This window comes from Gorilla gorilla, chromosome 15, assembly GCF_029281585.2.
Source record: "Gorilla gorilla gorilla isolate KB3781 chromosome 15, NHGRI_mGorGor1-v2.1_pri, whole genome shotgun sequence".
NCBI lineage: Eukaryota > Metazoa > Chordata > Mammalia > Primates > Hominidae > Gorilla > Gorilla gorilla.
Genome location: NC_073239.2, coordinates 36593267 through 36737445, shown reverse-complemented (window position 1 = coordinate 36737445; position 144179 = coordinate 36593267). Strand labels below are relative to the sequence as shown.

Sequence of the window (144179 nt, the reverse complement as noted above, 5' to 3'; positions counted from 1 at the left end):
GAGTATAGTGTTATAAATAAATCAGACGAAAGTTTATTTTCCTTGTAAAACCAATTGATAGAATATTACCTCACTGTTGGTATGCCAGCTTCACAAAATCAGGAAGCACGAAACTTCCTGTTTATTTTTTGCTTTAGATTAATATTCTGACCTCAATGTCACAAACTATCTGTAGAAACTCCACACATCACATTTACATTCTAGACATAAAGAAAACTAAAAGGATGTGTACCATCGTGAGCTCGTTTTTCTTCCGATGCATTGTTTCATTTTTTTTTTAGGTTTTGCTCTCTATTATACAGAGGCATATTGATTAAGAATGCATTTCCAAGTTTCTATGTCACCTAGATTCCTGATAGTCACAAATAACAAATAAAAGTGACAGGTAGATTAATGGAGAATCATTGGTAGATTAATAGGAAGGGATACAGAAGCCCACTTCACCCCTCAACCTCTTACTGCACCCAGCACACTGCCTATGCCTACATCTCTACAAGTAGTTGTATCAAGTTCATGGCTCCTGCTCTCCTGGTAGAAAAAAACAGTCATATTTCTTTTTTTTTTTGGACAGAGTTTCACTCTGTTGCCCAAGCTAGAGTGCAGTTGCGCCATCTCGGCTCACTGCAACCTCCACCTCCCAGGTTCAAGTGATTCTCCTGCCTGAGCCTCCTGAGTAGCTGGGATTATAGGCACATGCCACCATGCCCAGCTAATTTTCGTATTTTTAGTAGAGATTGGGTTTTGCCATATTGGCCAGGCTGGTCTCGAACTCCTGACCTCAGGTGGTCTGCCCTCTTTGGCCTCCCAAAGTGCTGGGATTACATGCGTGAGCCACCGCACCCTGCCAAGAACCACCATATTTCTAACTTTTGACCATAAGCTATTGAAAGCAGAATAATGGTATAATGGTCTCCCAATGAAGTCCAGACCCTAATCCCAAAACTTGTGAATATGATACATTACAGTGCAAAAAAAAAAAAAAAAAACAGAAAGAAAGAAAAAAAAAGAAAAACCACCACCAACAAACTTTGCTTATGTGATTTAGTTCACAAACTTTGATATGAGAAGATTTCCTGGAATATTTGAATGTGTCCAGTGTAATAACATGAATTTCTAAAAGTGATAAAGCTTTCCTCTCAGTATAGAAAAAGAGAGTCATGGCAGAAGAGAAGGCCTTTTTTTTTTTTTTTTTTGAGACAGAGTCTTGGCAGTGGCACGATCTTGGCTCACTGCAACCTCCACCTCCCAGGTTCAAGCACCTGCCTCAGCCTCCTGAGTAGCTGGGATTACAGGCGCCCACCACCACATCGGCTAATTTTTTGTATTTTTAGTAGAAACGGGGTGTCACCGTGTTAGCCAGAATGGTCTCAATCTCCTGGCCTCCTGATCCACCCGCCTCAGCCTCCCAAAGTGCTGGGATTATAGGCACGAGCCACCGTGCCCGGCTGGGGATGAGCCTTTCAAAGGGCTCCGTCCACTGTTAATGGCTTAAAAGAGGAAGGGGATCATGACAAAGGAAGATCAGATAGTATCTAAATATTAAGGATAACCCTTGAATGGCAACCAGCGAAGAAATGGAGATGTCAGTCCTACAATCACACAGAGTGAAATCCTGCCCACAACCTGTCCACAGTCCTGGAAATGAATTCCCCCAAAGTCTCTAGAAAAAAATTTAATCCTGCTGATGCCTTGATTTTAGCCTAGTGAGACTCATATTTAACTTCAACCCACTGGACTGTAAAATGATGAATTTGTGTTGCTTGAAGCAAATAAATTTGTATAATTTGCTAGGAAAGAAATAGAAAACTAACACGACCCCACACTTGGCCTGTGGTGAGAGTGCCTCTTCTCTTGTTCCTACAGCTTAGATGTGATAGTGGCTTCCATTTGATAGTCATCTTTGGTTTCTCTGAACATATCCTGTTCAACATCTTAGCTATTCCATCACTTGAGTAGCTAAATAACCTGTTTGAAATACTCAGAGTTATTTTTCTTTTCTCAATTAGACCCCAGAAATTACAGAGTTGGGCAGAGGCAAAGGGCATAACTCTCTACTGAGTCAGCTCCAATACAAATTTCATCAAAGAGCTACCCAATAATATAGGGTCTTTTTTTGGAATTTGCTCCTTCTAAGTTTAAGGTAGACTGTATAGTATACTCTAACTGAATTTAGGTGTCTCTTACCAAGGAAGAATAAGAGAATGACCTTTCAGAGGACACCACTAGTCTCTGGGACACAGTCAATGCTCATTGCTAAACTAGCCTCTGGTGAGTGAAGTGAAAGCACTTTGATTGTCCTAGACAGATGTCTTATGAAAAAGATTTGATCCTCCGTGGAAGCACATAGTCAGCCTATCCCAGAGAATATATGGTTTCAATTACCAAGAAAGAAGAAAGAATCATTACTGGGAAACCAACGAGTTCTACCATAGCCAGTTATCACCATTGGTATTCAATATTGCTCAAAAATTTCAAGTTAATGAAATAAGGTAATAAAATAATAGTAGAGAAATATTTTAACATGTGAATATTATCTTATCAATAATATAAAAAATAGAATAGAAGAGAACCAATTAGAAAAATATTGAACATGAGATTTGATTCCATTTACCACTTAAATATATATATATAAAACATTTACAGATAACAATAGCAATAAGATGAATTAATATAAAGAGAAAAATCATATTAAGTATAGCATCAAAGTAGGAAATATGCAAATTTTATTTAACCACAAATGTGTTACAGAAACATTGCTGACAAAATGAAGATGACAAAACTTTTCTGTGAGCCATAAAAGAAGACAAAAATTTTAAGAACACAAAAACAATGACAAAAATGAATAGATCTAAAAAGTAGCCAGACTTATCTGCAATTTAAATAAATATAAAGGGAGCATTATCCGTTTTCTTTCTTTTTTATTTATTTATTTTTTTTTTTGACAGAGTTTCACTCTTGTTGCCCAGGCTGGAGTGTAATGGTGCAATGGTGCCATCTGAGCTTACTGCAACCTCCGCCTCCCGGGTTCAAGCGATTCTCCTGCCTTGGCCTCCCCAGTAGCTGGGATTACAGGTACCTGCCACCACGCCTGGCTAATTTTTTGTATTTTGAGTTGAGATGGGGTTTCACCATGTTGGCCAGGCTGGTCTCGAACTCCACATGCCTCAGCCTCCTAAAGTGCTGGGATTACAGGCATGAGCCACCGCACCTGGCCAGAGCATTATACATTCTTAATAAAATGAATTATTTAATTGTAATAATAAAAACTCATATCCTATCATTTATTAATTTCAGACAAGTTAGAATTAAATGTGAAAAAATTATCATAATAAATTTTATAATTAATGTAATCTAGAATGAGTGACATCACCAAGATGAAGGAGTAGGAGATACCAGTATTTATCCTCCCCACAGAAAAACAAACATAGACAGCTATGCACAAACCAAAATAGTTCTGAGAAAGCTTAAGGGCCCACTAAATAATCTACAGCAATATAATGGAGCAAAAAGTCAAGAATATCCTCACAGAAAAAATTTCTGGTGAGATCAGCAAACTTAAGACATGAAGAGATGGCAAAGGACAAAAAAAAGGCAGAGGTTATCACTGTCAGCCATGCAGCAAGAACTATGGTCCCAAAGGCCTTCTCTTCAGAAAACACTGGCATCTTTTGCCACTGAGGCAACCAACAGCCATTCTTGCTGGGAAACTCTAAAGAGTTAGATGCAGCCACACACCCTAACCTCCTCAAGACACAGTCATTGTTGTGCCCCTTCAGATGGGACTCATCATCTCTCCCTATATCCTGTCACTACTGTGCATACCTATGCTTCTGTTCTTTGTACCTTGTCTGCTTCACAAGCACCTGTGCCTTACATGCTGTTATGAACATGGCAGTGAGGGCACGTGCACCCTGGGTACCACTGCCTATACCACCCTACACCCCAGAGCCATAGTCCCTCTACATGTGCTCATGCTTCAGGCCTCAGCTCCACAGTCACTTCATGGTTAGCACTCATCAGAAACTGGTGCCACTGTCCCTGGAGTGGGCCCACAAATTGGACACAGTGTCAAGGGGGATCCCTTCAGCCACAACTTTCCCAGTAGGAGATACAGACATTGGAAGGACCTTAGCAGCAATTGCCAATGAAGACCACATCAGTCATTCAATGGTACTGTGAACATGTACAGTACTGCCTGTCAAGAATCCTTGTGATCTTCATTAATACTGACCACAAGTAACAGAGATGCCCTGGAATTCACAGCTGCTTCTTCACTGGTGTTAGAACCAGTGCCCTTGCACCCTTCTCTTCATAGGGGAAGGTTTTTCCACACCAAAATGAACTCATAAAGTCAAAAAGAGGTGACTGTTTTACCAAATGTGTAGACCTCAATGCAAGGCATCAATAAACATAAAAAGCCAAGGAGACATATAACCACCAAAAAAGAAATTCAATAATTTTCCTGGAGCTGATGCCCCAAAATGGGGATATATGAATGGCTTGACAAAGATTTTATAATTGTATTTATGAGGGAGCTAAGAGAATGTCAAGAAAATACAGAGAAAAGTTGATTAAAAATCAGGAAACAAACAAAATTAGAAACTTAACTGAGAGATTGAAAATACAAAAAAAAAAACCTAGAAATTCTGAAGCCAAAAAATATAGCTAATGAATGTAAAATGCAACAGAGAACATTAAGAGCAGAGTTAAGCAAAATAATCTATGAACTTGAAGATAGTGTATTTGAAAATATATAGTCAGAAGAGACAAAATTTTAAAAATCAAAAAATAAAGAAAAGTTATGGGATTTAAGGGATCACATCGAGAAGGCAACTATTTGAATTATAGGAGATAAAGAAGGAGAAAAGAGTGGCAAAGGGACAGAAAGCTTATTTGAAGAAATAGTACCTAAAAGCTTTCCAAATCTAGGGAAAATAGAAGCATTCAGGTTTGGATACTCAAATGTCTTCCAAAACATTCAGTCCAAAACGAGACTATACCAAGACATGTTATAATCAAACTTTCAAAAACGAATTATGAAGAGACAATCCTGAAAGCAACAAGAGAAAACAAACATATCACACGTAAGGAAGTTTCAGTGAGGCTAACAGATTTCTCTGCAGATACCTTGTAGGCCAGAAGAGAATAGGATGATATATTTAAAGTGCTGAATGAAAGAAACTTTCAAATGAAGAATAGTTCACCCAGCAAAACTTTCCCCTGGACACAAAGAAGAGATAAAGACTATCCCAGAAAAACAAGAGCTAAGGAATTTCATTACCACCAAATCTTTTTTATAAGAAACATGAATGGGAGTTCTTTGAGCATAAGAAAGGACAGCTTTTAGTAACATGAAAACATATTAAAGAAGAAACCTCATTGTTAAAACTAGGTACACAGTCAAATTTAGAACTCTAACACTGTAATGCTAGTGTGTAAATCACTTATTTAGTATGAAGGTTAAAAGATTTAAAAAATCAAAATAATAATACGTACAATAATTTTTAAGGCATATACATACAAAATATGTAAACTGTGACATCAGAAACAGAAAATGTGTTGCGGAGAGGAAGAGTAAAATTTTAGAGGTTCTTTGTGCAAACAAAGTACAATTGTTAGCGTAAAATAGGCCATTATAACTATAAGATGTTTTATGTAAGCCTTACGGTTACCACAAAACAAAAACTCTATTTATCTATTAAGATAGATACACACACACAAAAAAGTAAGGATTCAAAGCATATCACTATGCTTTATATATATATTATAGATCTTATATATTATATCTTATATTAATTAATATATGTCATAGTATATATAATCTTACATTATATATATTACATATATTATGCACATATTTATATATAGAGAGAGAATGATCTAATTATAAATAAAGACAGCAAGGGAGGAAAAAAAGGAAAATAAGATCTATAAAATAACCAGAAAATGATGAACAAAACGGCAATAATACGTCCTTATTTATTCATATTAACCATAAATTTAAATAAATAAAATTCTTTAATCAAAAGACAAAGTAGCAGAATGGATTTAAAAAACAAACAAGTCCCAACTATTTGTTGCCTACAAGATATTGACTTCAGCTTTAAGAACACACATAGACTGAAAACAAAGGAATTGGAAAAGATATTCTATGCAAATGCAAATCAAAGAGAGAAGGAGTAGCTATTCTTACATGATGTAAGATAGCCTTTTAGTCAAAAACTATAAAATGAGACAAAATCTGCGCAATGATAAAGATATCAGTGTACCCAGAAGACATAAGAACTGTAAGTATATATGCACCCATTAGCAGAGCACCTAAACATATAAAGCAAATATTAGTAGGTCTGAAGAGAAAGATAGACTGCAATGCAATAATAACAGGGAAGTGTAGTACCCAACTTTAAACAATGGATAAATCATTCAGACAGAAAATCAATAACAAAACATTATGGTTGAGCTATACCTTAAAGAAAATGGACCTAACAGACACATACAGAATAGGCTATGTGTCTCAGAGTCTCGTCAGAAATGCCCAGCATGTGCTCAGTCATACCCTAAATGGAGGCAGCTGCCCACTGTTACACAAGTGACAACAGGGCGAGTGACCTTGACCAGGTGGTAAGTAGACTACATCAGGCCGCTGCCAAAATTGCAAGGGTATACAACAACAACAGAATATACAGCAACAGAATATACATTTTTCTCCAGCATGCCCAGAACATTCTCCAAAATAGATATGTTAGGCCACAAAATAAGTCTGAAAAAATCTTTAAATTTTGAAATCATATTAAGTAAGTATCTTTTTCTAACACAATAAGTCTAGAAATCAATAATAGGATGAATTTGAGAAAATTCACAAATATATGGAATATAAACCACAACCTTATAAATAGACAAAAGGTCAAAGAAGCAATGAAATAGAAATTTTTTAAAAAATCTTGAAACAAATAAAAATTGAAAAACAACAAAATGTATAGGAAAAGCAGTTCTAAGAGGGAAGAATGTAGCAATAAACACATCAAAAAAGAAGAAAGATTGCAAATAAACAATGTACTGTTACACCTTGAGGAACTAGAGTAAGAACAACAAAATAAGCTAAAATTTACTGGAAGGAAAGAAATAATAAATAACAAAATAGCTATAAATAAAATAGAGACTAGAAAACAATAGAAAAGTTCAACAGAATGAAAAGCAGGTTTTTTTGAAAATATAAACAAATCTGTCAAATCTTTTAACTTAGCTAAATGAGAACAATAAAGGACAGAGTCAAATAAATAAAAATAAGAGAATGAACATCACATCTGACACCACAGAAGTACAAAATATTATGAGTCCATTATGGACAACTATTTGCCATCAAATTGGAAAACCCAGAAAAATAGATAAATTCCAAGATGCACACAACCTATCAAGAATGAATCATGAAAAAATAGAAAACATGAAAAAATCAATAAAGAATAAGGGGATTGAGTCATTAATAAAAAGTTTCTGATCAGAGAAAAGTCCAGAACCTGATTGTTTAATTGCTAAGTTCTATCAGATATTTACAGAACTAATATCAATCCCTTTGAAACATATCCAAAAATTAAAGAAAAATGAATACTTCCCAACTCTTTTTTAGACAGAGTTTCGCTCTTGTCACCCAGGCTGGAGTGCAATGGCGCGATCTTGGCTCACTGCAACCTCCGCCTCCTGGGTTCAAGAGATTCTCCTGCCTCAGCCTCCCAAGTAGCTGGGATTATAGGCGCCTGCCACCACTCCCAGCTAAGTTTTGTAATTTTAGTAGAGATGGGGTTTCACCATGCTGGCCAGGCTGAACTCGAACTCCTGCCTTCAGGTGATCTGCCCGCCTCGGCTTCCCAAAGTGCTGGGATTACAGGCGTGAGCCACTGTGCACGGTCCCAAATTTTTTTTTTTTTTTTTTGAGACAGAGTTTCGCTCTTGTCACCCAGGCTGGAGTGCAATGGTGCGATCTTGGCTCACTCCAACCTCCACCTCCTGGGTTCAAGAGATTCTCCTGCCTCATCCTCCCAAGTAGCTGGGATTACAAGGCGCCTGCCACCACGCCCAGCTAGGTTTTGTAATTTTAGTAGAGACGGGGTTTCACCATGCTGGCCAGGCTGAACTCGAACTCCTGACTTCAGGTGATCGGCCCACCTCGGCTTTCCAAAGTGCTGGGATTACAGGCATGAGCCACTGCACACGGTCCCAAATTCTTTTTTTTTTTTTTTTTTTTGAGAAAGAGTTTCGCTCTTGTCACCCAGTTTGGAGTGCAATGGCGCGATCTCGGCTCACTGCAACCTCTGCCTCCCAGGTTTAAGAGATTCTCCTGCCTCAGCCTCCCGAGTAGCTGAACTACAGGCCACACCACCATGCCCAGTTAATTTTTGTATTTTTAGTAGAGACGGGGTTTCACTATATTGGCCAGGATGGTCTTGATCTCTTGACCTCGTGATCCACCCGCCTCAGCCTCCCAAAGTGCTGGGATTACAGGCATCAGCCACCATGCCCCAGCCCCCAAACTAATTTTATAAGGCCACCATTACTCTGACACCAAAGCTAGATAGGGATTCTGAAATAAAACTATAGGCCAATATTCCTTGGAAGGATCAATATTGTTAACATTGCCACACTGCCCAAAGAAATACACCATGGAATACTATGCAGCCATAAAAAATGATGAGTTCATGTCCTTTGTAGGAACATGGATGAAATTGGAAATCATCATTCTCAGTAAACTATCGCAAGAACAGAAGACCAAACACCGCATATTCTCACTCACAGGTGGGAATTGAACAATGAGAACACATGGACACAGGAAGGGGAACATCACACTCTGGGGACTGTTGTGGGGTCGGGGGAGGGGGGAGGGATAGCATTAGGAGATACACCTAATGCTAAATGACGAATTAATTGGTGCAGCACACCAGCATGGCACATGTATACATATGTAACTAACCTGCACATTGTGCACATGTACTCTAAAACTTAAAGTATAATAATAATAAAATAAAAAAAGAAATCTACAGATTTAAAGCTATTCCTATCAAACTAGCAATGTCGTTTTTCATAGAATTAGAAAAAAACTATTTTAAAATCCATAAGGGATTTTAATAGAGGCCAAGTAGCCAAACCAATCATCAGTAAAAGGAATAAAATCCTAGGCATCACATTACCTGAATTCAAACCATACTATAAGGCTACAGTAATCAGGACATCATGATAATGGTACATAAACAGACACGTAGACCAATGAAACAGAATACAGAACCCAGAAATAAAGTTGCACACCTACAACTATCTGCTCTTTGACAAAGTCAACAAAAATAAGCAATGATGTAAGACTCCCTATTCAACAAATGGTGCTTGGATTACTGGCTGGGCATATGCAGAAGAATGAAACTAAGCCCCTATCTTTCACCATATACAAAATGTAACTCAAAAAGATGTAAAAGTAAGACCTCAAACTATAAGAATCTTAGAAGAAAACCTGGGAAATGGCATTCTGGACATTGGCCTTGGAAAAGAATTTATGGCTAAGTCCTCAAAAGCAATTGCAACAAAAACAAAAATTGGCAAGTAGAACTTCATTAAAGTAAACAGCTCTGCACAGCAAAAGAAACTATCAATATAAACAGAAAACCTACAGAATAGGAGAAAATAATTTCAAACTATGCATCCAACAAGTGTAATATCCAGAATCTGTAAGAAACTTAAACAATGCAGCATGCAAAAAACAAATAATTCCATTAAAAAGTAAACAAAAGACAATAGACACCTCTCAAAAGAAGAAACAAATGAAACAATGCTCAACATCAGTAATCATCAGAGAAATGCAAATCAAAACTGCAACGAGATGTCATCTCACACCATCCAGAGTGACTCTGACATTAAAAAGTCACAAAATAAAAGATGCTGGTGAGGCTGCAGAGAAAAGAGAACGCTTATAAGCTGTTGGTGAGAATGTAAATTAGTGTAACCACTGTGAAAACCAGTTTGGAGATTTCTCAAAGAACTTAAAGCAGAACTACCATTAGACTCAGCAATCTCATTACTGGGTATATATCTAAAAGAAAATAAATCATTCTGCTAAGAAGACACATACATGTGCATGTTCATTGCAGCACTATTCACAATAGCAAAGACGTGGAACCAACCTAGGCACCCATTAATGGTGGACTGAATAAAGAAAATGTGGTACATATACATCATGGAATACTAGACAGCCATAAAAAGAATGAAATTACGTAATTTGCAACAACATGAATGTAGCTGAAGGCCATTATCCCAAGCAAAGCAATTCAGGAACAGAAAACTAAATACCGTATGTTCTCACCTGTAAGTGAGAGTTAACCACTGGGTACTCATTGACATAAACACGGGAGCAATAGACAATGCAGACTACTAGAGGTGTAAGGGAGGGAGAAAGGAAGATAAGGATTGAAAAACTATTAGGTATCACACTCACTACCTGGGTGATGGGATCAATTGTATGCCAAATCTCAACATCACATAATGTACTCATGTAACAAACCTGCATGTTTGTAACAAATCTGTACCTCATGAATCTAAAATAAATATTGAAAAATTAGAAAAGTAAAATACAGGCTAATATTCCTGATAAACATTGATGCACACATTCTTAACAAAATATTTGCAGATCAAATTCAATAACATTTTAAAAAGATCATTCACCATGATCACATGGAATATATCCCAGTGATGCAAGGATGATTCAACATATGCAAATAAATAAATAAATGTGGTACACCACATTAAGAATGAAGGACAAAAACCATATGATCATCTTAATAGATGCAGAAAAGGTATTTGACAAAATGTATCATCTTTGTATGCTAAAAAATTCTCTGGACATCTTCCCAACTATAATAAATAATACTGCATTTATGTTTCAAAATTGCTGAGAGTAAATTTTAAATGTTTTCATCACAAAAAAATAAGCATGTGAGGCAACAGATTTGGTAATTATCCTGATTTAATAAATTTACATTGTAAACATGCATTGAAATACCCCCCACCCCATAAATATATACATTTATTAGTTGTCAACTATCAATAATTTTTTCAAATGTTTAAAATCTTTCCATGAATTATATAAAAAAGGAATGTACATTAACATAATAGAGGCCATATGTGACAAGCTCACAGCTAACATCATAATCAATGATGAGAGTTCAAAATTTTTCCTCTAAGACTGGGAACAAGACAAGTGTGCCCCATTCTAGCCATTCAGGACTGAAAATCTGAGCCTGAGCAATTGGCAAGAAAAAAATATATAAAAGGTATCTTAATCAGAAAAAAAGTTAAATAGTCTCTGTTTGTAGATGACATAATCTTATATGTGCCCTAAAGGAAGCAATAGATAGATAGATGATAGATAGATAGATAGACAGATAGATAGATAGATAGATGACATCTGTATGTGTTGAGTGTGTGTGTATATATGTTTCTTATATATAACTCTAAAGATTCCATGACAAAACTGTTAGAGCTAATAAACAAATTCATTAATCTTGAAGGATACAAAATTGACACACAAGAATCAGTGGCTTTTCTATACACTAATAATGTAATACACTAATAATGTAAAAAGATATCAAGAGAATAGTTCTATTTACAATAGCTACAAAAATACTTAGGAATGAATTTAATCAGAGGTAAAATATCTGCACGCTGAACATTTTTTATTATTATTATTATTATACTTTAAGTTTTAGGGTACATGTGCACAATGTGCAGGTTAGTTACATATGTATACATGTGCCATGCTGGTGTGCTGCACCCATTAACTCATCATTTAGCATTAGGTATATCTCCTAATACTATCCCTCCCCCATCCCCCAACCCCACAACAGTCCCCAGAGTGTGATGTTCCCCTTCCTGTGTCCATGTGTTCTCATTCTTCAATTCCCACCTATGAGTGAGAACATGCGGTGTTTGGTTTTTTGTCCTTGCGATAGTTTACTGAGAATGATGATTTCCAATTTCATCCATGTCTCTACAAAGGACATGAACTCATCATTTTTTATGGCTGCATAGTATTCCATGGTGTATATGTGCCACATTTTCTAATCCAGTCTATCATTGTTGGACATTTGGGTTGGTTCCAAGTCTTTGCTATTGTGAATAGTGCCACAATAAACATACGTGTGTATGTGTCTTTATAGCAGCCCGATTTATAGTCCTTTGGGTATATACCCAGTAATGGGATGGCTGGGTCAAATGGTATTTCTAGTTCTAGATCCCTGAGGAATCGAAGGACATGAACAGACACTTCTCAGAAGAAGACATTTATGCAGCCAAAAAACACATGAAAAAATCCTCACCATCACTGGCCATCAGAGAAATGTAAATCAAAACCACAATGAGATACCATCCCACACCAGTTAGAATGGCAGTCATTAAAAAGTCAGGAAACAACAGGTACTGGAGAGGATGTGGAGAAATAGGAACACTTTTACACTGTTGGTCGGACTGTAAACTAGTTCAACCATTGTGGAAGTCACGCTGAACATTATAAACATTGATAAAAGAAATTGAAGAAGACACAGATAAATGAAAAGATATCTTGTGTTAATGGATTGGAAAAATTAATATGTTTGAATTTTTTTATAATCCAAAGGGATGTATAGATTCAACATAATCACTATCAAAATTGACATAAATATTTTTCACAGAAATAGAAAAAACACTATAAAATTTATATGAATCCACAAAAGAACCTGAATAGCCAAAGCAATCTTGAACAAATAGAACAAAACTGGAAGTATGAGCGTACTTGATTTTTAAATATATTACAAAGCTATATAGTTATCAAAACAGCATGGTACTGGCATAAAAACAAACACACAGACAAGTGGAATAGAATGAGAGCCAGAAATAAATCCACACATTTCTGGTAAATTGATTTTTGACGAAGGTTTCAAGAATACACAACAGGGGAAGGAAAACCTCTTCAGTAAATGGTGCTGGAACGACAGGATATCCAAATGCAGAAAAAATGAAATTCTACACTCATTTCATACTGTATGCAAAAATCAACTCAATTTAAAGACTTAAGCATAAGAGCTGAAGTTATAAAATATCTAGAAGAAAATGCAGGAGAAAATCTTCATGATATTGATCTGCACAACAATTTCTTGGATATGACCCTAAATGCACAGGCAACAAAAGCAAAAATACGTAAATAGATTGCATCAAAATAAGAAGCTTCTGCACAGCCAAGGAAACAACACAGTAAAAAGACAACCTACAAAATGGGAGAAACTATTTGCAAAGCATGCACCTAATAAGGAATTAACATCCAACATATGTAAGAATCTCACACAGCTCAATAGCAAGAAAACATATAATTGTTTAAAAAATTAGCAGAGGTCTTGAATAGGCATTTTTCAAAAGAACACATATAAACGTTCGAAAGGAATATGAAAAATGCTCCACATAACTAATCAATCATCCAGGAAATGCAAATTAAAATCACAACATACCACTTCATCCTTGATGGAATGCCTATTATCCAAAAGATGAAAGTTAACAAGTATTAGCCAGGTTGTGAAGAAAAGGGAACCCTTATATGCTGTTGGTAGGGATGTAAGTTGGTTCAGTCATACGGAAAACAGTGTGGAGGTTCCACAAATATTAAAACTAGAACTACCATATGATCCAGCAATCCTATTACTGGGCATACATTCAAAGGATATAAGTGTGTCAAAGACATGTATGCACTCCCATGTTTATTGCAGAATTATTTGCAGCATCCAAGACACGGAAACAACCTAAGTGTCTATCAAGTGATGAATGCATAAAGAAAATGTGGTATATATGCAAGCAAAACAATATTCAGGCTTAGAAAAGAAGGAAATCCTAAAATTTGTAACAACATCTATGACCCTGTGTGGGGAAAAGAAAGAGAGATCAGATTGTTAGTGTGTCCGTGTAGAAAGAAGTAGACATAGGAGACTCCATTTTGTTCTGTACTAAGAAAAATTCTTCTGCCTTGAGATGCTGTTAATCTGTAACCTTACCCCCAACCCCATGCTCTCTGAAACATGTGCTGTGTCAACTCAGGGTTAAATGGATTAAGGGCTGTGCAAGACGCGCTTTGTTAAACAGATGCTTGAAGGCAGCATGCTCATTAAGAGTCATCACCACTCCCTAATCTCAAGTACCCAGAGACACAATACACTGCGGAAGGCCAAAGGGACCTCTGCCTAGGAAAGCCAGGTATTGTCCAAGGTTTCTTCCCATGTGATAGTCTGAAATATGGCCTCGTGGGAAGGGAAAGACCTGACCATCCCCCAGCCCGACACCCATAAACGGTCTGTACTGAGGAGGATTAGTATAAGAGGAAGGAACACCTCTTTGCAGTTGAGACAAGAGGAAGGCATCTGTCTCCTGCCCGTCCCTGGGCAATGGAATGTCTCGGTATAAAACCCCATTGTATGTTCCATCTACTGAGATAGGGGAAAACCGCCTTAGGGCTGGAGGTGGGACATGTAGGCAGCAATACTGCTCTGTAAGGCATTGAGATGTTTATGTGTATGCATATCTAAAGCACAGCACTTAATTCTTTACCTTGTTCATGATGCAGAGACCTTTGTTCACTTGTTTATCTGCTGACCTTCTCTCCACTATTATCCTATGACCCTGCCACATCCCCCTCTCCGAGAAACACCCAAGAATGATCAATAAATACTAAAGGAACTCAGAGGCCAGTGGGATCCTCCATATTGCTGAACGCTGGTCCCCTGGGCCCCCTTATTTCTTTCTCTATACTTTGTCTCTGTGTCTTTTTCTTTTCCAAGTCTCTCATTTCACCTAACAAGAAACACCCACAGCTGTGGAGGGGCAACCCACCCCTTCACCCTGGAAGACATTAAGTTAAGTGAAACAAGCCAGGCACAGAAAGACAAATATCCCATGATCTCACTTATATGTGGAATCTAAAACAAAATTTAAACTCATAGAAACAGACAGTAGAATAGTGGCTCAACCAGAGACTGGGTTGTGGGATTATTCGGGAGATTTTGGTCAAAGAACACGAAGTTTCAGTTAGATAGAAGGAATAAGTTCAAGAGATCCATTGTACATTATGGTGACTATAGTTAACAACAATATATTGTGTTCTTGAAAATTTATCAGTGAGTAAATTTTACGTGTTCTTACCGCACCTAAAAACATGATAATTATATGAGGTAATAAATATGTTGATAAGCTTGATTTAGCCATTCCACGGTGTATACATATATTAAAATATGTTGCACATAATAAATGCATACATTTTTATTTGTCCATATAAAATAAGATTACTAACACAGAATAAATATTAACATTTTGCATGAATAGAATAGTTATCAGTGTTTATTGTGGAAAATAATTTCAGCAATAGTATGAATGACTATCACACAAAAATCTCATAATTCATCTCTAGTTCTCTTTCTATACCTGCCTGAGTACTGACTGTTGCCTTTAAAATGTCACCAATTTGATAGGTAAAATACAGTGTTACATTTTCCATAATGGCATAAAGGATATTTTAATAATCCCCATTGACTGTGTACTGCCAGTCTCTGAGGAATGTAATAACAATGAAATTAGTTTTCTCCTTTATGCCTCTGTGCCTTTCAAACCCAGAGCAGAACATAAAATCACTAGATGGTGAAGATTAAGTATCCAGGATTTCATAATGCTGTTACTTCTTAAAGGTAAGTGTAAACTGGTAGGTTACATAATCCTGATATATTAATTACTCTACATACATAATATGTCTATCACACTATTGGCATTTACAATATTATATAGGATCATAAGTAATAAAACACAAATCCCAAAATCATAACTAAAGAAAGGGCTAAAAAGGGGAAAATTTAATTGCAAAGAATTATATTTTATTGCAATTAATAAAAAAGAAAACTTGTAATTTTGTATTTGGAGTTAAGAAAATAATCTAGCAATCTAGGCCAAATAAGACATTCTTAGAGAACAAGGGTCTTAGTATGTTTAAATTTTTTGGCTTCACTGATCATATTGAATTTTATTCTTTCAATTATTGCTAAATATGAAGAAATTCACATAGCTGCTTAGGGATGGAATTATTTTTAAAGAGGGATAAATAACAGGACTACAAGGATAAAATGCCTCATCCTTAGTTTCATTCTTTCTTTTTTTGTTGTTATTATTATACTTTAAGTTTCAGGGTACATGTGCACAATGTGCAGATTAGTTACATATGTATACATGTGCCATGCTGGTGTGCTGCACCCATCAACTTGTCATTTAGCATTAGGTATATCTCCTAATGCCATCCCTCCGCCCCTCCCCCCACCCCACAACAGTCCCCAGAGTGTGATGTTCCCCTTCCTGTGTCCATGTGATCTCATTGTTCAATTCCCACCTATGAGTGAGAATATGCGGTGTTTGGTTTTTTGTCCTTGTGATAGTTTACTGAGAATGATGGTTTCCAGCTTCATCCATGTCCCTACAAAGGACATGAACTCATCATTTTTTATGGCTGCATAGTATTCCATGGTGTATATGTGCCACATTTTCTTAATCCAGTCTATCATTGTTGGACATTTGGGTTGGTTCCAAGTCTTTGCTATTGTGAATAATGCCGCAATAAACATACGTGTGCATGTGTCTTTATAGCAGCATGATTTTAGTCCTTTCGTTATATACCCAGTAATGGGATGGCTGGGTCAAATGGTATTTCTAGTTCTAGACCTCTGAGGAATCGCCACACTGACTTCCACAATGGTTGAACTAGTTTACACTCCCACCAACAGTGTAAAAGTGTTCCCATTTCTCCACATCCTCTCCAGCACCTGTTGTTTCCTGACTTTTTAATGATTGCCATTCTAACTGGTGTGAGATGGTATCTCATTGTGGTTTTGATTTGCATTTGTCTGATGGCCAGAGATGGTGAGCATTTTTTCATGTGTTTTTTGGCTGCATAAATGTCTTCTTTTGAGAAGTGTCTGTTAATGTCCTTCGCCCACTTTTTGATGGGGTTGTTTGTTTTTTTCTTCTTTTTACTCTGTGTTCTCAATAGGCTAATAATCCTTAGTAGAGTATACAAAATTTGTTTAGAAAGCAAAACTTCAAACATTTCTTGGGTACCACAATGGTTTTGTAAGAATTCAACATCAATTGAAATATTAAAACCGGCCAGGAACCGTGGCTCACCCCTGTAATCCCAGCACTTTGGGAGGCTGAGGTGGGCAGATCACGAGGTCAGGAGATCGAGACTATCATGGCTAACACAGTGAAACCTCGTCTCTACTAAAAATACAAAAAAATTAGCCAGGTGTGGTGTTGGGCGCCTGTAGTCCCAGCTACTCAGGAGGCTGAGGCAGGAGAATGGTGTGAACCCAGGAGGCGGAGCTTGCAGTGAGCCGAGATCGTGGCACTGCACTCCAGCCTGGGCAACAGAGCAAGACTCCGTCTCAAAAAAAAAAAAAAAAACCAATAGTGAAAGTCTCATCACCACTCTCTCTCTCTACAGTCCAATATTTAGTAAAAGGAGATTATCTATGTTAAGAATTAGTCAATATTCTATGAATTTCTCCATGAGCCTTGCTCAGTGTAGACATTGTTTATTTTGATTTACTTTAGTAAAAACATTTAATCATCACATTAATTATAAATGTTAACATTCATGTAATCAAATGAAAATAATTTAAATTGCTTTAAGTGTCATCTATCATAGTTTCATTTTCTAAAAGTGAGTTTGCCCAAAAACACCCAAACTATGAGTTAGGATTTCCAAAGAAAGCCCATTCTAGAGAAAGTTCAAAGGGCTGATGTACTTGATGAATTCACTGTCTGCTTAAACAATGAGAGAATTAGTCCTTGCTCTGACCCCTAGGGGAAGCAGGTATGTTTGTTTTAATAATTCCATCTTGGTGTTTATCACCAGCATGCATCTTATGTATCTATTTCCTGTCTCCTTCTTTTTTTAAAATCTGCAAATTATTGCCATGAATTTTTACTGGAAGTAAAAAAGATAACCAATATACATTCAGAATCTCACTGTTTCTACATGTCTTTGAAGAAGCCACTAGTCAGCCAAAACTGGCAGGTTTAAATAGCAGTGCTGATAACAAATTATAATATATACATTGATTAAAAATAAAACATTTTATGTAAAACATAACTAAATGAAAATCATATTATTCTGATCATGAGGGAAATAGTAATATATAATTTTGGTCAACTAGCATCTTAAAATGTGTATCTAGTTACAGTAAGAAGCAGAAGAGCCACTGTTCTGCTTCGGTTCTACAAATTGAACTTGTTTTTAAAATATAAACTTGGATTAGTTTAATCCACAGGGGATAAAAGAGAAAATAATTTATAATATGGTAAAGTAATGAAAATTATGTTATTCCTTTGCTAAATTTAGCATCTGTGATTAGTCTGACATTTAATCTAATAATGACTTATTAGAAAGTAAAAAAATAACAGATTTTGGTGAGGTTGTGGAGAAAAAGGAAATGCTTATACATTGTTGATGAGAATGTAAATTAGTTCAGCCACTGTGGAAAGCAGTTTGGATATTTCTCAAATACCTTAGAACAGAACTACCATTCACCCAGCACTCTCATTACTGGGTATATACTCAAAAGAAAATAAATTGTTTTACCAAAAATATATGCATTTGCATTTAATCACAGCACTATTCACAACAGCAAAGACATGGAATCAACCTAGGTGCCTGTTAACAGTGGACCAGAAAAAGAAAATATGGTTCATATAAACCATGGAATAGTATGCAGCCATAAGAAAGAATGAAATCATTTCCTCTGCAGCAACATGCATGTAGCTGGAAGCCATTATCCTAAGTGAATTAATGCACGAACAGAAAAACCATATACTGCATGTTCTCACTTATAAGTGGGAGCTAAACATTGAGTACACACAGATGGAAACAATAGACTCTGGGATGGGAATAATAGACACTGGAGACTTATAGAGGGAGGATGATGGGCAATGGGTAAGGGTTGAAAGACTACCTATTGTGTAGTATGCTAACTACCTAGGTGATAAGATCATCTGTACCCCAAATATCAGCAACACACAATTTATCCATGTAATAAATCTGCACATGTACCTCCTGAAACTAAAATAAAAGTTGAAAAAAAAGAAAATGAGAATCACTGAGTTATTTTAATATTTAATTTGCTTACTTATATTTTAATTTTCATAGTTTATTTGTTTTAATTCAGAAAACATTTAGGGATAGTCTACGACTATATCACCCTGAATGCAGCTGATTTTAGAAGCTAAGCAAGGTCAGGCCTGGTTAGTACTTGGATGGGAGAAAACAGTTATGAATGACCAAATGAGATAAATGGCTAAATCAATTGATTCTTTTTTATTTCCCTTTACTCTCCACTTGTATTCTTGACTGAACACAAATAACCTCTTAGTTAATGGAATTGTCTAGCCATACTGCTAATATATTCACTTTTTATAATTTTGCCACCCAAGTACTATCCCTTATTTTCTAAACCCACTAGCGCTTTTTAACCTACATCTAAAAGGGTTATTTTTCTATTTTATTAACTTGATAAATATAGCAGAACAAAGTTTTCTTGCACTTATAATGTTGAGAATATTTCTATTGAATATACAAGTGTATTACAATATTTATAGTGGTTATTTTGGCAGCAAATATAATTTTTTGCTTTCCAAACATTTTTCTTGGTGATAAGTGAACATTATCCATAGATTAATCCATATATGGCTTAACATTTTCATGAAAAGGAAACATAACAAAAACCTATGACCAATAGAAGCCATGCAGCCCTTGTTCTTATAAAAATAACTGTCAGTTATACCTTTCCATATATGCCAACTACTATTTTAGTGCTTTTGTAGAAATGTATTATTTGTTACCAAACATATGCCCACAGTACTGGACATCCTATTCTTTTTATTCTTAAATAAGCAACGAGTTAAAAGAAGTGTAGTAATGCTTCATCTTTTAGCCACCTGAAAGGCACTGAAAGAGCTAGGTCCTCCAGTCACAAGTCATTCATCCCATCCTCAGACCGGGATGAAAATGCTAGAGAGTTACAAATGCTATTTGATCCAGAGAGACAGAGAAATAAAATGCTATTTGATCCAGAGAGACAGAGAAATAAAATGCTATTTGATCCAATTTAATTCAGTTATTTTGTATTCCTTTTTAGTAAACTGTTAATTGTATAACATGTACTACTCAAAAATTAAAATTTTTTATTTGAAGTTTAACTGTGCCTTAAGAAGATCTGTTTTCTTTTGCTTTGTTTAACTTATTTTTAGCACTGATTTTTAAATGAACATTTTTAAAAATATTTAATCTTTGGCCATGTACACAAATTGTCATAATGAATGATTTTATCCATAACAATGTATTTTAATCCATTTAAATATAGACTTAGCTGGATATTTTAATAAATATGCTTACAAAAATTCAAAAAAGCCTAAACAGTAATAAATATAATTTTACGGTCTTAATTTTCTTATTTTACATATTAAACTAAAAAAAATTACTTGTGTGAGACTCCTCAAGAATTTCTCCTGTTAGTATTTGGAGATTAAAGGTGCATAATTTTGAAAAACAATTTCATACCTACTATGCAGATTCAATTACTGCCTGAAAGCAGATGCTAAAGATGATAATTTTAATCTTTTATAAAGTAGTCAACTACACAGTTCTACCAATTATATTTAATAGAGAAAAATAATTTCATTGTCGCTAAGTCTTCTTTACCATTCTTCCAAAGTAAAGTTCTGTGGTCCATATTGGTATGGGTAACTTTATAGTTACCAGAAAATGGGGTAATTCTAAAGAATAGAATTTCATTAATGAACATGCATAGCACCTGTATGTATACGATTAAATGCACAAATATATTTCATATATGTTACCCTTTAGAGCCTCCTACCAATCTGTGAGGTTAAAGATTGGGTATTCCAGCCATCCCATTGCTGGGTATATACCCAAAGGACTATAAATCATGCTGCTATAAAGACACATGCACACGTATGTTTATTGCGGCACTATTCACAATAGCAAAGACTTGGAACCAACCCAAATGTCCAACAATGATAGACTGGATTAAGAAAATGTGGCACATATACACCATGGAATACTATGCAGCCATAAAAAATGATGAGTTCATGTCCTTTGTAGGGACATGGATGAAATTGGAAATCATCATTCTCAGTAAACTATTGCAAGAACAAAAAACCAAACACCGCATGTTCTCACTCATAGGTGGGAACTGAACAATGAGATCACATGGACACAGGAAGGGGAATATCACACTCTGGGGACTGTTGTGGGGTGGTGGGAGGGGGAGGGATAGCATTGGGAGATATACCTAATGCTAGATGACGAGTTAGTGGGTGCAGCACACCAGCATGGCACATGTATACATATGTAACTAACCTGCACAATGTGCACATGTACCCTAAAACTTAAAGTATAATTAAAAAGAAAAAAGATTGGGTATTATTTTATTTTTACAGGAAAAAATCCATGGTCAAAAGAGTTAGGAGTGTATTTCCCTATTAAATGCTGAGGCCAGGACTAGAATTTAAATGTTGGCATTTCAGGTTTTCCTTTTAACTTAGATATTTAAGCCAAATAATGTATTCTGAATATCTGATGAGCTATTAAGCCATGAAATTGAAATATAGAATAGATTTTCTTTTTTCTCTTCTGGTGCTCCAGAACTAGAATGTGGTATAAATATGTTCATTTGCATCTGTGTATGTCTCTTTCCTCTCTCTCTCTCTCTTCCCCTCTCTCTATGTGTGTGTGTGTATGTATGTGATGTTTATTAATAATTGTCATAAAAATAAAAGAGAAGGAAAAGGAAGCTAGGATTAAATTTCTGAATCAAATCTAAATGGAAGATATTAGGTTGGTGCAAAACCGCAATTACTTTTGCACCAACCTAGTGGAAGTGAGCCGAAAGTGTCAGCTCAATGTGGGAAGACATATAGAATACAAGTGTCAAGGATGTAAGAGCCAGTAAAATAGTCAGGAGGCAGTTTGCATGTGTGTGAAATATCAGAGGAAAGCACTGGGTACAAGGAAGATATGCATTTAAAAGCCAAGGAAACACAAACTTATAAAGGATTGTTGGTTGCTCAGAGACTGTCTACAAAACACAGATTGCAAAGGGACAAGAAAGAAAGCCCTCCAGCCAGGAGCCCAACAACATGAGATTCAGGAAAATAAGCAAGAGGTCTGCACAGTAATGGTAGGAGTTTTGTACAGTAACCAAATTATGACACAAAATGCTACACTAAAAGAAAAAAAAATACATCTGGACCCTGGGAAATATTTTTGATTTTATCTAGAAACTTTCTAGAAAGTTAACATTTTAAAATAATTATAAAAGCATGGGGTGAACAGTAAGAACATATGCCAGACTGCAGCCAGCTTAAAGCTTCAGAAATAAGTGAAATTATTGGTATATCATTTGGGGATAAAAGAGAGAGGTAAGAGTATAGTATAGCAGATAGAAGAAAGTGCCATAAAATAATGTGTTAAACTGGGTGTATTAGTAAACTCATTTGCACATGTATGAATGCTTCAAATTAGAGAGAGGGAAAAGAATGAATACTAGGCACCAAAAAGCTAAGCAACTTTGCTCTTATCCACTCTTGGACTAACTCATTTGGCTAACAGTTATTTGACTAATTTTACTCATGGACCTATTGAACTCATGCATCAAAAACTCATGAACTCATCATAGAGACAATCAATGCATGTGGAGACAAAAATCTATGTCTGCAAACCATAATTACAGAATTTTATATTTCTCATCTTTTGTGCCTTTCTGATTGAAGAAAATACAATAATGTCAACGTCACTTGAATTAATTAAATTGTATTTTTCATGTATGTCCATCTTCTCTCTTTCCGCAGGAATCAAATACTTTCTATATGTCCATATCTTCAAAATGGTCACAGGTAAAATTATAACTTTTTTCAGACTATCTTTATTTCAAATAGCTTTTGAAAACTACCAGATGGATATAAGAAACAGCTCAATAATAATCTGAGTTTGTTTTGTTTGAATTCGTCAGCACTTGGGAACTTGAAATTTTGTTTTTTAAATATTTTTGTTGGCCTATGCAGCAATCATGGCAGGAAACCTCACTGCAATCACTGTAACCTCCAATCCTCCCCTTTGCTCAACACCCATGTACTTCCTCCTTGGAAATCTCTCCTTTCTCAGTATGTTTATTTCCACAGTCACAATCTCTAAGATGGTCCAGATGTTCTCAGGGAGAATAAAACCACTTCCTCATGGGTCTGTATGGCTCAGATCTCCACTTCTTAGGAGGCAGTGAGATGACTCTTCTCATATTTACGGCTGTTGATCAGCACATTGTAATACAGAGACCTCTTCACTGCAGAACCATTACGAACTGCAGAGTACTCATGGGCACTCATGGGCTCTGTGCTGCTATCACGGGCTGTTGGTTTTGTGCATACTATAAGCCAGATTGTTTTTATTATCACCTTGCCCTTCTGTGGCCCCAGTGTGGTGGACAATTTATTTTGAGACCTTCCTCTAGTTCTGAAGCTTGCCTGCACTGAGACCTATGATCTGGAGTTGCTGGTAATTGCTAAAAGTGGACAGATGTCTTTCATCTGCTTCATAGTCTTGCTCATTTTCTACACTATTATTCTGGTAACGGTGCAGCATTGATCCTCTGATGGACTCTCCAAGGCTCTGTCCACACTGTCTGCTCATACCACTGCAGTCACTCTATTTTTATGAGCCATGTGTCTACATTTACACTTGGCCATTTAGGAGCTTTTCAGTGGATACGTTTCTTTCTGTGTTTTATTCAGTTACACCCTTACTGAACCCCATTACTTACAGTCTGAGATGAAAGCATGAACACACACACTTACATTTTTTGTGCCCCTAATATGTGAAAGGATTATTATTTTTAACAAGGCAGACAGGCTAGTTTTTATGAGTATATAGATGCATATAGTTACTGTAATCCACTGACATGAAGCATACACTTCTTCACTCTTAAGAGAAATTTCACCTGACAAAAAAATTACATGTAGAACATTTTACTTTAATCTTTCATGTTTTTGTTCATATTTTCTCTCATATATCTCTCCAGAAACAAGTAAGAACATTATTATTCTGCCAATTCACATGAGTAAAGAATAAATTAAGAAGCCTATATATTTTCCAGGCATTCCCTTCACAACTAAACAAAGTTTTCAATCTGATTAAGTTGCATAAAGAAAGCTTTAAAGTGTACTAAATTATAAATTTAGATCTACGGTCCATGGACATTAGAATAAATAGACATTCTATGACCTGTTTGACATCAAATTCAAAATGCTCTGCTTTTACCCAAACATCTACTGACCTCTTAGAGGATTCTACCCGGTATTTCCTCACTGTCTCCTAAGCAATATGTATGCTATGTTAACTAGAGCTAGAAGGTGCCTTAAAGATGTATTCATAGCCATATGTGTATGGTATATTTTAAATTAAATGTTTTTTAAAAAATCATTGAGACACATTGGTACTGGGTCCCTGGGAATCACTGGACATATTTATATCTATTTCTTATCAACTATTTAAATTATAAGGTTAAATGTAGATACTGACATAACACATTTTTTTTGAATTTTTAAACATTTTGACACATTTGTATCAGATTCTCTTTTACCACCAAAGTGAATTATTAGAGATAATAAAGAACCTAAGCAACCCTCCATATTCAATTATTTTATCTTGGCAAAGATAACCACTATCATCAGCTCCATGGCATCATTTACTTTTATGTTTTTAAAATTATTATTATTTTGAGATGGAGTCTGGCTCTGTCGCCAAGGCTAGAGTGCAGTGGCACAATCTCGACTCACTGCAACCTCAGCCTGCCAGATTCAGGCAATTCTCCTGTCTCAGCCTCCCGAGTAGCTGGGATTACAGGCATGCGCCACCACACCCAGCTAATTTTTGTATTTTTAGTAGAGACAAGGTTTCACCATGTTGGCCAGGCTTGTCTTGAACTCCTGACCTCAAGTGATCCGCCTACCTCTGCCTCCCAAAATGCTGAAATTACAGGTGTGAGCCACCACGACCGGCCTAAAATTATTTTTCTGATGTATGCATGCATTGTGCATAAAATGTTATGTCACATATTTTTGAACTTGATTTAACTGAAATCTAGATAAATGCTTTTATCTAAACATTTATTTTCACTTAATCTTATGTTTAAAATATTTATCTGTTCAGAAATGTGCCATTCTGCTTCGTTCATTTTAGCAGCTATAGGGTCTTGTATGGATATGCTAAAATGTGATTAAGTCTCCTCTTTTTTGGAGACATTTATAATCTTTATAATTGTTTAGCCTAATAAATATGGTTTAGTTGAACATACTTATAATATGTTTCTTTGGATACACACGTGATAATTTATCTAGGGTATGTACTTAGAGCTGGAAATGCTGAATTATATTTTAACTTTAAACGTAAATGTGTAATATAAATATTTACATTTTAATTTTATTAGAAATTGCCAAATTTCCATACAAGGTTGTAGATATGCATACTCTATGAGGAGTCATAATTTTTCCATGATCTTCTTATTGTGATTGCAGGATTTTTACGTTACCCCCTTAAATTCACTAAATGCTACTGAGTGTCTCCAGAACGACTTAACCAGTCTACTTGCAATTGCAGAGCAATAGTTCCCATCACTTTATAAAATTTAGCTTTCATCATTTTTCTAAATTTTGTTTTGCTGTGTAAAGTAATAATACTTTGTTGCTTTAATTTGTTTTATTGTTGTTATTGTTTGTTTGTTTAGATTACCAGTGAGTTTGGAACCTCTCTCTCATATCTATTAGCTATTCGAGCTTCAGTTCTGTGATTTGTTCTTTCATGACCTTCATCACTTAAAATGTGTTTTCTGTACTTTTCTTGTTATTTGACTCCTATAGATCTGCACTGTCCAATATGGTATATATTATCATATGTGGCCATTTAGATGTTAATTTAAATACATATTTAAAAAGTAAAATGGACATTTTAGTTCGCTAACATTAGCCTCTTTTCAAGTGTTCAGTAGCCACAGAGGCTACTATGAGATAAGACCAATTTAGAACATTCCCATCCTTGCAGAAATATCTTTTTGACAAATAATCTTGTCAATTTTATATATTACATTTTTTTGAATCTGCTACTGTTTGTTAATTTTGCCCCTAGTATTCGTCTTTGGATAGAATGTTTATAGTGTCATTATTTATTAAAATGTTTCTTTTTATTCATTTTTAAAAGATTTGTTTATAGATGTTCTTCTCCTAACTTAGGTTGCAAAGATATTTTATTCTATTATTATTCTATTATATTTTTGCATTTTGTTGTTAAATGTTTCTAAATACACATTTGTATACATGGAAGGTAGCAACCTAACTTTATCTCCTTTTAATAAACCAATATTTCCAACAACATCTCCAATTTGATCTTGATCGCTTTGATTGGTCATTATATATCATATATGTCTGTGTGTGTATCTCAGCTAAGATATGTGTACATAATCATATATGACCTGTGTTTTCTATTCAGTGCCATTTATATGTTTTCTGTTTTATTATTATATTATTTTTATTACTATCACTTTGTATGTGATTTAATATTTAGCTGATATGTTCATCTTTTTCATTATTCTACTCAAAGTTGACATAGCAAAGAATGTATCTTTAAATATGTTCGTTTTACTATAATTTTTTAAAAGGTAGATAAATTGTTATTAGTATATACATTTGGGGTAATATTGGCATCATTGCCATGCTATGCCATCTCATATACCAGCATGAGCATGAGCATATTCTTCCATTTATTCAAATAACAATTTATATCCTCTAACAGAGTTTCAGAAGTTTCTCCTTAATATTCCCCCTTTATTTTCAACTTGCAAATATTATTTTGCTTTAAGTTTGCCTGTTATAGGTAATTAATGGGACTTCTATTTTTGCTATAATATAAATATTATTTAATATGAGTTTTATATGTTCACATAAAGATATATAATACAGATATACATTTATGATATTCATATATATGTGGCTGTATACACAGCATATAAAATTGTATTTCTATACATATTATACTGTTAATTTCATGTATTCACTTGGCTGTCCCATGATGCCCAGGTATTTGGTCAAACATTACTCTGGATATTTCCGTGAGGATGTCTTTTGGAGGACATTAACATTTAAATTAATTGACTTTGAATAAAGCAGATGACCCTCCATAATTTGAGTGGCCCTCATCCAAACAGTTAAAGGCCTTATTAGAACAAAGACTGACCTTCCCTGAGAATCCTGCCTTTACATTCAAACCACAGCTCTTCCCTCAGTTGCCAACCTGCAGACCTAGCCCATCAGATTTTGGACTCATGGAGTCTCCACAATCACATGAACCAGTGAGTCAATTCCTCAGATATCTCTCTGTGTCCGTCTGTCTGTCTGTCTCTCTTTGTATACACCACATACACATATATAATTTTATGTCAGAACTGTGAGAGTAACTTAAACACATGATGCCCTTTTACCCCTTCCTCAGTGTATATTGCCTAAAACTCTGTAACTTTTTAAATCAGAAAATTTACATTAATATTTTAAATGAATATCTAATCTATAGCCCTTATTAAATTGAGAGGTGTCAGCGTGCTGGCAGCCCTTGCTCGCTCTCGGTGCCTCCTCAGCCTCGGAGCCCACTCTGGCTGTGCTTGAGGAGCCCTTCAGCCCGCCTCTGCACTGTGGGAGCCCCTGTCTGGGCTGGCCAAGGCCAGAGCTGGCTCCCTCAGCTTGTGGGGAGGTGTGGAGGGAGACCGGGCAGGGGGGAGGGTGGGAGGGAACCGGGGCTGTGCCCTATGCTCGCGGGCCAGAGCGACTTCTGGGTGGGCATGGGCTTGGCGGGCCCTGCACTCAGACCAGCCAGCCCGCACCACCGCCCCGGGCAGTGAGGGGCTTCGCACCTGGGCCAGCAGCTGCAGAGGGTGCTCCAGGTCCCCCAGCAGTGCTGGCCCACCATTGCTGTGCTCTAATTCTCGCTGGGCCTCAGCTGCCTCCCCATGGGGCAGAGCTCAGGACCTGCAGCCCGCCATGCCTAAGCCTCCCGGAGTCCCCCACGCCACTCCCCCCCACTCCCCCCACTCACCCGCTCCCCTGCTCCTGCTCCAGGGCACACAGTCCCATCAACCACCCAAGGGCTGAGGAGTGCGGGTGCACAGCGTGGGACTGGCGGGCAGCTCCACCTGCAGCTGGGTGCAGGATCCACTAGGTGAAGCCAGCTGGGATCCTGAGTCTAGTGGGGACTTGAAGAACCTTTATGTCTAGCTCAGGGTTTGTAAACACACCAATCAGCACTCTGTGTCTAGCTCAAGATTTGTAAATGCACCAATCAGCATTCTGTACCTAGCTAATCTACTGGGGACTTGGAGAACCTTTATGTCTAGCTCAGGGATTGTAAACGCACCAATCAGCACCTTGTCAAAACAGACTAATCGGCTCTCTGTAAAATGCACCAATCAGCAGGATGTGCGTGGGGCCAGATAAAGGAATAAAAGCATGCTGCCCAAGCCAGCAGTGGCAACCTGCTGGGGTCCCCTTCCACACAGTGGAAGCTTTGTTCTTTTGCTCTTTGCAATAAATCTTGCTGCTGCTCACTCTTTGGGTCCGCACTGCTTTTATGAGCTGTAACACTCACCGAGAAGGTCTGCAGCTTCACTCCTGAGCCAGAGAGACCACGAACCCACCAGAAGGAAGAAACTCCAGACACACTGCCTTTAAGAACTGTAACACTCACCGCAAGGGTCTGCGGCTTCATTCTTGAAGTCAGTGAGAAAAAGAACCCACCAATTCTGGACACAAAATGTTGTTGTCAATTACATAAATAAAACCCTTTTAAAAAAGAAAAAATATCTGGTCCAGGTTCACAAATTACATTTCATTGCCATATCTCTTTATTATACATTAATATTCAACAATTCCTCAATTTTTCCTTAACACTTATGACATTGACATTTTCTATAAGTGCAGACAATGGAATTTGTAGAATCTGTACATTTGAGTGTGTCAGTGTTCCTTCATGATTAGATTCAAACTTTTCATTTGGGGTAGTTTCTGGTGACGTGTTCTTCTCAGGGATTTATATCAGGAGTATAAGATGTTGATTTGTCCCACTGCTGGTAGTAACAAGTTTGATAACTTCAATAAGGTGTTTTCTGCCAGGTATTACCCTTAAAGTTACTATTTTTCCTTTGTAATTCACAAGTGCTATTCAGCTAAATATTTTGAGGCTGTATAAATACTATGTTCCTTATAAAAATTGTATTCACTAGTTTTAGTAGCCATGGATGGTTCCTCCTTGAATTAATTATTAAAATGATGATTTCCAAATGGTTCTTTACTAATTCCATAATTTGATTTATATTTATCAGTTATTACTCTACAAAGAAAGAGTTTTAATTTTATCCTATTTATTTACTCATATATCCATTTATATCTGCATGGACTTTTTCCTGTTTTTCTACAGTTCAGAATCTGTTACCAAAATTATCACAATGCTCAAATTGTTCTATATTTGGATAGTAGGTTCCCATTCAAGTTGGCATGTCAAAAGTCTCCCCTTGTTGATCCAAAGAGTTACTTAACTGCACAAAAAGACGTTCCAGACTTATTTTGTACTTTCCCCACCCCAGTTCTGAAGTTAGCTATGTCTCTAAGGAATACTAGTTTCTTGCAGTGGATAATGTTTATTTGAAACCAAGGTTCTGGAACTTGAGATCATTGCTACTGTGATGTCACTTCTTCTAGATCCACTTAGAGGAGAGAGTTAAAAAAAAATGAGTGTTTGTATGTGTGTGTATATATATGTATGTGTGTGTGTATACACATATATTTTTTTCCTAATTTATGTATATATTTGAATGCATATAAAATATATAAATAAAAGTATAATTTATATATAACCAGTCACCCATATTGATAACTCCAGTTCCAATTCAAGAACACAGGTTTTATTATAACCTCCCTCTTCGACATCTGCAATTCCCTTTTCCAGCACTGAAAAAGTGAAACCCTTTATTCACTATACCCTTCCTATTTGCTAAATTCCAGACTACACAGAATGTTATAGAATCTACATTCTTGTGATATATAGTCAAAATACTTCAGTCAAAAGTTATTTGGGTTAATTCTACACTATTCTTTTTCAGTGTGGTTATGTTATCCATTTGAAATACAATTAGGCTTATTTGATTCTCTTAATTTTTCATTTTAGGGTATTTCTCTTTGTTGAATATATGTGTAGCATATATATTCAACAAAGGATATATATATATTTATTTATACACAAAATAACACATATATTCTATGTGTGTGTGTGCCTGTGAAGTATTAATATGGTTTCAAAAGTCAAAATTTCAGCAAAATGTATACCCATAGCAATAACACTACTCTCCTCACAGCAATAACACTACCCTCCTATACTTTTTAAACCATTCCAGTTCCCAGTCCTTTCCATCCCATTGCCGCCTACCACTCGTAAGCAATCAGTCTCATTATTTTGTGTTTTGTTTTCTGAGTTTTGTTTTGAACAGATGTCCAGATATGTGGCTTTCCCCTTTTGTCTTATACTAAACTAGCTTACTGTAATTATCTTGCTCTTTTTGTTTAACAGTGTTTCCTGGAAATATCAGGTCATGTGACCTTCATACAGGTCATAGAGATCTTCATTCTTCATTACAGCTGCATGTACCAAATATTATTTAAAAAATAATATGAAAGATAAATTTAAAAAGAACACACTTCAAATGCTCTCTGGATTTTATTACAAAATCTTGGTAAATGTTCTTTCCATGTCTAATCACTGTTTCTATCTGCTTCAGCAAGATGGTTTCATACATCTTGTTCTAGTTGCTCAGATCATTCACCTTCTCATTTCTGCATCTTTGCTTGGTTGGGTTTCAGTTAAAGAGCCTTATACCCTCATCACTTGCTAGCAACTTGGCGGAAGAAAATCAGTCAGTTCTTGTTATTTTTCATAGATTAAGTTATGAGTATTTTATATAATTAATTTCTCACTACTCTGGTGGTGAGGCTTTACTCTGTAATTGACTAAAAATACAAACACTAAAAACTGCTTCCCATCTGTCCCATTCTTTCTTAGGATGATTGGACAAAGAGAGGTTGGACCACATTCAACTTTCATGCACATAACCTGATCACATCTTATGAAATGTTTCTTTTACATGTCAAGTCATTGGTAATGATCGTATATGTAGAGATGTCCATCTTTTGTGGCTTCTTTAAAAGCTTTTGAACATCATCTTTATATTTTGATAAGCCTACTAGAGTAACCCTGCCTCGTCAATAAAAAATAATAATGGTAATAAAATACTATATTTCCCATTCATCCTCATTAGTGAAGTGTAGATATATGACAGCTTCATATACCATCAGATATATATACGTGTCAGAGACTTTTATTTGAAAGGGAGCCATGTAAGTAACAAGTCTGAGAGTGCAAATTCATTTTGCTAGCACCATTAGCAGCAAAGCCTGCATAATTGTAGGTTTGGCATTGTCAGTGGCACTTTTGCCTATCATGGCAGAGACAGAGTGAATATGGGATCAGCAGTGAGAGCAGCTTTGCAATGAAGTTTGGGGCCATGTTCCATCAGCTTAGGTCTGGTTGTCTAGTACATTTTAGAATTGCCACCACCCTTAACATTTCTGCAAATTTTTTAAAGATCCCCGTTAATCCTTCCTTATAAAACGAGGTATATTAGATTCTGTGGCCTGCAAGCAAAATTAATATGGTAAAACAGAACACAATTTAAAAATTTACTTGGTAGTTGTATGCTTCTATTCTCTACATCCCCATTATTAAAGCTATACAAACTACCCCTCGTGAATAAAATAGATTTTTTGTTGTTCCAGGTGGTTTCCTTGAGGAAAACTGCTATTATATGTTCAGAAGAAGGAACACTGTCATATGGCAAATAATGAGAGTCTCTTGCAACCTAGTTTCCTAAAAAGTTTTTGAGGGTCTCCTAAAAATGGGAACACTTACACTTTTGTGTACACTTGAAATGTTTTTGCAACAATGAGCATATTGTATTTTACTGTTCATAAAATGGTTATAGAGACATGGTGTGAAACAGAGGCTTAAAGACATTGTCTTTTGTAACAGAACAATGAAGGGTCTAATACATGGCTTCTTATTTGTCCTCTGACAGGAAACATTACTTTGGAGCATTGTGTTCTTCAAATTAAGATAGTTACAAAAGAGATATACAGCCAAGATGGCCGAATAGGAACAGCTCCAGTCTACAGCTCACCAGCGTGAGCGACGCAGAAGACGGGTGATTTCTGCATTTCCATCTGAGGTACCAGGTTCATCTCACTAGGGAGTACAAGACAGCGCGCACAGGACAGTGGGTGCAGTGCACCATGTGCGAGCTGAAGCAGGGCGAGGCATTGCCTCACTCGGGAAGCACAAGGGGTCACGGAGTTCCCTTTCCTTGTCAAAGGGGTGACAGACAGCACCTGGAAAATCAGGTCACTCCCACCTTAATACTGCACTTTTCTGATGGACTTAAAAAACGGCGCACCAGGAGATTATATCCTGCACCTGGCTTAGAGGGTCCTATGCCTACAGAGTCTCGCTGATTGCTAGCACAGCAGTCTGAGATCAAACTGCAAGGTGGCAGCAAGGCTGGGGGAGGGGAGCCCGCCATTACCCAAGCTTGCTTAGGTAAACAAAGCAGCCGGGAAGCTCGAACTGGGTGGAGCCCACCACAGCTCAAGGAGGCCTGCCTGCCTCTATAGGCTCCACCTCTGGGGGCAGGGCACAGTCAAACAAAAAGACAGCAGTAACTGTGGCAGACTTAAATGCCCCTGTCTGACAGCTTTGAAGAGAGTAGTGGTTCTCCCAGCACACAGCTGGAGATCTGAGAATGGGCAGACTGCCTCCTCAAGTGGTCCCTGACTCCTGACCCTGAAGCAGCCTAACTGGGAGGCACCCCCCAGTAGGGGCAGACTGACAGCTCACACGGCCGGGTACTCCTCTGAGACAAAATTTCCAGAGGAATGATCACACAGCAGCATTCGCGGTTCACAAAAATCCGCTATTCTGCAGCCACCGCTGCTGTTACCCAGGCAAACAGGGTCTGGAGTGGACCTCTAGCAAACTCCAACAGACCTACAGCTGAGGGTCCTGTCTGTTAGAAGGAAAACTAACAAACAGAAAGGATATCCACACCAAAAACCCATCTGTACATCACCATCATCAAAGACCAAAAGTAGACAAAACCACAAAGATGGGGGAAAAACAGAGCAGAAAAACTGGTAACTCTAAAAGCAGAGTGCCTCTCCTCCTCCAAAGGAATGCAGTTCCTCACCAGCAACAGAACAAAGCTGGATGGAGAATGATTTTGATAAGTTGAGAGAAGAAGGCTTCAGACGATCAAACTACTACGAGCTAAAGGAGGAAATTCTAACCAAAGGCAAAGAAGTTAAAAACTTTGAAAAAAATTTAGAAGAATGTATAACTAGAATAACCAATACAGAGAAGTGCTTAAAGGAGCTGATGGAGCTGAAAGCCAAGGCTCGAGAACTATGTGAAGAATGCAGAAGCCTCAGGAGCTGATGCGATCAACTGGAAGAAAGGGTATCAGTGATGGAAGATGAAATGAATGAAATAAAGCAAGAAGGGAAGTTTAGAGAAAAAAGAATAAAAAGAAACAAACAAATCCTACAAGAAATATGGGACAATGTGAAAAGACCAAATCTACGTCTCATTGGTATACCCAAAAGTGACAGGGAGAATGGAAACAAGTTGGAAAACACTCTGCAGGATATTATCCGGGAGAACTTCCCCAATCTAGCAAGGCAGGCCAACATTCAGATTCAGGAAATACAGAGAACGCCACAAAGATACTCCTCTAGAAGAGCAACTCCAAGACACATAATTGCCAGATTCACCAAAGTTGAAATGAAGGAAAAAATGTTAAGGGCAATCAGAGAGAAAGGTTGGGTTACCCACAAAGGGAAGCCCATCAGACTAACGGCGGATCTCTCAGCAGAAACTCTACAAGCCAGAAGAGCGTGGGGGCCAATATTCAACATTCTTAAAGAAAAGAATTTTCAACCCAGAATTTCATATCCAGACAAACTAAGCCTCATAAGTGAAGGAGAAATAAAATACTTTACAGACAAGCAAGTGCTGAGAGACTTTGTCACCACCAGGCCTGCCCTACAAGTGCTCCTGAAGGAAGCACTAAACATGGAAAGGAACAACCGGTACCAGCCGCTGCAAAATCATGCCAAATTGTAAAGACCATCGAAGCTAGTAAAAAACTGCATCAACTAACAAGCAAAATAACCAGCTAACATCATAATGACAGGATCAAATTCACACATAACAATATTAACTTTAAATGTAAATGGACTAAATGCTCCAATTAAAAGACTACAGACTGGCAAATTGGATAAAGAGTCAAGACCCATCAGTGTGCTGTATTCAGGAAACCCATCTCACGTGCAGAGACACACATGGGCTCAAAATAAAAGGATGGAGGAAGATCTACCAAGCAAATGGAAAACAAAAAAAGGCAGGGGTTGCAATCCTAGTCTCTGATAAAACAGACTTTAAACCAACAAAGATCAAAAGAGACAAAGAAAGCCATTACATAATGGGAAAGGGATCAACTCAACAAGAAGAGCTAACTATCCTAAATATATATGCACCCAATACAGGAGCACCCAGATTCATAAAGCAAGTCCTGTGTGACCTACAAAGAGACTCAGAGTCCCACACATTAATAATGGTAGACGTTAACACCCCACTGCCAACATTAGACAGATCAGCGAGACCGAAAGTTAACAAGGATACCCAGGAATTGAACTCAGCTCTGCACCAAGCAGATCTAATACACATCTACAGAACTCTCCACCCCAAATCAACAGAATATACATTTTTTTCAGCACCACACCACACCTATTCCAAAATTGACCACATAGTTGGAAGTAAAGCTCTCCTCAGCAAATGTAAAAGAACAGAAATTATAACAAACCGTCTGTCAGACCACAGTGCAATCAAACGAGAACTCAGGATTAAGAAACTCACTCAAAACCGTTCAACTACATGGAAACTGAACAACCTGCTCCTGAATGACTACTGGGTACATAACGAAATGAAGGCAGAAATAAAGATGTTCTTTGAAACCAACGAGAACAAAGACACAACATACCAGAATCTCTGGGACACATTCAAAGCAGTGTGTAGAGGGAAATTGATAGCACTAAATGCCCACAAGAGAAAGCAGGAAAGATCCAAAATTGACACCCTAACATCACAATTAAAAGAACTAGAAAAGCAAGAGCAAACACATTCAAAAGCTAGCAGAAGGCAAGAAATAACTAAAATCAGAGCAGAACTGAAGGAAATAGAGACACAAAAACCCCACAAATAATTAATGAATCCAGTAGCCGGTTTTTTGAAAGGATCAACAAAATTGATAGACCACTAGCAAGAGTAATAAAGAAAAAAAGAGAGAAGAATCAAATAGATGTAATAAAAAATGATAAAGGGGATATCACCACCGATCCCACAGAAATACAAACTACCATCAGAGAATATTACAAACACATCTACGCAAATAAACTAGAAAATCTAGAAGAAATTGATAAATTCCTCGACACATACACCCTCCCAAGACTAAACCAGGAAGAAGTTGAATCTCTGAATAGACCAATAACAGGCTCTCAAATTGAGGCAATAATCAACAGCTTACGAATAAAAAAGACTCCAGGACCAGAAGGGTTCACAGCCGAATTCTCCAGAGGTACAAGGAGGAACTGGTACCATTCCTTTTGAAACTATTCCAATCAACAGAAAAAGAGGGAATCCTCCCTAACTCATTTTATGAGGCCACCATCATCCTGATACCAAAGCCGGGCAGAGACACAACCAAAAAAGAGAATTTTAGACCAATATCCTTGATGAACATTGATGCAAAAATCCTCAATAAAATACTGGCAAACTGAATCCAGCAGCACATCAAAAAGCTTATCCACCATGATCAAGTGGGCTTCATCCCTGGGATGCAAGGCTGGTTCAATATACACAAATCAATAAATGTAATCCAGCATATAAACAGAACCAAAGACAAAAACCACATGATTATCTCAATAGATGCAGAAAAAGCCTTTGACAAAATTCAACAACGCTTCATGCTAAAAACTCTCAATAAATTAGGTATTGATGGGACGTATCTCAAAATAAGAGCTATCTATGACAAACCCATAGCCAATATCATACTGAATGGGCAAAAACTGGAAGCATTCCCTTTGAAAACTGGCACAAGACAGGGATGCCCTCTCTCACCACTCCTATTCAACATAGTGTTGGAAGTTCTGGCCAGGGCAATTAGGCAGGAGAAGGAAATAAAGGGTATTCAATTAGGAAAAGAGGAAGTCAAATTGTCCATGTTTGCAGATGACATGACTGTATATCTAGAAAACCCCATTGTCTCAGCCCAAAACCTCCTTAAGCTGATAAGCAACTTCAGCAGAGTCTCAGGATACAAAATCAATGTACAAAAATCACAAGCATTCTTAGACACCAACAACAGACAAACAGAGAGACAAATCATGAGTGAACTCCCATTCACAATTGCTTCAAAGAGAATAAAATACCTAGGAATCCAGCTTACAAGGGATGTGAAGGACCTCTTCAAGGAGAACTACAAACCACTGCTCAAGGAAATAAAAGAGGATACAAACAAATGGAAGAACATTCCATGCTCATGGGTAGGAAGAATCAATATCATGAAAATGGCCATACTGCCCAAGGTCATTTACAGATTCAATGCCATCCCCATCAAGCTACCAATGACTTTCTTCACAGAATTGGAAAAAATGACTTTAAAGTTCATATGGAACCAAAAAAAGCACCTGCATCGCCAAGTAAATCCTAAGCCAAAAGAACAAAGCTGGAGGCATCACACTACCTGACTTCAAACTATACTACAAGGCTACAGTAACCAAAACAGCATGGTACTGCTACCAAAACAGAGATATAGATCAATGGAACAGAACAGAGCCCTCAGAAATAACGCCACATATCTACAACTATCTGATCTTTGACAAACCTGAGAAAAACAAGCAATGGGGAAAGGATTCCTTATTTAATATATCGTGTTGGGAAAACTGGCTAGCCATATGTAGAAAGCTGAAACTGGATCCCTTCCTTACACCTTATGCAAAAATTAATTCAAGATGGATTAAAGACTTAAATGTTAGACCTAAAACCATAAAAACCCTAGAAGAAAACCTAGGCATTACCATTCAGGACATAGGCATGGGCAAGGACTTCATGTCTAAAACACCAAAAGCAATGGCAACAAAAGACAAAATTGACAAATGGGATCTAATTAAACTAAAGAGCTTCTGCACAGCAAAAGAAACTACCATCAGAGTGAACAGGCAACCTACAAAATGGGAGAAAATTTTTGCAACCTACTCATCTGACAAAGGGCTAATATCCAGAATCTACAATGAACTCAAACAAATTTACAAGAAAAAAACAAACAACCCCAACAAAAAGTGGGCAAAGGACATGAACAGAAACTTCTCAAAAGAAGACATTTATGCAGCCAAAAAACACATCAAAAAATGCTCATCATCACTGGCCATCAGAGAAATGCAAATCAAAACCACAATGAGATACCATCTCACACCAGTTAGAATGATGATCATTAAAAAGTCAGGAAACAACAGGTGCTGGAGAGGATGTGGAGAAATAGGAACACTTTTACACTGTTGGTGGGACTGTAAACTAGTTCAACCATTGTGGAAGTCAGTGTGGCGATTCCTCAGGGATATAGTACTAGAAATACCATTTGACCCAGCCATCCCATTACTGGGTATATACCCAAAGAACTATAAATCATGCTGCTATAAAGACACATGCACACATATGTTTATTGTGGCACTATTCACAATAGCAAAGACTTGGAACCAACCCAAATGTCCAACAATGATAGACTGGATTAAGAAAATGTGGCACATATGCACCATGGAATACTATGCAGCCATAAAAAATGATGAGTTCATGTCCTTTGTAGGGACATGGATGAAATTGGAAATCATCATTCTCAGTAAACTATCACCAGGACAAAAAACCAAACACCGCATGTTCTCACTCATAGGTGGGAATTGAACAATGAGAACACATGGATGCAGGAAGGGGAACATCACACTCTGGGGACTGTTGTAGGGTGGGGGGAGGGGGGAGGGATATCATTAGGAGATATACCTAATGCTAAATGACGAATTGATGGGTGCAGCACACCAGCATGGCACATGTATACATATGTAACTAACCTGCACATTGTGCACATGTACCCTAAAACTTAAAGTATAATAATAATAAAATTTAAAAAACAAAAAAACTTTACAAATTAAAAAAAAGATAGTTAGAAAAACAATGCTAATAATAATTCAATTATCAATCAAATAATTCAACTGTATAAATAGTAATTATATTAATAAATAAATTTCTATTCATTCTATGTAAATACATAAGAAAGGAAGTATATTGTAAGTTTAACCCCATGCCTAGTATATAGGAAACTATCTATGGACTGGCTATTTTTATTATCACTAGTCTATAAGCTTCTGTCGGGCTAGGAGTGTGTTCCTGTATTTATATCCCTATAATTAGCCAAATGCCTAACATATAGTGTATGCTCAACTATTGTTTCCTTTAAGAGATAGGCTATTAATTATTGAGCAAGTGAATGAAACTAATGAATGCTTGAAGCATCAGAGAAGTGGTTTGGCTTATATTTGCAATGTCATAATTAAGCTCCAAACCCACACATGCCTCTCTTCATAAGGTTCATTCTCTGTTGCATTACACCTCTCTTATGCCCTTTCTACCTTTCTATAGGTTTACCCATATATCTTCCTCTCCTCATTATAACCCACCTCAACCACTGCTTTTATATCACCTAGTGATAGAGGTGGCATTTATCTTACCAGAGGATAGTCCTAAGGGCCCACCTCAGCATCCTTTTCTCCCCTTGTGCCCCTACATTAAGCTTAATCTCATTACTTTACAACCAGGAATCAAAATTAAATGGTCCCACAGCCAGCTGAGACAAAATAAAGAAGAAAGCAGGACACTAGCTCCAAAACCTCTCCAATCACCCTAGCGAAATTAACTTCATCTGTCACATTTAAACTATCATTGATTACATAATATACTCTCTGGCCCTGAAGCATTATTCCCTCAGCAGACAGAATCACTGTTAGAATCATCTATAGAGGATTCCCAGAGTTTTCCAGCGTTTATTAGGCACTACCTAATTCTAAGAGAGACGATATTAGGAACTCCCCTGATTGGAGTCTAGATACTTTAGTGACTTGTTTCTTCTATGGAACTATAAGCTGAGAAGGTGCATGCCCTTCTCGATATTGTCCCCTCTGAACCCATGGCCCTGACTGCTTCTGAACTGGTAAGCAGAAGACATTGCTGACATTATAAAGCCAATGTATTTGCCTGTCACAATTCACACAAGATAGCAATTGTTAAATGAACTTGTTATAATCAGTCATGAAAAAGCATAGTCTCAGGTTTGAGAAAATGCTCAAGAGATTCTGGAAAATGTACCAAAAAGAAAATTAAACTCAGACTTACGAAGACTAAATGAGATGATATATGTGAAGTTCCTAGTACAGAGTCCAGCAAACAGCAGAACCTCAATAAATGATTGAATTTATTATCATTTAGAAAATGACACTGAGGCTTAAGTATATGCTAGAAACTTTACCAGGTGTTAAGATGGCAAACTAAAATAGTTCACAAACTTGGGAGGAAGACAGAAGTATATATAAATAACTATATTATAGGTTATAAGTGTAGTACTATGAGGGTACAGAGGAGAGAATCATCAACTGAGTCAGTTTCTTAGGAAAGTTTCCACTGAGAATGTATTGATTTGGACATTAACAGTGAACAGAAGGAGTCAGAAAAGAGTATTCATGATTTGGCTGTATGTATTTCTTCTTGGCATGGACTTACATTTCCTGAAACTATCTTTCTAGAGGCTCTTGCAGAGAGAACTAGGCTGCTCCTAAATTAAAGTCATTAAAATGACCACATCTCGAAAACCCTTGCTAATTTAAGAGCATGTAAGCATTTTTATCCCCAGTCATCAGCTCTATTTGGAGTTTTGCTTTGGTGTTATTGTCGTTAATTAGGCTTCTACAATTTCCAGGAAAGAAATTGCTACAACTAAAACTGCTATATTTGAGTTCTTGCTAAAAGGCTGAGATGAATAAAGAAGAGCTTAGAAACTATAAGTATGTGCCAAACAAAAAAGTAGAGAACTGTCCTATACACCTGTTAGAGCCCATATACAGCCAGAAATTAGAAGATTACTAGGATTCAGCTTTACTCCAATGACTCATCCATAATCACCTCCAATTCTATGTGCCTTAGCTACTTTTTTGTGTGTGATTTGATCAGCAGCCACATCCAGTTTCTTCCTGCAGTGGAAAGAGCAATCCAAGATCCACTTTCTCTTCATGGTAAATCGGCTTGGAGAACAAATGAAATAAATGGAGTCCTGGAGGGCTGGATAGGTCAAAGTCAGGAAAAGAAGTTTGGAACTTGTCATTTATTCAGAGGAGTAAGGAAAACAGTGGGAGGTAAGGTGTCATAAAAAGAGACAATATTTTGTTGGGGAGATGAGAGGAGGGGAAATCCCAGTGAGAAAGGGAACTGAGGAATGAAAGCTGACAGTGAATTTCAGAAATTAAATATTAGTTTCTCGCTAGAGCATATAATATTAAGATTTAAGCAGCTCCAGGGTCATCTAAATTGGCCAGAATCTGACAGCACAGTCAATATCTTGGCCTCACACAGATATCCAGGAAAGACATTTGATCAGGGAAGTAGACTCCTCCTTAACAAGGAAAGGATACATCGATTAATCTCTCTGCTTTGGAAAACTCATTTCTGTCCCGCAGTTAACAGAGGACTGAGACACATTCAAAAGGCAGGTAAGCAAAATGGAGTCAGGGTTCCACCCGTGTTACTAATCAGCACAAAGTGGGTGTTCAGAGTCACGTGGTGATGATAGGTTTGGAAACCAGGAAAGCCCCAGTGCTCCAAGATAACACAAACTAGTTAGGTGAAGCCACGGCACCCAGACTGGCAACTAAAGTAAATGTGGTGGTCAGTGACCTAAATTCAGAGAAGACCAGAGCACCAGCTCAAGTCCTTGAACCTGATATACATGTTTTCCTCAGAGAAGGTTTACAATACATCTGTCGAGGTGAGACACGGCAGGCAGGAGTAAGTGAGTTTGTTGTTCTGGAGTGAGAATTATATAAAAATCGAAAGACAAAATCATGTTAGATTTTTCCCTGAATTTCAGATTATTTCAGATAATATACAAATGTATGCAAATTTCTAAGGCCATGGCTGAAAATATGAATCCTGTGAAATAATGATGAAAAATAATTAAACTTGTATTATGCAAAATGCTGTAGGCATCCAAGTGTTCTCAATTGCTGCCCGATAGTAATCTGGTAAACTATGAAGATCAGATCACTATTAAAGTCTATTTTTGACACAGCTATTGATACAATTTGTCATAGTGAAGGCTAAGGTACTATGTTTTAGAGTAGAACATAACTTGTGAGTAAGGAGGAATGAAATATGGCATTACAGCAATCCCATGCCAAAAAAATTATGTTTTAATTAGGTCATGCAATAATTTGCCTCAGAGCAGCAGACAGTTCTACTCAAATAGCAACAAAATATGAAAAATGAATCAATGTCTAAGTGTGATAATAGTGCAATTAATTCAATCATCCAACATTTTCTTTTTTATATATATTTACCTATTTATTCTAATAATTGTATTATCAACAATTATAGTTATTTAAAAACTTGCAGTGGTAAGGCTAAAGTTCAGCCTTACTCTAGGGTTATGGACTCTTAATTTGGTGTCATGAAGTCCTGAATTTGAATCCCATGATTTTATCTGTGTGAATTTTAGACAGTTAGTATTAAGAACAGTAGCAATAACTCACATTTATTGTGTGCCAACTATATGCTAGATGCTGTACTATGTGCTTTTTACACACTATTTTAATTTAAACACTCAATTTGTCTAAGTTGTATTATTTGTTAATTTCTATGATATAACATACATACTTATAAGAGTTTCTAATATAAAAAGTAATGACCAGTGGACTATAATGGTACAGAAAACCTTGAGTACAGTTTTCTTCTCATTGCCTAACATCGTCTTCCAGCCAACCCTGCTTGGAGTGACTATATCATAATGGCCTTCCTTCAGTTCCTTTATACTTTGTGTTATTCCATTAATAGGCTGTGAATAGAAATTTGACTGAAGCCAGTCGTATAGCTCTTGTGAACATAAATATAAACAAGAGAAAAATACATAATTTTTTCATATCAGATAGAGAATTTTCTCTATTTTCAAACAAGTGAGATCCCTAAATGTAAGTTCCTAAGCCCATTTGTGAATATCCATTTGTTCATAAGTAAAAGAAGTACTATAGCAAGCAAGTGTAAATCCTACAATGGAAAATGTGCAGAGTTGATGCAGCTTGGTTCTAGAACATAGCTCTGTCTCTGTTTCTATGAATGACTGTAAACCAGATGGCTATTCTCCAAAGGATACATTCTTTTTACAAACATTTTAATTAAAATATTGGTACTCTCAGGTTAGAGGCAGGTAGGGACTTTATGTCACTCTCATACATGGATGGTATGGTAAAAATGAAAGAAAGATGCAGAACTATTCTGTATCTCGTGTGTAATTTATTATATTTTTCCATGGATCATGTTTTTTGGAGGTGTGTCTAAAAAGTATTTGCCTAAATCAAATTCATGCATATTTTCTCCCTTCTCCTCTTCCCAGGAAATTTAGTTTTACATATTGCATTTAGGTTTATGATCCAATTTGGAGTTAATTTTTGTAGAGGTTGTGAGGTATAGGTTGATCTTAATTTTTTACCCATTGTTTGGCATATCCAATTTTTCTAGTATGATTTGTTAAAAAGAATTTGCTGCATTTTTAAGATCTTTTGACTATTTTATATCAATATAAAATGTATTTAAATCTTCGCCATTCCAGGAAGATAAGTCTTAATTCTGTTTCCATTCTGTCTTCTATGTTATCAAGCCTGTGTCTTTACCCTGAAATTTCTTAAAATGAATTTCCCACCCATTATCTCAATTTCTTGATTTCACACTGATTTGGTTTCCCAAGTCCTCATTCACTGAAGTAATTTGCCTAAGGACAGAGTGTGACTGAATGGTTCAGTTCCAGGGATCACTCCACCTGATCAGTTAGTGAGAACAGCTTCCACCACTCATCACTATCACAGCTATCTTTAAGTAACGTCTTGCCTACGTTTTCCTATTATAAAGCATTGTATCTAATTCTAAGTTACCTTATATATTTACAAATAAATACTACTTGATTTCAAAAGCTAGAATATAATAGGGTTAATAAAACTCTCCTATAATTAATCTATTTAAACAAGCCACTGTCAAGCTTAAACAAGAACTTCTGAGGCCCTCATCTTGTAATTACTATAGCCAAACCACTGATTGCTTACAGGACTTTCTTGCATAGTCTTGGGCATATTATTCACCAAATTATGAATGACTGTAAGAACTTGGAACTAAACTAGATTAAATAATAAAAAGCGAACTTGCCTGTTTTGTTTCACTTTCTTTGTTTACAGACATCTTCTGAACACTCTCTTACTCCAAAAATACATATCTGAGCACAAGTGTTTTCAGGTCCTGGCATTTTTATGAAGGAATATTTCCAGCATGAAGTTCTTTTGGGACTAGACACATCACCATAGCAAAAATAATCTCTTTGTTAATAGTTGTGGCATGATTCAATATTTTAAGAAATATATAAATTTTGTATGTATATGCTCATACAATGTTTACAAAATGGGTTCATACTGTTTTTAACTTAAAATAATGTAAATATTTTCATGTTATTATATAGTTTTCTCAAGTATCATTTCATTAATGATGCAATATTACATCCTATAATTTTCTATAATCCAGAAGTAATAAGAAAGTAAGCCTCAATTTAGAACATTTGGAATGTTTCAACTTTTGTGTATCTACAGTACTGTTACCATGAAGATTTTATAGCACACTCATAATCCTTATGATAAATTCTAAGAGGTGAAAGATCTCAAAGGTTCTATGTATTTTAAACTTTCTGAAGCATACATAGTAGATAAATATATTAGGGCTTAAAGTTAATGTTAACTATATTAATATTAATTTTGGGGAGGACTAGCACAGTAAAGTGACCAAGTGACATGAGCTCTAGGGAGCAAAATGGGGTAATATGGCCCTGGAGCAAAGACAATGTCACAATTTTTAAAAACTTACGAAGAAAGGAGATAAAGATATATCACAGACAAATTTTAGACGACTATTTTTCACACAGCTATACCTGATATTTGTATTTGAGTTGATTCAAAGTTAAAATCAAATTAGCTAACAAGTAATAAAACTCTGAAATGGGGATAGAATAATAGATTCATAAAAGATAATAATAGGCACATTAAAAACAGGCCTATGAAGTATTGGGCCTGAGAAGGAACTCAGGGTTTGAACTCAACCACTTGGTTTTACCAATCGTGAAACTGAGACCCAGAGGGAAAGATAAGGCAGCTGTTGGAGACAAAGGTGGCTCTCAGTCCCAGTCTGCCATCTTCATTTGAATGTTCTCTCCAAATAGCCTACTGATTCTTCTCACATTGTAACTCACAGAAGCACAGAATACATGACTTTCAATCTGACCTATCTTTTTTGTGAGATTAATTATTCTGCTTCTTAATCAGAATTTTTTGCATAATCTGTCTCACACACACACACACAGACACACATAGACACACACACATACATTATATTATTTTCCAGATTGGAACATAGTGATCTACTAGTTTTAGCCATATAGTAGTTACAGTCATATCCTCAGCCTGAAGGCTCCAGTATGGGAGCTGTTGCCACTCATCACCAGATCAGTGTTAAGTAAATAAATGTGAATGGAGTTCTAGTGAAGACTAGGGTTCAGGTATAAATTGTTAAACCTGGTTTGCTCAAGGTATACAATTTTATAAATAAAGGGGATGTGATATGTGAACTGGAAGCAAGAATCAAGGTATTAGATGTCACAAGTAATGCCACTTTTGCTCACGGTGTCTTTCTTGCTTCCTCTGTAAAATGTGGCTCTTGTTAGAATGTGACAGGGCCACATAGCCCCAGAGTATTCATCCGTGTTGCTTAATCTCAGCCTCCTTTGGCCTTATAGAAATTATTTAGAAATATGGGTTTCAGCCACAGGAGGCCATGAGTAGTAGCAGTCACATCAGAAAAAAATAATATTTGCCAAAAAGACTTTCTAAGAGAGTTACAAGACTAGAATCCCACTGGTGGAAGATAAGGAGGAAAAAAACAGCAGTATGCATTACTTGCAACCTCACTAAGTCACTTATCTAGAGCAGCTTTAAATCTGCTGGGTCAGAGTCCCTTCAAAATTCTGGGGATGATTCAGAACTAAAACAGAATTTCTTAAGATTATTATGGGAAAATAACAACTCCAATATTCACTCAAATTTAAAATTTTGAGTTTGAAAGAGTAGAGGTTGTGCTGAAACCCTTTGTTCTCCAAGGAATTCAGACTAAACCATCTTTCAACCCAGAAAACCACAGATTTCCTGAAGATGGTTCTATCTCTTTTGTCCTATGAAGATACACTTATATGTTCCAGAGCTTGCGGTTTGCATCTGGGAAACCAACAGCATCAATAGGTTATTGCTCTTGTATGGAAGTGGACAGCCCAGAGTATACATCTCCTTTTTTAGACTTAATAGATACTGACACTAAATTTCAAGGTCAGTTTATTGAAAGATCCAAAGGAATGCATAAGTTTGGTTTTTAATATGGCTCTTTATTTTTCACTCATACTCCACGGTATGAGTGATCTTTTCTTTCTCTCTACAGGTCATCTAAGAGTGAGTTGTATGATGGAGTCCATGAAACTATTAAATCAATCTCAAGTGTCAGAATTCATTTTGCTGGGACTGACCAGCTCCCAGGATATAGAGTTTCTTCTCTTTGCCCTCTTCTCGGTTATCTATGTGGTCACAGTTTTGGGTAACCTTCTTATTATAGTCACAGTGTTTAACACCTCTAACCTGAATACTCCTATGTATTTTCTCCTTGGTAATCTCTCTTTTGTAGATATGACCCTTGCTTCCTTTGCCACCCCTAAGATGATTCTGAACTTGTTAAAAAAGCAGAAGATAATTTCTTTTGCTGGGTGCTTCACTCAGATATTTCTCCTTCACTTGTTGGGTGGGGTTGAAATGGTACTGTTGGTCTCCATGGCTTTTGACAGATATGTGGCCATTTGTAAGCCCCTACACTACATGACCATCATGAACAAGAAGGTATGTGTTTTGCTTGTAGTGACCTCATGGCTCCTGGGTCTCCTTCACTCAGGGCTTCAGATACCCTTTGCTGTGAACTTGCCCTTTTGTGGTCCCAATGTGGTAGACAGCATTTTTTGTGACCTCCCTTTGGTTACTAAGCTTGCCTGTATAGACACATATTTTGTACAAATAGTCATTGTTGCCAACAGTGGCATAATCTCCCTGAGCTGTTTCATTATTTTGCTTATCTCCTACAGTCTGATCCTCATAACCATTAAGAACCACTCTCCTACTGGGCAATCTAAAGCCCGTTCCACTTTGACTGCTCACATCACAGTGGTGATTCTCTTCTTTGGCCCATGCATCTTTATCTATATCTGGCCCTTCAGCAACCACTCTGTAGATAAGTTCCTTGCTGTATTTTACACCATCATCACTCCTATCTTGAATCCAGTTATCTATACTCTGAGAAACAAAGAAATGAAGATATCCATGAAAAAACTCTGGAGAGCTTTTGTGAATTCTAGAGAAGATACTTAGATTAAAAATATAATGGTAGAGGCCGGGCATGGTGGCTGATGCCTGTAATCCCAACACTTTGGGAGGAATATCGGGGGAACCAGCCCCCAGTATTTCACATAGGTTCTTTTCTATTTTCCCTAAGTGTCAGCTGGTCTGAGAAATAAAGGGAAAGAATACAAAAGAGAGAAATTTTAAAGCTGGGTGTCCAGGGGAGACATCACATGTCAGCGGGTTCCATCATGCCCCCCAAGCTGCAAAACCAGCAAGTTTTTATTATGGATTTCAAAAGGGAGGGAGTGTACGAATAGGGTGTGGGTCACAGAGATCACATGCATCACAAGGCAATAAAATATCACAAGGCAAATGGGGACAGAGCAAGATCAGAGGACCAGGGTGAAATTAAAATTGCTAATGAAGTTTTATGTCCCACTGGGCACGCATTGTCATTGATAACATCTTATCAGGAGACAGGGTTTGAGAGCAGACAACCGGTCTGACTAAAATTTACTAGGCAGGAATTTCCTCATCCTAATAGGCCTGGGGACACTACAGGAGACTGGGGCTTATTTCATCCCTTATCTACAGCCGTATGAGACAGACATTGCCAGAGCGGCTATTTTAGAGACCTCCCCCTAGGAATGCATTCTCTTTCTCAGGGTTATTCCTTGCTGAGAAAAAGAATTCAGTGATATTTCTCATATTCACTTTTGTAAGAAGAGAAATATGACTCTGTTCCACCCAGCTCCCAGGCAGTCAGACCTAATGGTTATCTCTCTTGTTCCCTGAACATCGCTGTTATCCTGTTCTTTTTTCAAAGTGCCCAGATTTCATATTGTTTAAACACACATGCTTTATGAACAATTTGTGCCATTAACGTAATCATCACAGGGTCCTGAGGCAACATACATCCTCAGCTTAAGAAGATGACGGGATTAAGAGACTAAAGTAAAGACAGGCATAGGAAATCACAAGAGTATTGATTGGGGAAGTGATAAATGTCCATGAAATTTTCACAATTTATGTTCAGAGACTGTAGTAAAGACAGGCATAAGAAATTATAAAAATATTAATTTGGGGAACTAATAAATGTCCATGAAATCTTCACAATTTATGTTCTTCTGTCATGGCTTCAGGAGGTCCCTCCGTTCAGGGTCCCTGACTTCCCGCAACAGAGCCAAGGCAGGTAGATCACTTGAGGTCAGGAGTTTGAGACCAGCCTGGCCAACATGGCGAAACCCTGCCTCTACCAAAAATACAAAAATTAGCCAGGCGTGGTGATGCATCCCTGCAATCCCAGCTATTCGGGAGGCTGAGGCAGGAGAATTGCTTGAACCCAGGAGGCAGAGGCTTCAGTGAGCTGAGATTGTGTCACTGCCCTCCAGCCTGGGTGACAGAGTGAGACTACATCTTAAAATAATAATAATAATAGTAGCAGAGAAACAATAATTTTTTATATTTTTAAAGGTTTCCCTTAAGTATAGAGTTATTAGCTACAATGAGATGAAGGCAAGTAAAATGCAGTAAGATTACAGTAGTGAGTCAAGAATATTTTTAATGGAGCACCAAAAATAATAAATTATTGATTTTTAAAATGTTGACTGAGTTATAAAAGGTGTCAAAGACTCACTTGTCCTTCAGAGGAGCTTGATAGATATGTACTTTGTTTAGGTATTACAATGGCTTTTGATGTAAATGAAATAAAGTGAATCCTCAAAATGTCTGTCACATTTTTACTGTATAATTGATTTAAATGATTTGGCACTCACTGTGAGATCATGTTTGGTTCTCTTTCTTCTTTACAATATTAATGTCTAAGTCAGCACTCATATGCAGTGTCTCCTAAGAAACCAGTAATTCAGACTTTCCATATCTACCTACACTCATTTTTCTTGTAGCTTCCAAAATGAGAATTCATGAAGATAACTTTATGGTTGTTAATATTATAAAATCTCACTCCCACCTCCTTGTCCCCATGTATTTCAATTCAAAAAAACTGTGCATCTGACTCCAAAAAGAAAATTATACATTCTAGGTAAATGAACTCTAGTCCTAGAACCAAGATGGTTTTCTTGTGTGACTGTGTGCTGAGCACCAGCTCAGCCACCACAGAGAATTAGTTTCTACCTCCAACTCAGAGCCACTGCAACTCTGCACTTACCCATACTTCCATCACAAGGTCCCTGGCTATTTCAAAAGCACCTGCACCTTGCATACCATTATAGTTTGGGCAGTGGAATTCCTGGGCCCAGATACTGCTGCCATTACTATCCCAAACCACAGATCTATAGTACGTCCATTCATACCTGTGCTTATGGCTCCAGATCCATGGCTTCCCCTAGGGTACCCCTCGTCAGACATTTATGCCAAAACCACCACAAGCAGTTTCTCAAGCTGGACCCAGTGCCAAGAGGGATTCCTCCAGCCACAACATCCCCAATGGGAGAAAAAGAGATAGAAAGGACTTTAGCAGCCCTAGCCACCAAAGACCACAACAATTTTTGTCACCACTTCAAACATCTACATCATTGGCTACTGAAGTTCCCTACAATCTTCATCAATGCCAACCTCAGCTGGAGGAGCTACACAAACACGACACTGCTGCACCTTCACAATAGTCAGAGCAGTTGTGTTTTACTCAACCAATCCCCTCACACCTCCATACAGAGGAAGTTCTTTCCATACTGAAACCAGCCTGTAAAGTCTGGAAGAGATGACTGCTCCAACAAATGCACAGAAATCTACTTAAGACAACAAGAAACACGAAAAACCAAAAGGGAATATCACCATGAAAGGAACACAATAATTTTCCAGTATCTGTCTCCAAAGAAACAGAGACCTATGAACTCCCAGACAAAGACTTCACAATAATTGTCTTAAGGAAGTGCAGTAAAGTCCAAGAACATACAGGGAAATAATTCAACAAAATCAAGCAAACAACAAACAAAAAAATGGGGAAATTTGATGAAGAGATTGAAATAGTTTTTAAAATTCCAGAAATTTGTTTAAAAATAAATAACATAAAAATATGTAAATTGTGACAGTAAAAACATAAAATGTGTGGAGGAGGTAGAATAAAAGTGTAGACTTTTTAAATGCAATCAAAGTTAGGTATTTATTCACTTAAAATAGTCTATGATAACCATAAGATGTGTTATGTAAGCCTTATGGTAACTACAAATGAAAAACCTATAGAGCATTTACAAAAACAAAAAAATAAAAAATCAAAGCATATACTGGAGAAAATAAACTATGAATAAATGAAGACAAAAGATAAAGATGAAGCAAAAGAAAATGAAGGGAACAAAGGGTGTAAAAAATAACCAGAAAACAATTAATAAAATGGAGGTACTAAGCACAGTCAGTTTTCTGGCATATCCATAGGTTTTACATTCACAGACTCAATCAACCACAGATCAAAACTATCAAAAATAAATAAATAAATAACAGCACAACAATAAAAATAATACAAAATTTTAAAACCAGTATGACAACTATTTACATTTTATTTGATATTATAAGTTATCTAGAGTTGGTATAAATCATACAACAGAATGCATGTAAGTTTTATGCAAATACTGTGACATTTTGTATAAGGGACTTAAGCATCTATAAATTTTGATAATCACAGGGAGGTCTTGGAGCCTATTGCCTAAAGTCACTGAGGGATGACTCTACTTACCTACCAACAATTATCTGGAATGTGAATGAATTAAATTATCTGAACAAAAGACACAGAGTGGCTAAATGAATAAAAAGATAAAACCCAACTACATACTGCCTCCAAGAGATTTTCTTCATATTTAAGGACATAAATAGACTGAAAATGAAGGGATAGAAAATGATATTCCATGCAAATGAAAACCAAAGACAGCAGGGGTAGCCATATTTAAAGAGATAAAATGTAAGTAAAACTATAAAAAGAGGCAGAGGAGGTCATTATGTAACGATTAAAGGGATGTTTCATCAGGAGAATTTAAAAATCTTAAATATATACGCACTAAACATAAGAGCAAATATTTTTAAAATTTATTATTTTATTTTATTGACAAATAATGTTTACCTATATCCATGGGGTATATAGTGATGTTTTTGGTATGTACAATGTATGATGACCATATCTGGATAGCTGGTGTATCCATCATCTAAAACATTTGTCATTTATTTTTATTGGGAATGTTCAATATCCTTCTTCCAGCAATTTGAAATTACATGATATATCACTGTAGCACAGAACACTAAAAAGTGTTCGTATGGTTGTAATTTTGTATCTCTTAACAAATCTCCACCTCTCTCTTCTTTTTCATTACCTTCCTCAGCCTCTCATATCCTCTGTTATACTTTTTACTTCTATGAGATCAACTTTTCTTAGCTTCCACATATGAGTAAGAATAATAAATGTTTAACTTCCTGTTTCAGGCATATTTCACTTAACATAATGTGCTTCAGTCCTATGTTATCATGAATAACAGGATTTTATTCTTTTTTATGGCTGAATAGTATTTCATGGTGTATATATACCACATTTTCTTTATCTATTCATCTGTTGTTGACACCTAGGTTGATTCTATATCTTGGCTATTGTGGATAGTGCTGTAATAAACATGGGGGTGCAGCTGTCTCTCAGACTTCGAAAACATAGGCAACAAAAGCAAAATTAAACAAGTGGGATTATATCAAACTAAAAGTTCTCTGCCCAGTAAAGGAAAAAATTCAACAGTGCAAAAGACAACCTATAGAATGGGAGAAACTATTTGCAAAGTATTTATCTCACAATGGATTAACATCCAGAATACACAAGGTACTGAACATCTTCACAGCAAAAATAATATAATCTGAGTTTAAAATGGGCAAACAATCTGAACAGACATTTCTTAAAAGAAGACATACAAATGGCTGACAAATATATGATAAGATACTCAACACCACTATTCATCAGGGAAATACATATCACAATCATAATGCAGTATCATATCACCCCAGTTAAGATGACTATTACCAAATATAACAAAAGTAGCAAATGCTGGCAAGGATGAAGAGAAAAGGGAATTCTTTTACACTGTTGGTAGGGAAAGCAAATGTTCTTAAACGAGAGATAGACTGCAATACAAAAATACAAAAGTGGGGCTTGTCAAGGCCACACTTTCAACAACAGACAGATCACCCAGAAAGAAAAATCAGTAAGGAAATACTGGACTTCAACTATACTTTAGACCAAAAGGACCTAACAAACATATACAGAATGTTTCATCCAAGAGCAGTAGAATAGACATTCTTCTCAAGTGCACACAGATCATTTTCCTATATAAAACATGTTAGCCCATAGAACAAGTCTTATCAAATTTATAAGACTGAAATAATATAAAATATCTATTCTCATCACAATGACAGTAAACTAGAAATCAATAACAGAGGAATTTTGAATAATTCATAATTGCATGGAAATTAAATAATATGCCCTTAAATAACTAATGAGTCAATGAAAAAATTAGAAGGGAAATTTTAAAATATCTTGAAACAAGGAAAAATGGACACGCGATAAAATAAAACTTATGAAATGCGGAAAATACAATTCTAAGAGAAGTTTATGACAATAAACAGCTGCATCAAAAAAGAAAGAAGATTTCAAATAACCTAACATAACACTTCAAGAAACTAGGGGAAAAAGACCAAATTAAGCCTAAAATAGTAGAAGGGAGAAAATTTACAAAGTATCAACAAAACTAAGAGTTGGTTTTTGGAAAAGATGAGCAAAATCAATAAACCTTTAGCTAGACTAAGAAAACAAAAATTAAGACTACCAAAATAAAGTTAGAAGTTAAAGAGGAAACCTTAACAACTGATACCACAGAAATACAAAGGATTGAAAGACCCTACTATAAATAATTATTTACCAACAAATTGGATAACCTAGAAGAAATGAATAAATTCATAGAAAAAAAGAGTTTACCAAGAATAAATCAGGAAGAAATAGAAAACCTGAACAGACTAATCAAGATTAAGGAGATTGAATTAGTAATAAAAAGCATCTCACCAAAGAAAAGTCCAAGAACTGATGGCTATGCTGTTGAATTCTACCAAACATTTAAAAAAAGAAATAACACCATTTTCCCCAAACTAATCTAAAAAATTGATAAGGAGAATTTCCAAAATCATTTTATGAGGCCACCATTACACTGATACTAAAGCCAGACAAAAACACAAAAGAAAAGAAAAGAAAATAACAAGCCATTATCCTTAAGGAAGGCAAAATCCTCAACAAAATACTAGAAAATTAAATTCAACAACACGTTAAAAGGATTATTCACCATTATCAAGTGAGATTTATCCTGGGGATGCAAGGATGGTTCAACATATGGAAATCTATAAATAGGATATACCACATAGATGGAATGAAGATAAAAACAATATGATCATCCCAATAAATGCATAAAAACCATTTAACAACATTCAACATCCTTTCATAATATAAACTCTCAAAAAATTAATTGTAGAATAAATATAGCTTAACACAATAAAGGTCATATATGACAAGCCCACAAGTAACATCATTCTCAAGATGAAAAGCTGAAAGGCTTTTCCTCTAAGATTGAGAGCAAGACAAAGATGTACAGTCTCACTACTTTTTTTCAACATAGAAGTCCTAGCCAGAGCATTTAGGCAAGAGAAATGAAAGGCATCCAAATTGGAAACAAAGAAGTCAAATTGTCTCTGTTTGCAAATCATGTCAACTTGTATCTAAAAGTCCCTAATGACTCCACCAGAAAACTGTTATAACTGTTAGAACTAATAAACAAATTCAGTAAAGTTAAAGGATAAAAAATCAATATACAACAATCGGTAGTGTTTCTATACATTAGCAACAAACTATCTGAAAAAGAATCAGGAAACATCTCATTTACAATAGCTATAATAAATAAAATACTTAGGAATAAATTTTACCAAGGAGGTGAAAGATCTTATCGCTCATTTAACATTTAACATTGTTAAATGTAACTGAAGGAGATACAAATAAATGAAAAGATATCTTGCATTCATGGATTGTAAGAATTATTATTTGCACGTTTATCAGCAACATACCTATTTCCAATACCATTAGTATTATACTTCAAATCTTTGTGAATTTGATAGGCAAAAATATTATCCCTTTGGTGTTTAAATTTTCATTGTCATTTTAGTGAAATAAAGCATTTTTCATGTTTATTAAACAACTGTATTTATTTCATTGTGTATTTCTTTTTTGTTAATTATATTTTAGAAACATCTTATGTTTCCCTAAACAATCTGCTTGTATTTATAGCTGTATATAATTATCTTTTATAAATATATTGTGCTTTCTAATTAATTTAACTCTTAATTGATTTGGAGTTTGCTAGATGCCTATGACAATCATTTTTACTTCACCTTTCCTGTTTTTTTAATCTCACTTTAATTGTTTTATTTCTTTGGCCATAATTCTAAAACAATATTAAACAATCCTAACAGAGGTAGGTAACTTATTTTAATACAAATTAATCACCAGCTGTGGTGACATGTGCCTGCAATCCCATCTACTGGGGAGCCTGAGGTGGGAAGATTGCTTGAGCCTGGGAATTAGAGACCAGCTTGGGCAATATAGTGAGATGCCTAACTCAAAAACAAAATAAGAAATTTATCTTTTTCAGTATTTTATGGCTCAATATGTGTTAGCTATAAGCAGAGATAGACATTTTTATAAGATTAATAAAGTTTGAAAGGATTTTATAAGAAGCGAGAGATGAATTCTATGGGTTATGTATTATTATTTATATATTTTTTCTATTGTAATATGCTATCAATACAATGTATTAATATATTTCTAAAATTTGATTCACATCTGTATTCTTTAATTAATGCTTATAGATCATGGTGCAGTGTTTTTGAGAGGTTGCTAAATTCTTACATTATGTAGGATTTGCACATCTATATTCACAAGTGAGATTTTTTTCTGTAAGGTTTGGTGGTTGCGTTTGTTTGTGGGTTTGATTTGTTTGTTTCTGCTAGACTTGGTATCAGAATAATACCTTCATAAAATAAATTTTGAAAATACAAAAAGGATTAATATTGCTAAAATGTCTGTATTACTCAAAGAAATTTATAGATTCAATGCAATCCTTATCAAAATTCCAATGACATTTTCCACAGAAATAGAAAAAAATTAGGAAATTTGTAGGGATCCACGAAGGACTCCAGATAGCAAAAACAATCTTAGGTAAAAAGAACAAAGCTGGTGGCATCACACTACCTGTCTTCAAAATATACTACAAAGCTATAGTTATTATAATAGCATGGTATTGGCATAACAGATGCAAAGACAAGTGAAACAGAATGAAGAGCCCAAAAATAATTCCATGCATTTAGGGTCAACTATTTTTTGACAAAAATTCCAAGAACAGACAATTGGGAGAGGACAGTTTTTTTAATAAAATAATAATAATTATAAAAGAAAGGAAAAATACATATAATGTTAACATAAATCAAAAGAAAACTTCAAGGGCTATTTTAATTACATGCAAAGTATGTTTCAGAACAAAGGACATTACCACAGATAAAGAAGGCCATATTTTACAGAGAAAGGGGTCAATTAACTATCATGATATGACAACTGTGTACCTCCCCAATAATAAAGCTTTAAAATATATGAAACAAAAATTGATAGAACTACAAGGAGAAAAGGCACACACAAATTTATAATTAAATACTTCAATACCCTCTCTCAATAACTGATAAACCAATTTAATATAATTGATACAGAACACTTTGACCAAAATGTCAGAAAACTCCTTCTTTTCAAAGTACACACACATTTTAGATAATACACATAGAAAACATAACACAGGCAAATTAGATCATCCTCTAAGCCATGAAAAAGTCTCAATCAATGATTAAAGTATTCAAGTCACACAGAGACATGTACACAAATGTTCATGGTAGCTGTATTTGTAGTAGCCAAAACTGGAGACAACCCAAATGTCCTTCAGCAGATTAATCAATACCAAATTGTGGTATGGAATACTACTCAGAAATAAAAAGGGAATACTCTATTGATACACACAACAATAAGATAAATACCAAAATTATGATGAGTGAAAGAAGCCAGAATGAAAAAATACATACTATTTTATTTCATATATATAAAACTCTAGAGTATCCAAAGTTATAAATAACAATAGAACACAAAGGAAAGAAGCCAGACTAAAAAAATAGATCCTGCTTTATTTCATTTACATAAAAATGTAGTGTATACAAACTTATAAATAATAATAGTTGAACACAAATTTCTGGTTGGTCAGAGAGGAAGGATGTATGGAAGGACTTGAAAGAGAAGCTATTAAAGGACAACGGAAATTTGGGGTTGAGGAATATGTTCACAATCTCGATTGTGATGATCTTTTCTTTTTTTTATTTTTTTTAATTTATTATTATTATACTTTAAGTTTTAGGGTACATGTGCACAATGTGCAGGTTAGTTACATATGTATACATGTGCCATGCTGGTGCGCTGCACCCACTAACTCGTCATCTAGCATTAGGTATATCTCCTAATGCTATCCCTCCCACCTCCCCCCACCCCACAACAGTCCCCAGAGTGTGATATTCCCCTTCCTGTGTCCATGTGTTCTCATTGTTCAATTCCCACCTATGAGTGAGAATATGTGGTGTTTGGTTTTTTGTTCTTGCGATAGTTTACTGAGAATGATGATTTCCAATTTCATCCATGTCCCTACAAAGGACATGAACACATCATTTTTTATGGCTGCATAGTATTCCATGGTGTATATGTGCCACATTTTCTTAATCCAGTCTATCATTGTTGGACATTTGGGTTGGTTCCAAGTCTTTGCTATTGTGAATAATGCCACAATAAACATACGTATGCATGTGTCTTTATAGCAGCATGATTTATAGTTCTTTGGGTATATACCCAGTAATGGGATGGCTGGGTCAAATGGTATTTCTAGTTCTAGATCCCTGAGGAGTCGCCACACTGACTTCCACAATGGTTGAACTAATTTACAGTCCCACCAACAGTGTAAAAGTGTTCCTATTTCTCCACATCCTCTCCAGCACCTGTTGTTTCCTGACTTTTTAATGATTGCCATTCTAACTGGTGTGAGATGGTATCTCATTGTGGTTTTGATTTGCATTTCTCTGATGGCCAGTGATGATGAGCATTTTTTCATGTGTTTTTTGGCTGCATAAATGTCTTCTTTTGAGAAGTGTCTGTTCATGTCCTTTGCCCACTTTTTGTTGGGGTTGTTTGTTTTTTTCTTGTAAATTTGTTTGAGTTCATTGTAGATTCTGGATATTAGCCCTTTGTCAGATGAGTAGGTTGCAAAAATTTTCTCCCATTTTGTAGGTTGCCTGTTCACTCTGATGGTAGTTTCTTTCGCTGTGCAGAAGCTCTTTAGTTTAATTAGATCCCATTTGTCAATTTTGGCTTTGGTTGCCATTGCTTTTGGTGTTTTAGACATGAAGTCCTTGCCCATGCCTATGTCCTGAATGGCAATGCCTAGGTTTTCTTCTAGGGTTTTTATGGTTTTAGGTCTAACATTTAAGATTTTAATCCATCCTGAATTGATTTTTGTATAAGGTGTAAGGAAGGGATCCGGTTTCAGCTTTCTACATATGGCTAGCCAGTGTTCCCAGCACCATTTATTAAATAGTGAATCCTTTCCCCATTGCTTGTTTTTGTCAGGTTTGTCAAAGATCAGATAGTTATAGATATGCGGCATTATTTCTGAGGGCTCTGTTCTGTTCCATTGATCTATATCTCTGTTTTGGTACCAGTACCATGCTGTTTTGATTACTGTAGCCTTGTAGTATAGTTTGAAGTCAGGTAGCGTGATGCCTCCAGCTTTGTTCTTTTGGCTTAGGATTGACTTGGCGATGCAGGCTCTTTTTTGGTTCCATATGTACTTTAAAGTAGTTTTTTCCAATTCTGTGAAGACAGTCATTGGTAGCTTGATGGGGATGGCATTGAATCTATAAATTACCTTGGGCATATGGCCATTTTCACGATATTGATTCTTCCTACCCATGAGCATGGAATGTTCTTCCATTTGTTTGTATCCTCTTTTATTTCCTTGGGCAGTGGTTTGTAGTTCTCCTTGAAGACGTCCTTCACATCCCTTGTAAGTTGGATTCCTAGGTATTTTATTCTCTTTGAAGCAATTGTGAATGCGAGTTCACTCATGATTTGGCTCTCTGTTTGTCTGTTGTTGGTGTGTAAGAATGCTTGTGATTTTTGTACATTGATTTTGTATCCTGAGACTTTGCTGAAGTTGCTTATCAGCTTAAGGAGATTTTGGGCTGAGACAATGGGGTTTTCTAGATATACAATCATGTCGTCTGCAAATAGGGACAATTTGACTTCCTCTTTTCCTAATTGAATACCCTTTATTTCCTTCTCCTGCCTAATTGCCCTGAATAGAACTTCCAACACTGAGTTGAATAGAAGTGGTGAGAGAGGGCATCCCTGTCTTGTGCCAGTTTTCAAAGGGAATGCTTCCAGTTTTTGCCCATTCAGTATGATATTGGCTGTGGGTTTGTCATAGATAGCTCTTATTATTTTGAGGTACGTCACATCAATACCTAATTTATAGAGAGTTTTTAGCATGAAGGGTTGTTGAATTTTGTCAAAGGCCTTTTCTGCATCTATTGAGATAATCATGTGGTTTTTGTCTTTGGTTCTGTTTATATGCTGGATTACATTTATTGATTTGCATATATTGAACCAACATTGCATCCCAGGGATGAAGCCCACTTGATCATAGTGGATAAGCTTTTTGATGTGCTGCTGGATTCGTTTTGCCAGTATTTTATTGAGGATTTTTGCATCAATGTTCATCAAGGATATTAGTCTAAAATTCTCTTTTTTGGTTGTGTCTCTACCCGGCTTTGGTATCAGAATGATGCTGGCCTCATAAAATGAGTTAGGGAGGATTCCCTCTTTTTCTATTGATTGGAATAGTTTCAGAAGGAATTGTACCAGTTCCTCCTTGTACCTCTGGTAGAATTCGGCTGTGAATCCATCTGGTCCTGGACTCTTTTTGGTTGGTAAGCTATTGATTATTGCCACAATTTCAGATCCTGTTATTGATCTATTCAGAGATTCAACTTCTTCCTGGTTTAGTCTTGGGAGAGTGTATGTGTCGAGGAATTTATCCATTTCTTCTAGATTTTCTAGGTTATTTGCGTAGAGGTGTTTGTAGTATTGTCTGATGGTAGTTTGTATTTCTGTGGGATCGGTGGTGATATCCCCTTTATCATTTTTTATTGTGTCTATTTGATTCTTCTCTCTTTTTTTGTTTATTAGTCTTGCTAGTGGTCTATCAATTTTGTTGATCCTTTCAAAACACCAGCTCCTGGATTCATTAATTTTTTGAAGGGTTTTTTGTGTCTCTATTTCCTTCGGTTCTGCTCTGATTTTAATTATTTCTTGCTTTCTCCTAGCTTTTGAATGTGTTTGCTCTTGCTTCTCTAGTTCTTTTAATTGTGATGTCAGGGTGTCAATTTTGGATCTTTCCTGCTTTGTCTTGTGGGCATTTAGTGCTATAAATTTCCCTCTACACACTGCTTTGAATGTGTCCCAGAGATTCTGGTATGTTGTGTCTTTGTTCTCGTTGGTTTCAAAGAACATCTTTATTTCTGCCTTCATTTCGTTATGTACCCAGTAGTCATTCAGGAGCAGGTTGTTCAGTTTCCATGTAGTTGAGCAGTTTTGAGTTTCTTAATCCTAAGTTCTAGTTTGATTGCACTGTGGTCTGACAGACAGTTTGTTATAATTTCTGTCTTTTACATTTTCTGAGGAGAGCTTTACTTCCAAGTATGTGGTTAATTTTGGAATAGGTGTGGTTAACTCTTAGTCTGTCTTTGTCTACATGTATCAACTTTCCAGTTTAAACTGAGGAACACAGTCATCACAGAGATAGGTCCTTTCATATGAATACATGTAGCTATAGTCTTCTTATCAGGCCAGGTAATGTATTCAGCATTCGAGAGAAATTCTGCCATAATTTCATTATGAATGAATAAAAATGAGTGAATAATAAAAATAACAGAGGTTCTATTTGTCTGAAGATATTCTAACTATTCATGGAGAACTAAGTTTGCACCTCATGGTCCAGTGTGGAATAATAGTAGACATAGTTGTTTTTCTTTCTTCATTTTTTGTTATAGGTTCAGAGGGTATATGTGCAGGGTTATTACATGGATATATTGTGTGATACTGAGATTAGGGGTATGACTGATCCCGGTACTCATGTAGTGAACATAGTACCCAATAGGTATTAGGATAGTGCAAAAGTAATTGTGGTTTTGTCATTTAATAGTTTATCAACTCTCAACCCTTTCCCACTGCCCCAACTCTATTAATTCCCAGCGTCCTTTGTTCCCATCTTTATATCCATGCGCACCCAATGTTTAGCTCCCAATTGTAAGTGAGAACACATGATATTTGGTTTTCTGTTCCTGCATTAATTTCCTTTAGGATAATGACCACCAGCTGCATCCATGTTTCTGTAAAGGGCACCGTTTCATTCCTTTTATAGCTGGATGGTATTCCATGGTGTATATGTATGACATTTTCTTTGTCCAGTCCATTGTTGATGGGCATTTTGTTGATTCCATGTCTTTGCTATTGTCAACAGTGCAGTGATGAACATATGAATGCATGTGTCTTTTTGGTATAGTAATCTATTTTCCTTCAGGTATATAACCAATAATGGGATTGCTGGGTTGAATGGGGAGTTCTTTGAGAAATCTCCAAAGTGCTTTCCAAAGGAGCTGAACTAATTTGCATTCCCTTCAATAGTGTATAAGTGTTCTCTTTTTTCTGTAGTCTCATCAATATCTGTTGTTTTCTGAACTTTTAATAATAGCCATTTTGATGGTGTGAGATGGTATTTCATTGGGGTTTTGATTTGCATTTCTCTGATGATTAGTGATGTTGAGTACATTTTCATATGTTTGTTGGCTGCATGTATGTCTTCTTTTGAGAAGTATCTGTTCATATCCTTTGCCCACTTTTTTAATGAGGTTGTTTGGTTTTTGCTTGTTATGTTGAGTTTCTTATAGATTCTGGATATTATACCTTTGTCAAATGCATAGCTTGTGAATATTTTCTTCCATTCTGTAAGTTGTTTGCTCTTGATATTTTCTTCTGCTGTAGAAGCTCTTTAGTTTAATTGGGTCTCACTTGCCAGTTTTTATTCTTATTGCAATTGCGTTGTGGATGTCATCATAAATTTTTCCTAAGATCAATGTCCAGAATAATATTTAATAGGTTTCCTTCTAGGATTGTAATAGTTTTAGGCGTTACATGTAAGTTTTTCCTCTATCTTGAGTTAATTTTTTTATATACTGAAAGGAAGGTGATGTGGTTTGGCTGTGTCTCCACTCAAAACTCATCTTACATTGTAGCTCCAATCAGAAATAGGAATGCTTTTACACTGTTGGTGGGAGTGTAAATTAGTTCAACCATTGTGGAAGACAGTGTGATAATTCCTCAAGGATCTAGAACCAGAAATACTATTTGACCCAGCAATCCCATTACTGAGTATATACCCAAAGGATTACAAATCATTCTACTATAAAGACACATGCCCATGTATGTTTACTGCAGCACTATTTACAGTAACAAAGACTTGGAACCAACCCAAATGCCCATCAATGATAGACTGAAAGAAAATGTGGCATATATACACCATGGAATACTATGCAGCCATAAAAAGAATGAGTTCATGTCCTTTGCAGGGACATGGATGAAGCTGGAAACCATCATTCTCAGCAAACTAACACAGGAACAGAAAACCAAACACTGCATGTTCTCACTCGTAAGTGGGAGTTGAACAATGAGAACACATGGACACAGGGAGGGGAACATCACACACTGGGGCCTGTTGGGGGTTGGCAGGGAAGGGGAGAGAGAGCATTAGGACAAATGCCTAATTCATGCAGGGCTTAAAACATAGATGATGGGTTGATGGGTGCAGCAAACCACCGTGGCACTTGTATACGTGTGTAACAAACCTGCACATTCTGCACATGTATCCCAGAACTTAAAGTATAATAAATTTTTTAAAAACCTACAGAAAGCTTTTATGGGCCAGGCCTGGGAGCCTGGCCTGACTTCCCAGGCTCAGGTGATCCTCCTACCTCAGCCTACAAAGTAGCTGCACCACGGTGCCTGGTTAACTTTTTGTATTTTTAGTAGATATGAGGTTTAACCATGTTGCCCAGGCTAGACTCAAACTCCTGGGCTCAAGACATCCACCCAGCTCAGCCTCCCAAAGTGCTGGGATTACAAACATGACGCACCGTGCCTGGCCCATAATAAATAAATAAATACATGAATACATAAATAAATAAATTGTAGCTCCCATCATTCCCATGTGTTAGAGGAGGGACTGGTGGAAGATAATTGAATCTTGGGGGTGGGTCTTTCCCATGCTTTTTTCATGATAGTGAATAAATCTCATGAGATCTGATGGTTTTATAAAGGAGAGTTCTCTTGTATACACTCTCTTGCCTGCTGCCATGTAAGACATGACTTTGTTCCTCTTTTGCCTTCTGCCATGATTGTGAAGCCTCGCAAGCCATGTGGAACTGAGTCAATTAAACCTCTTTTCTTCATAAATTACCCAGCTTCAGGTATGTCTTTATTAGTAGAGTGAGAACAGACTAATACAGAAGGGGTCCAGTTTCAGTCTTCTGCAGATGGCTAGCCAGTTATCTCAGTACTATTTGTTGAACAGGGAGTCCTCTTCCCACTGCTTGTTTTTGTCAACTTTGTCAAAAATCAGATGGTTGTATGTGTGAGGCTTTACTTCTTAGTTCTCTATCCTATTCCATTGGTCTATGTGTCTGTTTTTGCATAGTACCATGCCTTTTGGCTACTTTAGCCTTGTAGTATAGCTCAAAGTCAGGTAATGTGATGCCTCCAGCTTTGTTCTTTTTGCTTAGAATTGCTTTAGCTATTCAGGATCTTTTTTGTTCCATATCAATTTTAGGAATTTTTTCTAATTTTGTGTAGAATGGCATTGGTAATTTGATAGTAACAGCATTGAATCTGTACATTACTTTGAGCAGTATGACCATTTTAACAATATTGATTCTTCCAAACAATGAGCTTGGAATGTTTTCCTAGTTGTTTCTGTCGGCTATGATTTCTTTCAATAGTGTTTTGTAGTTCCTTGTAGGGATATTTCACCTCCTTGGTTAGATCTACTTTTACATGTTGTTGGGTTTTGTGTGTGTGTGTGTGTGTGTGTGTGTGTGTGTGTGTGTGCAGAGCTATTGTAAATGAGATTACATTCTTGATTTTTCTCTCAACCTGAATGTTATTGCTGTATAGAAATGCTGCTGATTTTGGTACATTTATCATTTATCAGTCCTTGGAGCCTTTTAGTGGAGTTAGAGTTTTCTATGTTTAGTGTTATATAATCACCAAACAAAGGTAATTTGACATTTTATTTTTTTATTTGGATGTAATTTATTTCTTTCTCTTGCCTGATGGCTCTGGCTCTGTTTCCCAGCACTATGTTGAATAGGAGTGATGAGAATAGACATCCTTGTCTTGTTCCATTTCTCAAGGGGAATGCTTCCAGCTTTTTCCCATTCAGTAAGATGTTGGCAGTGGGTATATCACAAATGGATCTTATTATTTTGAGGTATGTTCCTTCTATAAATGCCTAGTTTCTCGAGTGTTTTTATCATGAACCAATGTTGAACTGTATCAAAAGCTTTTTCTGTGTCATTAAGATGATTATACCATTTTTGTTTTTAATTCTGTTTATATAGTGAATCACAGTTATTGATTTGCCTATGTTGAACCCACCCTGCATCCCAAGAATATGCAAATAAGTATAGATGTTAGAGAACAGCCTCATAGCTAGTCCTTTAATTTGTATTGCTGCCTCCAAATTAGCCAGTCAACCTGCCTGTAAAACAAAGATTCCCCCAATTCTCTAAGTTTTATCAATGTGATTTTAAATTTGGGTGGGTTTCTCCTCTACTTTTTTTTTAAATTACTGATTACCATCTGTGTTCAATATCAGTAATTTACCATTAAATAAAATAAAATTTTTAGTCAAACATCACGTTACACTATCAAGATACACTATCAAGAATTGACTTGTCTGAAACATTGGAATCTATTTGGCACCTATTTGTGCCTTGTTTGCTATCCTGAGCAAAATATGACTGTTTGCTATTAAGTTTTGTAAACATTGATACAATTTATTTTTCAAAATAAACTAGTGATACTATTTCTTAAATTACAAACTAAAATCTCATTTTACTAAAATTAATAACATGAAACATACAAAGAAGAAAATGAAAACCATCCCAGAGAAAGAGGTTTTCATTACCAGGATTTAGAGAGGTATAACCTATAAGGTTCTCACTGAGTAGCAATCTAGTTGCTGGAATGTCAACTCCACTGGCATGTCAAATCCCTGAGACCAAGGACCTTTAATAATCACTCCCTAATTGCTTACCTATGTAGTAAGCTTTCCAAATGAAAAACACCCAAAACTTTTTGTAAAGTAAGGAAATACATTTTCAATTTTGTAGATGACAAAACATCATAGGACTGTCACTCATACATTTCTCCAGAAAATAATTAACTAGCATTTTTAAAATGGAAGTGGCACTGGATCAAAACCTACAAATTTTTCAGGCAAGAAAATATAACTCAGTGGCTTTATGTCTGAGAAAACTGCCACTCAAATTAAAGGATTATAAACAAATATTTTTAATAGAATAGCTCAGCATGTATTTTTTTTTCTAAAGAATCTCTTTGAATAAATTGAGAATAAACTAATTGTGGTAGGTGCAAAAAAAGTGGCCACATTTCTACTTTTTAAAAATGCTTAACCATGCAAATATATTTCTTATGTGAAAATTAAATGTACCTTTAAAAAAGCATAGTTTTTTTCCAATCACCACCTTATCTTGTTTGGGTCTTCATAATGTTAATAAATTACACTTCCATACATAGCTATTTCATCTAAAATCTTAGGAGTTTTTAAGACATCGTGTCTATCAGCAAGTCTAAATGTCTCCACCATCAAAATACATGTCAAGTTCTCCGAATTCTTCTTACTACCGTCTCCTCCTCCCACTCTCCATCAGGCAAAGTTACCAACATCATCTTTTGTACTTGGTACTGCAACATCTTCAAACTGTTCTCCTTGCTCCTATACTTGCCTCCCTCAAATCCATTCTCCACACAATAGCCAGAACGACCTGAAGATTACAATTGTTGACATTATAATTACACACTGAGAATAACCTCCAAATGCCATGAGCTGGATAACATCTGCCTACCTCTCTAATGTTGCCTTATACTTTTCCTTCTTATGCTCACCATTTCCTCATCACGATGGTCTCCTTTCTGTGCCTTACTGTACCAGCTCAATCCTCTTCCACAGTCTCCATTCTTGTTCTTCACATTGCCTGAAATGCCCTACCCTAGTCATTCAAACCTCAGCTTAACTTTCAGCTCCTCAGGGATAACTTTTCTAACTACTCAATCTAAAATAACACCACCACCCCCCGCCCTCATTCACCCTCCAGCACATCCCTCTGTTATATTCTTTCATTCTCCCACATTTTACTGTCTTTTTTGTTGTTGTTGTTGTTGTTCTTTGTCTGGCTCCCTCCACTGGAATGTCAAATCCCTGAGACCAAGGACCTTGTATATAATAATCAGTGCCTAATCACTTACCTATGTAATAAGTTTTCCAAATGATAAACACCTAAAACCTTTTGTAAGGTAAGGAAATATATTTTCAGTTTTTTAGATGACAAAACATCAGAGGAAGTTTTTGACATTTTCTCAAAAAACAGAACCATCATGGTTGGAACCATGACTGCAAACTCGTCTTTTGAGCTCCAGTCTTGTGCTAGTTTCACCACAATTGGATGCCTTGTTTAGAAAGCTAGTTCGGGCCACTCTGAGATACATCTTTTAAAACACACAGACATTCACACAAACATACATCTTTCTTTTTAATAGTATAAAATTGCCTAAGATGAAAAAGCATTCTCAGCAGAGGTGAAAGGTCTATTTTGCACTAGTTAATATCTCAGTTAAAATATCTTCTTCTAACTAATTCTAAAGCATTGTTGTCAATATTGAGAAGTGACATCCCTGGGAAGTCTCTTAATTGCATAAAACAAAACTAAAGTGAAAAATAAAAAACAAAAACAAACCAAAATAATTTGCATTCTCAGAAATATCTTTACCACTCTATCTTTCTCTCTCCATGCATTCCCTTCTCTCATCCTGTCTTTTTTTTTTCTAAACCTGTGTTTACGGCTTTGTGGTACAAGCATCTCTGTGAGCATTGTTTCTCTTTCTATCCATCTTTTCTCCTATTTTTTTGTGCATGCTTTTTCTCTTTTTTGCCTCTGTTCTCTCTTTTGCAATTATCTTGTATTTCTAACTTTGTATCTTTCTGGGACTGTATTGTACTGCTATGCTTTCACCCAAGGAAAATAGTATATGTTAGAAGTTGCAGCACTGATCATAATAGTAAAGAAACCTGCTAAAATGTTATCTACCTCTCTTCATCTCTGTCCACTTTTAAACATCTCTGACTGCATCTCTGGCTGAGCTGGGCATAAACGTGAATGAAAGCATACTTGACTGTGTATTGAATTTGCTTTATTAAATTTAAGTTTGGTATTTTAATTTTAATGTGACTCTGAGGAATGGCATCTTTCTTTATAATGTGTTACAAAAAAACTTACATTGATTTTTTCTTGTATGATTAGATATTTTTATGTTATATTATTTCATTAAAAACCAGAAAGCTCATTATCCTATAGCAGGGCTTAGGAACCATATATTCAAAAAAACCAATAATACAGTAGAGTATTTCATCTTTTATTTGAGGGGCACTGCCCTGGAGGAACTGGTCTACAAGATGCATAAAATTCTTTTTATTTAAAGACAAACTTTGAAATGATAATAATTTAGATATACTCAGTTAAATAAAGCATTATTAACATTGAATTAATCATTAATCATTTTGCCTACTAAGTGTATGGGACATTCCATTATCACTGCCACTGATAAAATACCAAATTCAAAACCCTCACATGATGCAATGGGGTATTCACTGGCATGTGTTTTGAATATTTAATCTTTAAAATGTTCTTGTCTCTTTCTTTGTCTAATTCTAATTGGCAGTCTAATAATTCCCATTGGTAGAACTCTGCAGAATTCAGGTATTGGTAAAACCCCAAAGCACATTCTCTATTGCATTAATTGTATTACAAATGAATAGAGATTTCAGAATTTATAATATTCCAACATGAGAAAATATATTTAAGGACAAATTCTGAAATAATTAGCTAATCTCCCTTTTATCAGACAGAGAAGAATAGCCACTTGTTTGAGAGTAGCATTTGGCTCCCAGCAAGGTAAAATTTTTTATCATTCTTTATATTTAAATTAAATAGAGAAAAAGAAAAAAAAGAAGAAAAATTATACTATTTGTCTTGGTTATCTGCTGCCTTGAAATTTATGAGAACAGAATTCTGCTGCAGAAACAGAGTAAGGGTGAGTTGTAAATTCAGGTGTTCAGCACTTTTCTCAAATATACATGTTTCTCAAATAAACCTCCTATTATCTAATACGTAGTACTATTTTAAAGGTGCTAAAATTTTTAATTCTACTATTATTTTAAAAATAAAAATACCAATTGATTATGAAGATTCACCACCTGGATTTCAATTTGTGTATAATACAAATGACTGATTTCATCTTTATCCTAAACCAAAGGTAAAGGGAGGAAGAGTTAAGGAATCACAATCAGTCAAAAAGGGCAGGCTGAGTCTCAGAGACAAACTTCATTGACTTCACAAGTTTGGAAACCTCTGGTTCCACACTCAGTTACATGTGTTTCCTCATCTGCACATGGTCCTTACATCCAGCAATATAAGGCTCAGAGTTAGCAATGCTAAAACAAGAAAGACATGATTCTCAAACATGTCTGAATTAGATAAGAAAACCTTTACTGAGACCCTTCCTAGAACCTCCACAGTTTCTTACTCTGAAATCCACTTAGATTCAAGCTGCTATCATATCCCTCGGAATTAATCCCAGGGCAGTGACAAAAGATCTACTGACATGGTATCCATTTTTTGCTAGAACGTATTTATCACTGAATGCTTCCTCTCTTCATTTACACAGATGTGGATTAGCTCCTAACCACCTAATTTGATCATCATATTCCCTCTACCCTGTGAAGTAAAAACAGTGAATATATTATTTCTCTTTAATAGATTCAAAATACAGATATTAAAAGATTAAATGACTTGCCTAAGGTCATTAATTGCATTAAATAACTTGCCTAAGCTTCCTAAAATTGCAGATATGGTAACTCAGCAAGGTAAAATAATTCTCAAACCAGAGATCTATTTTAGAACACCAAAATAACTTGCCTCATTTTTATCAAGATGAGTTAAAAACAGACAAAACATGTGACAAAACCTGAAGTAATTAATGAGTGATTCAGACTCAGTAAATTTCAAAGAAGATAATATTCAGGAAGTAAGGCTTAGCACTGGGGAGCAAGGGAAGCACTTTAGGTCTGTAGAAAAAGTCACTGGAATGAAATACATAGGAAACACCTAACTACTGTGCTCACTCTACCTTGGAATAGGTTAAGCAATTTATTATTTCTGAATCAGTAAAGGGTAGGCATTGAATATATTTAAGGAGAATATGTGTAAAGAACAAAGTGAAACTTACTTAAGACTGAAAGAATGTAGGCAAATGAGAGAAAGAAGAAAGAGAATGACAAGGAAGAGAGCAAAGAGGGAGGAAAAGCAAGGGATTAGGAAGATAAATTGCAAGAAAAAATTAAAAAGCAAGTAACAGGAAACAGAAGCTAAAAGCGAATGTAAAGAAATATTGTTGTAAATGAGTGTATGAAGACAGAATTAACAGGAAGAGAATGGGGAAGGATGGGAAATAAGAAAGAAGCAAGATAAAGTGAATGAGGAAGGATAAGGGAGTGAGCTGCTAGGATGGTGATCAGGTCCCCAGACACTTGGCTTCAGGAGCTGGTCTGAAAACAGTCTGGAATTGAGATATGCACAGTGTTGCCTGCAGATGCTTGCTGCTCTGCAGTCTGGAAGCTGTTGTGCGGGACAGTATGGGGATCCTCTCCACTTATGCATCTTCAGTGCCAAAGGAGTATGTATGTATGTACATATATGTATGTGTGTATATCTTTCTATCTATATCTATCTATCTATCTATACATATATATATATCTGTTGAAATAATAAGGAAGGTTAGAGATGGTGACCATCATTTAGGTTTCTGTCTTGGCCTACACTGACAATGCCTCTTTGTCTTATCTGACTAGAACAAGAAGTTTGCCCATGTGAGATCCGTTGTTTGGTGCTTTTTTTTTTTTCAGGAACTCATTTTGTACAGAGGAATGCCCATCTAATGCATATGTATCCTCCATCTCTGTGACAAATACAATTTGAGAATCAACAGAATAAAAGGTACATAAATGAGGACAAAGGAAAGAACAAAAGTGGGTTAAAGATGTTGAGTGACATGGAATTTCATCTGTTAGTTAACAGAAAATAGACGGAAATAGTAGAAAATAAAAGCAAAGGAAGAGTGAGAGAGGCTGAAACTCTCAGGTGCTCCCTGTGTCTTGGAATCCTCAACCTGGAGAAGCATGAGAAAACTAACTATAATTGAACATCTGGAATGAATAAAAGGTAGGACTAGGGGAGGGAGCTTCTGACTTAAGTTCTTAAGACCAGGTTTCTGTAGGCAGAGCAAGGTATAAATGTGGAAGCCAAGAGGTGTCTAAGTGGGTAAAAAAGAAACAGAAATGCCTAAACTAATTTGAAGAACACCAAAATACTTTTTTCCTATTTCGGTTTTCTTAGATTCACTATGTGTGTGTTTATACAAGTGTGAATATGTATTTGGAATACATAAATATGTACCCATGTGTTGTAAGTACTTATTCCATAGCATTTGCTGCTAGTTAACAAATGTTACTAGTCACATAAAACAAATGTTCTGATGTTTCCTAATAGTCGTGCTGTAAAATGCTAATATATTACCTACGTTGCCCCTGAATTTTCTTACGGATTTTTAAGGCTGATTTTTCTTTATTCTTTTCCTCCCTTCTCTCTTCCCAGTTCCTTTTTCTAGGGATGCCATTAGTAATTTCTGTCAAATTTCAATTAGGAATTTATCTCCTCCAGTCCTCCTCCCCTACATTCAGTAGCACTGCTTCAAAAAAAAAAAGTTATATTGAAATGTAATCAGCACATTATAAAATTCACCATTTAAAGTATACAAATTCAATGGTTTTAAGTATGTTTACAGAGTTTGTGCAAGCATCAACATGTTATAGCATGCATCAGTACTTCCTTTTTATTGTCACATTGCATGATATTGTATCCACAGCACTTTTGAAAATAAATATTGTATGTAGTCAAAAGTCAAGGGTAACATTTGTACATATCACATTATAGCATTTTGTTTTCATTAATAATATTTCATCTTTGAAATCATTCATTGCAATAGTGAAACATGCATGGTATCATCGTGAGTATTTATTTATAAAACATTTTATAATAATCTCAACACGATCATTAAAATACAATCACAAATATATATATATATATATTTTTGAGATGGAGTCTCGCTCTGTTGCCCAGGCTGGAGTACAGTGGTGCGATCTCGGCTCACTGCAAGCTCCGCCTCCTGGGTTCACACCATTCTCCTGCCTCAGCCTCCCGAGTAGCTGGGACTACAAGCGCCAGCCACCACACCCAGCTAATTTTGTTTTTGTATTTTTAGTAGAGACGGGGTTTCACCATGTTAGCCAGGATGGTCTCGATCTCCTGACCTTGTGATCTGCCCTCCTCGGTCTCCCAAAGTGCTGGGATTACAGGTGTGAACAAATACATTTTTAAAAACATAGCTTATAATAATATGCAGAGAAGTTCCATTATTTTTATGCATCCCAATGGATTATCTTGTGCACCTCCTTGGGTGAACACATCTAATTTTGGAGATTAGTATACAGACTAAACCTTAATTCTAGATTTCTCTGACATGAATAGAATACTTATTTAGACAAAGCTATGGCCAGAAAAGGGGGAATATTTAGACATGCAGCATCATATTTACTTAAGTGCCTAAATAAAATATTGCCAATTGATGAGACATAAATAATTCCCTAAAAAGTGTAAACTGAGGAATAAATACCTGCTTTCCTCTATCACTTGATAATGAGAGAAAAGAAAACTCATTGCAAGTTTAAAACTTCTCTGCAATTGCATTTTTTCAACTCTCAAATGAGTACATCAGATTATATGTTCTGTATGGCCAATTCCAGCTCTACTATATTTTAATTTTATTAGCCGAGATAGTCAAAATCTTTTACATATTCTGATAAATTTTGTATTATGCAAAAATGTTTGTGAAAAGAATATCATTTGGCTCTCACTCTGAGATCTGAAGAAGAAGTAGGTTATAGATATATAGAGAGCAGATGAAACTGAATTAGTATTAACTAGAACTTAAGAACAGGTTGTAGAGCAGATTCAGAGTGGTACTCAGCCAAGGCTTTAACTAGGGAATTCCTCTAAGTTAAGAGAAATATACAGATCTTGCTTGCTATCTTGGTGACCAGTTTGAAGTAAGAATACACAAGAGCACCAAAGCACAACAATGTGATGGGAATAAGCAAGGAACAAATTTAGAAACCAGTCATATAGGTAACAACCAGGAACCAAGAATTCCATAGGAACTGGTGGCAGAAGCAACTGTGAAAGCACTTTATTCTGTGACAGGAAGAAAGGGAACTAAAACCTAGCAACTAATCTAACATTTAGAGACAGTGGACCACCACTAACGGCAACAAAAACAAACAAAACAGACAAACTTGATCATGCTTCAGTTTTGCTTTAATAAGACACCTTCTAATATTCTTCAAGCAAAGTAGCCTGGAATCCTACAGGAGTGAAGTTACCTAGAAGCCTGAGGTTAAATGGGCATGAAAATGTGGCTACAGAAAAACATATTTTATTTTAGTGAGGAATAAAGAGGATGAAGAATAGAAGGGTTAACTCAGGATACAAGACATAAGTTGTCTTCAGCTACGGAATGTTGGTTGGGACAAATAATGTTCTTATCTGGAGAGGAGATACAAAACAGATGAAAAGGTGGTTATAACAGATAACAATTTGCCCTATTTTATTCTGCAGAGTGAGAAATTATGGAAACAGAGAACCTCACAGTGGTGACAGAATTCATTCTTCTTGGTCTGACCCAGTCTCAAGATGCTCAACTTCTGGTCTTTGTGCTAGTCTTAATTTTCTACCTTATCATCCTCCCTGGAAATTTCCTCATCATTTTCACCATAAAGTCAGATCCTGGGCTCACAGCCCCCCTCTATTTCTTTCTGGGCAACTTGGCCTTACTGGATGCATCCTACTCCTTCATTGTGGTTCCCAGGATGTTGGTGGACTTCCTCTCTGAGAAGAAGGTAATCTCCTATAGAAGCTGCATCACTCAGCTCTTTTTCTTGCATTTTCTTGGAGCGGGAGAGATGTTCCTTCTCGTTGTGATGGCCTTTGACCGCTACATCGCCATCTGCCGGCCTTTACACTATTCAACCATCATGAACCCTAGAGCCTGCTATGCATTATCGTTGGCTCTGTGGCTTGGGGGCTTTATCCATTCCATTGTACAAGTAGCCCTTATCCTGCACTTGCCTTTCTGTGGCCCATACCAGCTCGATAACTTCTTCTGTGATGTTCCACAGGTCATCAAGCTGGCCTGTACCGATACCTTTGTGGTGGAGCTTCTGATGGTCTCCAACAGTGGCCTGCTCAGCCTCCTGTGCTTCCTGGGCCTTCTGGCCTCCTATGCAGTCATCCTCTGTCGTATAAGGGAGCACTCCTCTGAAGGAAAGAGCAAGGCTATCTCCACATGCACCACCCATATTATCATTGTATTTCTCATGTTTGGACCTGCTATTTTCATCTACACTCACCCCTTCCAGGCTTTCCCAGCTGACAAGGTAGTTTCTCTTTTCCATACTGTCATCTTTCCTTTGATGAACCCTGTTATTTATACACTTCGCAACCAGGAGGTGAAAGCTTCCATGAGGAAGTTGTTAAGTCAACATATGTTTTGCTGAATAGAAGAAAGAGAAAAGCAAGACAGGAGAAAGTCCAGTTGAATTTAGCTAAATCATTTCCTCATTCATGCATTGAATCAGTCAGTCATTTAGCAAGTATTATAATTATTAAGCACTTCCCATTTTCAGGCACTATTCCAGGCATATGAATGAGACAGGTAAGATTCCAGGTCTCCTAGATTTATATTCAAGGGGATAAATACAGGTTATTAAATTTGAAAAACAACTATAGTTTCAGAAAGAAACAGTGTTCCGTAGCAAGCAGAAAGTGGTATTATGCTAGAGATTAGCTGGGGAGGTGGTAATTACCTTACTTTTGGTTGTTAAGTGAGGCCTCAAGTGGTGTTTAGCTGAAACCAATATGATTTGAAAGAAACAACCATGCAAATATCTGGGGACAGAAATTCTAGGCAAAAAGGCTGACTAGTAAAAGAATCCAAAGATCTTATGAGCTTGTTATATTTGATGACCATAAAAAGGAAGAGAACAGCTGTACTATATTTAGTGAATGTGAAAATGGCAAAAATTGAAGTCGAAGAATTTGGTAGGGGTAAAATTATGTACAGCATTTCAGTCAATAAGAAGTTCAATTTATTCAGATTTCAAAAGGAGATTCTTGAAAGACAATAAGCAGGAGAGTAACTCTAATGTTTCCTATTTGACTTAAGGGAAGATCCTCAAGATTCTGATTACAGAACTATGAGTAGTAAAATATCATTAAGTGGAAAGTGCGTGCTGCTAAGTATTTTTTACTTATGTCAACACTTAAAAGGTCTAGTTACTTTTTCTAATTTGATAGAGAGAGAAAATTAAAACTGTTATATTTTATCAGAAACCGTGAAAAGACAATTTAGCTATATATTTCAAAGTTTTGCAGAGATTTCTGCTTATTCCTAATGGGTATTTTTTAAACATTAGATAAAAACTTGAGTTCACTTACAAATTATTTCACCCTGAATGCAATGATCAATAGTTATATGTAATACAAGTTATTATTTAGATAACTAAACCACTCTGATTATTTGAATAAGCATATATAAGGCATTAGATACTTACAAATCATTGAAGAACTATAAGACCAGGCTGTAGACCTGGCTTACTAAAATAAATTTCTAAACATTACCAATAAATTGGTCTATATAAGGAGTAACTGTCCCCACAGCAATTATGAATGTAGGGAACACAGAAATCATTTTTTAACTGCCAGTTCCACGATTACAGCATTTGAACCATCTGCCTATGATCAGGAAAATACTCAGTATTGCTCTAATCCTGTTAGACATCCCTACACAAAATGGAAACCTTAACATTTTGTAATATCTATTACCACTTCCTTCATTTCATTTTTTAAATTTACTTTTAAAACTATTATTATTATTATTAAAGCCTACATAACTCAGTGGTCTCTCATCCAAGTATTAACCAGACCCAATCCTGCTTAGCTTCTGAGATGAGACACGATCAGGCACATTCACTTCCTTCACTTCTAAATTTTAATCTTTCATAAGTGAATTAGAAGTCCTGAGAATATATCAGAGACTGATTTTAAACCTGGCAATCTACGAATGAGCCAGAGATTGACTGAGTCCTATGAAACCTGAAAATCAGCTTCAACTCCACAAAACCTTTATTTAAATTAAGGCAGGGCTTCTTAACTTCGGCACGATTGGCATTTTGGACAAAATAATTATTTGTTGTAGGAGGCTGCCCCATGCATTGTAGGTTGTTTAGTAGCATTCCTGACCTCTACTTACTAGGTGCCAGGAGCATTTTCTTAGTGTAACAACCAAAAATATTTCTACATATTGCCAAATGTTCCCTAAAAGGTAAATTTTTTACAATGAGAAACACAGCATTAAGGGGATTTACTTCTATGTCCATCTTGTAATGAGGTGTGTGAACTTTCTTTGCAGGAAGTAACATGAACTGGAGCCTATACAACCTATAATTTTTAATAAACAATATCCATAATTTAATAAAAATCATAAGAAACACCAGAAGAGTGAAAAAAATTTTCAAAATAAAGAAAAAAGATAAATAATTGGAATATAATCAGTCTACCCAGAGTATGAAAGTGAATAACAGTAACATTATAATAACCATGACTAGTATGTTCAAGACAGTAGAAGAAAAGATGTAATAAATAGATAAAAGGATAGCAAATTTCACCAGACAGTTAGAATCCATAAAGAGAAGTAAATGAAAATTGTAGAACTAAAAAATTTTGAAATTAAAAATTCATTAGATGAGTTTAAAATCAGATTAAACACAGGAGAAGACTACAGAGTGTGCTGGAAGTTAAATCAATAAAAATACTAAAATTAAGAATGCAAATAGGAAAAATGGAAAAATACAAGAAAAAGTATTAGAGATATGTGAGATGCAGTGAAATCTCATATATATATATATTTCAATTACATATGTGTAATTATATACATAATTGAAGTCCAAGTGGATAGGCAAACAAGAGAATGAGAAAGGTGAAATATTTGAGGAAAGAATTACCAATAACTTTTAAAACCTGATAAAAGACAACAAGCCACAGGAAAAAAATACACTGTGAACCACAAGCAGAATAAACAATGAAAAAGACCTAAACACATCAACATGTGACAATAAAAATTAAAAACAGAGAATCTTAGCAGCTGGGATGAGAGACTGTCCTTTAGTTTAAAGGGAACTGATAAATTTCTTCATAAAAGAAACACAGAAGCCAGAGAAAAATGGAAAAACATCTGTAAATTGATGAAAGAAGATAATATCAACCTAAATGTCTATATGAGATAAAGTAAATCATTTAAGTAAAGATGAGATAAAGACATCTTATGACAAACAAAAATGAGAGAATCTGTTGCCTAAGAACTTCTAATAAATAAATATTAATGGCAGTTCTTCAAATAAAAGAATCCTGGAGAAAAACACTAAATTAAAGGAAAAAATAAAGAAGTAGACTGGCAAATAAGTTGGCATATGTAAATAAGTATACACTGAATATTGACTATACAAGCAATAGTATGATGTCTTACATAATTTGCTATAGATAGATACATATATACACATATATAAGAATATTAGAAGTTTGTCTTTCTGTACCTGGCTTATTTCACTTGACATAATGACCTCCAATTCCATCTATGTTTTGGCAAATAATAGGATCTCATTCTCTTTTATGGCTGAATGGCACTCCATTTTGTATAGGTACCATATTTTCTTTATCCATTTTTCTGTTAATAGACACGTAGGTTACTTCCAAATATTGGCAACTGTGAATAGTACTGCAATAAATATGGGACAGGAGATATCTTTTGATATACTGATTTTTTTTTCTTTAGGGTATATACTTAGGAGTGGGATTGCTGAATTGCAAGGTAACTCTATTCGTAGTTCTTTGAGGAACCTTCAAACTGTTCTGCATAGAGGCTGTACTAATTTACATTCCCATCAACAGTGTTCTCCACATCCCCACCAATATTTGTTATTTGATTTTCATCTCTCTGATGATCAATGATGTTGCATACCTTTTCATATACCTGTTTGCCATTTTTATGCCTTCTTTTGAGAAATGTCTATACAAATGTTTTGCCCATATTTTGATTGGATTAATAGATTTTTTCCTATAGAGTTGTTTGAGCTCCTTGTATATTCTGGTTTTTAATCCCTTGTCAGATGGGCACTTTGCATATATTTTCTCCCTTTCTCTGGTTCAATCTTGATAGGTTGTATGTGTCTAGGAATTTATTCATTTCTTCTAGATTTTCCAATTTATTAGCATATAGTTGCTCATAGTAGCCATTAATGATCCTTTGAATGTCTGTAGTATCAGTTATAATGTCTCCTTTTTCATCTCTAATTTGAATTATTTCAGTCTTCTCTTCGTTAATCTGGCTAAAGTTTTGTTGATTTTGTTTGTCTTTTCAAAAAAGTCAACTTTTTGTTTCATTCATTTTTTGTATTGTTTTCTTCATTTCAATTTCATTTATTTCTGCTCTACTCTTTATTATTTCTTTTCTTTTGCTAATTTTGGTTTTGGCTTGCTCTTGCATTTCTAGTTCTTTAAGATAAATCATTAGGTTGCTTATTTGAAGGTTTTTTTTCTTTTTAAAGGAAGCATTTGTAGTTATAAACTTCCCTCTTTGTTCTGCTTTTGCTATATCCCATACGTTTTGGTAGGTTGTTTTTCATTTATCATTTGTCTTAAGGAATTTCTCAATTTCCTTCTTAATTTCTTCACTGACCCACTCGTCATTCAGGAGCATATTGTTTTATCTCTTCCAACTTGGAGCTCCACTCCATCTCTAGTGGTCATCTTCCTGAGTTGTCATGGCCAATCAGATGCTGAAGCAAATGCTTTTAAAGAATCAAGTTTACATTGGTGCAGCCCTAGTTTTAAGGAGATTGAGAGTTTTTACTGGACCTCACCTCTACAGCATCTATCCTCATGTATCAACTGATAACTTGCCTCATCACCATGGATCCTTGGCAGCAAAGGCTGTATTTGAAGATATTCTAGGCCAGATATGGGGGAAGAGGAAGCAAAGAAGATGGTAAGTGAAGCCACTGCAGCTGGCTTCTTCAACAACCTGGGCTCTGGAAGCCACATTGATCTCAGCATTATAGGCAAGAGCAAGGTAGATTTTCTTGGCCCATTCACAGTGCCCAAAAAGAAGGGGACTAGATTTGGCAGGTACAGGTGTGAGAAAAGGGACCACTGCAGTCCTCACCAAAGAAGCCACTACTTTTTTGAGGCGTTGGAAGAAAAGTCCAACCAATGGACACTTTCTGAATGGTGTCAGTGGGTGGCTGGCTATTGCTGTAGAAGATGGCAGCCATTGGAGGCCCTCCTGCAAGACATTTATTTGGCTATGTTTGCTGAATGAAACTCAATAAAAAATGAAAACAAAAGAAAAGATTGAATAAAACCTAGTATTTATTTTATAGCACAACAGGATAAATATAGAGCTTATCCACTGATGGTGGAAATGTAAATTAGTTCAGCGAATGTGAAAAGCACTTTGGCAATTTCTGAAAGTTAAAACAGAATTACCATTTGACCCAGCAATTCCATTATTGGGTATATACCCAAAGGAATATAAATTATCCTACCATAATGACACATGCACGCATGTGTTCTTCACCTCACTATTCAAAATAGCAAAGACATGAAATCAACCTCATCTCCCATCAATGGTACAATAGATAAAGAAAATGTGGTACATATATACCATGGAATACTATGCAGCCATAAAAAGGAATGAGATCATGTCCTTTGCAGCAACCTGAATAGAGCTGGAGGCCATTATCCTAAGCAAACAAATGCAGGAACAGAAAACCAAATGCTTACAAGTGGAAATACAAATACTCACTTCTAAGTGGAAGCTAAACATTAAGTACATATGGACACAAAGAATGGAACAACAGACCTTGGGGTCTACTTGAGGATGGAGGGTGGGAGGAGGGTAAAAATAGAAAAACTACCTACCAGGTACTATGCTTATTACCTGGGTGATGAAATAATTTGCACACCAAATCCCCGTGTCATGCAATTTACCTACATAGCAAACCTGCACATGTACCCCTGAATCTCAAATAATAATAATTATACATTTTAAAATAACTAAAAAAGTATAATTGGATTGTTTATGACACAAAGAATAAGTTCTTGAGGAGATACATATGCCATTTTCCATGATGTGATTATTGCATATTGCATATATGTAACAAAGCATCTTATGTGCCACATTAATACGTGCACCTACTATGTACCCACAAAAATTAAAAATAAAAAAGTTCTTAAAGTAAAATAAAATGAATTTTATAAAAATTAGGTGGAAAATATGAAAATCATTATATCAATGTGAATTGAGAGTCTGGATAATAATCCAACAATTTGGGCTGAATAAATCATTCTCAGAGAAGGGAGATCCAGGTATGTTTAAATTATTCCGCTATACTGATTGGACCAAATGATTTTATTTGAATGATCACATAACATAGAGAAAGTAGCTCAGTTCCTTTTACGGATGAAATTATTTTAAGAGGAATAAATAATAGGACTACAAAAATAAAATGCTTGATTCATGGCTTGGAACATAATAGTATGTTACCATATCAATGTTACCATTGCACTTGTTAAGAATTATAGGGAGGAAAATATGAGGAAATTTAAGTTCACTATGATAACAGTCCAAAAATGGTCAAATATTTACACACTTATTAAGCAGTAAAGATCAGGAGAGAAATAGTTTTGCTGAGCACTGTATCTTTGCCAGATCCATGTGCAGTTGCAAATGAACTTACTTGCATACTTCACAGAAACACAAAAGACCCAGATGCTGAAGTTCAGATAGAGTAATTGTGTTATTGTAAGAGTATAAAGCACAGTGAAGGAGTAGACTTACAGCTATGGATGAGAAATATAAAGATTTCCATCTTCAAATTCTATTACCTTTTGAAAGAAATAGGTTTTCATGCTACTCTGAATAATGCTTTCAAATATAATGTTTAGAATATAAGGCACTTATGACTAAATGCTTATATTAGTGATATTAACTATGCATAGAAAAGTGCATGTAATTAAATCTTCACTATGATACTAGATATTATATTTTTAAAATTTAAGCTGTCAATATCATACTGAATGGGCAAAAACTGGAAGCATTCCCTTTGAAAACTGGCACAAGACAGGGATGCCCTCTCTCACCACTCCTATTCAACATAGTGTTGGAAGTTTTGGCCAGGGCAATTAGGCAGGGGAAGGAAATAAAGGGTATTCAATTAGGAAAAGAGGAAGTCAAATTGTCCCTGTTTGCAGATAACATGATTGTATATCTAGAAAACCCCATTGTCTCAGCCCAAAATCTCCTTAAGCTGATAAGCAACTTCAGCAAAGTCTCAGGATACAAAATCAGTGTACAAAAATCACAAGCATTCTTATACACCAACAACAGACAAACAGAGAGCCAAATCATGAGTGAACTCCCATTCACAATTGCTTCAAAGAGAATAAAATACCTAGGAATCCAACTTACAAGGATGTGAAGGACGTCTTCAAGGAGAACTACAGACCACTGCCCAAGGAAATAAAAGAGGATACAAACAAATGGAAGAACATTCCATGCTCATGGGTAGGAAGAATCAATATCGTGAAAATGGCCATACTGCCCAAGGCAATTTACAGATTCAATGCCATCCCCATCAAGCTACCAATGACTTTCTTCACAGAATTGGAAAAAACTACTTTAAAGTTCATATGGAACCCAAAAAGAGCCCACATCGCCAAGGCAATCCTAAGCCAAAAGAACAAAGCTGGAGGCATCACACTACCTGACTTCAAACTATACTACAAGGCTACAGTAACCAAAACAGCATGGTACTGCTACCAAAACAGAGATAGAGATCAATGGAACAGAACAGAGGCCTCAGAAATAACGCCACATATCTACAACTATCTGATCTTTGACAAACCTGAGAAAAACACGCAATGGGGAAAGGATTCCCTATTTAATAAATGGTGCTGGGAAAACTGGCTAGCCATATGGAGAAAGCTGAAACTGGATCCCTTCCTTATACCTTATACAAAAATCAATTCAAGATGGATTAAAGACTTAAACGTTAGACCTAAAACCATAAAAACCCTAGAAGAAAACCTAGGCATTACCATTCAGGACATAGGCATGGGCAAGGACTTCATGTCTAAAACACCAAAAGCAATGGCAACAAAAGACAAAATTGACAAATGGGATCTCATTAAACTAAAGAGCTTCCGCACAGCAAAAGAAACTACCATCAGAGTGAACAGGCAACCCACAAAATGGGAGAAAATTTTCGCAACCTACTCATCTGACAAAGGGCTAATATCCAGAATCTACAATGAACTCAAACAAATTTACAAGAAAAAAACAAACAACCCCATCAAAAAGTGGGCGAAGGACATGAACAGAAACTTCTCAAAAGAAGACATTTATGCAGCCAAAAAAACACATGAAAAAATGCTCATCATCACTGGCCATCAGAGAAATGCAAATCAAAACCACAATGAGATACCATCTCACACCAGTTAGAATGGCAATCATTAAAAAGTCAGGAAACAACAGGTGCTGGAGAGGATGTGGAGAAAGAGGAACACTTTTACACTGTTGGTGGGACTGTAAACTAGTTCAACCATTGTGGAAGTCAGTGTGGCGATTCCTCAGGGATCTAGAACTAGAAATACCATTTGACCCAGCCATCCCATTACTGGGTATATACCCAAAGGACTATAAATCATGCTGCTATAAAGACACATGCACACGTATGTTTATTGTGGCACTATTCACAATAGCAAAGACTTGGAACCAACCCAAATGTCCAACAATGGTAGACTGGATTAAGAAAATGTGGCACATATACACCATGGAATACTATGCAGCCATAAAAAATGATGTGTTCATGTCCTTTGTAGGGACATGGATGAAATTGGAAATCATCATTCTCAGTAAACTATCGCAAGAACAAAAAACCAAACACTGCATATTCTCACTCATAGGTGGGAATTGAACAATGAGATCATATGGACACAGGAAGGGGAATATCACATTCTGGGGACTGTTGTGGGGTGGGGGGAGTGGGAGGGATAGCACTGGGAGATATACCTAATGCTAGATGACGAGTTAGTGGGTGCAGCACACCAGCATGACACATGTATACATATGTAACTAACCTGCACAATGTGCACATGTACCCTAAAACTTAAAGTATAATTAAAAAAAAAAAGAAAATTATCTTCACCCAAACCTTTTAAGGATGAATCAAAGCTTATAAGCTAGTTGGAAGGGAAAGGAAAAAAAAAAAAAAAAAAGAAAATCCCTTCTAGACATTGGCTTAGGCAAAGACTTCATGACCATTAGCACAATAGGAAGAGTGTCAAATATCTGAAAAAAGGCAACAGTAAAAAGCTTTTAAGCAAGTAAAAAGACACTGTTTTATCATAAGGCGAGAAAAGCAAATAAAACTGTAATAAATATATGTGTTTTTCCCCAAAATTAACAAAGATCAAAAATGAAGTTGGAAAAAATGGCAGTTTTTGCTAGTAGAGCATACATTGGTACAACATCTATGGAGGACGTCTTGCAATAATTACCAAAATTTAAAAGTCATTTCCTCTGATTCAACAACTCCAAAATCCTAGATGCTTATCTTACTGGTATACTCACGCAAGAAAAATGGCACATGTACAAGAATATTGACTACTGCTTCTAATAGCAAAAGACTGGATCTATCTAAATTCCCACTAAGAACTGATCAGGTAAATTAGTGTATAATCATAGGGTGGAATACTATGTAACTTTTTAAAATGAGGATCTGTATGTATCTTTTAATATGAATGCATCCTTATGCTGTATTGTTAAAAAACAAGGTAGAGGAGCACTCTATCTGCCTCTCTTTCATATGAAGAAGAAAGACTGCACAGATATGTATATATTTATGTTCATAAATACACAATATGTTTCTTGAAGAAGAAACTAGTCACGGTGATTGCTGTTAGTAAGGAGAATTGGGTTTCTGGGGACAGAGAGAGGAAATATTCCCCTTGACATGCCTTTGTATTTTTAAAATGTTCTATGTGCATGTATTGTGTTTAAACAACATCTAACATTAACGTTAAAAAATAAATGTTAAAACTATCTCACCATAAAATTAGAAACAGGGAAACATTTCTTCGTAACTATTTGATCCTTTAGGAAACTAGTAAGAGGCTGATTATTGATGGAAAATGAAAAAAGAAGGCAATTGACACACTCTTAGTGTCATCTCACTCAAATGCTTTGGCTTTGTTCGGAAGAAGTAGGAAAGGTCCTCCTTCCTTGAGGACTTGTGAGAATAAATAAACCATGAAAAACTGAAGTTGGTCATTTTTTATCATTGTGTATCATCTTCTTCATGGCCACTTTTTTATTTTAAAAATTAGACTCATTCAGTATTCTAGGCCCTGAGCTAGAGGGTGAGTCATACACATAAGTGAACAAAACACAGTTCCTTCCCTTGTGGGGCCCATAAGCCAGTGGTAGGCCGGTAGCAGATGCAGCAAGATATGCTACAAACCAGGGCCATTATAAATTGCTATGGGAGCAAGCAGAAGAACAGCACAGATAAAAGCCAGGAGTATTAAGGGATGAGGGAACAGGTCAAGTTCTGAAAACTGCATATAGCCATCCTCAGGTTACTGTCTATTTAGAAGCATATCACAATATACAAAATGAAAGTGTTCTATGGATACATGGAATAAGTATCCATACAGCATTTACTATCCATCATAATTTATAATTAGCCACACCTATTGACTTATTAATGGGCATCCTTAATCAAATAAGTATGGCTCAAAGATGTAATACAATTTACAATTCAATGAACAATTAAATAGAGACATATAGATAGATGAAAAGAAAAAGAGGGCAATAAATATGTCATTTGGGTATTTAAATATGAAAATCAGTATTCAAAATACATTAAAGTTCAAATATTATACTGATATTTAAAATATTACACTCAGAACTTGTTTTCCTTTGAGACAATCACATTATCTGGAGTGTGCCTTGTGTATCTGACCTTCTTTTATGAATTCAGTATTTAGCTTTCTTTTTAACTCCAAGGGACACAGTGACATTTATTTCTAGTCAAGAAAGACTTATTTAATGCAATGGATCTTTTTGTTCACAATAAGAAAAAATAGCTTGCTTTTTTATCAATATATAAATAATACTCACTGTAATAATTATCAAACAGTATAATATAAAAAATATTTAGAAATCATCTAAAATCCCACCACTCTGAGTAATCACCATTGATTTTAGTGAACCTCTTCCATGTATGCTTTCATACACACATGCACACACACATACTCACAAGTGCAATTGGAAGTGCTGTAGATGCTGATTTTTTAGACTCCTCTGTTTTTTCCTTACTACTTCCCCCCACCACCACTTCTTCCCCAATCTACTTTTCACTCTACCACCTTCCATCTATGCTAGATAAGCAGCATTAACAACCCAGTATATTCTTTCATACTATTCTCCATGCTTCTAATTCTATATAAATATTTATTATCATATATCAGGTTTTTTCATTATCTTACAAAAATCAAATTATATCACATAGTCTTCTCTGTATCTTGTTTTTGCATTTAACCTTACAATATGCAAATCCCTCCAAAATAAGATTAGGTATACCAAATAGTTTTACTTCATATAGTAGGCCAGAAATAAATAATTAAGAAAACCAGTGTCCTTTGACAGGGCAGGAAGAACTGTTCCTGAGCTTTGGCTAATACTCATTCCATAAAAAAAATAACTGAAGATAGGTTTCAAGTTCATATTGAGCAAGGTGTAATTGATGAAGTTTAAAACTAGAGTCTTTATGGAGGATATCATTATGATACTGTGATTTATCATCTTCATTTATACTAAATGGTCAGATACGAGATTCACACACATCATCATATGGTTTCACAGAACAGACACCACCATTAAGTGAGACCCACGGAAAGAAAAGGCATTTTGATGGCTAGCTGCTGAAAGCAGCTGAAGCATAGCTCTTAGGATCAACGTATATGGTCCAGGGATGTACAAAATACTGAGAATGATAATAAGAAAATTTACATAGTGCATGTTCTGAGATGTGGCATCGGCGTAGGGCAAGGCTGTCAGTGGGCCCATGTGTTGTGTAGTGGATGTTATAATGTGCTGCCCAGAGCTTTCCTTCAGGCCTGAGGCATGCATTCCCCCAGCTGCCAGAAGTATAGTATGCTGATGACTAGATCATAGCTAAATCCCTTGCCAGAAGTTGCCCTAAGCCAAAGGGACTTGTCATTGATTTTTCCTCCTCCCAGGGGCAGCTCAAATCCAACAGTTGGTCAATGCTGGTGTACAAAGGCCTGACACTTGGTGAGAAGTATAAATGGCCATCCCAGTTCCAGAGCTCCACATGGCAACAGCTGAGACTTTTGTTGCAACTTCATCACAATTCAACTTCTGCCTGATCCTACTTTCATCACTCCCTTATAGGTATTGTTCTCAAGAGAACTCCACCAGAAACCTCCTGCATACAAATAACAGGATCTGTTTCCAGGGAACCCAACCTACGACATCGTGTCACTTAGAAAGAAAGTTTCAAAAGAAAAAAAAAAAGACACTTCATGGTGTGTCTCTCTCGGCTGGTCAATTTCCTTAAACATTCGATCTCTATTTTCATCAGTCATGAGGATAAGGTAGTGCAGTGGGTGGCAGATGGCCAAGTGCTGACCACTGTCCATGACAGAGTGAATTGTGATGAAGCCATGTTAGCAATATTTCAAAATGAAGATTGTTATCAATCACGTTGTACAGTTTCTCCTGCCACATATTCCTGAGTAGCTGTATCCCTAAAAAGTTGTCAGATTTTTCCTATTTTGTTACTATTTAAATTGATTCATTTCACAAGTGTAAATGAACTGCTAGAATAAAGTGAGTAGGCTGTAAAATATAATACAAATAACAATTGATAATCCAGCCTACTAATTTAAATATAGATAGATGATTAGATAGATAGTTGAGATAGAGATCTGATATATACAAGTATATATACTTGAGAAAATACAAAAAATATTTCTCAAGAGATGTCACAAACTATAAATATATCACTGGAGAAGCTCTCACATTTTACTTCAGTGATAGAGTCTCATGAAATATGTTTCGGGTTATGAAAGGACCTTTATATTTACAATATACGTCTATTTCTATCTCAAGGTAAATGCCCTGTAGAGATCCAAAATTCTTATTTGTTAAATAATTTTATAAATTATCTTATCTGTGGCATCTTTTTAAATTTTTATTTTAAGTTCAGGGGTACATGGAGATTTATTACATATGTAAACTTGTGTCATGGGGGTTTGTTGTACATCACGCAAGTATTAAGCCTAGTACCCATTCGTTATTTTTCCTGATCCTCTCCCTCCTCACACTCTCTACCCTTCAACAGGCCCCAGTGTATGTTGTTCCCTCTCCCATGCATGTGTCCATGTGTTCTCATTATTTAGCTCCCACTTATAAGTGAGATCATGCAGTATTTGGTTTTCTGTTCCTGTGTTAGTTTGCTAAAGATAATGGCCTCTAGCTCCATCCATGTCCCTGTAAAGGACACGATCTCACTCTTTTTATGGCTGCATAGTATTCCATGGTGTATATGTGACACATTTTCTTTATCAAATCTATCATTAATGGGCATTTAGATTTATTCTATGTCTTTGCTATTGTGAATATTGCCATAATCAACATACTCATTGTCATGTCTTCATAATAGAATGATTTGTATTCCTTTGGGCATATACGCAGTAATGAAATGACTGTGTTGAGTGGTATTTGTGTTTTTAGGTCTTTGTGGAATCACCACACTATCTTGCACAATGGTTGAACTAATTTTCACTCCTACCAGCAGTGTATAAGCATTGTTTTTCTCATGGCATCTTTTTTATATTTTTTTCTGGAATATTAGTGTTAATTTTCCCATGATAAATAAATGCCTTGTATATGAGGACAATCTTTTACAGATATTTGAATGTCTCCACTTTTCCAATTCTCATATTAATTCTCAACCCAGAAAACTGGTATATACATAGTAAATGTTAACTAGCTGCTGACCAATTTCTGGAATTTGTATGCTTAGCCAAGCATAACCACAAAATATCTTCAGCAGAAAGCAGAATTCTGTCTACCTACTTACAGGTCACTACAACTAAAATCATTCCATACAGTTTTGCCCACATTTTGCATTTTTCCTTCTTGACATCTTCACTAGGACCCAGTTAAATCATAAGGAAAATTGAATTCTCTTTGCAAACGTTTAAAGAATGTTCTTTCAAATGTGACCTGGAGAACCAAAAAAAAAAGCATACTTGATAAGTACAGGTAATCTAATAATTTTTTGTAATTTTTTATTTTGAAATAATTTCAGATTTACAGAAAAGTTGCAAGAACTTCCATATTCCCTTTATCCAGATCCCAAACTGTTAACATTTTACCACAATTGTTTTATTTTTTCCTTTCTGCCCTTCTGTTGCTCTGTCTTTCTCTACATATATACCTTTGGAGAGCACATTACAGATACCTTGCTCTTCACCCTTAAGTGCTTCTGGTGTGTCTTTTCTAGATGCAAGACTTGAAAGATAGCGCAGTGCTATGTTGCAGGAGCCTTACTAATCAGGATACGGATTTTGAAGTTTTTTTCAGTGGCCTTGGGAAACATTGAAGGTGCTTAAACGAAGTGAGATGTTTAAGATAAAAATTTCTAGGCTGGGTGTGGTGGCTCACACCTGTAATCCCAGCACCTTAGGAGGCTGAGGCGGGTGGATCACTTGAGGCCAGGAATTTGAGACAAGCCTGACCAACATGGTGAAACCCCGTCTCCACTAAAAATACAAAAATCAGCCAGGCATGGTGGCAGATGCCTGTGGTCTCAGCTACTCAGGAGACTGAGGCAGGAGAACCACTTGAACCTAGGAGTCGGAGGTTGCAGAGAGCCAAGATCGCACCACTGCACTCCAGCCTGGGCGACAGAGCGAGACTCTGTCTCAAAAAAAAAAAAAAAAAAAGAAAAGAGAAAGAAAAAAAAAAAGAAATCCTTCAAGGAGTAGGAAAGGACAGTTGATGAGTGGTACTAAAAGACTTGCTCTTTTGTTGGGGATGAAGAAACCTTGAAGTCCAAACCCCAATTACAGCTTCTCTGCACACTGCTGCAGAATGGCCCTGCTATGGCTCCCTGACCAAGAGCACCTTGAGGCCTGGTGAGTGTCCTATGAGAGGCAGTGCTCTTCAGTGAAACTGTTGTGACCCAGAAGCTCTAATTGAAAGAAGAGAGAGAAAGATCACTAAGGAGGCCATGGTTGTCCTGGGGAGAGAGTGATACCCGCTGAAATTCCACAGCCCCCTTGCCTAAGATGCATTACTCCCCCAGGCAGTCTACCCTTTCTCGTGGGAATGGGTGATCTGTCCTTAGAACCCACAATTGACATCAACTTATCAGAAGGCAAAATTAAACTCCTGCAATACAGATGTCTTACCCTGGGTGTCCAGACAAGAATGGGGGTGAGTAAGGGAATACCCAGTAGAGAGCTGTCTCCTAGCACTGTTCTTCTGCAGGCAGTAAATGAATCCTCAAGGAGCAAAGGACAGGCTCAACTTACAGTACCTGAATTCTACGATGAATACATTTGCTCATCTCCATCCCAACATATTTTCACACCTACTCTCCCAGCTGGTATTACAAAGACAACTGCCTCTCTCCTCGGGAAAGCCTACAAAAAGCTGACTAAGAAGCCCCCATGGAAATTCCCTTTCCTGCTTTCAGGAAAGAAGGTAATGTAGTGCTTAGATGAGAAGACATATTAAAATATAGCTGGAGAATCTACACCTCTGGGAAAAAAAAAGAGTCTTCTGTTAACTCTGCGACAGTTTTAGATAAACAAGTGGAAAAAACATTCCATGATCATGGAGTGGAAGAATCAATATCCTTCCACTAAAATGGCCATGCTGCCCAAAGCGATATACAGATTCAACACTATTCCTAATAAGTTACCAATGTCATTTTTCACAGAATTAAAAAAACTATTCCAAATTTATATAGACCCCAAAGAGCTCAAATAACCAGGGCAATCCTAAGCAAACAGAACAAAGCTGGTGGCATCATACTGATGGATTTCAAACTATACTATAAAACTACACTAAGCAAAACATCATGATACTGATACGAGAACAGACACATAGGCCAACTGAACAGAATAGATAACTGAGAAATAAAGCCGCATACCTATAGCCATCTGATCTTCAGTAAAGTCAACAAAAGTAAGCAATGGGGAAAGGATTTCCTATTCAATGGGGAAACCACTCCCTATTCAATTCAATACTGCAACAGTAAGCTAGCCATGTGCAAAAAATTGAAACTGGACCCTATCTTTCACCATATACAAAAGTTAACTCAAAGAGTAGAACAAAGATTTAAATGTAAGACCTCAAACTATAAGAATCCTAGAAGAACCCCTCCGAAACAGTATTCTGTTCATGGACCTTAGGAAAGAATTTATGACTAAGTCCTCAAAAGCAACTGCAACAAAAACAAAAGTTGACAAGTGGGACCTAATTAAACTAAAGAGCTTCTACATCGCAAAAGTAACTATCAGCAGAGTAAACAGACAACCTACAGAATGGGAGAAAATATTCATAAACTATGCATCCAACAAAGGTATCATATCCAAATCTATAAGGAACTTAATTCAACAAGGAAAAAACAACCACCACCATTAAAAAGAGATCAGAAGACATGAACAAACTCTTCTCAAAAGAAGACAGGCTGGGCGTGGTGGCTCACACCTGTAATCCCAGCACTTTGGGAGGCCAAGGTGGGCGCATCATCTGAGGTCAGGAGTTCAAGACCAGCCTGGCCAACACGGTGAAACCCCGCCTCTACTAAAATTACAAAAATTATCTGGGCGTGGCAGTGCACGCCTGTAATCCCAACTACCTGGGAGGCTGGGGCAGGAGAATTGCTTGAACCTGGGAGGCAGAGGTTGCAGTGAGCTGAGATCGTGCCACTGTACTCCTGCCTGAGCAACAGAATGAGACTCCATCCCAAAAAAAGGAAGATATACAAGTGGCCAACAAACATAGTTTTAAAAATGCTCTCAACATCACTAATGATCAGAGAAATACAAATTAAAACCACAATGAGATATCCTCTCACACCAGTCAGAATGGCTATGGGTAAGAAGTCAAAAAACAGTATGTATGGGTGAGACTGCAGAGAAAAAGGGAATGCTTATATACTACTGGTGGAAATGTAAATTAGGTCAGCCCCTGTGGATAGCAGTTTGGAGATTTCTCAAAAAACTTAGAACTACCATTCTACCCAACAGTCTCATTATTGGATATATAACCAAAGGAAAATAAATCATTCTACCAAAACATACATGCACTCATATGTTCATCACAGAACTAGTCACAATAGCAAAGACATGGAATCAACCTAGGCGTCCATTAGCACTGGGTTGTACAAAGAAAATGTGATACATATAAACCATGGAATAATATGCAACCATGAAAAACAATGAAATCATGTCCTGTTCAGCAACATGGGTGCAGCTGAAAATCATTATCCTAAGCAGATTAACACGGGAACAGAAAACTAAATATCACATGTTCTCACCTACAAGTGAGAGCTAAACAGAGGGTGCACATGGACATAAAGATGGCAACAATAGACACTGGAAACTACCAGAGGAGGAGGGAAGGGATGAAGGGCTAAAAAGCTACCTACTAAGTACTATGCTTAGTAGGTACTACTAGGTACCTACTACCTGGGTGACAGGATCAATTACATCCCAAACCTCAGCATCACACAATATAACCATGTAACAAACCTGCACGTGTACTTCCTGAATCTAAAATAAAAGTTAAAATTTTAAAACATAATAATATGTTAGAGCTGAATCATAGGGGGTTTTATTTGCCAATTTTAGATCTAATGCTGTCAACAGAGGAAAAAAATCAAAGCTGCTGAAAGAAGGAAGTAAAATTAACTAAGTCTTTGAGATAAAACTTCTTCCATAGTTGGAGATAGAAGGACAGCAAATGAGTTGTGCTGAAAGACCTGCACCTACATCAGGGATGAGAAAGGCTTAGAGCCCAACTTCAGATGCAACTGCTGGGGAAGAGCTAGTGCCCTGCTCTGGCCTCTCCTGGGCCTGGCAAGTGTGCCCTGAGAAGCAACTGCTTGAGAGTCACAGACCTCAACCCCAAGCAAGAAAGGAAAAGGTCTATAAGAAAATCATGGTGGTCCTGAGAGGAGATGGATTCCTGCTGTCATTACACTGCCCTCTATGCCTGAGATCTCATCACAAATCCAGCCATCTCTTTTTTCTCAAAAAAATCAGAGGTAACTCTGTCCCCAAAACCCATAACTGACACCACTCACTAGAGGCCCAGTGAACAGCTTTCTGCATCACGGCCATAACACCCTGTGTTACTTTGGTAGACTTTCCCTTGGATACCTGGTAGGTGCTCTGAGTGAGCTTGAAGACTGATTATATCTCATACCATCCCTGACAATTTGGAGGCTGGAAAAGATATTTTCTTCTCTACTGGAAAACAAAGGCAGGAGGCACCAAGGATCTCCAGAGAACGGAGGCCCCAGGGGAAGGAAAGAACCAGCACAGAACAGTCTCCTGACACTGTTCCTCTAGCTGGTAAATTGATCCTCACGAGCACAGGACCAGAGCTCACTCCCTGAGGGCTCTGTTCATAATGCCTCCATCCTCCAGCAAACACCAAGAGATCTTCTCCCTATTTCTGCTCCTTCATTCTTTGATGGCTGACATAGAAAAGGCTACCTCTCCTCCCCAGGACAATCAGACACTCTCAGAGAAACTTCAGGTTTGTGATCCCCTTTTGTCCATGAAAGGAGATGATGCAATGGACAAAGTTTCCAGGATTGGTAAAGCCTAGGTTGTAATTCAAGTCCTAGGCTCCTTACTCAAATCCACTGTTTTTCTACTATGCCTGAGTTGCCTACCCCTTCTCATAAAAGGAAAAGCTGTTCTTATTTTCAAGGACTTTGCAGAAAGTAAATAGGTGTAATGATATGTAGTCAAAATCAAGTGAAGCAGATGGATGTGTGCTGTTGAGATCAGAACAATAATGCTTCCAATCCACACTGCCTTTTTGAGCTAGCCTTGGGGAAAAAGTAAAACATCAGAGAAATGCTTTTGTCTCATATTATGTATTATAGCCAGGAGCTGGCTAACTTAACGTGGGTCTAATCCAACATTTCTGAGATATAATGAGGGTGAAGCTGTTGTTTTCTTGTTTGGAAAGTTAATTGACCCAATCCAAGCATCCTGTACAGCATCCACAGCTTTAACACCACTGAACCCGTATTCACACTTGCTTCTGTAACCAACTCGGGGGAATCTGCCTGCCACTTTGGACAGCTCCAGCTTAGCCTTGTGCCAGGTAAACACTGCTGCTGCTCTCTGTACAGAGGAGCTAGGTAATAAAAGGTGAGTAACATTACACTCTTGTTAGAAATATCTTTTTTCTGTCACACCCTATTAATCTACTTAAGTCAAGCATCAAATGGTGACAGCACACAGAGAATCATTTTCACACCCTTCTTGTTTTCTAGGGCAGCTTTGTTAGACTCTCAAAGTCGAAAAATTGCCCTGAGAGGGAACTTGCCTGGAACTTTTGCCTTCGTGTATAAATGTCAAACTACCCAACTGGCATTTTTTTTTTTTTTTGAGACAGAGTTTCACTCTGTCACCCAAGCTGGAGTGCAGTGGCACGATCACGGCTCACCACAACCTCTGCCTCCCGGGTTCAGGTGATTCTCCTGCTTCAGCCTCCCAAGTAGCTGAGATTACTGGCACACATGACCATACCCGGCTAATTTTTGTAGTTTTAGTAAAGACGAGGTTTCAACATGTTGGCCAGGTTGGTCTCAAACTCCCGACCTCAGGTGATCTCCTGCCTCGGCCTCCCAAATAGCTGGGATTACAGGTGTGAACCACCAAGCCCAGCCCCCAAATGGCATTTTCATCTGAGAGACAAATGCAACAAACATCACCTCTAGATCCATAAAGTCTTCATATCATGTATACATGTGGGATACTTGGAATAATAGTATTTCATAATGAAAAAGAATCAAAAATCATATAATCCAACTCCCATTTCATATAAAGAAAATGAAGCTTAAAGAGGTTAAAAGACCACTAGAACCCCTCCACAACTTTGTTGCAATATTGAAGCTAGAATTTCCCTCTAGCTCTGTCCTAATTCTATATCCAAAGCTGTGGGACAATAATTATCTTTAGCAGTTAGGAAGAAACTCTCTGCGATGGGACATGTTCTATCACCCAGAACATTCGATTTCCCATGGCTTCCTTTGAATGGAATTCCTCTCAAGGCTAGGACAACACTCTAGTAGCCTAGGGTAATTTGAAGTCTCTCTTATATATTTCATTTCCTCAAATTTCATCTCTCCTTCATTTTGAAGTTCAATGAAGTAATTGGTAAATATCTATCGATGTATTGTCTATCTATATCCTCTATAACAGTGTAGATAATCATTTTTTAACAAATATTTGAGAAATACCTATTATCTTCCTCAGACTGTGCGGGGCACTGGCGATTAAGAGTGAACTTGAAGTGCAAGAGCAAAAAACCTGAGTCCTGAAAGTACCTGGCTGTTTGTAGAAACTGAAAGAAAGCCAGTGTTATATTGCTGAAGTATTGAGGAGGAAGGGTGTACATGTTATGTGTGTGCATGCATGTGTGTAGAGAGGAGACAGTCAGAGAGGCAAATTCCAATGGCTTTGGAAACATAATTTAGCTGAAAGTTGGCCCAGAGGTCTGAGTTAGTTCAGCAGAACAGACTGATTCCAGCTTTCACCTCTAGAAGTCCCCTCTGTTTGTTTTTTGTTTTGTTTTGTTTATTGTTTTGGTTTTTGTTTTGGGGGTTGTGTTGAGGCAGAGTCTCACTTTGTTGCCAAGGCTGGAGTGCAGTGGTGCAATCTCAGCTCACTGCAACCTCTGCCTCCTGGGTTCAGGCGAATTCTTGTGCCTCAGCCTCTCGAGTAACTGGGATTACAGGTGGTGCGTGCCTCCAAGCCTGGCTAATTTGTGTGTTTTTAGTAGAGACGAAGTTTTGCCATGTTGGCCAGGCTGGTCTCCAACTCCTGAGCTCAAATGATCCTCCTGCCTCGGCCTCCTAAAACACAGGGGTTACAAGTTCCTCTCTGTTTCTAACAAAGGCATTTGCCTCACCAAGGAGCTTCTGTTGTTCCACAGTCAAATGGATGTTCCTTGTTCTGTTTTCCCTATAAATGTGTACAGTAGGGGTTAGCAAACTATATCCAATGTGCCAAACCTGGCCTGCTGCCTATTTTTGTAGGGCCAGGAAGTTAACAATAGATTTTACATTTTTAATATGTTTAAAAATTGATAGAAAATGAGATTTTGTGACACATGAAAATTATATGAAATTCACATTTCAGTAGACATAATAGTTTTATAGCAACATAGGCACATACATTCACTTACATATTATGTATGGTTGCATTTGCAGTACACAGCAGAGCTGAGTAGTTTTGACAGAGACTATAGAGCCCATGAGACTAAACTATTTAAGAAAATGTTTGCCGACCCTGGTGTGAGTATCACAGAGATGGAATCCCTCGGTACGGAATTGTTGGCTAGTGTGTGTGTAGTCCAAATGTGCACACCCCTCAGTGGGAGCAGGAGAGCCCAGGGAATGATGTACACTCTGTTACCCTCTGCTTGCGAGTGTTTTCTCCAGTGAATCCTTATTTTATATTTGCAGCGCTTGTGTTAGTGGAGCATCTTTGTGCCTGCTTTGTACAACAGAGTGTGTGTTTGTGTGTATGTGTGTGAGAGAGAGAAAGTTTGAATAATAGAATCATGAGATGATGTTGGAAATATTATGAAGGGTCAAATCAAAGATCACAGTTTCAAAGTTTTATTTTATTCAAAGAGCATTGGTAAGCTAATTGAAATCTATGTGCAAGGAAAGGAACTGGTCTGATTTTCTTTCTTTAAGGAGTTACTCTGGCTGTGGCATGGAAAACAAGTTACAGACAGGCAAGAGTGGAAACAGGAAGCCGGTTAGAACAGCAGCATCACATGGTCTAGGGGAGAAAAGAGAATAGCTTGAACTAGGATGTTGGCAGTGGAGATGGGGAGAAGTGAGCAGACATGAGACTTATTTTTGAGACAAAACTAAAAGGAATTATTTGTGAATGAGATGTGAGGGTAGAGGAAAAGAAGGAGATACTACACTGAAATAAGCTCCATCAGAAAAAAATTGATTAAACATTTAATCCAAGAAGTCAAATTATTCGACTGTTGAGCAGATGCTTACCCCTAAAATAAAATTTTAGGAACACTAGCAAAAAAATCCTGGTCAAAAATGCCTAAGCATTATTAGTAAGAGTTGTTCTTAATTGATCATAATAAAGTTATATTCCTCTGAAATAGTACTAGTCATATACACTTAATCTTTTTTAGAAAACATGAAGGACCTTCACACATCATAGCAGAATTCTTTTTTGTGTGTTTTTATTCATTAGTAATTCATTAGTTTTATTCATTAGCCATGAATGGCTCGTGTGAAGCTAAGGTAACTTTTAAAACACCCTACAAAGGCAAAGGTGTGACATAGAAATGACTAAATGCTTAATGTCCTTGATCATGAGTGAAACTGGTGCAGAGTGACTTTATTTTAGAAAATCATTAGACCCGTCCACTGTCTGCTTTCAATTCCCTTTATAAAAGATAAATATGCAGTCTCAGAAGTTTTTTGGGCCCCTAAACAAATGACTTTAAAAGTAGAGAAGCAGAAAAGAAAAAACTTATAGAAAATAGAAGTTTATGGTACAGTTACCAGAACCTATTCCACCCTATTCCCACCAGGAGCCAAGTACATTTAATCCTTATTTTGCTTATATATGTTAAAATAGAGTCTCGCAGAAACTGTGGAGACTCTTTTGTCTCCAGGCATCCTCCATGTCATGGGAATTAGGGAATCCTGAGTTACAAATGACCTATGGGTGTTTTAAAAAATTATGTGGCTGGGAGCGGTGGCTCACGCCTGTAATCCCAGCACTTTGGGAGGCCGAAGGGAGCAGATCACTGGAGGTCAGGAGTTCAAGACCAGCCTGGCCAACATGACATGAAACTTATCTATACTAAACATACAAAAATTAGCGGGGCTGGTGGCTTGTGCCTGTAATCCCAGCTACTCATAAGGCTGAGGCATGAGAATTGCTTGAATCCAGGAGGCTGACATTGCAGTGAGCTGCGATTGTGCCACTGCACTCCAGCCTGGGTGACAGAGCAAGGCTCCATCTCAATAAATAAATAAATCATTATGGATTATGTTAAAATTTCTCCCTCAGTTCACCCCATCACCAACAAAACTGAATTCTTCCAACATAAACCTCTAAGTACTCACATCTATGCTTGAGAAGGGTGTCAACTTGCTGCCGGCATCTTTTGTTTTTGGTCTTATAAGTTATACAGAATTTAAATATTCTACTAAGAAATTAGTAGACTCTGCAGGGGAGGAAAAAAATTTTTTCTCCTATCTAGGTTCTTCGGCTGGGGCCTTATAAGTAAGACTGACAAAACACAAATCAACAAGAGGAAAACAAACATAAGTTTATGAGCATACACATCATCAATACACATGGGAGCGCTGGGAGATGAGTAACTCAAAGGTGTGGTTAGAAGTTAGGCTTACACGAGGAGCCAAGATGGCCGAATAGGAACAGCTCCGGTCTACAGCTCCCAGCGTGAGCGACGCAGAAGGCGGGTGATTTCTGCATTTGCATCTCAGGTACCGGGTTCATCTCACTAGGGAGTGCCAGACAGTGGGCGCAGGCCAGTGGGTGCGCGCACCGTGTGCGAGCCGAAGAAGGGCAAGGCATTGCCTCACCTGGGAAACGCAAGGGGTCAGGGAGTTCCCTTTCCGAGTCAAAGAAAGGGGTGACGGACGCACCTGGAAAATCGGGTCACTCCCACCCGAATATTGCGCTTTTCAGACCTGCTTAAAAAACGGCGCACCACGAGACTATATCCCACACCTGGCTCAGAGGGTCCTGCGCCCACGGAATCTCGCTGATTGCTAGCACAGCAGTCTGAGATCAAACTGCAAGGCGGCAGCGAGGATGGGGGAGGGGCACCTACCATTGCCCAGGCTTGATTAGGTAAACAAAGAAGCCGGAAGCTCGAACTGGGTGGAGCCCACCACAGCTCAAGGAGGCCTGCCTGCCTCTGTAGGCTCCACCTGTGGGGGCAGGGCACAGACAAACAAAAAGACAGCAGTAACCTCTGCAGACTTAAATGTCCCTGTCTGACAGCTTTGAAGAGAGCAGTGGTTCTCCCAGCACGCAGCTGGAGATCTGAGAACCGGCAGACTGCCTCCTCAAGTGGGTCCCTGACCCCTGACCCCCGACCAGCCTAACTGGGAGGCACCCCCCAGCAGGGGCACACTGACACCTCACACAGCAGGGTATTCCAACAGACCTGCAGCTGAGGGTCCTCTCTGTTAGAAGGAAAACTAACAAACAGAAAGGACATCCACACCGAAAACCCATCTGTACATCACCATCATCAAAGACCAAAAGTAGATAAAACCACAAAGATGGGGAAAAAACAGAACAGAAAAACTGGAAACTCTAAAACGCAGAGCGCCTCTCCTCCTCCAAAGGAACGCAGTTCCTCACCAGCAATGGAACAAAGCTGGACGGAGAATGACTTTGACGAGCTGAGAGAAGAAGGCTTCAGACGATCAAATTACTCTGAGCTACGGGAGGACATTCAAACCAAAGGCAAAGAAGTTGAAAACTTTGAAAAAAATTTAGAAGAATGTATAACTAGAATAACCAATACAGAGAAGTGCTTAAAGGAGCTGATGGAGCTGAAAACCAAGGCTCGAGAACTACGTGAAGAATGCAGAAGCCTCAGGAGCCGATGCGATCAACTGGAAGAAAGGGTATCAGCAATGGAAGATGAAATGAATGAAATGAAGTGAGAAGGGAAGTTTAGAGAAAAAAGAATAAAAAGAAATGAGCAAAGCCTCCAAGAAATATGGGACTATGTGAAAAGACCAAATCTACATCTGATTGGTGTACCTGAAAGTGATGGGGAGAATGGAACCAAGTTGGAAAACACTCTGCAGGATATTATCCAGGAGAACTTCCCCAATCTAGCAAGGCAGGCCAACGTTCAGATTCAGGAAATACAGAGAACGCCACAAAGATACTCCTCAAGAAGAGCAACTCCAAGACACATAATTGTCAGATTCACCAAAGTTGAAATGAAGGAAAAAATGTTAAGGGCAGCCAGAGAGAAAGGTCGGGTTACCCTCAAAGGGAAGCCCATCAGACTAACAGCAGATCTCTCGGCAGAAACCCTACAAGCCAGAAGAGAGTGGGGGCCAATATTCAACATTCTTAAAGAAAAGAATTTTCAACCCAGAATTTCACATCCAGCCAAACTAAGCTTCATAAGTGAAGGAGAAATAAAATACTTTACAGACTAGCAAATGCTGAGAGATTTTGTCACCACCAGGCCTGCCCTACAAGAGCTCCTGAAGGAAGCACTAAACATGGAAAGGAACAACCGGTACCAGCTGCTGCAAAATCATGCCAAAATGTAAAGACCATCAAGACTAGGAAGAAACTGCATCAACTAACAAGCAAAATAACCAGCTAACATCATAATGACAGGATCAAATTCACACATAACAATATTAACTTTAAATGTAAATGGACTACATTCTCCAATTAAAAGACACAGACTGGCAAATTGGATAAAGAGTCAAGACCCATCAGTGTGCTGTATTCAGGAAACCCATCTCACGTGCAGAGACACACATAGGCTCAAAATAAAAGGATGGAGGAAGATCTACCAAGCAAATGGAAAACAAAAAAAGGCAGGGGTTGCAATCCTAGTCTCTGATAAAACAGACTTTAAACCAACAAAGATCAAAAGAGACAAAGAAGGCCATTACATAATGGTAAAGGGATCAATTCAACAGGAAGAGCTAACTATCCTAAATATATATGCACCCAATACAGGAGCATCCAGATTCATAAAGCAAGTCCTGTGTGACCTACAAAGAGACTTAGACTCCCACACATTAATAATGGGAGACTTTAACACCCCACTGTCAACATTAGACAGATCAACGAGACAGAAAGTCAACAAGGATACCCAGGAATTGAACTCAGCTCTGCACCAAGCAGACCTAATAGACATCACAGAACTCTCCACCCCAAATCAACAGAATATACATTTTTTTCAGCACCACACCACACCTATTCCAAAATTGACCACATAGTTGGAAGTAAAGCTCTCCTCAGCAAATGTAAAAGAACAGAAGTTATAACAAACTACCTCTCAGACCACAGTGCAATCAAACTAGAACTCAGGATTAAGAATCTCACTCAAAGCCACTCAACTACATGGAAACTGAACAACCTGCTCCTTAATGACTACTGGGTACATAATGAAATGAAGGCAGAAATAAAGATGTTCTTTGAAACCAACGAGAACAAAGACACAACATACCAGAATCTCTGGGACGCATTCAAAGCAGTGTGTAGAGGGAAATTTATAGCACTAAATGCCCACAAGAGAAAGCAGGAAAGATCCAAAATTGACACCCTAACATCACAATTAAAAGAACTAGAAAAGCAAGAGCAAACACATTCAAAAGCTAGCAGAAGGCAAGAAATAACTAAAATCAGAGCAGAACTGAAGGAAATAGAGACACAAAAAACCCTTCAAAAAAAATCAATGAATCCAGGAGCTGGTTTTTTGAAAGGATCAACAAAATTGATAGACTGCTAGCAAGACTAATAAAGAAAAAAAGAGAGAAGAATCAAATAGACACAATAAAAAATGATAAAGGGGATATCACCACCGATCCCACAGAAATACAAACTACCATCAGAGAATACTACAAACACCTCTACGCAAATAAACTAGAAAATCTAGAAGAAATGGATACATTCCTCGACACATACACTCTCCCAAGACTAAACCAGGAAGAAGTTGAATCTCTGAATAAACCAATAACAGGAGCTGAAATTGTGGCAATAATCAATAGCTTACCAACCAAAAAGAGTCCAGGACCAGATGGATTCACAGCCAAATTCTACCAGAGGTACAAGGAGGAACTGGTACCATGCCTTCTGAAACTATTCCAATCAATAGAAAAAGAGGGAATCCTCCCTAACTCATTTTATGAGGCCAGCATCATCCTGATACCAAAGCCGGGCAGAGACACAACCAAAAAAGAGAATTTTAGACCAATATCCTTGATGAACATTGATGCAAAAATCCTCAATAAAATACTGGCAAACTGAATCCAGCAGCACATCAAAAAGCTTATCCACCATGATCAAGTGGGCTTCATCCCTGGGATGCAAGGCTGGTTCAATATATGCAAATGAATAAATGTAATCCAGCATATAAACAGAGCCAAAGACAAAAACCACATGATTATCTCAATAGATGCAGAAAAAGCCTTTGACAAAATTCAACAACCCTTCATGCTAAAAACTCTCAATAAATTAGGTATTGATGGGACGTATTTCAAAATAATAAGAGCTATCTATGACAAACCCACAGCCAATATCATACTGAATGGGCAAAAACTGGAAGCATTCTCTTTGAAAACTGGCACAAGACAGGGATGCCCTCTCTCACCACTCCTATTCAACATAGTGTTGGAAGTTCTGGCCAGGGCAATTAGGCAGGAGAAGGAAATAAAGGGTATTCAATTAGGAAAAGAGGAAGTCAAATTGTCCCTGTTTGCAGACAACATGATTGTATATCTAGAAAACCCCATTGTCTCAGCCCAAAATCTCCTTAAGCTGATAAGCAACTTCAGCAAAGTCTCAGGATACAAAATCAATGTTCAAAAATCACAAGCATTCTTATACACCAACAACAGACAAACAGAGAGACAAATCATGAGTGAACTCCCATTCACAATTGCTTCAAAGAGAATAAAATACCTAGGAATCCAACTTACAAGGGATGTGAAGGACCTCTTCAAGGAGAACTACAAACCACTACTCAAGGAAATAAAAGAGGATACAAACAAATGGAAGAACGTTCCATGCTCATGGGTAGGAAGAATCAATATCGTGAAAATGGCCATACTGCCCAAGGTAATTTACAGATTCAATGCCATCCCCATCAAGCTACCAATGACTGTCTTCACAGAATTGGAAAAAACTACTTTAAAGTTCATATGGAACCAAAAAAGAGCCTGCATTGCCAAGTCAATCCTAAGCCAAAAGAACAAAGCTGGAGGCATCACACTACCTGACTTCAAACTATACTACAAGGCTACAGTAACCAAAACAGCATGGTACTGCTACCAAAACAGAGATAGAGATCAATGGAACAGAACAGAGCCCTCAGAAATAATGCCGCATACCTACAACTATCTGATCTTTGACAAACCTGAGAAAAACAAGCAATGGGGAAAGGATTCCCTATTTAATAAATGGTGCTGGGAAAACTGGCTAGCCATATGGAGAAAGCTGAAACTGGATCCCTTCCTTACACCTTATACAAAAATCAATTCAAGATGGATTAAAGATTTAAACGTTAGACCTAAAACCATAAAAACCCTAGAAGAAAACCTAGGCATTACCATTCGGGACATGGGCATGGGCAAGGACTTCATGTCCAAAACACCAAAAGCAATGGCAACAAAAGACAAAATTGACAAATGGGATCGAATTAAACTAAAGAGCTTCTGCACAGCAAAAGAAACTACCATCAGAGTGAACAGGCAACCTACAAAATGGGAGAAAATTTTTGCAACCTACTCATCTGACAAAGGGCTAATATCCAGAATCTACAATGAACTCAAACAAATTTACAAGAAAAAAACAAACAACCCCATCAAAAAGTGGGCAAAGGACATGAACAGACACTTCTCAAAAGAAGACATTTATGCAGCCAAAAAACACATGAAAAAATGCTCATCATCACTAGCCATCAGAGAAATGCAAATCAAAACCACTATGAGATACCATCTCACACCAGTTAGAATGGCAATCATTAAAAAGTCAGGAAACAACAGGTGCTGGAGAGGATGTGGAGAAATAGGAACACTTTTACACTGTTGGTGGGACTGTAAGCTAGTTCAACCATTGTGGAAGTCAGTGTGGCGATTCCTCAGGGATCTAGAACTAAAAATACCATTTGACCCAGCCATCCCATTACTGGATATATACCCAAATGACTATAAATCATGCTGCTATAAAGACACATGCACACGTATGTTTATTGCGGCATTATTCACAATAGCAAAGACTTGGAACCAACCCAAATGTCCAACAATGATAGACTGGATTAAGAAAATGTGGCACATATACACCATGGAATACTATGCAGCCATAAAAAATGATGAGTTCATGTCCTTTGTAGGGACATGGATGAAATTGGAAATCATCATTCTCAGTAAACTATCGCAAGAACAAAAAACCAAACACCGCATATTCTCACTCATAGGTGGGAATTGAACAATGAGATCACATGGACACAGGAAGGGGAATATCACACTCTGGGGACTGTTGTGGGGTGGGGGGAGGGGGGAGGGATAGCATTGGGAGATATACCTAATGCTAGATGACGAGTTAGTGGGTGCAGCGCACCAGCATGGCACATGTATACATATGTAACTAACCTGCACAATGTGCACATGTACCCTAAAACTTAAAGTATAATGAAAAAATTAAAAAAAAAAAAGAAGTTAGGCTTACATAGCATCTCAGCTAAAGAATAATAAATTTTTTAGAGAAGTGACAAGACAAAGAAAAAGGACTTTGCATTTCTAGGGTGGGAAACTGTGGGAAAATAAATATTATGGGCAAACTAATGGAAGATACAGGCTAAAGTTGGTAAAAATTGTTATATAGATTCCTCTGGTGCCATCTCCAGGCGGAAAGGGTTTACAGTTGTCTCTGGTAATTTTACCTTGTCCTCCCTGGTAGAGAGGAGAGGAGGGCTACCGTTGCAAAGTTATCCTGTTTCTATGCAAATAATAGGGGGAAGACAGAGAGCTTTTCTTGTATCTGCTTTTTCTCAATTGCCTTCAGCTGAAAATAATCTTATGCCAAAGTGGCATATTTAGGCGCAGCAGATTCCGCTACCTTAAAACTTCCTGGGTCCCTGTACCAACTTCAAAAAGCAAAATGTGGATCTAAACATAGAAGGAGGGACACAAACTTTCTTTAGTTTTCTCACTTATGCACTTATTTAGAAAGGGCTCTAACTAATTCCAAGGCTTGATTACATGATTGTTTCACAAAGATATTCTAATTCATTTAAAACAAATGAAAGGCATCATGCAGATATTCAGCCTTCTAAAGCCACTCTGCCTTGAGATGTTCCTAAGTGGTTACTGGGAGATGGACCACAGCTTTAGTCTAATATCGCCTACAAACCCACTGTTATTTAGAATTGCATGTTATCAATTATATTCATAATTTGTATTATTGGAATAGAATTATATCTTTAACTATAGTCTAGGCAAATTTATATATTCTTCACGGCAAGCACAGACGTGTTTCAGCGTAGCCAGTTAATAATTCTTTCAGCCTGGTCTACTGAGGATGGCTAGGACTGCTGTCCTAACACAAAAGAAACTGACAACAGCTAATTTCCTCTAATTGATTTGACTGTGTTACTCATGAAACAAGTGAATGATATTATTAAGTTAATAAGTTAACCATTTAATTTAGAATAAGGCCAGTGTCAAAAGTGACATAAAAGAAGTAATTCAAACAGTTTTATGGTCTCATATTACATGGCTACAGTTTCACTCAGTCTCTGCCACAAAAAGCTGCAATGATTTCACCGTCTGAAAATGAAATTTATTTGTGTAAGAATATATACATAAAGACATATTCTGTTATATATTTATACAAAGGCTCTTGAAGAAAAGTGTTGTAAACATGCCTGAAAATTATAAGGGCTTTACACCTAATAAAATGTAAATGACAGCTTATCAATTTTGGTCAAAATTTTCTTGAGCCTATGGTAAAAATGTGAACGTGAGCAAAGAATCAATCCAGATCAATATGTCAGTTTAAAAGAAAAAAAGTGACTATTGACATATCTGCATTCTGTTTTTTACCTTTTACTTTTATTTCAATAGTAAATTTATGCATTTTCTTTCCCAAAATGATTTAAATATAAATCTGATTCCCCATCTATGTTTGCACTGTCATTCAGTAATTGCTGGTGCTTTTACAATTCACGGACACATGAAAATCTTCAACAGCCCCAGCAACTCCAGCACCTTCACTGGCTTCATCCTCCTGGGCTTCCCTTGCCCCAGGGAGGGGCAGATCCTCCTCTTTGTGCTCTTCACTGTTGTATACCTTCTGACCCTCATGGGCAATGGTTCCATCATCTGTGCTGTGCACTGGGATCAGAGACTCCACACCCCCATGTACATCCTGCTCGCCAACTTCTCCTTCCTGGAGATCTGTTATATCACCTCCACAGTCCCCAGCATGCTGGCCAACTTCCTCTCTGACACCAAGATCATCTCCTTCTCTGGCTGCTTCCTCCAGTTCTACTTTTTCTTCTCCTTGGGCTCTACAGAATGCTTTTTCCTGGCAGTTATGGCATTTGATCGATACCTTGCCATCTGCCGGCCTCTACGCTATCCAACCATTATGACCAGACGTCTCTGTACCAATCTTGTGGTCAATTGCTGGGTACTTGGTTTCATCTGGTTCTTGATTCCTATCGTCAACATCTCCCAAATGTCTTTCTGTGGATCTAGGATTATTGACCACTTCCTGTGTGACCCAGCTCCTCTTCTAACTCTCACTTGCAAAAAAGGCCCTGTGATAGAGCTTGTCTTTTCTATCTTAAGTCCTCTGCCTGTCTTTATGCTCTTTCTCTTCATTGTGGGGTCCTATGCTCTGGTCGTGAGAGCTGTGTTGAGGGTCCCTTCAGCAGCTGGGAGAAGAAAGGCTTTCTCCACCTGTGGGTCTCACCTGGCTGTGGTTTCACTGTTCTACGGCTCAGTACTGGTCATGTATGGGAGCCCACCATCTAAGAATGAAGCTGGAAAGCAGAAGATTGTGACTCTGTTTTATTCTGTTGTTACCCCACTGCTTAACCCTGTGATATATAGTCTTAGGAACAAAGATATGAAAAAAGCTCTGAAGAAATTTTGGGGAACATAAAATGTTAATCAAAAAGGTCCTTGCGTAATTAATCTTGTCTTTAATTTTGGGGTTTAAAAAAAAAACTGGTCTTGGCCAGGCGCGGTGGCTTACACCTGTAATCCCAGCACTTCGGGAGCCCGAGGCGGGTGGATCACGAGGTCAGGAGATCAAGACCATCCTGGCTAACACGGTGAAACCCTGTCTCTACTAAAAAATACAAAAAATTAGCCGGGCATGGTGGCGGGCGCCTGTAGTCCCAGTTACTCGGGAGGCTGAGGCAGGAGAATGGTGTGAACCCGGGAGGCGGAGCTTGCAGTGAGCCAAGATCGTGCCACTGCACTCCAGCCTGGGCGACAGAGCGAGACTCCATCTCAGAAAAAAAAAAAAAAAAAAAAAAAAAACTGGTCTTATACAGTTAATTGTTCATCTTACTATTGGCCAAAGCTAAAATACCTGTGAGCATGTTTCTGTTATTTCTCCTTTCAGATCTTGATTATTTGCCCAGTTGTGTAACATGCCTCAATGTTTTTTAATTGACTGGTGGGCGTTGTATTTTAAAAACTATAAAGACAATATGTGCAGTAATGAAGGTTAAGTTTTGTTCTAGCAAGTAGATGGAGTAGGGGCAGATCACATTGATTCTATTTAAGCACTACTTGTATGTGTTTTTAAAATGATCTGTGCTCGTTTTAGTTTTACTCTTAGGGTGTGACTCTTACTGCAGGAACATAGCCTTTCTGAGACCTCAGGGACAAATCTGGACTGTTTAGAAGGCCCCTCCACTTCAGCTGATCCTAGCCTCCTATTTCAGTACTTCTTGAACCCCGCGACTCCTGAAACTTCCACTTTGCTCTTTAGACTCTCAGCTTTTGTTTCTGCTAGCTATTTTGGGGTCTCACCATGTACACACAGCTTAGAAATCCAAAAATGCCTTGAAGGGGAATTGCATCATATTTTTAGCCTAGCTTCTGTGGTCCTTCCCTCTCCAGGATTTCTCAAATGCCAGGTGCTTTGGCAACTTTCAAATTCTCTACCTTCTCAGTTCAGTGAAACTACTGCTTTCTGCTCAGTCTTTATTCCTCCTTTCCTCATACTCTCCCAGCCCAGTAAATGGTCAAATATCCTCAGGGAAATACACATGGGGAATGTGAAACTCACCTCCCTTTTCTTCCCTTCATCTTGGACTGTAGCCCGTGAAGGCTTGCCTATGTCAGTTGCTCTGAGTGCCTTCAAATGGTTGTTTTATGTATTTTGTCCAGATTTTCCTGTTGATAGAAATTATTTTGGGTTTAGTACAAGTTTTTCAGTCATGACCAGAAAGTTTTTTCTATTCTATCTAGATTCCACACATTCTCACTTCTTTCTTCACTTTCAGAAGATGATCATGTAGCATGTGTGTTCAAAAGCCCACAAATCAGAGAGACAGGTGGATATAGAGGCTGGCATAAACACAAATCTGGGATGCACACCTGCTTTTCTTTTCATTGCAACCAGCAAAGAATCCCTGAGGACTCTTCCCCTGCAGGAAGCAGGGGAAAGGTTACCTATGGTAAAATAAATGATAAAATCAGGACCACAGATTTTGGCCTTTTTTTAATGGAAGGCACCCAGTAATTGTAGATCAGTAAAAATAGTCACCCAGAATTTGTATTAGAAGCTTGGGCTAGTTCTCCTTGAACTTTCCCCTAGGCCTGGAGTGAAAGGTCATGCTATGATTGAAGTGTCTTCACTAATCCAAATACCTGTTTTTCAGGTTAAATAAATAGGAATTGGGAATCAGGGAGCAATTTGCTGAGGATAATGACTTAATTCCAAAAAAAAAAAAAAAGTTCCTATCCACCAACCTTTTAACTAGCCCAAGTTCCCTTTTCTTTGAAAAGTAACCCTGAATTTCTCTTTAGGACTTCTCACTTATTTGCCAGTCATATCACAATAAGTTTGTTTCCTTAATATAAACGAAGCTCTGTAAAATAGTAAGAGAACACAAAAGTATCCCAGTAAGAAAATGAGCAAAAGGATATAAACGAATAACATCCAGAAAAAGATTCTTAAACATGGAAAGGGCACTAACTAATTCATAAAAAGGTAAAAGTAGAATAAGCCTATAAATATATCTCACTTTTTATCTATTAAATTGACAAAGATCAAGAAGTTTGATTACACATTGCGTGTCTGAGGATTGTGAAATGGGTTCTCTCACACTTAGCTGGTGGGCATATCAGCTTTACAAACTCTATATAGGGTGACAAGGCAACCTCTATCGAAATTTAGAAGGCACATATCCTTTAAAACAGCACCTCAAATTTTAAGGTGTTTAACCTACAGGTATTTTTACACACGTGGGAAATGTTTACTGCAGCATTGTTGTAATAGCAAAATATTGAGAAAAACATCAGTTCCCATTAATGGAAGACTAGTAAAATGAGCTATGGTGAGTTATACCATGGAATATTATGTCTTCAATTTATAAACTATGAAGCAGTTCCACATGCAATGATATATAATATGTCCAAGACATACTGTTAAATGAAAAAATCAAAGTGAATAGCAGAGTGTATTGTAGTTGCCTTCCATGGAAATGTGTATATCTCCTGAAAGAGCTCCAAAAAACTGATAACAATGGTTGCTTCAGGCAAGAAGAATTTGGTGTCTAAGCAACAAGATAGTAAAGGAGACTTTTTTTTCATAACTCCTTTTGTGAGTTCAAATTCTTTATCATGTGCCTATATTATGTATTGAAAAAATAAATAATAAAACATATTTTGTAAAATTTTTTATTTCCATAGGTTATTGGGGAACAGGTGGTATTTGGTTATATGAGTAAGTTCTTTAAAGAAAGAACAATTTTCATTTTTTTTTTTTTTTTTTTTGAGATGGAGTTTAGCTCTTGTTGCCCAGGCTGGAGTGCAATGGCGCCATCTCGGCTCACTGCAACGTCCACCTCCCACGTTCAAATGATTCTCCTGTCTCAGCCTCCTGAGTAGCTGGGATTACAGGTGCCCGCCACTACGCCTGGCTAATTTTTGGTATTTTTAGTAGAGATGGAGATTCACCATGTTGGCCAGGCTGGTCTCGAACTTCCGACCTCAAGTGATCCACCCACCTCGGCCTCCCAAAGTGCTGGGATTACAGGCATGAGCCACTGCACCCGGCCAACAAAGAACAATTTTCTAGGAGAACTTTCTGATCATTAGATTTGGAAAATCATTTTTTCCCACAATTCTAGGGTTCCTTAGGAGCCTGTTTATTGATAGAAATGTTGAAGCGAGGTCTTCAGAGCCCCTTAACATAATTTCACGCAGATAGTTTCGTACTTTAGAAAAAACCTGAGATACGTCTTCCTCATCTTACGGCTTGTATAAATATACTGTTATAAAACTTTAACGAGTTTTATCACAGTTATATTTAGACATCATCTCCCTTATTTTTCAATTATTGATTTTTATTGCCCTTGTTCAGCACCTACAATGTACCAAACATTGAGCCAGGAAATAAATTTGAGACAAAGGTATATAAGACACATTTTCTTCCCTCATAGGATTCACAGTCTTGTGATTGAAAAATTGGGAAGTTTTCTTTTTGTTAAGTAGCAAAAGTTCAGTGAGAGGGGAAGGCCTAATTACCGTGGAAGCTCACGAGAAGCTGCATGTGTGTAAGTATGGAACTCGTGTGAAAGAGGTTGTAAGCACGGCATAGTCATTGTCGTTTTGCAAGTGCACCTCAGGTTACAGAATAGAAGTGCTTCTAGAAATTATTTTACACCATCGTATAATCAACCACTACTAGTGGTTACTACTAAGGTCCCACAGACAAAGCAAGTATGACTATAAAATATAATATAGGCTGGGCACGGTGGCTATGCCTATAATCCCAGCACTTTGGGAGGCCGAGGTGGGTGGATCACCTGAGATCAGGAGTTCGAGACTAGCCTGGCCAACATGGTGAAACCCCGTCTCTACTAAAAATACAAAAAAAAATAGCCGGGTGTGGTGACGTATGCCTGTAATCCCAGCTACTTGGGAAGCTGAGGCGGGAGAATCCCTTGAACCCGGGAGGTGGAGGTTCCAGTGATCTGAGATTATGCCATTGTGCTCCAGCCTGGGCAACAAGAGTGAAACTTCATCTCAAAAAATAACAATAATAATAGTAATAATATAAATTGAATATGAAAGAGAGATATTATTTAAAATGTTAAGTAAATACAGATTTTAGTAATAGAATGTTGAATTGCTTCGATCTACCATCGTGCTGTGATCAAATAAAAATACTAAATTTAAAAAAAACTTAAAAACATTGACAATCTGAAGAGAGAATAGAAAATGGCTAAGTCATTTTTTTATGAAAGCCTGAGAGGTGAGCACTAAGGCCATTCATGCTCAGAGAGCACTTGACTGTAGTTCAAATCCTTATGCTTCAGGACAATTCCTGGCTGAGGAGATAGAAATAGGAACCTGGTGCTGGTAGAGGGGGGGCGGTCACACAAAGCTGGTGCCCTAATGGTCTTCATCCTCAGGTAAGGATGAACCAGAGCTAGACCTGATGCCACTCAGAAGGGAATCACTCATCCCTGGAAGTTTGTGGCCATGGTTTAGCTCTTGTTTGAATGTATACATGCCGTTTTCTTCAATTTCCCCATTACACTAGCAATCTCTTTTTTTTTTTTTTTTAAGTTCAAAGGTGTTAGGCTTTCTTTTTGTTGTTGTTGTTTGCGGTTTGGGGGTTTTTTTAGATAGTATCTCACCCTGTCACCCACGCTAGAATACAGTGGTATGATCACAGCTAATTGCAGCCTCAGCCTCTTGGGCTCAAGCAATCCTCCCACCTTAGCCTCTCAAGTAGCTGGGACCACAGGCACATGCCACCATGCCTGGCTAATTTTTTTTTTTGTAGAAATTGGGTCTCTCTATGTTGCCCAGGCTGTAGGCTTTCTATTAAAGACTCTGCCATCCTCTTTTTCCTTTGTTTCATTTTATGAATGGACACAACTCAAAATTTTTAAGTAAAATATTTTAATCCTCCAGCCTAGACGATATGTTGTCACAAAACAGCCTTAATCATTTTGAAAGATTAAAATCGTACCTATCTTTCTCAAATCACAATGGAATAAAACCGTAAATCAACAGCAAAAAGAAATATCCACAAAAATGTGGATATTCAACAACACACTCTAAACCAAGCGATGAGTCAGAGAAGTCACAAGGGAAATTATAAAGTATCTTGAGACAAATAAAAATGAAAACACAACATACCGAAATTTACAAGATGAAAAGAAAGCAGCGCTAAGAGAGAAATGTATAGCTATAAAGGCTTACATTATAAAAAGAAAAATCTCAACTCAAAAACCTAACTTTATACCATAAGAAACTAGAAAAAGAAGAACAAACTAAATTCAAAGCTAGCAAATGGTAGGAAATAATGAAGATTACAGCAGGGATAAATGAAGTAGAAAATATAAAACTGTAGAGAAAATGAACAAAACCAAAAGTTTGTTATTCAAAAAGATAAACTAAGTGGACAAGACTTTAGCTAGATTAAGAAAAAAAGAAGACTCAACAAAAATTAGAAATTAAATGAGGACATTACAACTGATTTTCTAGAAATTAGTTTTTATAACTTTTCCTATGAACAAAAAGAAGTTATCTCGAATTCCACACAGACGTCTCATCACTGCCTTTCAAAACATTCTTCTTGCCTTTGCTCTGGGGTCCAATTTGCCCTAAACTACATGAAAACTGTGGATGGAAGAAAGGATGCTATGCCAAGGACTCTTGAGGGAGTCATAAACCAGCCCAAGGGAAGACTGAAGTCATCACAATAATCTCCAAGATAAAACTTTAATTGCACCCCTGAATCACAATGACACTTATTTCTTCATTCACCTGCACCCTCTTTCTGAAATCTCTTCATGAGGTTCATATGCCACTGCTTTTGTGGCACTACTCTGCCACAAAAGCAATTCATATATAAAACTCACCTGTTGACCTTTCTCTGCTGGATGAGACAATTGGAAGATCTGGGTGCCCAGAGGTGACTGAGGTCCTTTATGTAGCCCTTGATGAAAATAACCACCCTGTCAATCGAGGCCCACACCTCAAGGGCTGACCGTAGGAGGAGTGTGCTTCTTTCCTCTGGCTATAACTGTTACCCAAAGAATTACCTATAAATGTTTCTTTTGAGCACTTCAGGAAAAGAGAAAAGGGAGTTTCAACAGTTACCTTTATATATCCTAGGATTCTCTGGGTCAGGCTCCAGGTTTTGAGTCCACATAAGGCAAAGAGAGGTATCAATGAGAAGGCACAGGCTCAGTTTGTATTCCTAGGACTCTATCATGAAGGGTAAGTAACTTTTTCCCCTGTCTAGGATTCACTTGACTTCTTCTAAGATATCTACACATGGATGCTAGCTCCAGTGAAATGCCTTTATAATATGAACATATTTTTGCAAACTTTTGTGAGTTTCTAGACATGTGATTTCATGCACCGCATCTCCAGTATAATAAGTGTTGTAATGAACTGCTGACATCTGTGCCCAGCTACCCAGATCCTCCTCAGCTGAACACTTCCTTAAATGTTCTTGCCTAATTATTTGCAAAGGAATGCCTCATTATTTGGAAATTTGATAAATTACATAATTTGGTATTAGAAGTCATGCTTAATAACTCACTTTCTACAATGCCTCTGATTAAATATAACTTATTCCCATTACTTTTATGCACATCCCAGGAAATGTAATGCCCTTCCTTTAATACTTTATCTTCTGCCTTTTGAATTATTAATACTACTGTGTTTTTATGTCTTCTTTATGTCAGACCAACCTGTATGTTTCTAAGTGCCAGAATATACAAGAAGGTCGAAAAAATGAATCTGAGCAACTAAAAGGAGCTGCCCATAGATTCACTATGAGATAATATGAACATGAAATATTCATATTTGAATCACATATGACTTTTTAATCTAGTCATTCAGGTTCACTTAAATTCATTGGACGGGTGCAGTGGCTCACGCCTATAATCTCAGCACTTTGAGGGGCCAAAGGTTTGTAGAGAAAACTTCTCATCATGTTCCCTAGGCTAGAGACATGATGAGAACATGTCTCTACAAAACATTTAATAATTAGCCTGGCATGGTGGCATACGTCTATCATCCCAGCTACTCAGGTTAAGGCAGTAGGATCGCTTGAGCTTGGGAGGTCAAGGTTGTAATGAACTATGATCCCGCGACTGCACTCCAGCATGGGTGATAGAGTAAGGCCCTGTCTCAAAAATAAATAAATAAATAAAAATTAAAAATTAATTTATTGTTTTTCACTTAGGTTTTTAAATGATTCTGCTAAAAAATTATCCTAGTTACTTTGTAATTATATTTATTAGTAGTATTATTATGAACACTAACAGCTATGAATGTTGCAGGTCCTAATATATTCCAGGAACTGCACTGGGCACTACAACATGTACTAGGAAACTGTACTTCAACAATACTTTCACAAAAGCTCAGCAAAACAATGGTAACTTGCCTAGAAGCACATAGTATGCTGTATGGTATTTGAACCCAAGTCAATCTGATTTTATCATTTATTTTAAGTACCTTATATAACAGGATTACTTCGTTAACTATTACTGGAGTGAGTCTATATATATCTATATCTATGTATATCTATGTATACATTTTACAGAGTAAAATGTTCCAGAGTAAAATACACAGATATACATTTGTGTATATCTATGTATATATCTATATCTATGTATATATCGATATCTATAGATATAGATATACACACACTTTGAGAAGGAAAATCAACAGGATTTGGAGATTGACAGCATATGGGAGGTGACAGAATTAAAAGGTTCCTTCAGTGCTTCTCAAGTTTCTGGCTTTAGCAAATGCTAACTGGATTGGTGAACGAAGAGTGGAGCCATTCGCTAAGAAGCAAGTACAAAGTGGGAGCTCTTACAAAGAAAAAGATGGAATAAAGATAAATACTGGGCAAAATGGTGACTACATGTTTGAAAATATAAATGACTAGAGAGGCCAATATTTAGAGTGGATGCTCACAAATGACAGGGTCATCAGGCAAGGTGGAATTAGTGGATCACAAGGTTTAAATGTGATTTTGCTAAATGTGACCAAACTGACAAGTTACACAAGACTGCCCAGTGACGTTCAGACTGAGGACTCAGTAATGGTGATGTTCATAAACTCAGATTAGCTTTGGTGGCAGGCTTGGCAAGCCTGAAATTCACCCAACCATTAATTTATTCAACAAGTGCCTACTGTGTACCAGAAACTGAGTCATCTGAGAAGTGAAAGATAAATTAAACATCATTTGTGAATTATAGACATTTTCAGTCTAGAGGGCAACACGAAACCATATGATTTGGTCGTTATGGTACACGCTCTAGTAGAAAAATTTATAACATGCTACGTAAATATTAAACAGGAAATTTATCTTATATGTTACAGAGTTTTGTCTTGCTGACTTTAATATATGATAGGGTATCAAAAGGATATCTAAAATCATCATCAAAATCTAAGACATCCTATATTGACAAGTGTAATTATTAATTTTTTAAATCTTGATAAGCTCAGGCTTTATGGGTCAAACTGTACTAAGATATATGTCCAAGAATATTAATCACAGTGGTGATTATAATAGAAAACATTGATAACAATCTAAATCTATCATTAGAGGGTCGATTGAATCTATAGACAAGAAGAACAATGAAGCCATTGAGTTGATGATTCAGAGCTATATTTTTGACATGGAAAAAAGACAGATTAAGTTTAAAAACAAATTATAAAACAATTAATTTTGAAAAATTCCATTTTAATTATAAAGAAGAGAAGAACGCACTCCTCCAAAGAGTTAAAATTTGTTTTCTCTGGGAGGTAGATTTTTTTTGTCTTTTTCTATACCTTTTATATTTATAATTATAAAAAACAAGTACAGTATTTTGGTAAATTTTGAACAGTATAGCATTAATAAATTTAAATAACAAGACATAAGCATTTTAGATCATTTGAAATGCATTGAAAAACTTAACATTAATAAATATCCTTACATTTGGAGAAGGCTTACTGAATATTTTTTACATATATATTTTCTTTCATCACCAAGTGAAAGAAAATATTATTTGTGTTCAGCAAGAATTTACCATTAGCAACATTTAGAGCTATGTTTATTTATGTATGACTTTTTTTAATTAACAAATAAAAACTTGTATATATTTATTATGTGTAACATGTTGTTTTGAAATATGTATACATTGTATAATGGCTACCTCCACCTAATGAATATGCATTACCTCATATACTTACCACTTTTTTGTGGTGAGAACATTTAAAATCTACTGTCTTAGCAATTTTCAAGAAAAAAATACATTATTAACTATAGTTATCCATGTTATACAATAGAGCTCTTGAATTTATTTCTTCTATCTAACTGAAGTTTTGTATCCTTTGACCAACATCTCCTCAACCTCCCAGTCCCTGTAACCACCATTTTACTCTCTGCTGCTATAAATTCAACTTTTTTAGGTTCCACGTATACATATAAGTGAAATCATGCAGTATTTGTCTTCCTTAGCCTGGCTTTTTTCACTTAGCACCATGTCCCTGGGTTCATCCATGTTGTCACAAATGACAGGATTTCCTTCTTTTTTTAAAAGCTGAATAGTATTCCATTGTGTGCGTATACTACACTTCCTTTACCTATTCATTCTGTTTGACTTTTGATCATTGACCTTCCAAACTTATCTAGATTCTGACTTTCTTGTAGGTGGGAAGTAGAGATTACAGTTGAGATGTCGAAACCTACAATCTGTAACATGTAACAGTACAAGAATGAATTCTTGTAGCAGAACAATATATTGTAACAAATTGTTTATTTTAATGAGAGATTTATGTTTAAATGATTCAAAACTCTGCATTTGTTTATGGTAGTAGAAATTCCATTTACAGGGAAGTTTAAAAGTGTGAAGTAAATTCAAGGAACAATCTCAGGTAACTATTAACTCTCTGCTCTCCAGAAAAATATTGCCATGATATTTTCTCTTGGATTCTATGCTTAGACTTAAAATTCACTAATACAGAGTGAATAATGGCCACTCATAGCTCTCAAGTATCTGAGAAGTATGTCAAGTATTTTCCACCTTGGGAAAGATGTCAGAAAAAGTAGTTATTTTACTCCTAATTCTTGGTTTAAAAATTAAGTCAAACTAACAAGCTGCTTTATCAGAAATAATTAACTGTGGGTGGGAAAAAGAAATACAAACAGCCACTTTGCTGGCTTTCATAGAGGATAATGGTTCTGAGCTTTCAAAATTTCAAAGGGAAGGGAGAATTCTTAAAAATCACCCACTGATGAAAAATATCTGAATAATGTAGATTCTATTGTTATAACCCTAATTTTAAAGAAATCTGGGGCCAGGCACAGTGGCTCACTCCTGTAATCCCAGCACTTTGGGAGGCCGAGGCGGGTGGATCACCTGAGGTCAGGAGTTCGAGACCAGCTTGACCAACATGGAGAAACCCCGTCTCTACTAAAAATACAAAAGTAGCCGGGCATGGTGGTGCATGCTTGTAATCCCAGCTACTCGGGAGGCTGAGGCAGGAGAATCGCTTGAACCCAGGAGGCGGAGGTTGTGGTGAGTTGAGATTGGACCATTGCCCTCCAGCATGGGCAGAAGAGCAAAACTCGGTCTCAAAAAAAAAAAAAAAAGAAATTTGGGATCATTAGCGTTGTTGATTTGTAGCTTCTGAATAAAAGTTAGGAGTCAGTGGATGGGTTATTGCAAACTAATTGCCAAATAGCCAACATATATAGCTCACACAGATTTACTACAAGTTTTTCAGAAAACAAAACTATTTGTATAAATGGTGTTTTCTGTCATCTCTACAGCCCCGGAATTCACAAACAATTCAGAGACAAGCACTGTGACGGAATTTGTTCTCCTTGGCTTTCCTGATTGTCAGGCGATGCAGAGTTTCCTCTTCTCCCTGTTCTTTGTGATCCATGTATTTACCATAATAGGAAATGGGACCATTGTCTGTGCTGTGAGATTGGACAAACGGCTTCATACCCCAGTGTATATTCTCCTAGGGAACTTTGCTTTCCTTGAAATCTGGTACGTTACTTCCACTGTACCCAACATGCTAGTCAACTTCCTCTCAGAGACAAAAAACATCTCTTTTGTTGACTGTTTCCTCCCGTTCTACTTTTTTACTTCCCTCGGTACAACAGAAGCATACTTCCTCTGCATCATGGCATATGATCGGTACCTTGCTATCTGCCGCCCATTGCACTACCCAACCATCATGACCCCACAACTTTGCTACATATTGATGTCTTTTTGCTGGGTATTTGGATTCCTCAGTTACTCTGTCTCCACTGTGCAACTGTCTCAACTGCCTTTCTGTGGGCCCAACATCATCAATCACTTTTTGTATGACATGGACCCACTGATGGCTCTGTCCTGTGCCCCAGCTCCTATCACTGAGATTATCTTCTATATCCTGAGCTCCCTCATTATCATTCTCACTCTTCTGTACATCTGTGGCTCCTATATACTTTTACTGACAGCTGTATTAAAACTCCCTTCAGCAGCTGGCCGGCAGAAGGCCTTTTCCACCTGTGGATCTCATCTGACAATGGTGTGTTTATTCTTTGGGGCCCTACTGGCAATGTATGTGAGCCCCACAACTGATAACCCAGCTGCAATTCAGAAGATTATAACTTTGTTCTATTCTGTGGTGACCCCCTTCTTAAACCCCCTGATTTACAGCTTACGAAACAAGGAGATGAAGGCTGCGTTGAAGAAAGTCCTGAGGATAGAATGAGAATAAAGTCATCTACATGAGACCAAGCAAACCATTGTTCAGACATAAAAGATTAACTAAGAAAGACCTGATTTTCTGATTCTACTTCTCCAATACACACTTTAAAGAAGATATTTTCTCAGCGAGGTCCCTCATTGTTTTATTTCTTAACTAACCTGGCAGAGCTAAACCATAGTTGATTCATATTCCATTCCAAACGAAACAATCATATTTTCAACACAGGTGACTCCAGTAGATGATATTTGAGGGTATTTTATCTGTCCTATTTCATACTGTATAGTTTTGATTACTGGAGACAGGGGTGGAAGATAGAAGAGCAGTTATACTTAAGGTATTTCTTAAGACTGTTCAATATTTTTAAAGTGAATGAAGAATCAAATTTAAATGTCTAATGAATACAGAACTAAAGGATTTAGTAACAGAGAAGTTTTCTTGCCCCCTTGGCTCTTGATGGTTGAAAGTCTTACAGACAAGGGACAGACTGAAAGTTTAATGCTTATGTAAGCAGCATGTGCTTTAACATCACATAAAATAGTAAAATCATGGTCATTCTTTCATTCAACAAATATTAATTGAATACCTGTTATGTTCTAGGCACTAGATATATACTACAACCAAAAGAATCAAAACCACTATCTACCTGGCATTTACACTCACATAAGGGAGAAACAGACGATAAAAAAATAAGTAAAATATATAGCATATCAGAGAGTAGTAAGCGCTATGCAAAAAGGACAAAGAGGACAGGAAATGTGGGAGAAAGAAAAGAGCTGCCATTGTTAAACACGATGATCAGAGAGGCTACACTAAGAAGGCAACATTTAAGCAAATGCTTGAAGCGGATGAGGGAATAAGCCATGTAGACAGTGAGAGAAGAGCATTCCAAAGAGAGGGAAGCAAATTATCTTAAAGATCTGGAGGCAGGATTGTATCCAAGTAGCAGCAAGGAGGTTGGTTTGACTGGAGTAAAGAATTTAAGTCTGGGAACAGTGGCTCACACCTGTAATCCCAGCACTTTGGGAGGCTGAGGAGGCTGGATCAAGAGGTCAGGAATTCGAGACCAGCCTGGCCAATATGGTGCTACCCTGTCTCTACTAAAAATACAAAAATTAGCTGGGTGTGGTGGCACGAGCCTGTAATCCCAGCTACTCAGAAGGCTGAGGCAGGAGAATGGCATGAACCTAGGAGGCAGAGGTTGCAGTGAGCCGAGATCACACCACCGCACTCCAGCCTGGACGACAGAGCAGGACTCCATCTCAAAAAAAAAAAAAAATTTAAGGGGAAGAGTAATAGAGATGAAGTCAGGGAGTGAACAGCGTTCCAAATTCTGTGGGACCTTGTAAACTACAGTAATAACTTTTTTAAAAATTATAAATTGACAAATTAGAGTTGTGTATATGTATGGGGAACAAAGTGATGTTATGATTTATGAATATAATGCAGAATAATTGAATCAGCTAACATATCCATCACCTCAAATATTTTCTGTAGTGAGAATATTTGAAATCTATGGCCGGGCACAGTGGCTCACGCCTGTAATCCCAGCACTTTGGGAGGCCGAGGCAGGCAGATCACCTGAGGCCAGGAGATCAAGATTAGCCTGGCCAACATGGTAAAATCCCCTCCCTACTAAAAATACAAAAATTATTTGGGTGTGGTGGTGCATGCCTGTAATCCCAGCTACACAGGAAGCTGAGGCATAAGGATCACTTGAACTCGGGAGGCAGAGGTTGCAGTGAGCCATGACTGCGCCATTGTACTACAGCCTCAGTGATAGAGTGAGACTCCGTCTCAAAAAAAAAAAAAACAAGAATATTTGGAATTTATTATCTTAGCAATTTTAAAATTTATAACACATTATCATTTACTATGTTTACCACCCTGGGCAATATATCGCCAAAAAAAAACAAAAAAAAACACTGATTCCTCCTGCCAGAGGCTTTGCACCCTTTGTCCATCATTGCCTCACCATTATCCATACCCCACTTCCCTGGCCTGCTTCCTTGAGTTTGAAATTTGGGGATTCCACAAATAAGTGAGAACATGTGGTATATTTGTCTTTCTATGCTTGCCCTGTTTCACTTAGCGTAATGTTCTCCAGTTCCATCCATGTTGTCACAAATGACCAAATTTCCCTCTTTTTAAGGCTGAATAGTATTCCACTATGTACATACACCACATTTTCTTTATCCATTTATCTGTTGATGGATATTTAGGTTGATTCCATAACTCAGCTATTGTGAATAAGGCTGCAAGGAACATAGGAGAGCAGACATCTCTTTGACATACTGCTTTCAAATCGTTTAGGCAAATACCCAAAACTGGGATTGCTAGATCGTATAGTAATTCTATTTTTAGTTTTCTGAGGAAGCTCCATACAGTTTTTCATGATGACAGTACTAATTGACATTCTCACCAACTGTGTGCAAGGGCTCTCTTTTCTTCACATTCTCACCAACACCTGTTATCTTTTGTCTTTTATAACAGCCATTCTGATAGCTGTGAGGTGAAATCTCATTGTGGTTTTAATCTGCATTTTCCTAGTTATTAGCGATGGTGAGCAATTTTCATATACCTGTTGGCCATTTGTATGTCTTTTTTTGGGAAATGTCTATTCAGGGCCACTGCCCATTTTTTAATCTGATTATTTGTTTTCTCTCTATAGAGTTGTTTGAGTTCTTTATGGATTTGGATATTAACCCCTATCAGATGTATGGCCTCAAATACTTTCTCCCAGTCTGTAGTTATCTCTCCATTCTATCAATTGTTTCCTTTGCAGATTAGAGCTATACTGACATGATCCTATTTGTTTATTTTTGCTTTTGTTGTCTGTGTTTGGAGGTCAAATCTGTACAATCATTGCCCAAACCAATATTGGGTAGTATTTCCCCTATGTTTCCTTCTCATTGCTTAGAGTTTCCGGTCTTATGTCCAAGTTTTTAATCCATTTTGACTTGATTTTTTTATATAGAGTGAAATAAGAATCCAATTTCATTCTTGTACATATGAATATACAGTTCTCCCAATACCATTATTAAAGAGACTGTCCTTTTCCCAATGTGTATTTTTGACACCTTTGTCAGAAATCAATTGACCATGCATAGGTTCACTTCTGAGCTCTCTGTTCTTTTCCATTGGTTGATGAGTCTTTTTTACACTAATTTTAATTGACATGCTGTTTTAATTACTATTACTTTGTAGTATAGTTTGAAATCAGTGTGATGCCTCCGCTTTGTTCTTTCTGTTCACAACTGCCTTACTATTTGAGGGATTTTGTGATTCCATATGGATTTTAGGGCTGTGTTTTCTATTTCTCTGAAGGCTGTCATTAGTATGACAGGGATTAATAGGGATTACATTGACTCTGGAAATCACATTGGGTAGTCTGGACATTTTAACAATATTAATGCTTTTAATTCATGAACACAAGATATCTTTCTGTTTATTTGTGTCTTCTTCAATTTATTTTATTCATGTTTTATATGTAATTCTGCATAAGATGAGAAGCATTTGGGAGGTTTTGAGCAGGGAGGTAACGTACTCTTATTTACATTATAAAACAATTATCCCCCTGACTGTTTTGTTGGCAATACATTAGAGAGAGAAATGGGCATTTTAAAACTCTTATTTCTAATTGTCAAATTTAGAAAGTTTTGTTTTTTTACACTTTTTTTCAAGACAGGGTCTCATTCTGACACCCAGGCTGGAATGCAGTGATGCAATCACAGCTAACTACAGCCTCAACCTTCCCAGGCTCACATGATGCTCCCAACTCAGTTGTCCGAGTAAATGGGACTACAGGCGTGTGCCTCCATGCCCAGCTAATTTTTGTATTTCTTTTTTTTTTTTTTTTTTTTTTGTAGAGACAGAGCTTCACCATGTTGGCCAGGCTGTTCTCAAATTCCTGGGCTCAAGTGATCCTCCTGCCTCAGCTTCCCAAAGTGCTGGGATTATAGATGCGCACCACTGCTCCCCGCTCGTTTCTTTTTAAAGGAATTTGTATCTGTAACCTATTTGAGGATATATATTTGGGGAGGGGAAAAGAGTCCTCTAGTTGCCCCAGAGGAATAGGAAGTCCTCTAGACCCTAAGAAATTCTAATTCTGGAATGGTTCCATGACATTAATTAAGAGACAATGCCTCTGGGGCTGTTTAATGACACTTAATCATAATTATAATTATATAGACATTTATAAAATATTTTCAAGTCTATTATCTCATTTAATCCTCTTATTAGCCCTATGAGTTACACAGGAAGGATAAACATGGCTTTAATATTTGAGGAAACTAGAGCACACCAAGCTCCTACAGCTAATAAGTGAAAATATTCAAACTAAGACTCATACTTTCTATGTCATGATTTTGTCTATATTTTCTCACTACCTTCTGTTTAAGTTCAACTCTGTTCCCACCCAAGTGCTCCCTGTTTTTAACCCAGGTCACCCCATTTCATACAATGCCTGAATAATCTTCTCCACCATTTTCTGCCTATCCCAGACCTCTTTCAAAAGCTCCTCTAGATGTTTAATCTAGTAACGCTTTTCTAAATACCTAAGTCTTGGCCTGACATAGAATATCACCTGCAACTTAGTTCCATGGGCCAATTATCCCTTCAAATATCACTCTTAACCTTGTCTCCCAAACATGTTTAATTAATTCCCAGTTCTACTGAAATCCCTCCCATACTTAGAAGTGCTTTCAAACATTCCTAACCCGGACTCTAACGTTTCATGATCATCCGTAGTGGCTTTCAAGCTTCCACGTGCATTAGAAACACCTAGAGACCAGGCATGGCGGCTCATGCCTGTAATCCCAGAACTTTGGGAGGCCGAGGCATGTAGGGTCCAGCCCCACAGGGTCGGTGGGTCTCTCCCCGTGTGCGGAGACGAGAGTGTAGAAATAAAGACACAAGACAGAGATAAAAGAAAAGGCAGCTGGGCCCAGAGGACCATGACCACCAAGTCACGGAGACTGATAGTGGCCCCAAATGCCAGGCTGCACTGATATTTATTGGATACAAGACAAAGGGGCAGGATAAGGAGAGTGAGCCATCTCCAATGACAGGTAAGACCACGTGGGTCACGTGTCCACTGGACAGGGGACCCTTCCCTGCCTGGCAGCCAAGGCAGAGAGAGAGAGGAGACAAAGAAAAAGATAGCTTATGCCATTATTTCTGCATATCAGAGACTTTTAGTACTTTCACTAATTTACTACTGCTATCTAGAAGGCAGAGCCAGGTGTACAGGACGGAACATGAAGGCGGACTAGGAGCGTGACCACTGAAGCACAGCATCACAGGGAGACGGTTAGGCCTCCAGATAACTGCGGGCAAGCCTGACTGATGTCAGGCCCTCCACAAGAGGTGGAGGAGTAGAGTCTTCTCTAAACTCCCCCTGGGAAAGGGAGACTCCCTCTCCCGGTCTGCTACGTAGCTGGTGTTTTTCCGTGACGCTGAGGCTACCGCTAGACCACGGTCCGCCTGGCAACGGGCGTCTTCCCAGACGCTGGCGTTACCGCTAGACCAAGAAGCCCTCTGGTGGCCCTGTCTGGGCATAACAGAAGGCTTGCACTCTTGTCTTCTGGTCACTCCTCACTATGTCCCCTCAGCTCCTATCTCTGTATGGCCTGGCTTTTCCTAGGTTATGATTATAGAGCGAGGATTATTATAATATTGGAATAAAGAGTAATTGCTACCAACTAATGATTAATGATATTCATATATAATCATATCTAAGATCTGTATCTAGTATAACTATTCTTGTTTTATATTTTATTATACTGGAACAGCTCGTGTCCTCGGTCTCTTGCCTTGGCACCTGGGTGGCTTGCTGCCCACAGAGGCAGGTAGATCACCTGAGGTCAGGAGTTCAAGACCAGCCTGGCCAACATGGTGAAACCCCATCGCTACTAAAAATACAGAAAAAATTAGCCTGGCATGGGGGCTCATGCCTGTAATCCCAGCTACTTGGGAGGCTGAGACAGGAGAATTGCTTGAACCTGAGAGGTGGAGGTTGCAGTTAGCCAAGACCACACCACTGCACACCAGCCTGGGCAACAAACTCCGTCTCAAAAAAAAAAAAAAAAAAAGGAAGAAAGGAAAGTAAAAGTAACACCTAGAAAGTTTGTTAAGGCAGACAACTGGGCTCCACATTCCAAGTTTTTGCCTCACTAGATCTAGGTAAGTACTGAGAATATGTATTTCTAACAGGTCTCAAGTGATACTAATACTGCTAGTACAGGGATTACATTTTCAAGAATCCACTCTACACTTAAACAGCCTTACCCTTAAGCTCAGTCATGTTCTCTATTTGAGCTCTTGCAATGTTTATATTAATCTCAGGTTCTCACCTCAGTTTGTTTGTTCTCTTTCCCCTTATATCATTGAAAGAATTCATAACCATTTACAGTGCCAACTTCCATTTTCACTAATATTGTATCATGTCAGTCAACAGAATTACAAATCTGCCTTTACAGATAACTGAACTTTTTCAAACACCTATGTTCGAGCTATACTTAAAATTGATAAAGGGGATTTTTTTTTTTTTTGAGATGGAGTCTTGCTCTGTCATCAGGCTGGAGTGCAGTGACGCAACCTTGGCTCACTGCAACCTCCACCTCCCGGGTTGAAGCGATTCTCCTGCCTCAGCCTCCCGAGTAGCTGGACTACAGGCGTGCGCCACCAAGCCCGGCAATTTTTTGTATTTTAGTAGAGACAGGTTTCACCATGTTGGCCAGGATGGTCTCAATCTCCTCACCTAGTGATGAGCCCACTTCGGCCTCCCAAAGTGCTGGGATTACAGGCGTGAGCCACCGCGCCCGGCCAGGAGATTCTTTATTTTGTGTTCACTATAACAAAATTAAGCAAACAATATATAGATAAAAAATTTTTTAAGTGTTTGCAGGTTAGGCACCAAGTATGAAGCAAGTCTAGTTCCCTTATATAATAAAGATTTGCTTCATATCTTTTTATTTGAGCCCAAAACAAGTGTGTAATCTCTGTGAAGTCTTGACCTTGTTGGCTCCTGTCTGTATACTCAATGTTTAACCCAGAGTCTGGCACATAGTAGGGGCATAGTTGATGCATAAGTGACAAATGTTTGTTAATTATATGGAATTCTTTTAAAAAAGAATGAAGTTTATTCTGGAGACAAAATCACACACAAATATACACAAATACATAAACTCAGATACACACATGTACACACATATTCTTTCTCCTCCTCCTCCATTAACCTCCCACCCCCATCCCCAGGTAGATCAGTTCCTTAAAGGGAGGATATCTCCACAAAGGGGAAAGTGTTTATGGTATCTTTTAGATAATTATCCTGTCTTCTGTGTCTCACTAGTCAAACCACTGGGGAAAACATAAACTATAAACAGATATAGAAGGAATTCGATACATGCTCAGAAATACAGGCAAAGGAAGTAGGTGCCTGCCAGTGAACACAGGGGAACTACGGATCCTATTCACAAGAGACTTGTAAACTCTTAATAATTGCTGATGTGAAAAACACATTTCATTTGGTTTGGAATACTAAAGGAAGCAAGTTTCTGGAACCACAAATAACACTCTCCAACCATGACTCAGCTTTTTGGTTGTGTAAATGATGAGATTCCTGCAGCTGGAGTTTGTCTCACATCTTCCTCTTGGAACCAAAAAATGCCATTAGGTATGTAAGGAAAGTCTGCCTGCAGCAGTACACCACCGTTCCTGTGCATTCAGTGCTGCCAGATGCTAAGAATACGTGGTTCTTCTGCAAATCTGTGAATTCTTTGTTCCTTAGTTCTTTGCACGAACATTGGCCCCTCACTTCTCTTCTCCCAGCATACTCCTAAAGAATGCCCGGGTGATATATTCACATTAAGGGCTCACTCAGGTATCTCAGAGTTCCCACTATACAACTCAGTTAGGGAAAATAATGTTCAAATTTCTTGCTTATTTGGGGGGACCATTACATTCCCTTCAGTTAGAATGTATCCTGAGTCTTTTACCTCCTTGTTTGTAAATTAGTCACTGAAGTTTTTATTGACAGACTCTTCTTCAGCTGGAACAATTAAAGCAAGCTGTTATTTTTTTCAGAGTTGTTGGCAAGTGACAAATGGCAACTGAAAACCTCTTGAGAAAGAAGTAGAACAGCAGACTCTCCTTTCCTTTGGATTCACCTACAGATTAACTTTTAAAACATAAATACTTAAGAGAAGAGCCCCAGCACTTATAATTCTAAAAGTGCTCTTCCGTGGGCAAGTGTCTTAAATTCCCAGCAAGTGGATGGGGCTGGAGGAGGATGTGGCTCCCTTGTCAGTTCACACAGAATGTGTTGCCCAAGCGCTTTGTTCCTCCTCTTCTCTCTAATTGCCCATTTGTACTCTCACTTGAAGTGAATAGAAAGACAAAAGAGGTGAATTTAAACTTACTATTTGAGTTCCTAGTAAATGTACTTTGGTGATGGAGGCAATAGAAATGAATGCAGTGAGGTTTTTTTAATTATCTGTGAAGTTTAGTTATCCATCTTTCTCTGACCCTATATTCCATAGACAATTAAAATTTCACTGTGTTTGAAATAATGTCACCAAGGTCTTGAACATTACGAAGTCAAATAATGAGCAGGTGGGGACTGGGCACAGTGGCTCACACCTGAAATCTCAGCACTTTGGAAGGCCAAAGCAGGTGGATCACATAAGGTCAGGAGTTCAAGACCAGCCTGACCAACATGGCAAAACCCCGTCTCTACTAAAAATACAAAAATTAGCTGGGCGTGGTGGCAGACACCTGTAATCCCAGCTACTTGGGAGGCTGAGGCATGAGAATTGCTTGAACCCGGGAGGCGGAGGTTGCAGTGAGCTGAGATCATGCCACTGCACTCCAGCCTGGGGGATACAGTGAGACTCTGTCTCCAAAAAAAAAAATTAGCCGGGTGTGGTAGCCCAAGCCTGTAATGCCAGCTATTCAGGAGGCTGAGGCATGAGAATCCCTTGAACCCAGGAGGCGGAGGTTACAGTGATCACCCAGTGCAGGGAGATCACGCCACTGCACTCCAGCCTGGACCACATAGCAAGACTCTGTCTCAAAAATAATTAATAATAATAAGCAGGAAGGAGTCAATTATGAGGTCCGGTTCCAGATCAATTATCATCAGTTGGAATTATATTTCTTTTCTCAGTACCAAAAATTTCCTGGCCTGTAAGTAGGATAAATTAATTCATGTCTCATTCTCTACCTACTGCCTTGAAAAGCCCAAAATATCTAATTTATGCCAAGTAAAATTTGTTATCATGTCCCCTGTACTACAAAGATTTATTCAAGTTATTTCTAACTGGAGTAAATATCTTTTTTCAGACCCACAGCATGCAGTTGGACGTGCTGCAAAAATACACAGCTCAAGGAACCCCCAGCCTGTGCACATGACTGTGCAGATATAGGTTGTAATCTTGATAGTTTTTATAAAACCTAAGTTCCAAAAGGGGAGGAATTTTATTTTGTATATTCACCATTATAACCCCAGAACTCAACACACTGCTAGCAATATAACAAATGGTGAATAAACATGTGTTAAATTAAATTCTTGAATAAACAAATAAATACATGAAATGCTACAATTTAAATTTAACATCCAACTTTTTTTATTTTTTATTTCTTTTGTTCTAGAAACTTTTTTTTTTATACTTTAAGTTTTAGGGTACATGTGCACAACATGCAGGTTTGTTACATATATATACATGTGCCATGTTGGTGTGCTGCTCCCATTAACTCGTCATTTAACATTAGGTATATCTCCTAATGCTATCCCTCCCCCCTCCCCCCACCCCACTACAGGCCCCGGTGTGTGATGTTCCCCTTCCTGTGTGCATGCGTTCTCATTGTTCAATTCCCACCTATGAGTGAGAACATGCAGTGTCTGTTTTTTTCCTTGCCATAGTTTGCTGAGAATGATGGTTTCCAGCTACATCCATGTCCCTACAAAGGACATGAACTCATCATTTTTTATGGCTGCATAGTATTCCATGGTGTATATGTGCCACATTTTCTTAATCCAGTCTATCATTGTTGGACATTTGGGTTGGTTCCAAGTCTTTGCTATTGTGAATAGTGCCGCAATAAACAAACGTGTGCATGTGTCTTTATAGCAGCATGATTTATAATCCTTTGGGTATATACCCAGTAATGGGATGGCTGGGTCAAATGGTATTTCTAGTTCTAGATCCCTGAGGAATCGCCACACTGACTTCCACAATGTTTGAACTAGTTTACAGTCCCACCAACAGTGTAAACATGTTCCTATTTCTCCACATCCTCTCCAGCACCTGTTGTTTCCTGACTTTTTAATGATCGCCATTCTAACTGCCAACCGTTTTTTTAAATTGCAAGCCCAGTAATTATATTTTCCAAGAATGACATAGCCTGTAGTCTTGGAAATACAAGCAGTTATGGAGAGTATATTTGAGAGTAATTACAGCTGTCCTAAAAATTCTGATGCGTGCGATCATGATAATTATTATTCATTAAACTGAACTGCTTGGACAAAATTTACATTTTCATAAAAATCATGTTTATTAGAGAAATTGTTGTATTATTCTTAAAATATTGTTAACATGAATATCCAAGTTACCTCAGCAATAAAACATTTATGCTTTTGGGTTTGCTCCAGCTTTGATCAAGTACTGAAAGGCAGGCCTCTCGCTCTCTGTGGATCATATAAATGATGTAAAGATGGAATTTTGTGAGTATCTTAACAGTGACGCTAATGATACAATAAATTATCCTAATTTTAAAGTCATTATATTGCTAAATTTAAAATATTGATAGTGGCTTACCCAGCCAAATATTCTGAACTTTAACAAGGATATTTGAGGACATAGAAATAAGCCTGCTGGACCAATAGTTTCTAGAAAATTGTTAGCAAAATATCTAAGTTATTTATCTTGTCTCAACTCCTGATTTAGCAAATATCAGAAAGATCTTTCTGTTCTCTGCACATCCTGAGGTGACTCTTTTATTCATTATTTAATTTAGGGAAAAGCAAGATAATGAAGGGACAAATTATAAAGTTTAGGACTTAATTTCTAGCAAAAATAAAGGCACATGGCTTTATTACTAGAGAAATTGATTTACCCAACAGCAAGCTCCCTCAAGAGCTAAGTCATGATGTAGAATAGTACAATTTGGTGGAGAAGGAGGCTGACAAGCAGGGAAAATGGTGGCCTGCCAAAGAAGTCATAGGTAAGGGACATAACAGCTGCCTTCAGTTATTTAAGACCTCACTACCACCATCATGGGAGAGGAATTAGACTTATTTTGTGTAGTTTCAACAAAGTCAAAGTTTACCTGCTGACTTGGGGAGTACCAAGATCAATGGGTAAAAGTAATAAAGGATACAAAGTTTGCTCACCATAAAGAAGGGCTTTGAGAGAACTAGAGCTCCTCATGAGAAAAAGGGGCTGGATTATTCAGCAAATCCAGATGCCACCAGGGAGAATGTGATCTGGGGGGAACTAGATTTGTAGCTTTCAAACCATTTTACAGATTCCTAAGGGTTCTGCAGCACCTCCCTGAGAGTAGCAAAAGGAAGGGAGCTGAAGACTCCCCAAAGTTTTATTCCTATCTGCTTTTTATTGGACTTCTACATATGAGGCTCTAAGAAGGCAATTTTAATATAGCAACTATTCTTGCTTCAGATTTATACTCAATTTTGCTTTAAAGTAAAAGGATATATCCAAAGTTTATATTTATATGTAGAGTATCTAAGGGGCAGTGATTTTACCATTAAAGATGAAACATTACTGAGACTCAGGGTTATAGAAAATTTGAAGTGAAACGTGATTTGTTCCAAACCAATCTCCAAATAGGCCAGTGTATCTGGGCATTACTGGCTTTGTACATATGTTTAAGTGAACCCTTCAAATCTCTTTGAACTTCCGTTACCCTGTCTGTGAAAGAGAAGGGTAAAGAATACCTCCTCGCAGCTCAAAGAGTCATTACGAAGACCAAATGAGATAATGTACGTAAAAATACTTAGTACATCATCCAACATGAGTTAGCAAAATCTCCAAATGTTCTTTATTATTCATTCTTTGCTTACTTCTGTTTTTCTAACAGCTTTGGGACCCCAGAACAGAACAATGCATTTTGTGACTGAGTTTGTCCTCCTGGGTTTCCATGGTCAAAGGGAGAAGCAGAGCTGCTTCTTCTCATTCATCCTTGTTCTCTATCTCCTGACACTGCTAGGGAATGGAGCTATTGTCTGTGCAGTGAAATTGGACAGGCAGCTCCACACACCCATGTACATCCTTCTGGGAAACTTTGCCTTTCTAGAGATCTGGTACATTTCCTCCACTGTCCCAAACATGCTAGTCAATATCCTCTCTGAGACTAAAACCATCTCCTTCTCTGGTTGCTTCCTGCAATTCTATTTCTTTTTTTCACTGGGTACAACAGAGTGTTTCTTTTTATCAGTTATGGCTTATGATCGGTACCTGGCCATCTGTCATCCATTACACTACCCCTCCATCATGACTGGGAAGTTCTGTCTAATTCTGGTCTGTGTATGCTGGGTAGGCGGATTTCTCTGCTATCCAGTCCCTATTGTTCTTATCTCCCAACTTCCCTTCTGTGGGCCCAACATCATTGACCACTTTGTGTGTGACCCAGGCCCATTGTTTGCACTGGCCTGCATCTCTGCTCCTTCCACTGAGCTTATCTGTTACCCTTCAACTCGATGATTATCTTTGGGCCCTTCCTCTCCATCTTGGGATCTTACACTCTGGTCATCAGAGCTGTGCTTTGTATTCCCTCTGGTGCTGGTCGAACTAAAGCTTTCTCCACATGTGGGTCCCACCTAATGGTGGTGTCTCTATTCTATGGAACCCTTATGGTGATGTACGTGAGCCCAACATCAGGGAACCCAGCAGGAATGCAGAAGATCATCACTCTGGTATACACAGCAATGACTCCATTCTTAAATCCCCTTATCTATAGTCTTCGAAACAAAGACATGAAAGATGCTCTAAAGAGAGTCCTGGGGTTAACAGTTAGCCAAAACTGAGATATCTTTGAAAAAGAAGCCAAACTGGCCACTTCTGACCTTAATTTTTTATAACTATAGAGAGTAGCTTCAGTAGTATGTTCTGGCTCACACTCAGGTAGACAGACTTATCTTTCACAGTTCCTTAGCAGTTAAATTCAGCTCATTAATGATAAATGCCAATGCTCAATAAAACATTTTAAACATATGTGGCCTCACTGAGTAGTTATGTGGTGGGTGGGTGTATATATACATATATTATTTTTCTGTGATGTATCTTTGCTAGTTTTAATCTTAGCTGACAGAAGAAATCAATTGCATGTGTACTGAAACCTTTCAAAAGAATGAGATCTGGCTGGGCACGGTGGCTCACGACTGTAATCCCAGCACTTTGGGAGGCCAAAGGGGGAGGATCACCTGAGATCAGGAATTCGAGACCAGCCTGGGCAATATGATGAAACCTTGTCTCTACTAAAAATACAAAAATTAGCTGGGCGTGATGGCACACACCTGTAATCCCAGCTACTCAGGAGGCTGAGGAATGAGAATTGCTTGAACCTGGGAGGCTAAGGTTGCAGTGAGCTGATATCACGCCACTGCCCCCCAGCCTGCATGATAGAGCAAGACTGCATCTTAAAAAAAAAAAAAAAAAAAAAAAAAAAAAAAAAGTGAGATATTTTCAATTCAGAAAATATACATTTTTTTTCGATTTTCTTTTTTTTAAATAAAAAAAATTAAAAAAAAAAAGAAAATATACATATTTTTGTTTGTTTGTTTGTTTGTTTCTGAGATGAAGTTTCACTCTTGTTGCCCAGGCTGGAGTGCAGTGGCGCAGTCTTGGCTCACTGCAACCTCCACCTCCCGGCTTCAAGTGATCCTCCTGCCTCAGCCTCCCAAGTAGCTGGGTTTACAGGTGCCCACCACCACACCTGGCTAATTGTATTTTTAGTAGAAATGGGGTCATTTTTGTATTTTTAGTAGAGATGGGGTTTCACCATGTTGGCCAAGCTGGTCTCAAACTCCTGACCTCAAGTGATCCACCCCCCCCTTGACCTCCCAAAGTGCTGGGATTACAGGCGTGAGCCACCACACCCGGCTAGAAAATAAATATTCGTAAAGAATATTTGTGTGTCAAGAGGCCACCAGAAAAAAACGTAGTAATAGACATCTTCCATTATTTGAGGTTGTCTTTCACACCAAGAACAGAGTATGCTTTAAACCTCTATGCTTCATACCTCTATCCCTTAGACATAAAAACCAAACTTTTTGCCATTCAAGGCCTTCACTCAACACACTGCTCCCTTCAGTTTTCTCTCCTAGTGATCCACTGTACAAGTCTTGCATTTCATGATGATCAGTCCTCAAACATATTTAGTCCCAACTGGGTATCTTTACTCACAGTACTTCCTCTCTAAATTAGTCATGACAACCCCAATATTACTTATACTAGGAATGATGCCCTAAACATATTTTTATTTGTACCCAGCAGTTTTCATGTCAACCACAGAGCAACAGGTGTCTCTCAGAGGCTGTAGGGCAAAGTCTAAGTTAGAAAAATATTCAGAGAAAATTATGTCAAGAACAAATTTCATTTTAGTATCCAAACTCTATGCTGAAACAAAAAGGCTATCAACTAAGAGTCAAATCTACTTAAAATGAAAACACACCTTTTAGTTATGGCTACCCCACAATGAAATCAGGTGGGGCAAGGAAGATGGGCCTGCCGGTGCTAGGTGATGTAATGCTCTCAAACCGTGTTTCTCAAATCTTTCCACCAAAGCATGTTTAGCAAGAGTGGTCAGAGAACATGGGGTATTGGGGGATAATATTTCTTTAAATTCAAAATTGTATCTCAAAAATTATCATAAATTATACTTCCTAATTCATAGTACATACATATTTGGTGTGATATAAAATTATCTTTCTAGGTAAAATTGGCCCCTCAGGAAGACATTTAATCTGGGGCTTTTACGTATCCTATAGCACATGCTGTTTGAGCACAACTCAAGGAGACCATGGGGTTTCCTCAGAGTTAATATAACATGTTATTTTTAATAATCCCTATAGGAAATGTTAACAAAAATATCAATTAAACCCCCAGGCAAGATGTATGAAGATCCCTATGGACAGCACAGAAAGTTACAGAATCACAAGAACATGAAGGGAGACCTGAGAATTCTCAACAGTGGCTCAAATGAGGCATAAATTAAGACCAACACATAGTTCAACACCCTCAGTGAGAAACAAGCCACTAGAATCTTAGGGTACAAGAGAAGTGAAATAAGCCACTGGTGAAGCTCTCACACAGGACTTCCATATTGGAGCCAGTGAAGGAGAGAATCCGTGTGGCCTCCCTGCAGGCTTTCTCCGGGATGACCTAGGAAAGCTTCCTGGTATGTAGGAGAGGTATCCTTCGTTGAGCGTTGCTGCTGTTTTACACGACAGATGGACTACTCACCTATACATTTCTTCATTCAACATGCTTCAGAGATTGAGTATCAAAGAATATTGGTCTATCTTTCAGCTCAAAAACCAAAAGAAAACAAATCCCTCAGAGTGTTTAGATCACCACGCAATTGACACTTTCCAAAAGAAGTACACTAATCATCCACAGGTCTTCTCCTTCTCAGGAAGTGCCTGAGGCACCAGGAATGCTATGACATTTGTAGAGATTTTGAGCTTAACAGTATGGAACTAGCTTTATCCACTGGGACTAAAACCAAAAGAAAATTGGAATTTTTTTTAATCTTCTCTCTGTTTTCCTCTCTCTGTCCCTTTCATTACTCACTTTGCACCTTCAGGAGAAGTGACATTTAAAAAAAAAGAAAAGATAAAAATAAAATCAATGTTTTTGTGGACTAAGAACTCACATAGATTTAGTGGTGAATATATTAGGAACTGTTTCTTACAAATATGTTGGAAATTATCTGTGAAATTTATTTACCATGCTTTCCCTGTGGCTAATTGTTTTTCTGCAAGGTTTTTGTTTGTTTGTTGTTTTTAATGTCAATGAAAGTAGTCTAAGCTCAAAGAAGCAGCTCGGTCTTGTGCATTTTGATTTTGGGTCAAAGTCTGTGAATCTGAGTTCAAAATCATTGTTGCTCCTTCTCTGTTCCAAGCATAAGTGGCTGCTCCCTGCATCACTGCTTTCTCATCTTGTTGAGGAGAGAGGTTTCTTGCTCGGAAAGAAGGAGAATGTATAGAGGACCCACAGTGGGGAGCCATTCTTTTATGATATCTTACAAAAATGACCATCGATGCAGGTTTAGTTTAGTTCTTCATAATCACCCTAGTTTAAAAAATTAAAAATCACTGATCCCCATCTTGCAGTTTCTTTCTCTTTTTGGCTTCTTGTCCACCAAACCACAACCTTTTGCAAAACCAGGTCTATGAAAAGTTCTATGTTTCCTTCTAGATGGGTAGATTCATAGTTCACCTTGTGCATTACTAACTGCAACAGCTGCATGATCATAAATATATTTCTTATTTAATATAACCTCACTGAATAGGAGGGTTTTTTCTATTTGATTATGTTCGGTGAGTACTGTAAATACTATATATATGCATACAGACAAACACACTATATATATATGTGTATGTGTACATATATGTATATACCACCTTGATCAAATACTATATATGTGCTACTTTAATTGAAAAAAATATAAGGCAAATTATCCTCTTAACAATCAAAAAAGTTAAAGGTATCTTGTTAAAATTTTTCTGAAGAGTCCCATATGTTAAAACTATCATTTACTCTTTTCTTGGAGTTGTATTTGATTCTTGAAAATATATCTTCTTTGGTGATGGTGTTCTAAAGGAAACAAACCAACTCTCGGAAAATGGGTAAATAATTATGTTTGAAATAACACCTTTGATTCTCTTGTATCTTATTTTTTTGAATATTTGGAGGCTACTCTTTTACATGGACTAAAGAAAGATCTTACAAACAGTGAATTTTAGAGAAAATTCTGGCAAAAGTAATAAGAGGAGCTTTAGAAGAAAATATCCCAGTAACTGTAGTTATCTTCGCTCTCTTATATGTTATCTTTAATGAAATATTTCTTTTTAAAGGTATATGGAGCATGATAAATTATAATGTGAAATTAATCACCAGGAAATGAATAATTATGACATTTTATTGCTAAAAGCAAATGATTAAATACCAAATTGTAAATAAGCTGTAGTACAATATAAATGTCTCTAAATAGGAAAAAGCAAAATATATAAAGAATTTTATTATCTAAATATCCTTGTTGACTTTCTCCTGGTATCACTAAAAAAATTGGAAGAAAATAAATACTCTTAATAGAAATAGCTCCGGAAAGAAAGAATCTGAAATAATGTCAAAAGTACAAACTACTCAAAGCTGTAAAAAGTCTCAGACTTGAATATATTAAAAATGATGGCATATGTCTTCATAATTTGAAGTGAATAGCACTAAGTAATTGCTATATATGAACATCTTTCACTGAAAAACAAATTAGATATAAAACAAACCATTTTTGCCTCTATTTCAAGAATTTCTTTACATCAAAAGAAGATGAAATGTTGATTTTTGTCCATTGCCACAGAAAATTCAAACAACCTGAAGTTTACAAGAATCAGACCCACAGGACGCATTTGAGAAAGATAAACCAGGGTTTGCTTAAGAATTCTTTTAGAATATCCAATATATTCACCCGTAAGAGTCAAACTCCTTATCCCAAAAAAAGCTTCAAGATGCCTCATCAGCAAAGTAAATTGTCATTGACCATCAGTGTTCTCTCCACAGTCTGGGAAGCATGAATAACTCACAGATATCTACTGTGACACAGTTTGTGTTGTTGGGGTTTCCTGGTCCCTGGAAAATTCAGATCATCTTTTTCTCAATGATTTTGCTGGTCTACATCTTCGCTCTGACTGGGAATATGGCCATCATCTGTGCAGTGAGGTGGGACCATCGACTCCATACCCCTATGTACGTGCTCCTAGCCAACTTCTCCTTCCTAGAGATCTGGTATGTGACCTGCACAGTCCCCAACATGCTGGTAAATTTTTTCTCCAAAACTAAGACCATATCATTCTCTGGATGTTTCACTCAGTTCTACTTCTTCTTTTCCCTGGGCACAACTGAATGCTTCTTCCTCTGTGTCATGGCTTATGATCGGTACCTGGCCATCTGCCACCCACTGCACTATCCCTCCATTATGACTGGCCAGCTCTGTGGCATCTTGGTGTCTCTTTGTTGGCTCATAGGTTTCCTTGGACATTCAATTTCCATTTTCTTCATTTCTCAACTACCTTTCTGTGGTCCCAACATCATTGATCATTTTCTGTGTGATGTAGACCCACTGATGGCATTGTCCTGTGCCCCTACTCACATCATTGGGCATGTGTTCCATTCTGTGAGCTCTCTTTTCATCATCCTCACCATGGTGTACATCCTTGGGTCCTATACCTTGGTGCTCAGAACTGTGCTTCAGGTTCCTTCTTCAGCTGGATGGCAAAAGGCCTTCTCTACCTGTGGGTCACACTTGGTTGTTGTGTCTCTGTTCTATGGAACCATAATGCTGATGTATGTGAGTCCCACACCTGGCAACTCAGTTGCTATGCATAAGCTCATCACACTGATATATTCTGTGGTAACACCTGTCTTAAACCCCCTCATCTACAGCCTGCGCAACAAGGACATGAAATATGCCCTCCATCATGTCTTCTGTGGAATGAGAATTATCCAGAGATCATGAATAGGGTTTTTTATAACCCAATGACTCTTAATGCGATTGGAAGAATAATCCTCTTCTTTTAACACAGACTGACTTGATTTTATTCATGGTCATCGCAGTCCTTTTGTACAAGCAAAACTCTTCATGTATCTGATCATATTTTGTGAGCTTCTAGTTTCAGAAATGTGCTCCGTGGGAGCAGGTTGGCCCCAACATATGGTAAAAATAACACTTAAAAATCTTAATATCTTCATCCATGTCCCTACAAAGGACATGAAGTCATCATTTTTTATGGTTGCATAGTATTCCATGGTGTATATGTGCCACATTTTCTTAATCCAGTCTATCATTGTTGGACATTTGGGTTGGTTCCAAGTCTTTGCTGTTGTGAATAGTGCCGCAATAAACATACGTGTGCATGTGTCTTTATAGCAGCATGATTTATAGTCCTTTGGGTATATACCCAGTAATGGGATGGCTGGGTCAAATAGTATTTCTAGTTCTAGATCCCTGAGGAATCACCACACTGACTTCCACAATGGTTGAACTAGTTTACAGTCCCACCAACAGTGTAAAAGTGTTCCTATTTCTCCACATCCTCTCCAGCACCTGTTGTTTCCTGACTTTTTAATGATCGCCATTGTAACTGGTGTGAGACGGTATCTCATTGTGGTTTTGATTTGCAACCATCATTCTCAGCAAACTATTGCAAGGACAAAAAATCAAACACCACATGTTCTCACTCATAGGTGGGAACTGAACAATGAGAACACATGGACACAGGAAGGGGAACATCACACACTGGGGACTGTTGTGGGGCGGGGGGAGGGGGAAGGGATAGCATTAGGAGATATACCTAATGTTAAATGATGAGTTAATGGGTGCAGCACACCAACATGGCACATGTATACATATGTAACAAACTTGCACATTGTGCACATGTACCCTAAAACTTAAAGTATAATAATAATAAAAAATCTTAATATCTATTTCCAGAAAGGTTTTTACTTTGGTGTGCAGTCTCCATCCACACAATTTTATTAAGACATATTAATCCAATTGATTGTTTGCTTACAGAGTTGTCTATCACTTCTTTTAAAAAAACATAATATGCCTGTTGACCTAGATTTTTGGTGACACGTCATTATATAAACTAAGATACACTTAGAGATTGTAAATTCAGTTTCACAATTCTTAGTTCATCATCCTCATCAACAATGTACAAGGGGAGACTGGAAGTTAGATTTAGAGAGACTGGTTAATGTGCAATCCAGCTAAGTGAAGTGTGGGTCACATCAAAAGAACCACTTAGAGGGCTTGACCTTGTCCCCTGAAATTTGAGGGGCACCTCGACTGTCCTTGATTTGTACCTGAAAGAAATGTAAAGACTGTGAAAGCGATGACTCTGAGATAGTAAAGGAGATAGTATCTAAGAGACAGTAAAGGAGATAGTATCTAAGAGACAGTAAAGGAGATAGTATCTAAGAGATAGTAAAGGAGATAGTATCTAAGAGATAGTAAAAGGATATGGGCTGTAACAAGAACAAACTAAACTCCCACTCATAACAGAACAAATATAGAACACCCACATTTGACCTAGTTAGACCCTATGGAAAGTAACCTTCTTGCTGTCTTAAAAGGAACCCTACCCAAAAATGCTACTCGGAAAAGTAAGGCCATTTCAAAAGTCTCTACAGAGTAGGTCACCTAAATCCAGGGTTAAAAGAAGTCATATGGAGCCAGCCAGTGAAGCATTGCCCACATCAGAGAACCTGCAGTTTGGACAGACCACATCAGAAAAAGAAAATATTTCATGAAAAAGAAAAACAACATTTAGACTATTGTTAAACCTATAAGGCAACAAGATCTAAGTCAAGAAATAACCTTCTGCCTTTACTTCTTTCCCACCTTAAACCTAGAGTAACCAGAGTCAGCAGAGTAATGTAGGAAAAGAGAAATGAAAGGTCAGAGAGAAACAAGCAGATCAAGCCTAAATCAGATCCAGTTTAGAGGAATGAGTTTTAATTTGGATAAAAAATTAAAATTTTAGCTTTAGACTATACAGTCAGCCTTCAGTCATCTATGGGTTCCACATCCATGGATTCAACCAACCTCAGATTGAAAATATTTGGGTAATAATGCATCTTTACTGAGTGTGTACAGACTTTTTTTCTTGTCATTGTTCCCTAAATAATACAGTATAACAGCTATTTACATTGCATTGGAATTTTAAGTAACCTAGAGATGATTTGAAGTATATGGCAGGAGGTTACAGTGAGCTATGATTGTGCCACTGCACTCCAGCCCTGGCAACAGACCCTGCTCTAAGAAAATAAAAAATAAAAAATAAAATAAATGAAGTATAAGGGAGGATGTACAATAAAGTGTAGGTTATATGCAAATACTACACCATTCTATATAAGGAACTTGAGCTTGTGGATTATGGTATCCACAAGAGGTCCTGGAACCAATCCCTCATGTATACTGAGAAACAAATGTGCTAGATTCTCTAATGCCTGGATAAGGGGTCATATATTAAAACTAAAAGTAGTTATTACAGCTATCATACCAGCCCAAGACAGTATCCATAGGTGGAAATAAATCAGACATCAAAAAGTGTTTATAATAGACGTGGTGGGGGAAAATCAAGTTCTTTTATGTTTATATCCTACCAAGTACAAATCATTCAATAAAATAGTTGTAGCACAAAGGCTTAAATGTTGTGGTAGCCTAAGAGAGGAAGAAAATTCCTACCTGAAAGACCAAGGGACTCTCCTGGAGAGCTTCCTTGGGCAACTGGAAAACACTATGCTTCAAGGTGAGTAGAAGGGCCTAAAAAGAATGGGAAAATGAATTAGAAAATCTGCTTAGGATGGTACTAAAGATAAGCTTGAACTACCAATCACAGTCTTGCCTTAAGTCAGCCCTAATATTTCAGTGGCTCAGCTGAACTCATTAGTTGAAAAGGGGCAGAAAATATTTCGTACTACTCTCAATAACTCAAAAGTGTCCTACTGCTGCAACTTATTAGATGTCAAATATGTAGCGTCGCCTGTTAAACACCTATTCTTTTGTTAATATTCAGCTCGGACATGATTTCTATCTGAAAGCCATTCTCACATCCCAAAGCTAGACTGCATTTCTCTTATTGATATATCTAGAATACACAAGCTCATATTCCATTTATTGTACCTATAAGACTATGAGGTCTGTTATGTGTCGTGGTCTCTTCCCCTATGCAACTAGGCTTTTGAAGATAAGAACAGTGTCTTATCTTTTTATCCCCAGCAACTAGCATAAACTTGATTCATAGTAAGCATGCAGGGAAAGAAACAATTTGTGGAACTGGATAATGAGCTAGTTCTTGAATCAACTCTTTTTAGAATTAAACAATTTTAGTCACAAAACCATTAAATGATTTGATTTTTTAATATTTATAGAACTTGTTGTTTTCAAACCTATATTTTGATATTATTTCTATTATAAAATAACACAAGCATACAATTTTCCAACAATAAAGATGAGTATAAAGTTGTGTTGTTTTTATACTTTAAGTTATAGGGTACATGTGCACAACATGCAGGTTTGTTACATAGGTATACATGTGCCATGTTGGTTTGCTGCACCCATCAATTCATCATTTACATTAGGTATTTCTTCTAATGCTATCCCTCCCCCTGCCCCTCACCCCAAGACAGGCCCCATTTTGTGATGTTCCCCTATGTCCAAGCTCATTGTTCAGTTCCCACCTATGAGTGAGAACATGTGGTGTTTGGTTTTCTGTCTTGCAATAGTTTGCTGAAATTGATGGTTTCCACCTTCATCTATGTCCCTGCAAAGGACATGAACTCATCCTTTTTAATGGCTGCATAGTACTCCATGGTGTATATATGCCACATTTTCTTAATCCAGTCTATCATTGATGGGCATTTGGGTTGGTTCCAGGTCTTTGCTATTGTGAATAGTGCCGCAATAAACATACGTGTGCATGTGTCTTTATAGTAGCATGATTCATAACCCTTTGGAATATATCCAGTAGGGGGATGGCTGGGTCAAATGGTATTTCTAGTTCTAGATCCCTGAGGAATCACCACACTGACTTCCACAATGGTTGAACTAGTTTACAGTCCCACCAACACTGTAAAAGTGTTCCTATTTCTCCACATCCTCTCCAGCATCTGTTGTTTCCTGACTTTATAATGATTGCCATTCTAACTGGTGTGAGATGGTATCTCATTGTGATTTTGATTTGCATTTCTCTGATGGCCAGTGATGATGAGCATTTTTGCATGTGTCTGTTGGCTGCATAAATGTCTTCTTTTAAGAAGTGTCTGTTCATATACTTTGCCCACCTTTTGATGGGGTTTTTTGTTTTATTCTTGGAAATTTGTTTAAGTTCTTTGTAGATTCTAGATATTAGCCCTTTGTCAGATGGGTAGATTGCAAAAATTTTCTCCCATTCTGTAGGTTGCCTGTTCACTCTGATGTAGTTTATTTTGTTCTGCAGAAGCTCTTGAGTTTAATTAGATCCCATTTGTCTATTTTGGCTTTTGTTGCCATTGCTTTTGGTGTTTTAGTCATGAAGTCCTTGCCCATACCTATGTCCTGAATGGTATTGGCTCTATTTTCTTCTAGGGTTTTTATGGTTTTACTTCTAACATTTAAGTCTTTAATCCATCTTGAATTAATTTTTATATAAGGTGTAAGGAAGGGATCCAGTTTCAGCTTTCTACATATGGCTAGCCAGTATTCCCAGTACCATTTATTAAATAGGGAATCCTTTCCCCACTGCTTGTTTTTGTCAGGCTTGTCAAAGATCAGAGGGTTGTAGATGATTGGTGTTATTTCTGAGGCCTCTGTTCTGTTCCATTGGTCTATATCTCTGTTTTGGTACCAGTACCATGCTGTTTTGGTTACTGTAGCCTTGTAGTATAGTTTCAAGTCAGGTAGCATGGTGCCTCCAGCTTTGTTCTTTTTGCTTAGGATTGTCTTGGCAATGTGGGCTCTTTTTGGGTTCCATATGAACTTTAAAGTAGTTTTTTCCAATTCTGTGAAGAAAGTCATTGGTAGCTTGATGGGGATGGCATTGAATCTATAAATTTCCTTGGGCAGTATGGCCATTTTCATGATATTGATTCTTCCTATCCATGAGCATGGAATGTTCTTCCATTTTTTGTGTGTCCCCTTTTACTTTATGGAGAGTGGTTTTTAGATCTCTTGAAGAGGTCCTTCACATCCCTTGTAAGTTGGATTCCTGGGTATTTTATTCTCTTTGTAGCAGTTGTGAATGGGAGTTCACTCATAATTTGGCTCTCTGTTTGTCTGTTATTGGTGTATAGGAATGCTTGTGATTTTTGCACATTGATTTTGTATCCTGAGACTTTGCTTAAGTTGCTTATCAGCTTAAGGAGATTTTGGGCTGAGATGATGGGGTTTTCTAAATATACAATCATGTCATCTGCAAACAGGGACAATTTGACTTCCTCTTTTCCTAATTGAATACGCTTTATTTCTTTCTCTTGCCTGATTTCCCTGGCCAGAACTTCCACCACTATGTTGAATAGGAGTGCTGAGAGAGGGCATCCCTGTCTTGTGCCAGTTTTCAAAGGGAATGCTTCCAGTTTTTGTCCATTCAGTATGATATTGGCTGTGGGTTTGTCATAAATAGGTCTTATTATTTTGGGAGATGTTACATCAATACCTAGTTTATTGAGAGTTTTTAGCATGAAGGGCTGTTGAATTTTGTCAAAGGCCTTTTCCACATCTATTGAGATAATCATGTGGTTTTTGTCATTGGTTCTGTTTATATGATGGATTACATTTATTGATTTGTGTATGTTGAACCAGCCTTGCATCCCAGGGATGAAGCCAACTTGATCATGGTGGATAAGCTTTTTGATGTGCTGCTGGATTTGATTTGCCAGTATTTTATTGAGGATTTTCACATCGATGTTCATCAGGCATATTGGTCTAAAATTCTTTTTTTGTTGTGTCTCTGCCAGACTTTGGTATCAGGATGATGCTGGCTTCATAAAATGAGTTATGGAGGATTCCCTCTTTTTCTATTGATTGGAATAATTTCAGAAGGAATGATACCAGATCCTCTTTGTACCTCTACCTCTGGTAGAATTTGGCTGTGAATCTGTCTGGTTCTGTACTTTCTTTGGTTGGTAGGCTATTAATTATTGCCTCAATTGCAGAGCCTGTTATTGGTCTATTCAGAGATTCAACTTCTTCCTGGTTTAGTCTTGGGAGGGTGTATGTATCCAGGAATTTATCCATTTCTTGTGGATTTTCTAGTTTATTTGCATAAAGGTGTTTATAGTATTCTCTGATGGTAGTTTGTATTTCTATGGGATCGGTGGTGTTATCCCTTTTATCGTTTTTTATTGCGTCTATTTGATTCTTCTCTCTTTTCTTCTTTATTAGTCTTGCTAGCTGTCTATCAATTTTGTTGATCTTTTCAAAAAGCCAGCTCCTGGATTCATTGATTTTTTGAAGGGTTTTTTGTGTCTTTATCTCCTTCAGTTCTACTCTAATCTTAGTTATTTCTTCCCGTCTACTAGCTTTTGAATTTGTTTGCTCTTGCTTCTCCAGTTCTTTTAATTGTGGTGTTAGGATGTTGAATTTAGATCTTTCCTGCTTTCTCTTGTGGGCATTTAGTGCTATAAATTTCCCTCTACACACTGCTCTAAATGTGTCCCAGAGATTCTGGCACATTGTGTCTTTGTTCAAGAGCTCCTGAAGGAAGCACTGAACATGGAAAGAAACAACTGGTACCAGACATTGCAGAAACATGCCAAATTGTGAAGACCATCGAAGCTAGGAAGAAACTGCATCAACTAATGAGCAAAATAACCAGATAACATCATAATGACAGGATCAAATTCACACATACACATAACAATATTAACTTTAAATGTAAATGGGCTAAACGCTCCAATTAAAAGACACAGACTGGCAAATTGGATAAAGAGTCAAGACCCATTGGTGTGCTGTATTCAGGAGACCTACCACACATGCCAAGACACACATAGACTCAAAATAAAGGGATGGAGGAAGATCTAACAAGCAAATGGAAAACAAAAAAAGCAGGGGTTGCAATCCTAGTCTCTGATAAAACAGACTTTAAACCAACACAGATCAAAAGAGACAAAGAAGGCCATTACATAATGGTAGAGGGATCAATTTAACGAGAAGAGCTAACTATCCTAAATATATATGCACCCAATACAGGAGCACCCAGATTCATAAAGCAAGTCCTTAGAGACCTACAAAGAGACTTAGACTCATGCAATAATAATGGGAGACTTTAACACCCCACTGTCAACATTAGACAGATCAATGAGACAGAAGGTTAACAAGGATATTCAGGACTTGAACTCAGCTCTGCACCAAGCAGACCTAATAGACATCTACAGAACGCTCCACCCCAAATCAACAGAATATACATTCTTCTCAGCACCACATCGCACTTATTCCAAAACTGAACACATAGTTGGAAGTAAAGCACTCCTCAGCAAATGTAAAAGAACAGAAATCACAACAAACTGTCTCTCAGACCACAGTGCAATCAAATTAGAACTCAGGATTAAGAAACTCACTCAAAATTGCACAACTACATGGAAACTGAACTACCTGCTCCTGAATGACTACTGGGAAATAATGAAATGAAGGCAGAAATAAAGATGTTCTTTGAAACTAATGAGAACAAAGGCACAATGTATAAAGTTAAAGGTAAAAGTGCCCACCCTCTTTTCATAATCCCACTTCCTGCAGGTAACAGTTTACTACTAATCTAAATTTCTATGCATAGACAAGCATTCAAATGCATGCATATATAATGGTTTTATTTTTCTTTAACAGATTATAATATAGAAAGTATTCCATAACTGCATTTTTCTTCTCTTAAAATGTTGCAACCTTCTATAAGGTCAAATAGATAGGCATAGTTGAATATTGCCCTGATGTATGAATAAACTGTAACTTATTTAATTATTCCCCTATTACTAGACATACATTTTTGGAGTGGTTTTTTTAACATAAGTTCAAGGTATTTTTTAAAAAGTTATATGAAGGGTCTTGTTAAAGACAACACTAAATTTATAACAAATCCTTTTTTTAAATTATGTAATATACCATGCATACTGAAGTCTATATAATATATAGGTGCAAGTTTAAAGAATATAAAATTTAGAAATGCCTATGCCCTTCTTTACCCAAATAAAAAAACAGGAATATTACCACACTTTGGATGCCCCCTCTGAATAACTACTCAACTATATCCATCTTGCTATGTACCAAAGTTGGGGGGGGGCGGTATTTCTCTCAATTATCCTTTTCTTTTCTTTATCTTTGCCGCTTATGTATGTATATAACTGAAAATGGTACAGTAGGAAATTCCAAAGATCCATTCCTCTATAGGAACATGGAGAAAAATGTCAAAACTGTTCAAATCCACTTTATCAGAACTCT

At 37.3% G+C, this 144179-nt stretch overlaps 6 protein-coding genes and 1 pseudogene across 7 annotated transcripts; all 7 read left to right on the top strand.

Moving 5' to 3' along the window:
* The first annotated feature begins 39451 nt into the window (after positions 1 to 39451).
* On the top strand, positions 39452 to 50898 carry OR4K17 (olfactory receptor family 4 subfamily K member 17). The gene is made up of 2 exons (XM_055361954.2): positions 39452 to 39605; positions 46175 to 50898. The coding sequence occupies exon 2, from the start codon at positions 46195 to 46197 to the stop codon at positions 47143 to 47145; it is 951 nt and encodes a 316-aa protein (XP_055217929.1). The 5' UTR covers positions 39452 to 39605; positions 46175 to 46194; the 3' UTR covers positions 47146 to 50898.
* Positions 50899 to 69820: 18922 nt separating this feature from the next.
* Positions 69821 to 75683, top strand: OR4N5 (olfactory receptor family 4 subfamily N member 5). 2 transcript variants are annotated; one of them, XM_055361953.2, is made up of 3 exons: positions 69821 to 69903; positions 72415 to 72695; positions 72975 to 75683. In XM_055361953.2, exons 2-3 carry the CDS (start codon positions 72426 to 72428, stop codon positions 73350 to 73352), a joined length of 648 nt encoding a protein of 215 aa, XP_055217928.2. In that variant the 5' UTR covers positions 69821 to 69903; positions 72415 to 72425; the 3' UTR covers positions 73353 to 75683. The 2 variants fall into 2 exon arrangements, with proteins under 2 accessions (XP_055217928.2, XP_004054855.5); XM_004054807.5 differs by lacking the exon at positions 69821 to 69903 and having other exon boundaries at positions 72426 to 73352.
* Positions 73869 to 80992, top strand: LOC101126725 (proteasome subunit beta type-7-like; annotated as a pseudogene).
* A 23132-nt stretch (positions 80993 to 104124) lies between these two features.
* Positions 104125 to 105162, top strand: LOC101127471 (olfactory receptor 11G2). Its single transcript, XM_004054809.4, has one exon. The coding sequence runs from the start codon at positions 104125 to 104127 to the stop codon at positions 105160 to 105162; it is 1038 nt and encodes a 345-aa protein (XP_004054857.3).
* Positions 105163 to 116015: 10853 nt separating this feature from the next.
* LOC101127830 (olfactory receptor 11H4-like) lies at positions 116016 to 116978 on the top strand. The gene has a single exon (XM_019009242.3). It carries the CDS (start codon positions 116016 to 116018, stop codon positions 116976 to 116978), a length of 963 nt encoding a protein of 320 aa, XP_018864787.3.
* A 12047-nt stretch (positions 116979 to 129025) lies between these two features.
* On the top strand, positions 129026 to 130017 carry LOC129526753 (olfactory receptor 11H6). Its single transcript, XM_055361952.2, is given in 2 exon segments — positions 129026 to 129677; positions 129680 to 130017. Coding segments are annotated over 2 exon segments (990 nt in total).
* Positions 130018 to 134358: 4341 nt separating this feature from the next.
* LOC129526752 (olfactory receptor 11H7) lies at positions 134359 to 136126 on the top strand. Its single transcript, XM_055361951.2, has one exon. It carries the CDS (start codon positions 134781 to 134783, stop codon positions 135723 to 135725), a length of 945 nt encoding a protein of 314 aa, XP_055217926.2. The 5' UTR covers positions 134359 to 134780; the 3' UTR covers positions 135726 to 136126.
* The last annotated feature ends 8053 nt before the right edge of the window (positions 136127 to 144179 follow it).

Bases quoted from the DNA above. Each gene is read 5' to 3' on its own strand.
- OR4K17 (XM_055361954.2), top strand. From the start codon at position 46,195: ATGATGGAGTCCATGAAACTATTAAATCAATCTCAAGTGTCAGAATTC.
- OR4N5 (XM_004054807.5), top strand. From the start codon at position 72,426: ATGGAAACAGAGAACCTCACAGTGGTGACAGAATTCATTCTTCTTGGT.
- LOC101127471 (XM_004054809.4), top strand. From the start codon at position 104,125: ATGCATTTTCTTTCCCAAAATGATTTAAATATAAATCTGATTCCCCAT.
- LOC101127830 (XM_019009242.3), top strand. From the start codon at position 116,016: ATGGTGTTTTCTGTCATCTCTACAGCCCCGGAATTCACAAACAATTCA.
- LOC129526752 (XM_055361951.2), top strand. From the start codon at position 134,781: ATGAATAACTCACAGATATCTACTGTGACACAGTTTGTGTTGTTGGGG.